At 40.2% G+C, this 124,394-nt stretch overlaps 2 protein-coding genes across 10 annotated transcripts; one reads left to right on the top strand and one right to left on the bottom strand.

The window, feature by feature from the left end:
* Positions 1 to 3,964: 3,964 nt before the first annotated feature.
* PDE8B (phosphodiesterase 8B) lies at positions 3,965 to 83,988 on the top strand. Of its 9 annotated transcripts, none has more exons than XM_072858989.1 (22): positions 3,965 to 4,294; positions 41,143 to 41,202; positions 46,056 to 46,246; positions 47,566 to 47,625; positions 48,653 to 48,710; positions 56,148 to 56,236; positions 60,077 to 60,155; positions 60,462 to 60,602; positions 62,341 to 62,429; positions 63,103 to 63,163; positions 67,385 to 67,436; positions 70,116 to 70,193; positions 71,113 to 71,189; positions 72,430 to 72,594; positions 73,392 to 73,437; positions 73,874 to 74,009; positions 75,799 to 75,997; positions 77,005 to 77,222; positions 78,191 to 78,326; positions 81,353 to 81,520; positions 83,103 to 83,232; positions 83,769 to 83,988. In XM_072858989.1, the coding sequence occupies exons 1-22, from the start codon at positions 3,980 to 3,982 to the stop codon at positions 83,882 to 83,884; spliced, it is 2,664 nt and encodes an 887-aa protein (XP_072715090.1). In that variant the 5' UTR covers positions 3,965 to 3,979; the 3' UTR covers positions 83,885 to 83,988. The 9 variants fall into 9 exon arrangements, with proteins under 9 accessions (XP_072715090.1, XP_072715092.1, XP_072715091.1 ...); XM_072858991.1 differs by having other exon boundaries at positions 3,980 to 4,294; positions 41,146 to 41,202; XM_072858990.1 differs by having other exon boundaries at positions 3,980 to 4,294; positions 63,112 to 63,163.
* Positions 83,989 to 85,345: 1,357 nt separating this feature from the next.
* On the bottom strand, positions 85,346 to 112,069 carry WDR41 (WD repeat domain 41). The gene is made up of 13 exons (XM_072859887.1): positions 111,908 to 112,069; positions 107,964 to 108,079; positions 103,734 to 103,782; positions 101,757 to 101,888; positions 101,332 to 101,394; positions 100,710 to 100,821; positions 99,279 to 99,341; positions 97,932 to 98,042; positions 96,442 to 96,626; positions 93,368 to 93,489; positions 92,285 to 92,373; positions 90,339 to 90,472; positions 85,346 to 88,535 (listed from the first exon to the last, which is right to left on the bottom strand). The coding sequence occupies exons 1-13, from the start codon at positions 111,956 to 111,958 to the stop codon at positions 88,383 to 88,385; spliced, it is 1,380 nt and encodes a 459-aa protein (XP_072715988.1). The 5' UTR covers positions 111,959 to 112,069; the 3' UTR covers positions 85,346 to 88,382.
* Between the last annotated feature and the right edge of the window lie 12,325 nt (positions 112,070 to 124,394).

Raw genomic sequence — 124,394 nt, 5'->3', positions numbered from 1 at the left:
TAGTAAAATTTTTTTTTTGTACAGGCTTATTTATACATTCTTAAACTGGTTTTACAGTAAATGAACCATGAATAGAGGTAACTGTCTTCAGTAGCTGGTTCTCAAGTACCAGTTTTTTAAGTCTGTGTAAAATGCGACCTCTGAAGTAGTATATTCTTACTGCAATGAACTGGGATTTACCGATGTTACTTCCAGTAATGCCAACATAAATTTACCAATCTGCTCGTAGCGTACAGTCTTAATATTGAGGTCAGAGTGAAGCCTATGACGGGTTTTGGAAGGGATATAAAGTTTGGACGAGTATATTTTCATCATTGTGGAGGGATTTGCAGGTGTCAACACCATAGGGAAAGTACATCCACTGCTTTTTACTGGAAAAAAAGACGAGACGCTTCAGGGTTTCACTGACTCTTCCAGAATCACTCATATGCTTAAATTAATCATGCTGAAATTAGTCATGTGTAAGAAATTGGTTTCCTGTGAGCATAAAATTTGTTAGGAATTATACAGTTGCAACTAAAGCCAGCGAAGACTCTTTAGTAGTGGAAAAACTGGTGCATGTGAATATCTTCCAGTGGTTGGATGCACTGGCTTAATTCTGGGGTCATACTAAGTATGCTTTCTGAGGGCAGAGTCTGCTTCAGTACATTAACTGTCCCTCCTGTAAGTCCCTGGTCTAATTAGTACGTGCTGCTCACAGGAAAGCCTTCCGCTTTAGTGGGCATCAGTCAGGGCAGACTGCAGCAAGATGACTGCAGGAGCATGACTTGAGCGTGCCATAAGAGGTGGTGCAAGTGTTCATGCATGTGTTTTAAATATTCCTTCTTCTCCCCTGTCCAGTAAATCCATGGTTGTCTTCTCACAGGCATGGTGCAGGAGGAGTACTGATGTTAGGAAAAGGCATCTTTAACTTTCCATTTCTTCACTTCCTATTTCAGCAGCAGACAGTCATCCTTCTCTGCACCCACTCACTCTGCCCCACTCCAGCCTTTGCCCATGCTAATCATCTCTTCCTTGTTCCATCTCTCTGAGTTCCTTCTGAGCACCATGCATATGAGGAGAGGCTGAGAGAGCTGGGACTGTTCAGCCTGGAGAAGAGAAGGCTCAGGGGGGATCTCATCAATGTACATAAATACCTGAAGAGGCAAAGAGGACAGAGCCAGGCTCTTTTCAGTGGTGCCCAGTGACAGGTCCAGAGGCAATGGGCACAAACTGAAACGTGGGAGGTTCCCTCTGAACATCAGGAGGGAACTGTGAGGGTGACTGAGCACTGGAATAGGTTGCCCAGAGGGGTGGTGGAGTCTCCATCCTTGGAGGTATTCAAAAACTATGCAGATATGCCCATCCTGAGCAACCAGCTCTAGTGGTCCTTCTTGAGCAGGGTGGTTGGACCAGATGACCCTTCCAACCTCAACCATCCTATGATTCTGTGATTCTGCTGTTAGACAAAACATTAAGTTACTCTCCCTACTTTTCTGTTGCTTTTCAGCAGTCCACATAGTTCCCCGTGCTGCAGCCTTCACTCCTCAAGCACTCTGGCACCTTGCACAGGCAGGCTTATCCTCTTCAGTGGTGATCCTACCCCATTACCCCAAAATCAACAGCACAGGGAGGGCTACTTGAGAGCTGCATTTAGCAAAGCTTCTCCAGAGCTGTGACTTCTTATTCCTACAACTTATTCTCTGACAGCAACTCAAATGTTATACCTAGGCAAGGGAAATCCATGTGAGAGTGGGCAAGTGTCTGTAATTCTGTCTGAAATCAATAGCATAGTTGTCACCGAATTCAGTAGGAACAGGGCAGAAACCCGAGTACTGGGATGTAAAGGAAACCTAGGTATTGACTGACTGATGAAATAACTTACCACTGATACCGATTCAGAAGAAATGGATGGTGAATAGCTAGCAACACAGTTTAGGGTGTGATGTGACATTTTCACCAAGCTCAGTCTGCAAAGTCAAAATACAGTTTACATTCACATCCTTTATTAAAATTCTAGATGTTGTTGATACCTGGGGTGGGTAAATTCCTATGAACAAATTCTCAAACTAGATGAAGTCAACAACTCTTACAAGTCTTTTGGGGCAACGTCATTTACACCAATGTATGGGTTCTGAGTGTCATTCCTGAGCTCCTGGCTTTGCTGCAAGTCTCAGGTGTGGTCTAGGGCAGGTAACTCAAATCCCCAACTTTAGTTTCCCAACTGTTAACAGAAATGAAGAGGAACTTGAAAATATTGCAAGGAGTACATACAACTGGTTGCTCTTTTGTTATTAAATGCAGGTTTAGGACATGTTCATCTGTAACTAAGTGCATTATGCTCTGGGAAACAGGCAGGTCTCATCCAGAACTGCAGCCTAAGCAGCAAGAAAGGCTGCATGGTTGGGTGATGAAGTGTAGTCTGCTTCATTTCGCTCATGCTGAGCCTGTCTTCAAGGTGGTCTTCAAACACAGCCACCAGCAGAGCAGCGTGGCAGCATGCAAACTTGCAGCATATGCAGGATATGAGCCACAACTTGGTTTGTGAACATTGACAACTAGTGGGGAAAAAAATTACCTAGAGAAATTTGATTACTAGGGCCAACACAGGCTCTCCCTGGTAACTGGAAGACCATAGTTTGTCAAATAGGTTGGCGATCTCAGTCCAGTTCTTGATGGATGAGTGAATGTCCGTATTGCCATAATTACAATGACCCATGGACTGGATCAGCAGAGACAGAGGCTAAAGGCTCAAACAGTCTCTCTAAACTGAGGCGTTTTAGCTGCAAAGCCATCACTTCTGAATAGACTGGTCTCTAATCCATGAAAGCGCTTCAGGAGTATTAGGAGTCAAAATAACATGTTCAGAGCACTATGTCATGCAGCATCACAATCCTTGCACCAACTGTGCTTCACATCTTCAGTATTTTTACATCACTCACTAAAAACTGGGTGGAGAAACAGCAATCAAACGTCAGGTAAGAAAAGGTGTATACACAAGTGTTCATTGGTAACTGGGTGTCAAATAAATGCTGTATGGGGCAGGCAGCATACTGCTTGGATGACATTAGCAGTTCTTGAAGGATTTATAACATGCCATGGAAAACAGAAAGATTTAAACTAAAATCTTGCAAAGACCTGAAAACCACACATTTAGCTTTACACCTCGTAGGTAGTTTCACTGAGGCCAATGAAGCTATTCACTGGGGAAGGCTAGAAGGTGCGTAGATCTCTGCAGCATTAAACATTTTGCTTGATTATCTCCCCAGGGACTGGAAACAGCGATTGGCAGCTGTCAGACATATAGGCTAAAATAGCAGTTTGTGTCTTTGAATATTGGCCTAATTGAAAAACAGCATTAAAAATTGTGGAACAATCCTGGTCTTTTTTCCTAGCTTGCAGTGGGTGCTGTGTGGCTCTGAACTCCTCCATGCAGTCCCCCCAAACAACTGAGATTTGGTCACCCATGGCTAAGAAAAGTAGGTGCATTTTGACTGTCAAAATAAGTATTTTTAACTGCTTTAAAAAAAGGAAAAAGAAAAAGTATTTGGCACAACTGGGGGTGTGTGGGGGGGGTGTCATGTTGTATGTACGGAGGGCTTGAAAGCAGACCCTCTGCCAGGGTCGGGAGAGGGCTGCACCACCGATGATGATGATGATGCTTCTCCTCCTCCTCCTCTTCCTCCTCCCCCCGCCCCCGGCTGAAGGACCCGGTGGCCGCAGGCGCTTCGTAAGACGCTGCCGAGGAGGGGAAGGGGCTTAACGGGTCTGGGGTCCCTGGAGGCGGCGCGGGGAGACGGGCGGGGGTGCCGGGGAGGCGCCGCATGGGCGGGAGCGGCCGGGGCAGCGCCAGCGGCGGGGGGTGGTGACGGTGCCGGTGCCGGTGCCGCTGCCGCCGCCGCCGCCGCCGAGGGGTGCGCGGCGCAGGGGCGGCGGCCGGTGGGAGCGGAGCGGGCCGGCCCGCCGGCGGTGCGGTGGGGCGGGGTGGGGAAGGGAAGGGATGGGCTGCGCCCCCAGCATCCACGTCTCGCAGAGCGGCGTGATTTACTGCCGGGACTCGGACGAGTCCAATTCCCCCCACCAGACCACCACCATCTCGCAGGGCGCCGCCGCCCTGCACGGCCTCTTCATCAAGACCGACGCGGCCGACTCCATCCCCTCCGTCCTCGCCTACCAGAGCCGGCAGCAGCCGCCGCCGCCCTCCGCCGGCCCCCGCCGCAAGGAGCGCAGGGAGCCCGGCGCCTCCGCCGGGGCCAGGGCGCCCCGCTGCTGCGGCATCGAGGCGGAGACCCAGACCAGCACCGCCAGCGCCAAGGTAAACCGCGGCCGCTCCGCAGCGGGTCCCCGGAGGGGCTGGTGTGGGTCCCCCGGCCGCGGCAGCGGGAGGACGGGGCCGGGGCCGGGGCCGGGGCCGGAGCGTCCCCCGCCTCCGCCGGGGAGGGAGGCGATGCCTCGGCAGGCGGGATGCAGCGGCGAGCAGCGGCCGCCGTGCTGCCCACTGTCTCACCGCAGCTGCGGCGGCCGGGCCGGGCCGGCAGTGCTGCAGGGGTGCTGCGCCGGGGACGCCTCGCCTGGAGCCCCCCCCGCCTGGAGCCCCCCCGGGGCGACCGCCGGGCCCCTCGGGCTCCCTCCGCCCCGCGCCCGCAGGTGGCTCCGGGGTGCCCCTGTGCGGAGACGGCTCCTGGAGTTAGAGCCGGGGGAAAAGGTTTGTTTCGAGCTTTGTGGCTGATGGCAGGGAGCGGGCGTCACGTCTGGGAGAGGTGATAATATGCCGGAATAAAATCTTCCTCTGCTTAATTCTCAACAGCAAAAAGCCCGTACTCGCTGTTGGGTCTTCCTCATCCCTTTTTCTTCCTCCCGTATCTGGTTAAAATGAACTGTTGCTGCTGGACGTGGATGTCCGGCTGAGAACCGAACCACTCTGATTTGCAGGCATTAGGCAAGTACGCTTTGCTGGTGTAGGGCTAGGGGATGCCCGCCGAAGGGGCAGGCAGGGGCTGTGTCTGTGGGGTCATGTCACCCCAAATCTGGAAGGCTTGGGTCCCCCTCTCAGTGGCTAAGGCGGGCACTGCTGCAACCTGCTCGTCAACATCTTCACTTAAGTTTAGCAGTTAAAAAGAGATGATTGCTCTGGATTTTTTTCTTTTTTTTTTTTTTTTTTTAAATATCAGAGTAAGTTTTTCATTAACTCCCCTGAAAGTTTTCTAAGAATTAAATTTTGCTTTGTTGCCCTATTCCAAGGCTTATTATCAAAACAAATGGTGCCATGATCCCAGCTGCACCTTAGGTTACTTTTCTCTTGTACTAATAAAGCAGGATATCATGTCACAAAGTAATTACATGGACTTAAATAGATCCTGGTATTTTGTTAGAATATAATTAAGAAATTAAAATATTATATAATCTTCTTCTATAATTTAAGAAATCCAGAAATCATCTAAGGAAAGCATAAGTGAGAGAGATCACAGAAAAAAAAAAAAACAACTGCCACCACAACCCAGAGTCAGTTTGTTCAAATGCTGAGCAACTTGCACAATTGTCTGCATTTACATTGACTGTTTCACTCATTCAGCAGCAGAGCCTGCATAATCAATGATAGGGACAAAGTCTGAGCAGGATTGGAGTAAAAAAGTTGTGATATTTCTTGGATTTGGGGATTTTTTTTGCATTTCAGAGTGGAATACTTAAGAAAAAATACGATCTTGTTTAATGTAGAGGAGAGCAAAATAGAAATTCTTGAACAATTCTTTAAGTTGAGATTTGAAAATAAGATTTTTTTTTAAGTGGTAATGCCCTTTTCTGTTCTTATTAATTATTATTTGTTATTACATCATGCGCTCTTATAAACAAATATATTTGTCAACTTTCTGGTTATTAAATGTGAATGTATTTCAGATGTTTTTGAACTTCATAATTGGCACTGTAATTTTTTTTTTGGATAGTTTCAGTTCTTTTTACAATTTTAGAGTCCCAAGCATCTAAGGGAAATGATGAGGTTTTTTATTTAACAACTGCTTCAATGATATAGTAGAAATGTTTCCATTCTTGTAAGAATTAAGATCTGTAAAATATTTTATATCATTTTTAAACCAAATTAGAGCCTCCATTCTTGCTGCTACTCCTGGCACAATTTCCTACAGGTTAATATCATACTTGAGTATTTGTCTGACTAAAGCAAGGTTGGAATATTACAGAACTATCATAAAGGCAAAATAGTACTTGATAACCTGATGGGCTATAAGAAGTGGAAAAGCATGGAAATATGGTTCTTCAATAGTACATGATAACAATACTTATTTCCATAGAAGTTCAAAAATGAAGAAAGGTATTAGTTATTTTGGTACAGAAGATGTGTCTAGTAATACCACATGGTTTTAACTCCTGTAGTGCTTAGTTGCACGTATTAGCTGTGTTGAAATCTCATCTAACTGTATTTAGGGGACAAAAAAAATACATGGGTCAAATGGCTGTTAGCACTATTATATATTAATATAATATTCCAGTTGTGTAACTATTCAACCCACTTAAACCATGCTGCTTCATCTGTCTTCATTTTCTGTTCTAAACTGTTCTTTAGTTGTTTACACAATCAGATTATTGCATTATTTACATTTGACCCTATCCTTATAAATGTTTTAAAACTCATCCATACCATAATATTAAACTGCCATTAAAATAAATGAACTTGCAATTATTTCAACCCGATGCGATTCAAATAAAAAACCAAAACCGATCCTATGTCACTTAAAAATATATGGCTTACCTAAACCTTACTTTTTAAGTCCATCTAATCTGTATTCATCGGGGTGAGGTTAGTGTTACAAATGCAATTTTTTTTGTTTTCTTTTCTTCTCCTTTCCTTAATAAAAAGTTCTGAATTGTTCAGAGCATTCATATGTGTTGGTCGCATCCCGCTTACACTAGTTATGAGTAACCATTCAGCAGTTCTAGCGTGTGTGCGTTTCTTTGTGGATCTCAAAAGCTTGGTAACAAATATCTGCAGGTTACCTGACAAAGATCTTAAGTGGACTTGTTAAGTATTACAAGATGTGTCTGCATCCTAATTTGGAAAAGGACCCACAGCTTCTGGTGCCCAGCCATATGCTATGTTACTAAGGTACTTGGGCAGAAACTCTCCAGTACAGCCATTCCTTGCCCGTGTTCCCTCCTTAATAAAACCAAACAGTATAATGACAGCAAACAGTATTAATATCTCAAACCCTACATCAGCTTTAGATAAAGATACAAGGCATTTAGCTTGCATCACTGAAGCATAACATTGAGCATGAGACGATAGATAGTGTATAATGGCTGCTTGACCCATTGCTCAGCTATTGCCGGTTCTGAAGTGCCAGAAGTAAGAAGTAAGTTTAGCAAGAAGTAAACAGGTTCTTGGACACTTCCTCGGGGATTTGAAAAGATAATAAAAGTTTACCTTATTTATGTTTACAAATACATCTTTTAATTATGGCCAAATACAAATCTTAAGCAAAAGTGCATGCATAGATAGGCTTTTCTTGAACATCTTGATACTTGAACACTAGCCAAACTTAAAGGACTAGGAAGGCTCTTGTTGATAACGTATAGCCTGGTGGGAAAAAAACCCCAACCTCTGCAGTCTTCTATTGATTACTTTATCTTATTTTTCTTCTTGAAATGACAAGAACAGCAGGTGCAATGGTTTGGTTCTTCTTATGCTGTGTTCTTTGTGGAAGAGAAAAACCTGTTTATGAACCTCTCTTGAAAGTCAGTCACACTAGGAACAGGTTTTGACAGTTTTCAGGCTTTTCTATAGCAAAATAATTATTAGAAGCAAAGCTCAGAAGTAAGAAGAAAGACAATGGGACAGTATCTCTTACCAATGTTGGTCTGCATTAAGTTCCAAGGTGGACGCATTGAGGCAAAGGAGGCACCCCAATATGTCAAGCGCCTAGCTTTTACAATTTTTTTTTTTTAATCTGGGGGAATAGGAAAAGGATGCAGCTGCCAAATACAAATATAAAGTGCTATGGAGAGTCTTGTGGAATCCAGATCCTGAGAGAGTTGCATCAGGTCCATAGGTCCCGGAGAAATGCAACCCTAAGCATTGCCTTGATTTAAAATACAATTCTTCTCTTTAAAGCAGTATCATGTGTAAGAAAAATCACTGTACTTCTTGCACTTCTTGTTTTGTTTGAAGTGTACTACTGTTTAACTGGCTGCTAGTACATTCTGTAGGATGTGGAACACACCAGACGTAGGATAAACTTGGAAAACAGACCTCCCAACTCTGTAACTTAGTGTGATGAAGGTCCATTTCACAACTCAATAGGACACCCTAAGGCATCAGAGTCCTCCTGAACATACTCTGGGGCTGCAAAGCTGGCAGAAAAAAATTTGGGCAGGCCAAAAAGTGTTGAACTATGTTGCAGTGCAGAGCCTTTTTAATTTAGGCTAGCTCTTCTCCAAGAGGTGCTGGCCTGAATAACTTACCATAAAGAAAATTGCTAGTAGAGAAACGCTTTTCTTGGACTAAGCCCAGACTTCTTAAATGAATACACTAAAAGGACTTTTGCAAAGATTTGCTGCTCCTTATCTGACCTTTTCATTCCTCCTTCAAATGGTGCAGGTAAACTTCAACAAGCACTGTAGTTGTGCTCTTAAGCAATGCTAGACAGGAGAAGTGTTACAGAATGGAGAAAACCATTTCTTCAGAAAATAATAAACCACTTGGCAAAGGAAACAGAGCAGCCTGGTAGATTAAACTTACTTGGTATTGAGTCACACAACATTCTGAACTTCCAAAACTGTTCTGGGTGATAAGCGTTTATATCATTAAATATAAAATGCATCTTTCCCCCTCCCCATTTTAGTTTGTATAGGAAAAGAGAAGCGTTGGAAGAGAACACTGAGCCTCAACCATTTCAGCATTGAGAGTCAACAGGTGTCTCAGAACCCCTGCACGCCTCCAAGTCCTCCAGTAAAAAGTTATTTTGGAACATTTGCTTTCAGTGCCCAAAATACCAAAGAGTTTTAGGTAAACTGAGCGTTAGTAGTATCTGTTTTCTACTTTGTACCATTTGCTATGCACAAAATGAGACTCTGAGGTTTACCTTCTGAGAAGCTTGATGTGGATCTTTTGACAATTTCTAATACTCCATGGTTGTGCTGAATGCAGAGCAGAGGGATTTCAAATAAAATTGACCACATGGCTGAAAGACGTAATGCAAGCTGAGAAGTTGTGCCATATACTCTGGAGAATAGTGCATGCTCTTGGGATGCAGGAGATAGGTTTGAATTCCTGCAGCTGAGAATGCTTAATATCACACTAGGGTGTGATATAGAAAATGGGCACATAGTTTTCTATTTGTGTCCTTCAGGTGAGAAATAATCTAGTCGTCTGTCATACTTTAAGTACTGGTTTAGTCCACAGAGTAATTGAGCAGGTTTAGGTTGTGAAACTAAACATCACACCTGCTCTGTGGGTAGTCTAAGAGAGAGGCAAGGCTACCAAACATCTCTGTAGACATTTCCTTTCAGCTGGCTTGAGTGGCCCCTCTGTGCCTTGGATGTCTATCACATTGGGATGATAAGCTTGCCCTATTTGCTGTAATGAGCATTTAAGCACCTGACTCACAAAAATATTTCCTGTTCCTGGTGGGAGTCCTTCAACTTCTCTGGGAGTTTGTTATTTCAGACAGGTTGCTGTACCTCTTCTATATCCATGGGTTCCTAGATCAGGTAGTTGTACCAGGCTGGATTGTACAGCATAGGCATTCCTGAAGTAAGGAGCATATTTTCAATAACCTGGCAATGTTCTGTGAAGTAGTTCTGAATTCTGCGTAATGATGCCTAAAGCTTATAAAAGTTATTGTTTGGAGTACTGTATTATTAAATATTATTAAAGGAGTATTGTTTCTAGATCCTAGTGATTTCTGAAATGCTGTGTGCTCATAGGTAAGCTTGTTGGATTAATGCAACCAGAACTGGGGACATTCATAAGCCTTAGTCCCATATGCAAAAAAGAAGCGGAGTTGGGGTTTTGTTTGGTTTTTTGTTTGTCTGTTTGTTTTTTTAAATTAAAATCTTCATAGTTCAAGGCAGACATGCTGTTTGTGTGCCTGCTGTATTCTCATTTTGGATTATCTGCGTACTCCCTCAAAAGTGTTGTTGCTTGAAAATTCAAGTCCAGGAGAGTAAGATTTGGTGAAAGTGTAGGTAGTGGTGTGAAGGGGAACCACAGATGGAAAAGAAACCATGCTTTGGGTTACATTTTTCCTGTTGTACCATCTGCACTGCCTCCAGATCTCAGGGTACTTTACTTTCCATGTAGATCATTCTCTGCCTGCATTTCCTGTCTGCCTGTTGGTCACTCCTCTTATTTTTTTGAAAGATTCAAGTCTGTCTCAGAGGCTTTTTCAGTGTAGCCCAAAGTGAAAGATGCATGGTGTATGTGAAATTTGTAGAATTATCTTTAATGTACGTGTAACTTATCTAAAATTGCCTTCAGCGAAGGCTGTATGTACCTGTGTGGTTGCTAGGAAATAGCATGTGAAGTGTTTTATGGTGTAGCAGAGTTCAACTCTTTTTGGGGAGTGTTGTCGTGGTAACCAAACCCGGTATTTTCTGGACTTCAAAATAAGTCAATGGTAGCAGGATTATGGCTCCAGAAAATCAACAGTCACCTTTACCAATGTAAAGGTAAATGTACGGAGCATTGTGGAACGCAGCATGTGTGTTTGAAGTGCATCATTTTGTGGTTGAGGACATGAGCTTACCGAAACGACTGCCACCTGATGATCTCTTGTGTGGTAGTCTCCCTCTGGCCCAGTTTAGTGGGTGCATTTCTGGCCTAGTAAGTCACTGGTCTTGCAGGGCAGCAACAGCTGACTGTCCCCTTGCTTCTCTGAGGGCATCTTCTTTGGGGCAAATCTCACAGGCCATGAAGTATGACAAGCTCATTCTATAGGAGCTCCCACGACTCCCCAAAAACACTGGTGCTTTTGGCTTGTGAAGCTGGAGTCACCTTTCCTTTTGTGTGAGGAAGAAGTGCTGTCCAGAGTTACATTATTAATTCTGAGTAAGATGGCGTGCTGCACAGCCTTCTGGAGGTAGTGCTAGTGTAGGTAACTTTCTTCACTTGAGAGGACTATTAGTCCATCTGCTCATGAACTTTATTTTTCCTTGCAGGTCAACCATTTGTGTCAACCACTGCCCCAGCCTTCAGCATCTAATTACTTATAAATGTCTTTCTCACCTGTATTGTCAGCTGTAAAAGAACAAAATGTGTTAGAGACATTCTGTTCCTTTGGATTACCTCTGACTCTGTGAATAGAGAGTTACTCTGGAGAATTGTTAAAAAAAATCCCTGTATATCTCTACCCACTGCTTTGGCCATCCAGTGCCAAGTATTTCATGTCTTGAATATAGGAAGGGTAGAGCTTAGATTTATGCTGAGAAGTCCATTAGCTAAATGGTGCTACTTTAGAGTCAGTCTCAATATTAAGCTCTTAATAATGTGTTACTCCCTTTGAAAATACAGAACTAATTTTGATGTAGATTTGCAATTCATTGATCTCTTGCCCTGGATTCATACTGCATCTGGAGAGGCAGCTTTCTTTCTAAAAAGATGGGAAAACTGGACCAGTGTCGGTTGGTTTGATAGCATGGAAGAGTGGAGCAGGAATTGCAAAGATCTCAGCTGCCTGGACTCCAGCACACAGAATTCACAGAGAATGCAGCCAAGTGTGAGCATGTGTATAGATACTATGAAATTGTGTTTACATAAGAAATCCAAAGAAACGAGAGTTAGCTGAGAGACTCTGCATTAGTAGGATCGATGATGTCCACAGCAAGGTAAGGCAATGAGCTGAAATGGGCTGAATGGAGTTTTGAAGCAATGTAGCTATTGGAAAACGAGCTATTCAACAGCTATTTATAAGCCTAGGACAAACTGTGCTCACAGACAGTTTGTATGTAGAGCTGTAACCTGTTAGATTTAATTAAAAGTTATTTGTTTATATTTGGAGGGGCGGGGTCTGATTCCTTTCTCATTTTATGCATGTTTTAATCAAAATAGTGGTATACTTACCAGCAGCATACATTTTAGTGCTACAAAAAAAAGTCAGCTTAATTGAATGTGGAATTGGGCACGAGGTCTCTGAAGTTAGCTTTGGAGCAGCTTCCAGCACTCTATTTTCCCTTTGCTCTTAGGTCAGCCATTTCGCCACAGGGACAGCAAAAGAAGCTTTCTTCTTCCCCCGTCGCAGATTTGGAAGGCTGTCTGAAGGCACTGTGAACTTGAATGTTATCAATGTTTGTCGTTCTCCTGCAGTTTAATAATCATTGTGACCATTTATGATATGCAACTTATCAAGCCATTGTGCTAGTCAGAAAGCCAAGAAATCTCTTTTAGAAAAGAAGGGGGAAAATGAGGCTGTAACTTTTGTGTGTGTTCATTTCCAAAGTGAAACAAATTTATTTTGAAACTCAGAGACCCCAGGGTAGGTGGTAACGTGGTGGCTAGGGTGTTTTCTGGAGATGAGGCAAGTTCAGTTCTCTGTTTTGAAAGAGTCTGAAGAAGTTCTCCCATGTGAGTCCCCTGCCTCCTGGACTGTTGGCTATTCTGGGTTCCTCTTCCTCTTGGCTCTGAGACCACTTCCCTGAAATCCATCCATTCCAAAGAGTCCCACCCTGATGAATCACTACTTCCTCCTGTCGCAAAGAAAGCCGTTTCCTAAACAGCTGTTTAATTATATTGGGAAATAACACAAACTCTCAGGAAAAGGTGGTATGTTCCATTCCAGAATAAAACCATTCACATGTGTTAAATGGTTAGGGCTGTGTTTATGTGCCAGACAGCATTGTGACTTGTGGAAGAGGTGAGTAACTGCCATGTCAAACACCTTGACACAGCCTTGTTTCAGGCTGCTTCCCTTTGCCTCAGATTGCAAAGTGAGGGAGGCCAGGATAGCAAGACATCTTGAAAGTTTTTATTTCCTATATTCTCATGGACATGGTGCAGTGGGCTGCAGCTGCTGCTCCCATCCCCATGGGGCTCTGGATGATGGCCACAGTGTGCTGGTGGAAACCTTGGAAATCCTTGGCTATCTTTGTTCTGGAGGTTTTTGCAGACATAAAAAAGGTCAGCTAGAGTACTATGAGGGTGCAGTGGATGGTTAGAGAAGAGATGGATGAAGTGAAGATCAGAGACAAGCTAAGCAGAGAGAGACATCATTGTACAAGTGAAAAGAAAGTAATCAATCTAGCCTAAATTGGGGTGGTTGTGGATGGAGCTTCTGTTATGTGCTGGAGGAGGCCAGGACAGAGACGTAAGCCAAAGGGAGTGGAGCTGAAGGGGCACGTGGGTAGAGAGGTGTTTTGGGGAAAAAAAAGATTTGTCTTGGTGGCACAGGATGCCCATGACGCTTGGAAGTCTTGAGGCGATGTGATATCTGAATCTAGTGATTTCTGTCCAAATCTTATAGCTACACAACAAAAATGTAGGTTGCAACTCAGTGCTAAGGAATTTTGTGGATTGTGGCAATTGTCTTGAACATGTTACTTCTGGAGTTTATTTGTGGTAGTCTTAATGAGCTTCCAAAACAATTCAATCATACTTCAGTTTCACTGCAACAGGAAAAGCATAGATGTTGTTCTGTGTTACAAAGTTGTAGTAATGTATCCACTGCTGCCTAAAGTCACCTAATAGTCTGTGCTTTTCTGTGGTTTTATTTCCCACCCCATCACAACAGCAGAGGACTCCTTCTAAATCTATGTAATTTAATATTTAACAGCAAGAGAGATGTATCTAATATTTGTCTAGACAAATTGAGGACTACTAACCAATCTGTTTGCCAGTGCAAGCTCTATACTCTTGAAAGGAAAAAAATTCTTCGGTTCATGTGTTTTTTCTCCTTGTCTGGACTACTGCTCCAGACAAACCGTGCTGGTTTGTTGTGGTGTCATGACAGTTGGGGGAAGAATGTTGGCAGCTAAATCAATGCTTTTACTATAAGACAGGAAAGGGAGCTTGCTGGGAGGGTCTTGTTGTCCTGAAGAGAGCTTTGACAAAAGGGGGGAAAAGACATACCCCCCCCCCCAAAAAAAAAAAAAAAAAAAAAAACAATCCCCACAAACAAACAAAAACCCTGCACCAAAACAAAACAACAAAAAACCCCAAAACCACCAAGCAGGGCTTAACAATCAAAATTGTTGTAATATGGAGATACTTCTGGTACAACTTTGTGAAATGACAGCATGCACTCCTATATTCCAGGCCCAAATAGGATATTGCCAGGAGAGGACTCAGACAGTGTATTAGCTCTGTGGGTCTGGTGCATGGGAACGAATTTAATCTTAATGGCAGTTTTTTCTTTCAAAAGTGACTGTGTATAAATGTTGTCACTTCATTTGGTGCAACAGTTTCTTTGGTGCATCCTGGCATTTTTGCTCATTTCAGTTTGACAGAGCTACCTTTTACTACTCTGGTCCTTCAGGTGGGCTTGGAGTGAGCAACAGAACTTGTTTGTTTCTCACACAGTTAGTAGATTGAAAACTGTGCGTTTGATAGATATTACTAAAGACTCAAGCTCAAGATAAGAGTTGTCCCAGATTTAAAAATAATATATTTAAAATTTCATCATTTTAAGTTAGATTCTGTGCATTCTAGTGTTAGAGATATCAGACTTTTTCTTTCAGATATGAAGCCAGATGTTTAAGAAAGTGAAATATCGTAAAATTATCACAAACATAAAAACTAGTGGGACTGATCAGTGTTACACTCAACCAGAAAGCGTGAGGATATTGTATGACCTCTGGTAAGATCCTGCAGTGAATTAGATCTATATGCTGCTCTTGCAGGTTTGGGCCCTCATTAATGTATGTGGAACAAAGTCTTGCATTTCAGCGTGTTCCTGGGTTTTGTCCTAACACCTACCATTTTGTTCCAACACATGTTTACAGAGTTCAGGAAGAAAAACTTGCAGGTGGTGAGAAACTCTCTCAAAAAATAGTTCAAACCAACAGTCTTAGACTTCGGGCTTACCTTTGTTTGTTTCTTTCCGACGCTATCAACTCAGAAGGTTCCTTTGTTGTCTGTTTGCAGCTATGCGTTAACTAGAACAGCTGATGCACATACAGATCTTTTTTGGCCCTCTGGCATTTTGGTGGCTTAGGGAGCATCCATACAGTTCAAGGAGTTCAGTAATGAATCATCTTCAAAGAAGGAAATTGTTTTCATGGGTTCCACCAGATTTATACAAGAGGCTATTTTTAGATCAAGGATTTTTTTTCTCCTTAGCACTACAAGGCACCTGTGGCCTCGCCTTAGATTTGAAAAATCTGCTGTGCTGAAAGTGACTCCTTTAAGGCTATCCTTTCATGTTCACTTTATTGTTATTTTTCTTTTGATTGCAAATAGTCTGCAGATAGCTTAAAATTGAAAAGGGCTCTGTACTCCTGTAGCTCACATATAAAGTCTTATCAGAGAACACTGGTTTCCTGCATGGTTAATGAAGATGGTTGCCTGTGAAAGGATGACCCTTAATTACCATGCTCACGCTTATTCTCTGGTGTCAATACATAATGCAGTTTACCTATCCAAGTCTGAGATACGCGTATGTTTACAAATTGGTATTTTATGATACACATATGTTTTTTGGCATATAGTATATTAAATAGCAATTGAGTAATGAATGTCTTCAACATACCCTTGTTTTGTTCGGGAACCCATGCAGTATAGCTGCACAGGACCCACTGGAACAAAATGAAGGAAAATGGAGGCAACTTGCTCACAGTTGCAAGATGTTTCAGTTTCTGTTATTGATGTTGTGAAATGGATACGAGACATATATGATCATCTTTGAGTTTGGGCTGGAGAGCTACTCCTACAAGATACTGTCATCGGGCAGATTTAGGAATATCTGAGTGGTAAAGAGCAGCAATAAACTTTTGTGCACTTCAGAAGCTTTTAGGAGAGAGATCAGGTTAACTCTGATTGTAGACAGATGTTGTAAGAACATTTAACTAGCTCTCTAACTGAACACGAGAACAGGAAGAAGATAAATGTGATTATTTTTTAAGGTGCTTACCAACAAGTACTCTGGATTTTTGGTGTATCACTTCTTATCATTGAAGGAAGAACAGCATTTTATTTCAAAATCTAATGAAAGAGCTTAAAATACAAAACAGTGTTCAATGATACAACAGTAAAAACTTTGTATCTTTTTGCACTTCCAGCCCCAGTGCAGAAATGTGCAATTTGTACCATGTAGTCTGGTAAAAATGGCCAAATTCAGAAGTCACAACTCCATATTGTTAGGATGCAAATCTTGCTCCTGGAAAGACTCCACTGACATCAGTGAGATGAAGATTTGGCCTTTTTCAGATAGGAAGATAGCAATGGGCAAAAGGCTATTCAAATTTTCTGAAAATTTCCCCACGTTTTATTTTTAATTCTTTAGAAAGAAATGATTGGGCCCTGATATCTCCTCTTCTGGTTAATGGGCTGTCAGGGACCAAAAGAGCTGGAAGCATATCTCCCACACAGCCCTTAGCTATTTTAGCTGTAGCTAGTAGTTGGGCTGGGCAGTGCTCCTTCTCCAAATGCCTCGTTGCTAAGTCTCCCTGATAAGTGTTCAACATTTCTTGATGAGTGAAGGAGGTAGTGGCATGGGTGCAATATACCAGATTTGCACCACTTGGAGATGTCAGCAGTGCTTCTTGCCACCACTCCCTTTTGTTGATCTGCCACTCTCTCTTACAGGATTTTTATTTTTCACTTGTTCTTTCAGCATAGGATCGCCGAAGAGGATAGTCTGCCTTCTTTGGATGATGGGGCATCCTTTTGTTTGTTTGTATGCATACTTGGTGTATGCAGGTTGGGTGAGCCATCTTCTGGTACCTTCCCTCCAGTTTTGTCTGGTTTTTGTTTTTTGTTTTTTTTTTCCCCCCATTTGACCAGTTGCAGAGGTGTTGCCATTGCTGAGAATGCAGGATCAAAGCAGGATACATTTAAATGGGTGGACTTCTTGGTTCTTTTTGGTCACAGTTCACATCCTCTGTCTACCAGCTGTCAAATCTCTTCATTTGTTCGTTCTTTATGATCAGTTATGTTCTTTCTCACTCTGGAGGAGAGCAGTTCTATTTGTCTATTCAAAGTATTATCAAAACTGATGGGTACCTGACAACAGTAGGCATATCTTCTTTTCCGCTACCAGCGTGTATGCCATGGACAGGAAAAAATCATGGCACAGATGTGTGACTTAAAACAGTGCTTTCATTGCTGCCTATCACTTAATCCAAGTGTAAAACAAGAAACATAGTCTTCTGTGCATCCTCTCTAAACTCCTTTCAAACTTTTGCTGCTTGTCTGCTTAGAAATTTGCTTGGCAACTGACTTGTATGCTGATGGGAAGTTAATGGGGACTGGATTTCCTGCTTAATTGGAAATGTCACTTCAACAAGAGAAATATTTCAAAGATAAAATCCTGGAAAAATATTTCAAGTCAATCAGAACTTACTATATCAAGTCAATCAGAACAATCTCAGATTCTGTTTATATTTTGATAAAAATGTCCACCTGATTTACTGCTTCTTCTAAAGGCTTTACTTCTAATAAATGAAGATTTTCTGGTGGCTGGGAGGATCCAGCTAGACAATTTCTAACTGTCTGGCAATGATAACTTCGATAATTTCACGTCATGCTGCAGTTGGGAGGTCCAAAGACACGTTACTATAGAGATGCGCACAGTAGTTTTAACCCAACTTTAAATTACTACAGCTTGAGGGCTAATGATTACTGCAACGTCAGCTGTAAAAGACACACTGAGAGGCTGAATATATGCTTCAGTAGCTGGCTGCACTGGCTACACCTAACTACAGCCCAATGATGTCTGCTTTTGAGGTTGGAAGCATAGGACCGCGATCTCATAGTTCTTGCTAAGACACAACCAGCCTTGTACTAAGGGGCCTGACCAGCTGCCTAAACACCTCAGTTGTGCCACTATTGTAAAGGACAAGTAGGTGGCCTTGGACAACTGGATCAGGTCTACAAAGGCCTAGTGGTTCCACAAATGGGATTGCAGTGCTTGCTGCTGCTCTTTCTCCTCATTTGGTAACTGACTTGATTTTTTTTGTTACTTTTTGCAATGAGGTATTTTGCATCTTTGGTAGAGGTTGCACTGTTGGATCAAAATTCAGGGTGAAAAATAAAATGAGTGATTATTTACTGTTCTTACCATCAGCCATAACATCATTTGTGGTGTTACAGATTTGGCTTTGCTGTCTGTGTTTAATGTTCAGTGAGCACACACGGAAATGAAAAATCTTTCCCTTTGAAGAAAAAGATGAAGTGGAGCACTAAGGTGAAGAATTTAGCAAGCTATCTTTAAATAAATATGGTTTCTGACTTGGTTTGCATCTGAGTCCAAATCAGTCAAAAGAAGCCAAGCAAGGTTTTAAATTGGACTAGTAGGCTGTTACTTGATCCGTTGTCATTATGTTTCTTTTCATAGAGAACCTAGTCATATGAGGAAGCATATGAATGAAATGCTGACCTGATATTACTGTCAGCAACAGAAAGCTAAAGTGAACGACAGTTAATCGTGTGTGTTCTGCTGTACATAAAAATTCATGGAGAATTCTGTACTGCTTCATGCTGTACACATTTCAGTGATAAGTAATAATCTCGGATGGAAATGTCTGCAGTCTACCTTTCAACAGCAGCATAGGCAATCATTAAACCAAGCCATCTTAAATAAGATAGACACTCTTGCAGCTGTTTCATTTTCTCAGAATTAGCCTTTTCACTAGAGCTCACTTATACATCCTTGACAAGTAGAGTGTATTTATTCTATTTCTGTACACATTCGCAGCATCTTCACTGGTCTTCCAAGTATAATAAAGTCATTTGTGGTGGGTACCAGTGAAATTACTGTGTCCATAGTATAATCTAGTTACTTGAATCTGTGTAAAATTTCATTGCAATTTATAGCAAGTGTCTTATACAACAAAGAAAAATTCAATTAAAGTAACTGGCATGCATGAGAAATGGAGGAATAGTTCTTATTTGCTGTGAACATTGGTAAGGTTTCTGTTCTAACATCATATTTTCACTTTCTTAATCTGATAACATGAGCGATAACTACAAAATCATAACTTTTATTACATGTAGAAATAGGGTAAACTTTTTTCTGATCTGATATAGGCAAAGTCAGTTTGAGACTTACGTGTCCCAAGTTCTGAGATGGCCTGATATCTTTAACGCTGTGGCTTTTGCCTCCCCTGAGCTGGCTGGCTGCAGAGAGAGTTCCTGCTTTGCAGTGAGGATTCCTGCGCCACCACAGAGGTTATCTCACTGTCGCCAAGTGGGAGCAAGCTCCTAGCTGAGTCCTCCTTGGCTGGAAGGATAGTTCCGAATCCATAGATGAAGATCCCACTCTGGAAAAAGATGGTAACTGTGCATAGAGTTGCTTTTAGTTATCCTCTGAAAAATTCCAAAGGAGTATTCCTTAGCTGGCTCATGGTAAGTGTTTTGAGGCAATCATATTTTAAATGTGGTAAGAGTGACTGAATAATTTAAAAATATTTCTGCATACATCATGATTGAAATTAAAATACCAGATTAGGGAATGACTTTTTAAAATTTTTATTTTTAATGGCAAAGGATATTTGTTTAGGCTGTTTTCATAAAGTGAAATAGAAAAATACCAGTTAATGTAAATGTATTTCATTAGAACTTTTACTGGAAGAACTGTATCTGCAAATATATGTACCTCTCTACTAGAAGCTGCGAGAGGGATTAAAACACAAGAAGCTTCTAAAACATGAAATATTAAGCATAACCCAGCACTCAGACTTTTATGGGGGAATGGCACTTTTTCAGCATTTTGCATGTATTCATTGCACTTTTTTTTTTAAATTGATGCTGAAATGGGTCAACAATGCATGCTTTATAAAAGAGTGCACCTACAGTTCTCATCACTAGCAAAATGACTTCTCACCTTCTTTCTCATCTTACTGCTAGCTTTTTGGGCGGCTCCTTTCCTAAGGTCTCCCTAAAATCAAATTATCCTAATTTGGACCTGAGAAGCAGCATTCTCAGTTTCTGTAGTGAAAAAAAATAACTGGCAAGATGCATGTAAGTGGTTTATCAAGGCCACTTTTCTTTTAGAGTACAAAAGGCAAACTCCCATTTCAGAACAGATCTCTCTGCAAGATAAGTTCACCATGCTGACTGTTAAATTGCCTTAAAGGCTATCAGAGCTGTTGTGTCAGACTTACTATAGATTTGGGGATATGTTGATTCACACTAACTTTGAAAATACGACTTTATCTATCTTGGGGACATAAAAATGGCTTTGCTTTATTTTTAATGAAAGTTTTCTGAGTAATCTGTACCTGATATACAGCAGTTTTTGTGAAAAACATAATGACTGTTGTCATGGTTTAACCCCAGCTGGCAACTAAGCCCCACACAGCCGCTCGCTCACTCCCCCCCGGTGGGATGGGGGAGAGAATTGGAAGGGTAAAAGTGAGAAAACTCGTGGGCTGAGATAAAGACAGTTTAATAGGGAAAGCAAAAGCTGCACGCACAACCAAAGCAAAACAAGGAATTCATTCACTCCTTCCCGTGGGCAGGCAGGTGTTCAGCCATCTCCAGGAAAGCAGGGCTCCATCACACATAATGGTTACTTGGGAAGACAAACGCCGTCACTCCGAATGTCCCCCACTTCCTTCTTCTTCCCCAGCTTTATATGCTGAGCATGATGCCATATGGTATGGAATAGCCCTTTGCTCACCTGGGGTCAGCTGTCCCGGCTGCGTCCCCTCCCAACTCCTTGTGCACCCCCAGCCTACTCGCTGGTGGGGTGGGATGAGAAGCAGAAAAGGCCTTGACTCTGTGTAAGCACTGCTCAGCAATAGCAAAAACATCCCTGTATTATCAACACTGTTTCCAGCACAAATCCAAAACATAGCCCCGTACTAGCTACCATGAAGAAAATTAACTCTATCGCAGCCAAAACCAGCACATTCTCCACCCCTTATTCCATACCATTTACGTCATGCTCAGGTCCCGCACTATCCAATACGTCCTCATTAACCACCATTCCCCTTCCCATCCTTTGATCTCATACACAGATATCATTCCCTTAGGCTATGGACCACCCCTGTAAAACGTCTTTAAAATGTCCACAAGATGTCCACTGAGTTCCTTTAGTCCATGACTTTGGGCTCCATCTGTTATGGTGGTCACTCAGGACAGGAGAGGTGGTGTGTTGCGTGGAGTTCCTGGGCACCAAAGCCAGCTCAGGTCAGGTCACTGCTGCACTTGCACTGCTTCTTGTAAGGCTTCTCTTCCATTGGTTCGGGTGGTTCCTGCTATAGTAATTCCCATAACATGAAACTCAAATCCCGGGTTACAACAATTTAAAGGTATTTCCATTACAATCTCCACCCCTGGTCCCTTTGGACCAGACCATGGGGTTTAACATTGCAATGAACTCCTCCCTTTGCCCCTGCTCTGGCTTGGATTTATCCACAGGCTGCAGTCCCTTAGGGGTGTACCTGCTCCAAGTGGAGCCTTATCTATGAGCCACAGCCTCTCCAGGAATATACCTGCTGCAGCATAGACTTACCCACAGCCACAGTTGCTTTGAGGTGCACCTGTTCCAGCGTGGCCTTCTCCATGGGCCACAATGCCTTCAGAGATATACCTACTCCAGCGTGGCCTTACCCACAGCCACAGGCCCTTCAGAAGTAAACCTGCTCCAACACGGCCTTACCCATGGCTGCAGTCCCTCCAGGGGTGTACCTGCTCTGTTCTGGGATTATCCATGGCCACACACTTTCAGGTGCTCCAGCATGGCCTCATGCACAGCCAACGATGCTTCAAGCTGTACCTGCTGCAGCATGGACTTATCCACAGCCACAGATGCTTCGAGGAGTACCTTCTCCAGCATGGACTTATCCTTGGGCCACACTGGAGTTCCAGCCTGTCCAGTACAGCAGCACAGAAACAGCAGCGATGCCCTGGCCACCTGCCAGCCCAGGCGCATCGCCATTGCTGTTATCAAAATGTTCCCAGGCACAGCAGAGTCAGATGACAAGCAGTACAGCAGTACAGCAAGCAGCGAAAACAAAAAGCAGCACTAACGAGCCCTAGACTCTACTATACAGTAGGGCAAGCAAGCCCCATGGCAAGCACAGGAGCCTGCTGATTAATAGCTGAACAGCAATAACAGCTATAAATTCGATCTAGCACATTCCCATCAAATCTGTCGTTATCTCGAACCCTTCGAGCCTCACATTGGGTGCCAAGAAGGACTGTCATAGTTTAACCCCAGCTGGCAACTAAGCCCCACACAGCCGCTCGCTCACTCCCCCGCAGTGGGATGGGGGAGAGAATCAGAAGGGTAAAAGTGAGAAAACTTGTGGGTTGAGATAAAGACAGTTTGATAGGGAAAGCAAAAGCCACGCACACAAGCAAAGCAAAACAAGGAATTCATTCACTCCTTCCCATGGGCGGGCAGGTGTTCAGCCATCTCCAGGAAAGCAGGGCTCCATCACACGTAGTGGTTACTTGGGAAGACAAACGCCATCCCCCTTCCTTCTTTCCCAGCTTTATATGCTGAGCGTGATGTCACATGGTATGGAATAGCCCTTTCGTCAGCTGGGGTCAAAACCAGCACAACTGCAAATTACAAAATGTGTCGGACTGTGCCTTGCTTTACAGCTATATATACAAAAAGGAGGTAGTGTTTCATGAAGCACGTAACGTAAGTTCACTGGGATACTGAAAGAATAAGTAAGAGAGAGATCTTTTGAGGATTAATAAGTCAAAAATTACTTCTGTGTGTTTCAGAAATCTCTAAGGGCTGCGGTAGGGAATGGATGCAGGAGGTATCATATGTGCTTGCCCTGGTCTTGTAGATATTATCTGGTTTTGACCATTCTCAGAGACATGATGTTAGTTTGGTGGCTTGATCTGACCCAACGCACCTGTTGTTATGTGTTTGCAATCCTGGCCTCCACTGAAGCCTGACTTAGCAAAATATTTAAGCGCACGAGTAGAACCATCCAGCTTGACTGGAAAAACCAGAGCACCAGTTTGACTTTACATTTCCACAGGGTCATTGCACTCCAAAGAAGCCTAAAATAGCCTTAGGGTGGTTATAACCTGTGTCTGGCAGCTAAATATAGAACAGTTGGTTAGCTCCATGTCGCTACAAAGGTCTAAAAAGGAAAAGTGGTATTTCCCCAAGAAGAGCTGCATATGTGAAATTGTCTTGTTCTGATGTTATGTGGATCTGAAGACTTGGGGCCTAAATTCTGTAAGGAGGGGTACTAATGTATTTGCAGTGCCATAACTGAGATAATCAGTGATGCTCTTGTGTTACTCAGTGTGGAGGATCCAGCTATCCATACTGCGTTATCACTTCATCACAAGGTTTCTGCAGATGGAACCAGTGAGCTAGTCAGACTGTTTTATGTGTGCCCAGAAATGGGCTTTTTAATGTTTAATGACCGTAACGATTACAGACATTTCATTACACATGTATTTTGTTAGGAGGCCCCCCAGCCTGATGTCCCTCATTTACTTTTAGGGAAGCATTTAAATTTTAATGGTAACATGCTATGTAAAGTAAAATGCAATTTCTGGAAAGGGCTCTTAGGTCAGAGAGCTGGCTCCTGCATTTGTAGGAAGCCACGTTCTATAACCCCTTAAATTTCATTAAAACCTTGAAAAAGTTTACTTCTTGTCTTCTCTGACTTTACTGACAGGAGTCCTAAGCTGTCATCTCTGCTTCTTCTGTTCTGTTCAGCTAAGAAGCTTCTAACATACAGCAACATATATAACTACACAGTGTGGCACTTCATATTGTTTGAATTTCAGCCCATTTCTATGACTCCTGCCCTCAAGGTTCTCTGCTACCCTACCTACCTTGCAGTTCTTTTATTCACCCCATTTTCTGCAGCTTTTTTAATACCTTTGCCTGTGGCGTCCCAACAAATGCTTTTCAGCAGTCTTGAACAGGACGGGTTTATTAAGTTTCCTTTCTCTAGAAAATAACTTTTATTATTTTATACATTTTTGTCAGCATTCATATTAGGGTGACCTAATAAGTTTGGTAAAATGATATTGAGTTGCATCTTCTGTTCAATGTAACTCAATGTCTTTATTCTTCCATACAATTCTGGCACAGATTTTTAGCATGAGTGCCAATATGATGGGCCTATGATTGCCCAGATCACTTTCCCTGCTCTATTGGCAGCTCATTTCCCCCAGCTTATGTCAATCAAATATTTCTCAACTTCTTTGAAAACTGAATGTGACTCAGCAAGAAATTTCTAGAAATTGCTCTTTTCTATACTGTGATATGCACTTGTGAATAAGTACAATATTAAGAGGAAACACAACATATTTCTCTGCAGAGCCCATATAAAGGCAGTTGTAAATAGAGACATATATGAGAGAGATATAACAGAGAACTCCGGCAATGTATTTTTCTGTTCTAGTCTCATGGACTGTAGTGTTAGATTGTGAATAATTTATGCATAAGCAGTTCTTCAGTGGAGCTGTATGTGATACTGAGTCTAACCCACTAAAATGAAGAGATCATGCCTTATAAAAGCTTTGCTGGAGAAAATTTTGTCAGTGAATTGGAACTAAAATCTTTTATGACTTTCAGAGACAGGATTTCTAGATAAAGGTGGTTGGAAAGTGTCAGGTTTTGAACTGTCCATGTGATCTCTTGGAGAGGAGATTAATATTCTCCTACAGGTCATGATATGTATATAGTTCCTGTTGCTTAATAGTTGCTTAATTCTGCAAAATGCTGAGCATTTGGGCCATGCTACCTTAACTGCCCAATAAACCCTTTTTGTCTCCAGCGATATTGCTCATAAAATAAAATTAAACAGATTGCTGAACTGAGCCTGCAGTGCATAAAATTTAGCTTCTGCAATTTAAGGTGCATTGAAAATAGGCAGCTGTAACTATTCTTTGGGGAGAGAAAGTGTGGCAGTTAACACTGCATTCAGCAGCCAGAACTTCTGCTTTTAATTCTTGAATGTGGGAGTTCATACTGTGCACGTGCAGAAGCCATGGGAGAAGATGGGTTGCTGAGACATTTGCGAGAGAGTTGTGTTTCATGATCTATGGAGAATATAACAGTGTAATTTTTTTATCCTTTCAGTATTGTGTTGGTAGTGAGTTGCAGAATACATCCTAATGATGGACGATCCTAATGGTGAACTAAAATGACTATATTCTGTTCAAATAGATGTCAGTACATAAAATCTGGAGTAGCAGTAAGAGGTCTCTGTAGAACATTGGCATGACTCTTGTAATAATAGGTCTGGAAAGTGGCATTTAAATTTGGTGGTGCTTCCTGGTTAAGACTGGAATAAAATGTCCAAAAAAAGTCTTTTTCCAGAAATCTTTTAATGATTTCCCCCTGCACTGTGGAAATAGTAATGAGTAATATCAAAAGGTTTATTGCTTATTGCATAAGTAATAATTTGCTCTGGTGCAGCAGGCCAGCTGAAGGACTATGCAATATCTTCTTTCCATACTTTTGCAGAGCTTATTTGGATTGCAGCTGTATGCAAAAGTTAAACCCTAACATAAGATGCTGGTCCTACCAGCATTTACATGAGTAGAGTAAGGGCAGTGAAATTAACATGACTACCTTCAAGTTTGTAAGACTGGGTAATTAAGTTTCCAGGTTTATCAGGGCAATTCTTACTTTTGCAAGGTATGAATACTTCAGGTACATCTAACACCCGCTGCTCTGTTCCTCTGGGTCAGAGCTTCCCCTTCCCATGACCACTTCATGTGTGCTGCTATACCCACCTTGTATAAATACTACTTCTACTCTTCCTCACTCTTCATCTGTATTTTTGAAGGGCTTATAGGATCAGTCAGGCCACGTGCCCTATTATACGAGGTATTATAAAAGTGAGAGGTGATCTTTTCCTCTGAGATTTATAACCTAAATAGATGAGACAAGCTTCATAAACGCTTTAGTCTTGAATGACAAAATACAGAGGGTGAAAATGCTGGTTTTGGGTAACATCCATGTGGCTCAGTTAGATGACTCACCAGCCAGCAAGGCACATCCCAGAAGGTGATATCCAGATGTCAGTATCGGACTCTTAGATTCACACTCTAATGCTGCTGTCTGGATTATCTGCAGTGGCTTTGTCAAAATTAAAATTGAAACTTAAATTGAATTGAATGTGATCGTAAACTATTGTCAGCATGAGAGTCTCAGAGTTGTTTATTTTGATGAGAATTTGGCTTTGATTTCTGTTGTCTGCACGATTTTTAGTGTGAGACATGGCACAGACATTCATGTTAATAATTTGTAGCTGCACAATAACAGGTGGTGTTGAGCTGGAGGCTTTGTTACTGGAGACAGCATCACTCTTGATACTTGAGGTGGTAGGGTCTGCTCTGGGAATAATTCTTCTATCTGTGGGTTTCTGATAAAAGGCTCAACAGCAAAATAGTTAATTTTGACATATATTTAAATGATATTTTTTTATTTTAAAGCCAATGTTAGATTGTAATGGAAAAAGTGCAAGTGTGTATCTGTTATCCTGAAAACTTGGGATTGTAATGGAAAAAGTGCATATATGTATCTGTTAACCTGAAAACTTGGGAAGATTTAATTTTTGTTTTATTGGTGGTTGTACTGTGTATTTGCAATTTGGAGTTGTTGTGGTGTCTCTCTTTTTTTTAAATGGAGTTTCTAGGTATAATCCTAAGACATATCCTGTGGATGCTAAAATTTTAATTAAAAGGCCAAACTAGTTGGCTTCAGCTGCCTATCCCCAGATTCAAACAATCAAGACAGAAGAACTGCAAAGAAAACACTGTCTGGCAGTGTGAAGGAGAGGGGAAGAGAGAACATTATTCTTCGAAGAAAGTGAGGAATACCATATTCTTTACAAGAGCTTATTTGGTATTTTTTTAAAATGTAGATCAAAGTTCACAGCTGAGTTTTTCTAAGTGAAAGACAATTCCTAAAACTTCAGTAAGTGACTATCACTCATCAGAACATCTTTGTTCTGTTTTTTTGTTTGCTTTTCTGTGTTCCAGCAAGAGGAATATAGTGGTTTTAGGCTGAGGTAATATGTAGGTGCCTTACAGTAGATGGCAAAGCAAGATATAAACAGACCTTGTTGAACCAGGAAGAAATTCTTTCCAGCTATGTCCACCTGGGATAAGAAATAAGAGGTGGTGATACTAAGGCAAAGCTCTGATGGCAGCATCCATCATGCATCCCTGAAGAAGAAGCCTGCTGACTACTCCAGCTTAAGGTTGATATTGATAGCTGGTAGTATCTACATTGAATAGTGTTGGAGAAATGGTAGACTAAAAACCTTGCATACCTTGGGTCAAAAAGTTGTCTTCCTCTTAACTCTTAGAGTAGAGTCCATAATACCTGTGTGTGCACTTGCAAAACGGCATTTGAGGTGCTGCTTCTGACTGCTCTCAGACTACTGAGGGGCATAATCTTACTGGTTTTGAAGGCAAGAGAGAACCTGTGAATTCAGCTCAATCTTAATTTGTTCACTTTCAGTATAACACTGTATAGTTTATGTTAGATAAACAGTGGAAGCCAAGACAACTAAAATTTTTTCCTTCAGTAAGAAACCAGGTAGGTTATCTATTAGTGTAACAGTAGCATTAAATTATTTGAGAACACACTGTTTCTTGCAAAAATCTCCCTGAACTAAAATAGTCCTCCAACAAGCAGCAGCCAAAGCCAGCAATACATTGAATGAAGAGAAAGGAGACAGATTGCCCTTTTCTAGTAGAAGCAGACTTGTGCAAAACTCCTGAATATTCTTATATTAAAATATTTAACTTCTTCCTTTGCTAATTTCCAGGAAGAATTTCAAATATGATAACTGTCTTCTAGCAAACTCTTACTGAAGTCGCAGAGCCCTGGAAGTATTTCCCCCGCAACCCAGCACAAAAGTGGGACTTGAAATTTATTTTGGCAGCACCTTCCATGTGAGGTGGAGGGAACTGAACAGTTTCTAGAGCAAATGCTGAGCTGGCAGCCCCTCAGGTGTATGCAGACAACCTCCAGATGTTTTTTCTTAGTCAGTCTTTGGAAGGCAAAGTCAATTTCACATTTTAAAATTATTCTTTGATTGCAGGCTAACAATATGCTTATAAATTATGAGTATTTACTTAGACCAAGAGCTAACGGAAGAAGATCAGGATTATTTAGCTAGCAGCTTGTTACAAAGTAATGTTCTAGCTGTTCACATTCATACTTATATGATCATATTACCTGAATCTTCCAGTACGGAAACTCACTTCATATCTTTTTTTATCAATTTTAATAGCCATGCCCAATAATTGATCTACTGTATTGAACCATAGGTCTGCCAGCCCATTATCTTGTCTTGGGCAAGAGCAAAGAACCTTATGCAACAGACAGAAAAGAGGGCAGATGGAGAGGGATCTCTCCCTGGGCCTCTCTTAACCTATAACTAAGGGGCTTCTGAGTTCAGGTTATGTTCCTACTGATGTGTTTCACAGCAACACAGAGGCCTACCTTTGGTAAATTTTGTTCAACTGCTTTTTGAACAACACCCCCTCCAGTGGCCTGATAATTTAAGTGAAAGCATGATATTTCTTGTATTGTGAGGACTATTGATGAGTCATTCTTCATTCAGCTCTGCACCATTCATGATTTCATAGTTGCCTGTTCAGTTCCTTAGTTACCTCTCTTCCCGGCAGAAGCAGCCTAGTCTTTTTAGTTCTCCAAAGATGTCTTGGAATATCTATGATTATTCTTGTTGCTATCTCTTTAATTTTTCTAGTTTTGGTTAACTTATCTCAAGGAAAACAAAATGTGATGTACAGCATTGAAAGTGTGGGTTCATCATAAATTTACATGGTGGCATAAAGTTGTTTTGTTTGGCTCTTTGTTCCTATCCTCACATTGATTGCTTTTTTGACTAGCTGAACATACAAAGATTAAAATAAGATTAATTTTTAAATCCTTCTGTGTCTATAGTTTTGGCTTTTGCTCTCTCCTAAACACTAGTGCATGTAGTTCTGAAATAGTTCAGGCTTAGTTGCTGTGTTTTTCCCTAAGATTGCTGTAAGGAGATTTGACGAGATTCTCCAGTAATGTGTGTGACTCATGGTCCTACAAAGTTGAGAATGGACAGTAATGACAAATGGATTTACAGAAAGAGGTCTCACCATGCTGAGATCCACAAGTCTTGGGCATATTCTGCTTACTTTGACAGATGTTTGGGAAAGTTTGTTCTCCCCATGCCTCTTCATACTGCAAGGACATTAACATAACCTACCTGCCATGAGTATTTAGTGAAGTGAAATGTGTATGCTAACAAAATAAATACACTTTCAGAGAAACTTCTGTTGACAAAGTCAATCTTCAAAATAAACCTGATGTCAATGGGGACTGCATTCTGTAATTGGTTTTCTTTCCACAAGCCTAAAAATGTTGCTGTTTGTGACACAGGTCTGTCTCTTTATTATCTGTGTGCTGCTGGATTAAAATGTGGAAGTGTATTTTTCTTAAAGAAACCATCGTTTTTTAACTTACCACAATAGTTATACTGAGATTTACTGAAGTTTCATATCTCTGGAGGAGTCCATAGAGTCTGTTCAATGTTCACTTTTAAAGGTATTTCAAAGTGAAATTTGTTTGCATGTTTTCCAAAAAAAATATGCCAATTTGGTCTGAATTTACTCAACATTACAGGTAGGGGAAAAGAGTGAAATAAAACAGGGCTACATTATGATAGCAGATATTTCTCTTACACAGTAGTTCAAAAGTTAAAGCACTTGGCCAGCCTATGGATTTTAATTCCTTTCTTGTCAGTACAGGCTGGGAGGTGATTGCCTGAGCAGCAGCCATGCTGAAAAGGGATAGACCTGATCTAGCATTGCGATAGCACCACCTGCAGGGACCTGGTGACCTTCAGGGGTCCCTTCAGGCCAACAGTTTTGTGATTCTTTACTCATTGCTGTTTCACTGAGCATCTCTAGATATTAGTCAGGCCCTTCTTCCTAGTCAGGTTCTGAGTAAATGGAGGAAGAGAAGGAAGTTTCCTACTGCTGTAGACCTTGAGGCACTGTAGATATTCAGTGGAGAAAGGTATGCTCTTAATTTATGTGTCCTGCTGCTTTGTGAGCAGGAATACCTATTCAAAACACTATTGGAAATCAATGCGTTAGATTTTTGCCATGACTTAACCCCCTAATTACAAAAAAACGCTGCAGGGGTTTTTTTGCTTTTTGGATGTTTAGTGGGTTTTTTTCCTTTTGAACGAATTAACAACATCCGTGGATAAGCTGTTATCTTGAAAAGATACTTTGTCACAGTCAATTTGGTTTCTCAAATTTTGTATTCCTATGGTATAGAAATCCAGCCAATTCTAAGCAAATGTACCTCTAAACTTCTACAAAAACACAAGAATAATGAACCCGCAATAACTAAGAGTAGCTTAATGTAAAGAGGAATAAATGCTTAGCTTTCTCATCAAAAGGTAGGAAATAAGCCACCTATGCTGTATTTTTCTTGTTTCTGTAGACTTGCATGTAAAACTTTAATCAGAAAACCCATTAAGGAATATGATTTTTTTTGCTTAAAATCAATACTGAATTTAGAGTGAGAAAGACAGGATGCATCAAAGGTAGAATTTCTTGAAAGAAAATAGTTTGGTATCAGACTGTGATGCAGCATTTTGTAATTCGATGTCTTCCTGGTGTATATTTTATCTATTAAAATTAATTTATTAAAATTTGGCATTAAAATGGCATAAAAACTTCACTGACAGTGAGTGCACTGATAATGATAACCATATCTTTTGAGACCATGCCCTTCTCAAGCAGTGTGAATAGCTGACAAGTCACCTGAGCCACCTCTCTGGGCACTCTGCTCTTGAACAAGAGACGTGTGAGTAGTAGACCTGGGGATGTGGGCCATTTTTTGCTCTGCTGTAGGGAGGAGGTGAAGGAGAAGGAAAGATTGCCAGGACCCAGTTGGCATATTGACCCAGAAGTTCACAAGCAACATAAATCTGAAATTTCTGAACTACTAACTAAGGTGTGCCACCTGTTCTTTAAACTGATCTCAGTGCCAGAGGAGTGAAAATCGGATAATGACACATTAGTTCTCCTTAGAGGGTACCAAAGGTCATCTAGGAACTACATCCTGTTTTCGTACTGGGCAAGACACTACGTCTAGAGATAAAAACATAGCACAAGTAGATGTGGTAGGTAATTGGATAATATGATGTGCTGGAGAAGAGTTAGTGTGGCTTTTTCTGTAAGGAAAGCATAAGCTAAGATGAGCTATTAGCATCAAGCTTAGGTGGTATAAGGGACAGTGTCACTCTGTGCTTGCCCTGTTTTTGCATTTTTCAGTTTGTCATCTGCTTTTGGACACTTCTGGAGACAGGATGTTGGGCCAAGATTGGTTGGTCTGACCGATTTTTCATTGTTCCTCACAGAGCTTCTAAAAAGGACATGGGAATGTGTTTAGAAATCTCCTCGGAGATTTGTGGGGTTTTATTAAGGGATGTCCTAATCAACTGTGTTCAACCAACTGTAACTTGGACACCAAATCTATTTTGTGCTAACATCGAGAACCAGAATCATGGTACTGGTCTTAGTAGGACCAATGTGCAGATCATGAGCCTTGAATCCATGTAAGAAAAATGGGGGGGGGGGGGGGAGAAATTGTATGTACAAACCTGCAGGATTGCTTCCAGGTTCTGTTGGAAGCCTTAATCTGTTAATTACAGGAATAAAAGGGACATGGACTACTCTTTATGGATTGTGGGAGTTTTGTAGCCTATTTTCCCTTGACAGATCTCAAAGCAGCTGCTGCTGTGAGCAGAATTGAGGATCGATCAACAATGGTAGTTTGTATGCCGAATTTAACAAAATAATGGCCAAATTAGTGTCTTTTCTACTTGATTACTCTACTTCCTATTATGATAATGTATTCATAAGGAAGCTGCTACCAAAATGTGAACAGAATGCAAAAAGTCCTAATATGATATTCTTGCTTCAGTTATCATTTTATGCCAGGCACACATTTGTTATATTAGAGCTCACAGAATTGTAAGTGTCAGCTTGCTTGTTCAAGAGGTTGCCTAAAATTGCTAGCAGCTTGACACTGGTACATTTTGTCTTTCTCAATTCTTTTTCTCTTAAGGATGATCCAATTTTTGTGACCTGTTTGTGCCAGCTGCCCTTTGTTCCCCTCTCTCTTTCCCATGTCTTTCAGAGGTTTACTTGCATCCCATTGGTTTGCTTTTCTTCTCTTACCACTGATTTTAGACTGAAACAGCAAGATTATACTATCACTACTGTCTGTAATTGCTTAAAAATAGATGAATTATGTTGCAGGGAGAAAAAGGAGTGAGAAATAGAGAAGAAACAAATCTGTGTTTTCGAGTAATTACTTTTCTAATTTCTTATTTGCAACACAAGCCAGGAAACCACGTAGAGTGGAATGAGGATGAAGGAAGAAAGATAGAAATCTTAACATCGGTTCCTGAAGCTGACTCTGATCAGACAGATCTTTGCAGCTTTGCGCAGAAGCAGTTGTAGGAGCAGACTCTGAGAACCAAACTCAAAAAACAACTTAAGCATCCAATATGTTACCAACTGTGTAATTCACAGAAATTCAACTTTAGCCATTTGATCCTTAGACTTTGAAGTTTTTATGAGGACTTCTGCTTATCTCCAGAACCGCTGCCAATCTTAGCTCTATTAAGATATGTGGTCTTGGCACATACCTCACACCAAAGAATATGTGGAGTTCACAGCCGGAGACATTTCTATGGCAGGTCGCCTGAAGGACCCGGTCAGGCTGGTATTCTCAGAGCACATGGGAAATGCAGGGACAATGGTGGGCTGGTGCATCTGGTCTGTGATCGCATATACACAGCCACGCTTGGCTTCAAATGCTTCTCTCCCAGGTGAGTGCTCCCCAACCCGGTGAAGGCAAGGTTGGTGGGGAAGAGGGAGGTGGGGAAGGAAGTTAGTGCTTAAGGCTCATTTTCAGGCACAGGTCACTGAAAAAAAGAGTGCAGGGGTCATGGGTGAGGGAGAGAGTACGCAACAGGAGCCTGACTTCATTGCCCAGAGGTCAGGGTGGTCATGGAAAGGAAGGCTCTTCTTCCCCTTGACTTTCTCCCTCTCAAATTTTCAATTCCCTTGTGTGCAGTGACATAGATTTAACTAGAGGCATTGAGAGGGCCTCAGCCCAATTCTGCTTGCTTTTGGGAAGCAGAAGAACCAGTTGCAGGTTTGTGACTCTGCCCTTGAGCTAGGTGCATGAAAGTACAGCAGAGCCTGCCAAATCTATGTGTCTTTGTGGATTTGGGTCCAGTTTATTGCCTGTGTATGTAGTGTTTTCATGCTACATGCTTCAGCGCATGCTGTCCTGAGCTGAGGATTTGTCCCGTTGAGTGGTTGTATGTGTGGTAGCTACATAAGTAAAAGACTTTTTTTTCCCCAAGGGGATTTTGAGGTTTGTTGCTTGTCAAAAAAATCACATATAGTATCTGGAAGAGGAGAATCCATTATGGATCATGAATTTCGCTTATACATATGGGAAGAGTACACTCAAAACCACACAGTAATTTTTTTCTGACATATCATAAGCTTTAAGTGATTAAATCATTAGATTGGGGAAATGCTACACTGCATGAGTTAAAACTAAGATGCAAATATATCACAGACCTCCTAAATGAGTGCTAAATTAATATAATAAGGAAAAAAACTATGCTTATCTTAGAGTTTTGTAGTGAAACTGTTTAATACTTTTTTTAATGGAGTATGCTGTGAAAATGGATTTGATTTGGGTTTTTTTATAGCACTTATTTGAGGTGCCACATTTTAAATAACACTTTCTTAAAACCAGAAAGCATTCTGAAATTTAACTGAAAGTTTTGCAAAACAAAAAGACCTAAATTCCAAACAGTCAGATCCCACTTGCCTCAATCTGGAATTGTATAATTATGGAGAAGAGAGGAGATCATTTTCAAAACATTCCCATTTCCTTTAAGGAGAGCTTGGTTCTGATCATATTTTCTACAGTAATAAGAGCTAGGCTGATTCCTGAAAACATGGGAAAATACCACTTTTTTGCGAGGTTTATAAAAATTCAGGGCTGTATTTTTAATATATCAATATTCAGAAAAGAATTGGTTACGCTTTCCATCCTATCTTTGAAAAATTTGTACTCTAATGCTTTATGCAAAATATGGTTATGATGTTGGTTTTGTCCTCTTTTTGCTTTTATTTAAGGTAGAAATTTCATTAACATTTCCTTGGGCAGAAAAACCCTAAAGTAAGATAATAAATTTTAGTCAAGAATCCAAATATGCAGATACTATTTGAAAGAATAAGCCTATAAAATAATAAAAACATTGCAAGTACTAGCTTTTTTTGCATATGTTGGCCCTGGGTATGTTTGCTTTTCAACAAAGCAAAAAACCCACAGCCACGAGTATTGTTTAAAAGACCAGGACACCACTGTGGAAGGGCTGTACAAAGCAAACTGGAAATAGCATTGCTGCCTTTGACAGAGTAGCCTGTAACTGTTGATGGAGTGTTAACAGGGGCACGGATGAGAGGAGTGAGAAAGTATTGTAAGAGTGACACCATCATATCTACAAAACATCTAAACACTTGGGAGCATGGCTTTTGGGGTTACTTTTTCTCATTGTTTGTCAGCGTTGCAAAAATGCAAAGATTGAGAAAACTTGGAAACTTGAAAACTCAACAGCCAGGCTGCACAGCCTGACATCCCAGGCAGAGGGAGTGGGGATAATTCACATAGGGATAAGAAAAAGGCTTGGAAGGGTCTTCAGAGAGAAGACAGGTTTGTTTGCAGACCTTTTATTTTGTTTTCTCTGTTGCTTTTGTCTGCAGAGAAGATTTTGTCTATGCCTTCTGCATCCTTCTGCAAGTTGAATGTAAGCTTGGAAAGTTTTCCTATGTCACAGCTAAAGCGAAGGATGCTGTAATAATCTGCAGGCAAAATAAGAGAGCTGGATGAAAAGACTGCAGGTGGTTGAGAAGGAAAGGCCACATTTTATAGATAACATAGATTGACCAAGATTTAGAAAGAGCCAGGGTGGGAGGACTTAAGAGAAGCTCAAGTGGATGATGACTTACAGATTGTGGGTAAGAGCAGGAGAAGGTTGGTGGCAGCACTCACGGTGACTGAGAGAAAGTTGCAGATAGAGGTTGGTGGGGGAGACATGGATTTGGAAGAGGGATTTACCTGAAGTGACAGCTAGTCACATGCACAGAGAAAAGCTGAGATTTCTGTTGCCAAAAGTGGAAAGAGCTCTGGAGTAGAGGGATATAAAGGCAAGTCTTCAGTGGAGCTGTGTTTTTGAAGCAAATCATTTGTTTCTTGTGATCCAGAAAAAGAAGAAAAAAACAGAATAAAATCTAGGTTTCCTATTCCAGGTAAATGGGCCTTTAGGTCAGTATTTCTAAGGCACAATCCCTGCAGTAATGCATGTGGAGGGAAAAACAACCCAAGATCTTTGCCCAAGTTAGAGGATATTCTATGGAGGACCTTCTGAAGGGGTGAAGAGATAAGTAGAAAGGGTCTTAGGGTGGAGGAGATTTCTAAAAGCCAGTGTGAGACTAGATTTCAAACAATAAAGTGTCACTGGTGTGAAAGGCAGCTGATGGGGCCATGGAAGAGGACTGTGGAGTACTGCTGAGCTTTGACTCTAAAGAGAGACACTTAGAGACTTCTTTTGACTGGAGTGCAAAGAGAACCTGAGTTCAAAATGGTTAAGGAAGGAAAGGCATGAGAGTAATCTTGGGCTGAAACTGAAGCCTAGATAATTTTGTGGTCTTAGCAGTAGATGGCATACAGACAGTTATTTCCATGGTGTTACCACAAGTGGAAGCCTGTGTAAAGGTTATTGATGCATTGAGGGTCTGCAGTGGTCTTGGTTTCTTGGTTCCAGACACCCCACAGAAAGTTCATACTTGCTGTTTTTGAAAATATTTGTGACTTACACAAAGCTTATGTCACACATGTCACACATGTTGTGAATAGGCTAGCTCTTCAAAATGCACAGGCATATTTTTTTACCAGTTCCTATGTATCTGATGGGTCAGGCTTCTGTTACGGACACTTGCAGAGTTTGCAGTGGCTAAGTCAACAACGATGAAGCCTTATTTCTTCTAAATGCTGTCTGTGTTCGATCATTATTTTCAGTTAATAAAATAGCACAACCTTACATTAACCTTACCGTTGAGGTACCCAACTATTTAATGCTCCTCTGGGCTCCTTGGAAGGGTGGCAGCTGGCTGGCACGAGGGGAGCAGCTTGAGGGGCAGAGTGAGTTGGCAGCCCTCTAGTGGGAACCAGGGAAATGCAGAGTATGAGCAGCTGGGAAAGCAGAAGCACATGTCAACTGGAAGCCACAGCAAGCGGAGAATAAAAAAAACAGAATTTGACAACAGAGGTGGCAGAAAGTGGTGCTCCCTGAAAGAGAGCTGGGAGAGCAGCTGCACTGGTGGATGGAGAGGACGAACAGAGGCAGCCAGCCAAATGAATGAATTATGGAAGGGCGATGCCTGGAAAAGCCATGAAGGTCAGGCCAAAAGCCATCTAGCTCGGGACCAAGTCTCCAGCAGGAGAAGCGAGTAGTGAGCTATGCCGTTTGTTCTCCCAGCCTTTGCCAACTTATCATTTATGGGCTTCTTGAGTCAGAAGTGGCATCTTTGTGAAAAGAGCTCTTCATTTTTCTCCTGTAAATCTGTCCTTTCTTTAATACACACAAATTGCTAGACAAGTCAAATAATATTCCCTGGAACAGTTGAAGCTGGCGAAGAAGCATGGGGAGACTCCAAACAGAGAAAGAATGGCCAAGTGTTAAACTACAGAAAAATGCCAGTGGATGCGAGTGGAATGGACCAGAAGTGACAAAAAAGTAAAAGAAGAGGAGAAAGATTGGGATATAGTTCTGCTAAGAAAGACAAGACAAAGAAAAGAAGGGGAAGAAGAGAGGGGCATAACCTTGCTGAACAGTGGAAGAGGAGCAGGACACCAGCTCCAGGCCAGGGATGTTGGAGAAGAGCTGTGGGCCCTGTGTCTCATAAGGAAATTCAAGCAAGGCTAATACCAGTGTTGAGGTCACACATTGTTGTAATCCTTTTCAGGACTGCAGTTTGGCCAGGAAAAAAAGGGAAGGGATTTGAGGTTGAAAATAGTGCTATAATTGAATATCGAAATGGTAATAGCCAAAGGATGGGCTGAGGTGTCAGCCCTCACCAGCAGTGTAGATGGGAAAGCTGAGCTGGAGAGAAGTGCAAATAAGCCCTAGCAAAGGTGAGGAGATGGAGCCAGGGGAACACAGAGGTGCGGTGAGAGCTGGGTCAAAAAGACAGTCCCATTACCTGCTTACAAAAACAAAGGGACAGAGGCCTGAAAACACACTGCAGAGGTTCAGGAAGGCATGCATCACTGTGGGAGTGACTAAAAGGGAAAGAAGATGTAGCAGGTAGGGGGAAGGAGCCTTCAGGCCAAAAGGGTGTCCATAGGGACCTTGGCATCTGTGCGATGCTTCTCAACTGGCACATCCATCCTGAGCCTTTCCAGGAGGCTGAACTCACCAACACCTTTGCTTCACCACTTGGTTGGCTCTAGTTTCTGTTGTTGCTCTAAGCAATGAAGAATTATTCAAGAAGATTTTGCTGTACTAATTAGTCATTATTTTTACAGTGGTTGTGTTATTAATTAGTGATGATTCATAAACTGCAGGTGCTGTAAGTCTGCAGGCATATGGGGGTAAAGATTTTTGTATTGGTGATTTTAAAGAGTGGAACCTTAATGAAGTGGTAAGTACATTTTGCTTAATGGTACTGCTATGATAGTAAGGTAATTGATAATCACTGATTTACATAAAAACATAGGATTTAAGAAAGTACCATTGACTTTGTCTTTAATTCTTTGATTAATAGCTGATTCCTGTGGAGATCGCCTAGGAGGCTAGAATGATACTGGAAATAATAATGGACAGTTTAAAATGTTAAAACAAAAATTTCTTCACTGTTTTTAAGCTTTTTTTATTCCCAGATGGTTAGTTTATTTATGATTTCTTTGCTTCAAAGCCTGTGTCTGTTCCTCTGCTCACTGAAATCAGGGATTTTCTCACTGACCTCTTTGGAACCAGGCTTGTCTCCACACATTTTACCAGAAAAGTTTGTCATGAGCTACTGTACTAATTGATTTAGGTTGCAGATCTATTAGCAGTCCTTCCTGACAGTCAATCAAATAATGAGAGATTTATTTAAATTGGAAATCATCAGCAATGAGATAGTCACTTAAGTCAGGAAATGAGCAGAGGTATGGTCATGGTATCACTAATATGCAACATCCACATGGTCAGATTCTTCTGGGAGTAAGGAAGACGTGGAATTAGTTCCTTCAGGCCAAGGAGAGATCCATAGGACATTTGTGAAGGCCAGGCACTCATGTCATTATTCTTGCTGCCTCCTCTAGCTGTGTTTTGAAAGAGAAAAGTGAGACAATCACCTGTACCCGTAGCAATTTGGGCATATAAATCCAAGGGACTGATTCATCTTGTAAAACAAAACTCAGAACGCCAAGTCCAGGAAGGAGGATTTCAGGCATACTTGTTGCTCTATCCGATGAGAAGGTTTATAAATCCTTCCTATGCTCAGGTTCATTAGCAGTCTTAATTTGAGGGTCCCGTCTGTTTCTGTGCATTGTATAAGTAATCAAGTTGAGCAACTTAGGGACTTAAAGGTTATACATGGCAATCTTTCAGATATAGCAGCACTTTTTCTGCATCCCTGTGTGGTTCTGACCCTATCATGTCTGCGCAGAGCAGGACGGGGTCAAGTTCTCTTACATCGGGGCTCTCAGATTTTCTAATCCTCATGAAGCTTTCCTACTGTTAGCAAAGGCAGGAACACCCTGAAACTGGGAGGAGGGAAGAGAGAGAGACCCTGATTTTTAGGTCCTTCTGTTCAAGTATTTTCTATTCATGAGGCTGACACAGAAGCAGCAGGGAGAGAAACCCTGACTCACAGTTGTGCGGATTTTTTGTTGTTGTTGTTTTAAAATACCCAGGCTAAGAGAAGTGGCTATCCTATAAAGAAATCTCTGTAAGGGGATTGATAGACTTGCCTGCATCAATCTATGTCATAGACACAGTTATCCCATCTTGGACAAAACACAGTAATTAAAGCTGGATGTCCTCTGAAGTGGTAGAAAAGTGGATAAATGGATAGTAAAATAAATATCTGTGTCCTAACTGTCGTTTGTGAAGGATCCCAGGCTCTTGATCAATACATTCTGGGACAGTCAGAGCTGTGCATTGTAAAAAAAGAAGCCTTTGCACTGATACTGACCCAAGCCTGTTGTGTATTCTTACAGATTCATCTAATGAGACTACTTTAAACCTTTTTTTTTTTTTAATCAAAGTGAATCACGATAAAAAATGTATTTAAGATTTTCCTATAATAATACCGTTGGAGTGTGAATGCGCTGTTTTTCTTTTTGAGTGGGGGTAAGAGAGGTTGAGAGCATTCAGAGAACTGTTTCTCTAACCTTCCTCACCACTCATGGTCGATGATGGGTGCTAACTTTCATTTCTATTCTGATACGCTTGCTGGCATTAAGTTACATTCTGCTATGGCAGGAGCTCAAGTGGGAAGTGAAGCTTTTGTGTGAGAAAAGGAGAGGTTAACTACACTTATATTGGGGGCAATTTTTGCTTTGGAAAACAGTGGCAGGCTTTGTAGTTTAATCTTGTGGAGTACTGCCTGTTACCACCTTCTGACGTACGTTGTTGGGCTGAGAAGAATCGATGCTCAGTGGTGCATGAAAGTCCAATGTGTCAGTTGTAGCTATACATAATACCACGGTCTCACATGCAGGCAAGGCTGTTAATACTTAACACAGTGTTGTATTCTCTAAGGAAAAAAGTTGAATACTGGTAACTTCATCCATTTTGAATTTTTATACACATTCCTTTGAAAAATACTAAATTGAAGAATAAGATAATACCTGTACAAAAGGCTCAAACTAACAAGCACCACAGAGCAAAATGCTGCAGAAATAAGGCTCCAGGATTCCTGTGTGTCAGGGAACAGTCCTGGGAATCTGCCTACAATTAGGGTTTTGTTCAAATTACATGTCTTGCAGGGCAATTGCTTTAACTCACCTACACCAGGCACCTGGGGTAACTGGTACCAGGAAAGCAGAGAATCTGCCCTTTTGGAGATTGCTAACTTGCAAATAATCCTCCATATGCATGAGTGGAACAATATTTTAAGGGTTCAAAGACTCTTTTCCTTAAGTACATGCATCTGAGGAAGGACATAGGTATTGTTCAGTTGCTTAACAACCTTCTGTAGCTAACAGTCTGAAGTGAAACAAATCAGTAGTGTACAGGAGAAGTGTATTGAAATATATCAAGACACAAAAAGTATTGATGTAGTCCAACTCCTAGGAAATATGGCAACAAAGCAGCCACAGCCAACATCTGCTGGCCTTCCTGTAGTAGCTTTAAATTATGATGTGCTTTTATGTCTTCTGAAAATGTCATGGCTTACATGGTAGCAATGTTTTTTCCTGCAAACGAAAGGCTATGGTTCTGGAAAACAATTTTAAATCTGCAATCCAAACAAGTTTTCTTGTCTGAAAAGTCACTTTTTTCCTAAACAAACCCATTAAAATATTACTATTGAATATATGACACAAGACCTTTAATACAAGTTCTGTATTACATTCAAATGAATAAGGCAATTTTGGTCCAGCAAAAAATAGCTTTCTGTAGTCTTAAGCAAAATGCAAGTCCTTCTGTGTAACCAAGGTACTCTGTTGGGGAAAGAGGGGAAAGGAAGCGGTGTTTCTTGTTTCCTTATTTAAAACCCTGCAATTTTTAACTTAGAGGCAAATAAAACAAAATTAGGAGTTTGGTAAAATACGTTCGTAAAAGACACACTTCAAAGCAACTAAATTAAGGCTGCTAGTCATACACCTGCCTGCCTTTGAGAGTCTTTCATGGTTCTGTTTGATCTTTCATTCTTGCATTTAAAATGCTATCTTGTTAAGAACCAGACTGGAAAAAAATATCTGTAATACTCTTCTTTAGCAGGCTTCAACTACAGAAGTACAAATTGGGCCCATGAGACTGACACAAGATCCAATTCAGGTAAGATGCTCTTTCAGTTTCTTGGTACAGTCAATTCAGTGTCAATGGGTGAAGAAATTAAGGTTCAACCCCTATAGTTAAGTATAATATTTTCATTTTACTTGAGCAAGGACTGTGAGATGGGTGATTGGTATTTTGGTTTATCTGATTGCTTGAGAAGAGACCTAAAAGTAAATTAACTTGGTAAACAAGGTGCTTAGATTTCCATTAACATCAAATCATCCCTTTTATATGTCCTGTCAATGGGAGTGTGTGTGTATGTGCATTAGCAGGGGAAAGAGCTGCGTCTCTGGATGTTAAAAACTGTTCAGTTCTGATATGCCAAAGCAGAGAGCTCCATTATAAAGTTTAGGTACCTGGAGAGTTTTGCTGGGTTTTGCACAACAGGAGAGAGAACTGTGCTTTTACAGGTCACCAATCCAAGAAATCACACTGCTTCCAACAAGAGAGGTTGCACTTCAGCTTAAGGAGCAACGGCTCTCATCCGTACTTGCTTCTGTTTCTGTACATTTTGTTCCTGTGCCAGTAAACAGATGCCAAGTGTTATTTTTTTAGCTTATAGTGGGTGTTAAAGCTCTCAGATGATAGGAAATTAAATAATCTTAGTCTTTAACATTGCTCTAGTGATACAGCATTCATTTGAATTAACTTTTTGGGTCACTTAACTCTGTAAAATACAGATACATTTAGTCACCAGTCACCTTTTCTGTTTTGGTTCGGCCTTTTTTCCCCATACCTGGCTATGAGAGGAAAAAATCTACACATGGAAGAAATGCTGTTCTCAAGGGAAATACATCATGTGTATATGCATCATAAAGCTTTACATTTTTATTTCTGTATTAAACATTCAGTCTTAATGATGACTTGATCTGATGAAACTATTTGTTTATATTATAATAAGACTGTGGAAAATGGCTTCAGCACTAGACCACTCTTTGGTTTTGCAAGGAATTTCAACATAAAAATGTGGAACTCTTCATGGAAAAATGTTCTTTAGACTGTGGTCATCTTCAGAAAGATGGTCAAGCAGATATTTAATGAATACAAATACTCTCAGTGCTTATGTCAGGATTTTACTTTGTAGAAATTGGATTTGCCAAAATATCATAGTACCAGTGTTAGCTGTTGTAAGTGAAGATTTTTCATATAAGAAGGGAAAGTGGGGTTTTTGTTGTTTTTAAAAGTGTTTGACATTCTTCTTGGTATCTTGTCAGGTGTGGATGTTATTTTGTCCCTACATTACATAAGTGAGAATCTATGGTGCTACTACAGAAGACCTTAAGTAAAGCAGAAAGCAGACCTTAAGTAAAACCATTAACTGAAGAGTTTTCCATAAAGACATTGCCATACACAAACTTATTTACAGTAAAGGGAAAACACTTTATGTAAACCCACCTCCTTTGTTGTGGAACAAGCCACATTACCTCAGCTAATTTGGCAAGTATTGCACACATCCACGCATTTAAAAAACGTGTGTTAATCTTTTATTCCATCTTGACAATGGAGTTACGTGTTTCTCTGTGCAGTGGAAACAGCTACTGAATATCACATTTTAAATGTCTATTTGTGGGTGCTTAATCATGTTCACAATTGTCTGATAAGTCAATTTAGTTTGTCAAAACAATTGCCACTGGGGCTTTTCTTAGCAATGTCCGTTTTATTCTGGTGCGTGTTTTATGCTGTTACAGGACACCTGTGCCAACCTCGAAATGGCCCATATTTTTTGTCTGAGAAGTCACCTTACTTGTGACTGTGACCTGCCATAAACCATTTAATAGATTCCTCACTGAACTTTACGACCATCTGCATTGGAGGACAAATCTGGTTTGGTTTGTACTAGATCGTGACCCAGGTGCTGCTGGCCTTAAGGGGCAAGGGGAAGAGTCCAAAGCAAACCTACCAGCTCTGACCCTCCAAATGCCCTCCCCACATGCAGCTTGCGCATCTGCCCCGATTTTGTACCAAGGCTTGCAAATAGGCATGATTTGGTTCTGAGACCTTAGAAATGGCCATGATAAAAGTACATGTAAATGTGCTTTCTCCAGAGGACACAGGAGAAAGGTGGTTTTTATAAACATTTAATGCACGTTAAAAAGTTGTCTTATCCTTTTGCAGAAGTCTTTACCAGGGCTGATAAAGGTTTGGATGTGTCCCCCATTCAAATCCTGCATTTTCTCACCTCTTAGGACATTCATTGGCCATCATCTCTTTCACAGCATTGACATCAAACTCCATGTCTGTTCTGATGATGGTGGTCTTCCCTGTTGAGCTGCAAACAAAGCATGATGATACACAGCATTTTACTGTTCCCCCATGCCAATTTGCAGTGTGACAAGAGCTCCTTCCTAACTTAATTCAGAACCACTGTGTGTTTTCCAACTTAAAACTCTCTTGCAATACAATAACATAAAAATCATTAAGAAACTTTATTTTTACTTCTTAAGTTGTTGTTTGTCATTTTCTCAGTTTCATTGTGGTACCCTATGTATCTGTTCTCAGCTGGTGTCTCTTATTTTATTTTGAGCTCTTTAAAGCAAATCTCTGTCCATTTTCTGTATTTGTATAATAAACTGGGAACAAGACATGCAATAGTTGTGCAAAGTAAATACTTAGAAAGATGGTAAAAATTCCAACACATCACCAAAAAATGTAAAGGTCTCCACAGGAGAAGTCCATGGTGCTCCTAAACCAGGGCAGCACTGAGTAAAATAATCTTTTTACAGTAACACTGACAAATTATACACCAAAAAATAGCTACATGGGTTTTTTGCCAAGAAACACAGATTGAATTCAAGCTTTTCCTTGACAAAGTTTTTTATATAGGTTGTTATATTTTTATCTTGACTTTGAGAGCATATCTTCCAATATACTTCTAGTTACATTATGTTTTGATGGTTTATAGTAAGATTCATACAAATGTTAATGAGAAAGCATGGTAGTAATACTTTAAAAAAGCTTTTAAAGTTAATATTCTCAGAAGGATTCACACACTGATAATTAGCTACCAGTGGGAGATCAGGTGATTTAATTCAGCTCCATTATTTTACAGCTGGTAAATGATTGTATTTTGCAATCCTTTTTTTCCAAATTGGGAATATTGAGAGAAGGAAGATATCAAAAAATGTGCCCCAAAAAACCTGTTTTCTGAATCATATTATACCAATCAAACTAAGAACAAAATAAAACTAATAGCAGTTGGAACCAAACAGAAGATTGTATCAGAGTAGGGACTTTACCAAAGTATCTGCAGACAAAGTCTGCATCTCAGTCATGTCACTGCTTTCCAACATTTTGATGGCTGGAAAAAAAACAGGGATTAGGTAGAGTGACAACAGTTACCTTGGATGTTAAGTGTCAGTAACCCAAATCTGCTTATTGTTAACTGCAATTAAAAATACTCTTTCTAATAAATTGAAACTTCTTAAGTTATTTCTTAATATTTCTGGAAATTCCAAGCATATAATTTTCTTCCACTGTTTAATGAAACCTTGACTGGTTGTCCTGCCACAGTAACATTAATTCATTTGTTTATTGTTTAGAATTCAACAACCCAGACAGCTCAAGATAAGAGAAAAGTTATGGTCACTTTTTCTAGCTTCTAGACTGATGGTGTTGAGTTTCATGTGGTGACACCACAGCTGCATAGAGCAGCACAGATGAAAGGTTATTGACCTTTCTTATGGGCATTTGGGGCAAAAGTTTGTATGTTTTGCTCAGACAGGTTATGTCAGTGAAGTCAGGGGATGACTTATTTGTGAAATGAACAGGATTTTGCTTTATACATAGATTATTCTGTGGCTGCTGCCTTTCTGTGCAATTTGAATAGCTGTGGATAAACTTTTGACTTTTTGAGGACTTTCTTTTTCACAGCGTATTTGCACTAAATTAACCTTTTTCTTCATCTGTCAGATAGGGTGGCATGGTTAGTGATCAGCTGCTGTGGTAAATATTTGCAAATTGTGAAGGGGATTGTCTACATGACTTGTGTTCCTAGCTGTGTAATTTGTATGCTGATAATATAAGTATTATAGGCCAAGGATGAAAAATTTGTTCTCTGCTAAAAACACCTTTCCTTTCACACAAGAAGCACACAAATACAGCTGTTTTCAGTTCTGTGTGTCAGTTAGCAAACAGACTTCCTGCAGCATCAATTTTATTTTTAGAACAGTGCCTCAGCACGCATCCTACCTGATCTTGTGTGTGCAATTCCTTAAGTGTTCAGTCGAAGTTGTTGAAACTACCTCATATATTTACATAATTAGGGACAATTTATTGGGTAAAAATAGTGTTGTTTGAATCAGTTTTCTTCCCCTTCCCAGCCCTGTCCATACCTGCTTGTCTGTTGTTCTTTTCAGTTTTGAAAGCATATGGGTTAACTCCATTTTGTTGTACATCAAAGAGGAAAAAATTAATAAAACTGTGTTATGTTAATTGTTTGTCCCTAAAGAGCGATAATTAAGGCAGTTGCATTTCAGATAGTTCATTACAATTAAAAGTGTGTGTAGCTGGGATGGCCTGACAAGAGTGGCAATGATGTTTGAACACCTACCCACCTACTCTGGGTGGCTGCAATTGAATTTGAACATGAGTTAGAAGAGACTCATCATCTGGCAGCTGGATTTGTCCTAAGTATCAGTCCTACACAGTTAACTATTGATTATCTATTGATAATCACTCTATCTATCAAGAAAGTTGTGCTATTGCATCAGCTGTTCTACAACCTGTAGTTCAATCTTCCCTCTTTCACAGTAGACTCAAACTTTTGTATAGCAGAAGTGTTTGTTAAGATTTGCACCATGCAGAGAACTATTTTGTATGTTTAATGTGGTACCGCGGTTTTGCATGCTTTGCAGGTTTTGCTGATCTTCGCAAAAGAAGACAACCAAAGTGATGGTTTCTGGTGGGCTTGTGACAGAGCTGGATACAGGTGCAATATTGCCCGGACTCCAGAGTCAGCACTTGAATGTTTTCTTGATAAGCACCAGGAAATAATTGTTATAGATCACAGGAACTCCAGATATTTTGATGCAGAAGATATCTGCAGGTAACCTAAAGGACCTTATGCTTCTCTTGAACTTCAGAATATATTGTACAAAACCCAAACCTCCTAATTAAAAAAAAAAAAAAAAAAAAGAACCCCCAAAACTGTAGTAAAATGGAAGTTTGGGGATTGAGGCCAGGAGGTTTGCACACATCTGTAAGAGAAGAACAGCATTAAAAATACACTTGTGGCAAAGCTGAATTGTAGAATTATCTCTTTAGGTCATGGGCTTCTATCAGAGCATAAAACAGCTGTTGTGAAATTATTCCCTGCTGTCTCTGCCTGCTGCTTTCCTGGGTTACTGCTGCAGCAAAGTCTGAAGCTGCAGGGCTTCAAAGGAATGTGCTTGTTTGTCTACTGGGTCAGGCACTGCCAGCTCTTCACAAAAGTTCACATCACTCTTCTGGTGCACGACTCCGTCTTAGCAGCTCTAAGGTTGCAAGCACTTAGTATTGGGATTCTATGCTAAAATACACTGTTTCAGCTGAAGCATACATTTTGTACCATACACCATACTGTGCTTCTCAGTCCGTCATGAGCTGAAATTTGCCATGATTATGACAAGGAGCATTTAAAAACTAAAATACTTGTGCTGATGGAAGCTATTCTAAAAGACCAGCAAATAATATAAAGACTATTTATTCAGGACAGTGTGACATGATTTAAAAAAGTTGTCTTTAGCCAGTAAAAGGTGAATGGAGTGTTATTCTCATAGTTGGTCATATTTTTTTCAGTTTCTCAATAATATGTAAAGTGGTAAATTTTGTTTGTTCAGCATTTCATAAATGATAGTCTATCACATACATTTGCTATGCCCTCTTTTCTTACTTGCATGCCCCAAAAGCACTTGCCACCCTCTAAAGAAAATTTTATAATGAAGAAAACAATATCTAGAAGGACAATGGTAAATAATGGGAGAAGATGGTGGAGATTCTTGTTTAAATTAGCTAATGGATATTGAAAATGCATTGTATAGACTGACCTTTCTCAGTGCATGCATTCTGGGCAGTCTGCCCCAAATAAGCTAAGTAAACAGGGCAAACCTCTGCTAGGTTATAAGCGTGGATTTGAAGAGCTGCTGTTCATGCCCTGTGGTTTTGGAGCTCTTGCCTCTTCACTGCATTGAGCAAAATCTGAGGAATCTGGTAGCAAAATGGAAATGGATTGTCTAAGGGGGGATAGGTAGGTTTTGGCAGTGTCATATCCTATTTTCTAGTCTCGATGGTCTTTCAGTCCTCGTTTTCATTTATATTGTCTGTGAAGATACTCAGAGTAACATTGAGAAAGTATGTGGTGTAACTGAGAAATTTTTGTTTCCTCAGGTCTATTCGTGCCACAAAACCATCAGAGCACACTGTAATACTTGCTGTGGTTCCACGCACGTAAGTATTACTGTTTTGTGAAAGATTTTTATTTTACTTTATGAGAATGTTATGTATAATAATTATATAATTACAGAAAGTATCTTACTAGCAAGTGTCATAGAGTAAGTTTAATATTATTTTACCTGAAAAGGGTTAGTGATGTTTTATGTGGGCTATTTAAGTATTTGATAACTTTCCATTTATACAGACTAGTACTATCCCTATCACCTTCAGAGGACCATAATGTAATGGCTTGTATACTAAGAAAAAATAGAAAGCTATGTGTTGGTTTCTAAAAGAAAAAAATATAGAATGCTGCGTATTACTTTCTAAAGGAAATAACTAGATCAAATAGCACACTGTGGTTATTGGGGAACTGGGTAATGGAGTAAACTTCAATCCTGTTGGTACTAAACTCACCAGAATGTTGTCCTGAAATCCTTATTCAGTAATTTATACGCTATGTATTCAGGAAGAATTCTTACTGACTTAAATACATTGTTTATCAAATACCTTCGAAAAAGAGACCTTTCTTGTCTTTGTCAAAACTCCTGCACACTACTGAATCCATTCTAATTTTATTTATTTCCTAGCTCAATTAAAATATTAGGAAATAGAGTGGCAGGAGAAGAACTATTCCTGCCAAGATTAGAAAATAGACTAAGTTTGCTGCTGAGCAAGACTTTACAACTTGCTTCACCTTTGACTTAATAACAATTTTTTAGATTCTTTCTCATAGGATATCACAGGATGTCTTTTATCCTCTTCAAGCTTTCTTTTTGTAATGCCCTTGTGTGTCTGTGAAGAGACACAGGACTTCTGTAGAGCATCTGTCAGGTTTGCTGTAGGAATAACTATCAGGTTGTAGTCAGAGCTGCAAATACGTATAAAAGAAGACTATAGTATCAACTTCTGTAATAGTATGATTTTATGTATGTATTTTATGCAAAAGTGTTCTCACTGCATTCATTATGTTTAGGTAACTATGTCAAATTGAAACCATCTAATTCTTAAATGTTGTGTGACCATATATTTTGTTTTGTAGATCTGCTGACCAAGAAGAGACTTCTGTTCTTCCCCTTCTTAATGCAGGCTTTAATAGGGTATGTATAAATTACATATTTAATATAGTAACCATAACTGCTTCATAAATTACAGACACTTCTACTTCAAATTGAAAATTATACATTTGCTTCTGTCAAAAATTTATTTATGAGAAACCAGTGGCAGTTGATTGGGTATTCTTTTCTTTTCAACAACATATCCAAGAAGCATATGAAATAATCTGTGATCTACCTAATCCTTCCAGAATAAGCAGGAATACTGGGATTAATTTCTTGTGGTCTGGGCAGGTGGTGGGTGGGTTTTGTTTATGACTGCTTTAAAAAAACAATGATGGGGGACCCTGATTAATGTGCTCTGCGTATCTCAGCATGCTGACTAGTCACCCAGACATCTCTGTGTGCTCAGACTGCTAGGATTCCTTTTCTAAAGGGACTACAAGCCTAGTCCAGCTCCTCCTGATGCAAAGAATTTTTTTTGGGGGGAAGGTCTGTTGTGTTGGCTTGCACCCGTTCTTCTCACGACAGCGTTAGAGGCTCTCCTGTACAAGCAGCAGGAGGGAAGATAACTGTTCATACTGTTTCTCAAAAAAGCTTTGTAGGAGAGAGCAGAAAGGCAGAAGTTCTTGGCTCTGAAAATCTAGTTCATTTGCTTACCCTCTTCCAGCCTTTGTGTGAGTGGCTTTGGATGGATATTAATGTTGTGTTAATGTAATATAAATCAGCTGTAATATTGAAGTTAGCCATTCATAAGGAAGGTTATGTATTGAAGCGATAGAAACACATCAGTGGACACTGTACTTAGGGAGAATTAACTATATATAGTTAGGACAATTAACTGTAGTAAGAAAAATCAGAGAAGAAAGGGAATTAACCCAGGCAGCATGTCATGCTAATATGCTCATACTGAGTCCGGTATCAGAACTAAATCATATTTAGCTTGAATTTCTTTACAAAGCAGAACATGCACCTGAGTCACCATTTGCAGATCATCTCCAAAAAGAGGTAATGGATCTTGCCTCTCCTGCAAGGGTACTGTGGGGGAAAAAGCATTAAAGGCATAACCATTTCTGAAGCGCTTACATGTTCCAAAATTGGGAAAAGTGAGGGCTAAGAGAAAGGTCAGCCCAAGAATGCCAGTGTTTTCTTAGTGTAGTTTTCTTCCCCTCTCTCTCTCCCTCTCAAAACAATAAAGGTTTTAGTATTTTTCACAGAAATCTTTATTTCTTCTCAAGTCTGATGATTCATTTAAAAACAATGCAGGGCAATATGTTTTGTGGGCTAGATCATAACTGTAGGTGTAGTACTGAGTAGAGCCAGAGGAGACACTGCAGCTCTGAGACACATCTCAGTGGCACACTGTATGCCTAGGAAAGTAAAATCTTCTTGCACCTAACAGCTGCTCTAACCATTCCCTCTAGCTGTCCCAAATTTATCAGAGTGCTTGCATAATATAGTAATTCCCTACTGAAGTTATTTTCAAGCCTTTAAAACACATCTGATGTCAAAGATCCTGTTTTCACAGTGGGGAGGACATAGGAATTATTTCTGCTTGGATGGGGATCAGTAGGGACTAAATCCATTAACACAAAATAAATACACACACATACACAAAGATTTAAAAATACCCTTCTTCAACTAGAGAGACAGTATTTGCAGGGAATCTTCCTTGGGAGCAAAATGAAATTTATTTTTGGAAAATCATATCTGTTCAAATTGTAAGTTTCTCTTCACTATTTTTATTTTTATAGCCTAACCTTTCTGGTAGCTTTATTTTGCATTATCACTCTTCATCGTATCAGCATTTGTCCTATTTTTGCTCATCATCTCCCTTTTCTTCCCTCGACAAAGCACTGAATGCAATCGCTCCATCTGGTGGTGGCTGTCTTCTAAATGCATCTCCAACTTGCCTAGCAAAGAGTCTGAGCTTCTAGCCAATTAGTCTGTCACCTTTTTATAGAGTTTTATGGACAAAACCAGACTGTTTACATCAGGTTTGGATCTAAAGATTGAGAAGAACTCCTTTAGTCTTTTTGGGGGGGATACTCTTGCAAATAACCTTAATTTTTTTTTCCATGCAGCAAATAGCTGATTATTCCATTTCAAAATGTTCTGTTGCCTTCATGTGTACTATGTTAGACTAATATCTTTCTATGTTTATGTGTACCTACAAAATATATTGTAAGTAGTCCTAAAGAAATAACTTTTCATTTCTTCTAATGAAATCAGTGATGATTGATCCCTATCCAGATCTGGATCACTATGATCACTAATAGATCTTATGAACAGAGAGAGATTTCAGGAGTCTTTTCTGTTAATTTTATACAATCCTTTGACTTTTTTTTTTATGCTCTGTTTTTTCTGTTTTTTCTTCCTCCTTCTCAAGAAAGTCTATTTTATTACGTCTTCTGATCTTTTTTTCCCCCTGTATCATTAACAGCTTTTGTGTTTGTATATTAATGGTGTTGTTAATGCAGTACATTTATTATGCTGATTTTTTTCCCCTTTCAGCCTCATAAAGCTCATAGTGATGGCCTACTTAGGATGGACTAATTTAAATACAAGATGGGGCTTCCTGACTGATTTTCAACTATGATTTAAATTAGCAAACAGGGGACCTTAATGTTTGCAGTTACTCAATTACAATCTTGTCTTGTATTTTGAATTTTAATTCTTTCCCTAAACAAATGTTGATTCTCATTGACCAGTTACTATTAGAACTTTCTTGTTTGCAACAAAATAAATCTTTAATATTAAACCTCGTACTTCTTGCTAAGCAAGAAGAATGATGCATTTCTACTAGCTGATGACTCTTGTGGCTTGGGTCAAGTTCTGTATAGGACGACAGTGGAATCCAATTATAATGAAGTAAAATGTAATTTAAGAGTACATGTTAGTTAAATCATAAAATCATAGAATAGTTCGGGTTGGAAGGGACCTTTAAAGGTCATCTAGTCCAACCCCCCTGCAACAAGCAGGGACATCTTCAACTGGATCAGGTTGCTCAGAGCCCCGTCCAACCTAGCCTTGAATGTTTCCAGGGGTGGGGCATCTACCACCTCTCTGGGCAACCTGTTTCAGTGTTTCACCACCCTCATCATAAAAGATTTCTTCCTTATATCTGGTCTAAATCTACCCTCTTTTAGTTTAAAACCATTACCCCTTGTCCTATCGCTACAGGTCCTACTAAAAAGTTTGTCCCCATCTTTGTCATAAGCCCCCTTTAAGTATTGAAAGGCCGCAATAAGGTCTCCCCACAGCCTTCTCTTCTTCAGGCTAAACAACCCCAACTCTCTCAGCCTGTCCTTATAGGAGAGGTGTTCCAGCCCCCTGATCATTTTTGTGGCCCTCCTCTGGAGCCGCTCCAACAGGTCCATGTCTTTCCTGTGCCGAGGGCTCCAGAGCTGGATGCAGGACTCCAGGTGGGGTCTCGCCAGAGCAAAGTAGAGGGATAGAATCACCTCCATGGACCTGCTGGCCACGCTTCTTTTGATGCAGCCCAGGATATGGTTGCCTTTCTGGGCTGTGAGTACAGATTGCCAGCTCATGTCCAGCTTTTCATCCACCAGTACCCCCAAGTCCTTCTCCACAGGGCTGCTCTCAATCCCTTCATCCCCCAGCCTGTATTGATACTGGGGTTGCCCTGACCCAGGTGTAGGACCTTGCACTTGGCCTTGTGGAACCTCATAAGGTTCACGTGGGCCCACTTCTCAAGCTTGTGCAGGTCCCTCTGAATGGCATCCCGTCCCTCAGGCATGTCAACCACACCACTCAGCTTGGTGTTATCTACAGATTTGCTGAGGGTGCACTTGATCCCACTGTCTATGTCATTGATGAAGATATTAAACAGTACTGGTCCCAATACAGACCCCTGAGGCACACCACTCATCACTGATCTCCATCTGGACGTTGAGCCATTGACCACTACTCGCTGGATGTGACCTTGCAACCAATTCCACATCCACTGAATAGTCCATCCATCAAATTCATATCTCTCCCATTTAGAGAGAAGGATGTTGTGGGGAATCGTGTCAAAGGCCTTACAGAAGTCCAGATAGATGACATCAGTAGCTCTTCCCCTGTCCACTGATGTAGTCACTCTGTCATAGAAGGCCACTAGGTTGGTCAAGCAGGACTTGCCCTTGGTGAAGCCATGCTGGCTGTCTCGAATCACCTCCCTGTCCTCCATGTGCCTTAGCATAGCTTCTAGGAGAACCTGTTCCATGGTCTTCCCAGGCACAGAGGTGAGGCTGAGAGGTCAGTAGTTCCCAGGGTCCTTCTTTCTACCCTTTTTAAAAATGGGTGCAATGTTTTCCTTTTTCCGGTCAGTGGGGACTTCACCTGACTGCCATGACTTTTCAAATATCATGGAGAGTGGCTTGGCAACTACATCAGCCAGTTCCCTCAGGACTCTGGGATGCATCTCATCAGGTCCCATAGACTTATGTATGTTCAGGTTCCTCAGGTGGTCTCGAACCTCATCTTTTCTTACAGTGGGAGAGACTTTGGTCCCCCAGTCCATGTCTTGCAGTCCATCCACTCGAGAGGTGTGGGAAGTGAGGTTGCCGGTGAAGACTGAAGCAAAAAGTTGTTGAGTACCTCAGCCTTCTCCTCGTCTCTTGTTACCAGTTTGCCAGTCATGTTCATCGCGGGGGTACGCTTTCTTTGACCTTCCTTTTCTGGCTGACTTACCTGTAGAAGCCCTTCTTATTATTCTCTGTGTCCCTTGCCAAGTTCGGCTCCAGCCGCGTCTTGGCCTTCCTGACCCCATCCCTACAAAACGGGGCAGCATCTCTATACTCTTCCCAGGATACCTGTCCCCTGCTTCCACTGCCTGTGCATTTCCTTCTTGCCCTTTAGTTTGACCAGCAGGTCTTGACTCATCCATGCTAGTCACTTGCCATCCTTCCCTGATTTCTTATACCTGGGTATCGAGAGCTCTTGCGGTCTATGGAAAGCGTCCTTAAAGATCTGCCAGCTCTGTTCTGCTCCCTTGTCCCTGAGGGCAGTTTCCCAGGGGGTCCCATTGACTAACTCCTTGAACATTTTGCTTTCCTAAAATTCACGGTGCTGACTTTACTCTTTACCTGACCCATGTCCCTCAGGACTGTGAACTTCACCAGTGCCTGATCACTGCAGCCCAGGCTGCCTCCAGTCTTGACATCACCTATTAGCTCAATTGCACTGGTGACCATTAGGTCCAGTATCTCATCCCCTCTGGTAGGGCTGTCTGTTACCTGGCTTAAGAACTAATCCTCAATGCACTCCAGGAGTCTCCTGGATTGCCTACAGCTCACTGTGCTACTTTTCCAGCAGATGCCAGGATGGTTGAAGTCCCCAGTCAAAATGTACTATATAAATACTAAACTTTTTAAAAATATTGTTGTCTGCCTTCTAATATTTGAGAGTTAATAGATCTTCATCTTCTTGTGCCTCATTTAGATGCATGGATTAGAAAAATGAAATGTTTCCTGTTTTTTTCCGGTCCCAGTTGATTTCTCAGCTTTGAGTGAGCCAGTGAATGAATTGCATTAGTACTATATTAAATAAAAAGATTCTGTGCACCTGCAGAAGACTATACAGCAGTTAAGAGCTGGTTCAGCACTTCAACAAGCCAAAGTTCTCAGGTCTTAGCCAAAGAATTGTGCCGAGATAGTGGTTGATTTTTGTCAGTAAACAGCACTACTTTAAAATTCAGTTTATAAAGAGCTTTTGTATGTTCTAGTAAGTTTAGTTTGTAAAATAGGTTGCCATCATTCTTAAATTGTATATTATTGATAGACTTGTTTTTATATTGATTTAAATTTAGCAGGAGCATATTTGAATATTTAAAAGAGCACTCTAAAACTGAAAATGTAAATCTACAGTGCTGTAGAAGGCAAGTTTGTTTGCAGGAAGTTTGTTATGAAAAAATACATCATTTGCACTTTTGCTTCTGCCAATTTGATATTGCACCTTTTGGTTTGCCATGCATTCACTTAGTGTGTGAGGGGAGAGTTACAGAAATATTTTAAGGTCTTAACATTAAGGAGTGAAGCAGACCCATGTCAACAGTTATTTTTAATTTTAGTTTTTTACATTTTGCTGGCAACTAGGGATTAAGCCATTTGTCCCCAAAATACAAGTTTTCACACAGGAGAGAAGTGTAGATTTCTCAAACACCAGTCTTTATTCCTCGGAGGTTTGAGTGCTGCCTCTTGACTCTGCATGCAGCTGTGCTGTGAGAACTAGTGACAACACAGGGTATTTTCTGTGAAAAGTAGAGTCGGTCTATGTGTTTCCAAAGGAGTGATTTAGCTCTTCATAGTAGAAGTTTACTAATAAGCAGTAAACTTTAACTGAAGTCAGAGAATCTACTTCTTTTGTGTCAACATAAAGTTTCTGATTTCAGCAGGACCAAGCACAAGACCTTTCAGCCTAACAAAGAGAGGATGTTCTCTCCCATCTGGAGTATATAAAAGTTCGTTAACTGTTGTCAGCATGCTCCTTACTTCATATACTTTCCTGCACCTCTGAATTCACGGTGATAGCTCAGTGAGATTACTTGTGGAGCAAAGTTACTTCACCTTCTGAGCTTCAACTGCAATATTTGCTTGAAAACAAATGAAATGACAAATATTATTATTTTTTTTTCTTTTTTTAGCATGAATGTTGTATGTGTCTAAGGTATTCCATTTCCATTCTGGATTAAGGACAAATGTTCAAAATGAAACATCAAGGCAATACTGGTTTTGTGTGAGACTATGTTTGGGTATTTTGAGATTATCTGTTTCTAACTGGGTTGCTAAAACCAAATGGGAAAAATCACAGTTGAGGTTTCAGCATATTTTTATACTTGCTTTGTATTTAGACAGCCATGTTCTCTTAAGAACTAGAAAATCATTCCTGGGGAAAAGGTGATTACTGAACACAAAAGGTACAACTAAAGCTTTTTATTTCTACAGAATCACAGGATGGTTGAGGTTGGAAGGGACCTCTGGAGGTCATCTTGCCCAACCCCCTGCTCAAGCAGGGCCTCCTAAAGCAGGTTGCCCAGGACCATGTCCACACAACTTTTGAATATCTCCAAGGATGGAGACTCTGCACCCACCCTGGGCAACCTGTGCCAGTGCTCAGTCACCCTCACAGTAAAAAAAGTGTTTCCTGATGTTCAGAGGGAACCTCCTGTGTTTCCGTTTGTGCCCGTTGCCTCTGGTCCACTGGGCACCACTGGAAAGAGGCTGGCTCTGTCTTCTTACACTCTCTCTTCAGATACTTATGTGCTTTGATGAGATCCCCCCTTGAGCCTTCTCTTCTCCAGGCTGAGCAGTCCCAGCTCTCTCAGCCTTTCCTCACAAGAGAGATGCTTAATCACCTTCATGGCCCTTTGCTGGACCCGTGCCAGCTCTCTTTATAAGGTTAAAGGTTTAGATGCAGGAACAGAAATAACAGTGTAAAACCATTCCAATCTATTTCATGCACTCTTGATTTGTCTTCCAGCAATTCATGGAGAATAGCAGCATAACTGCTTGTTACAATGAACTGGTTCAAATAGAACATGGGGAAGTGCGATCTCAGTTCAAATTACGGTATGTAGAAGTGAAAGAAACTGCAAACATCAACCGCTTGGTCTACATAATTGTATTGGGTTACTTTCTGCTTCTTCCCAGCTACACATATATGTGCTTTGCATCTGTATGTTAACTAATATACTATACCCTTATTTCCTTCTTCTGTCATTTTGTAAAGGACAAATTTAAGTGCCTTAGTAACTGGTACCCTGAGAAAGCTTGGTCTGTGTATGTTTCATTCACTGGTGGTTTAAATGATGGCTTTCCTTAATGCAAAATGCAGTACATGTCCTTTATTGTGATGCTTGCTTGTGTCCCATATGTCTTGAGGTGCCCATATTGAATTTGGCAATGTTCTAGCAGCCATTACTACCAGCATTACACTCAGGAAGAGATCCTTTAGCAGAAATATTGCAGAACGACAACTTCGGCTTGTTTAATTGCAAGGGTAGCATTTTAAAAATGCTGTCCTGTGTGTAAGGTTTATGGGCTGCAAATTCACATGACAGTAAAACTTCATGAAGTCATTTTTGATCTCATGCTTGTGAGATTTCATATTTGATAGCTTGAGCTGAACGCAATCATGATCCAGCTCTTCATACCGTGAGTTTTTATTTTCTTGCCTGGGCAAGACCTGGCGGACTAGGCGCACAGTTTTTTATCTTAGTGAGAAATTGAATTACTTTCATTCCCTTATCACTTTCTCTTTACTGTGACTAGTTTTATATTTAATACAGGTGCTTACAAAGCCATGTAAATATGTTTGCAATACAACTATATGAAAAAAAAGCCCTTGAAGTTGAATGTCATGCAGAGAAGGTGTAGTTCCCTGGGTGTCATAAATTAATTCCAGTTCCATCTACAGAAAATATTATCACTTTTCTAAAGGTTTCAGTGTCTCTGTTTAAGAAGTAGATTTTTCTAAGATTTTCCTTGCAAACCAACCTGAGTGACTTCATGTTCAAGTGACTACATGCTTGTGCATGCAGAATGCAATTACAGTAAAATTTTCAGGGAAAAAAAATAGAATTCGGGCTCACACAATTTTCAACAGATGCTTTCTAAAATTCAGCAGGAAAATAAAGCAGCTGTGAAATTTTGGATGTTAATTAGGTGTTATGGTGGTCCTGACTTGGTTTGTTGTTCAGTTGTAAATGCAACATGAAATGGGTGACTTCTGAATTAAGTCAGCATAGATCAGAAACATCAGTTTTCTATAGAAAGATAAAGCTGTCATTCTTACACATAATGCTTGTACTTTATGTTTCATTTCAAGAACAACATGCAAATACAGTTTGAGCATATCTACATGTGTAGTATCAATTATGAATGCAGATAATTAAAACTCCAACACAGTGAGCATGACTTATAGTGGCTACCATATTTTTCTGCAAGTTTATTTATAGCCGTCACCAAAAAAATCTTAAAATTCATTAAAAATGGAAGGAAACAATGTCAGTCCCCAGCAGCATTTCATCTGCTGACAGTTCTTTCATCCATATTGTTTATGGAAACAGCAGCATACTACCCACTTGTAATTCTGCTTGCTTTTGCTTTCTTAAAGGTAGTTACATACACTGTAAGCCTACTTCCTTTTAATTTATGTAAATAATAACATTCTATAAAATGTATTCTGTGTTATGTCTTTTGTATATTGATAATACACATTATATATATTTATATGTGTGTATATATATTCATATCACCTCTAAACATGACTGTTTTGGAAACCTTTGGCAGCGTTGCAAAATACTATGGAAAAAACCTGTAGTATTTTTGGGTTTGCTACTGTCACTACCAGATGCAGTCCCAGAGGAGTTAAGTAGTTTAAAGAGTTTAATAAATGCGGGCCCAGGATACTTAAATAGTTAAATATCCCTCATCATGTAATAAGCACAAGTAACGCTTATAAGCAACATTTGTACTAACATCTGGGGGCGTGAAGTAGCCTTTTAAAAGATAAGCTTTCTGAAAAGCCATATTTGTAACTTGGACAAGCTGAGGTCTTGCAGCAGAGGATTTCCCCCTACCTCTGCCTCCTTAGGCAGGTGCTCTAAATGAATTTGCCATTAAAAACTAAGCAGAACTAGTGTTTGGTAATGCTATTTGGATATAAATTGTTTTCATCTGTGTGGTTTGATTAAGTGGGGAAAAAAGCATTGCACTGTATTTCTATCCCACTGGGTCTCTGATCTGTTTGCTGTCTCAGTAGGTCTTCTATACAACTTTGTAAAAGTGAAAGGGAAGAGAGAATATTTTCGGAAAGTTAGTTGATGGAATTAAACCCAGGATATTTCAGGTGTTCAGATACAAGAGGAACATGGTTAAAAAGTAGGGCCAGCTCAAGAAAGCAGTATATAAGGTCATGTCAGTGGTCCATTCCAAGCGGGGACTCTGCTTCTCCATGTAGCTGCTTCTGGTTTGAAGCTTGGTTGGGCATCTGTGGGAGGTGTGTATTAATCAAAGAGGATGTGGGCCATTTAAACTTGTAATTTTGCTGGCTTAGTTGCCAGATCAAATGAAAATACTAAGGTTTGAACAGTGCAAACATAGCTGTGTGTTTTCTTGCAGAAAGTTTACGTAATGACATTTGTTAGCAGCTGGTGTACTAGATGGGCATCTGTCGCTGAGATAAATTAGTTGTTTCACACAGCACAAAATCACACTTTGGAGCCGCCTTGGACTGCTAGAAAATCACTTGTAAAATTATATTGGGAGCTCCTTTTATTGTATGAGCTGAAATACTGCTGTTGTCTTCTATATACAAGACTTCTTCCTACAAATCTTCATCCACACACCTGTGTGTGTGTCTGTGTAGATCTCTTTGCGTATCCTATTTGTTTTTGAGTTACTTCCATGATAAGCAGAACTAGCAACGTCCTGTATTTCTTAATTCTCTAGTCATTGGTATTAATTCAAATGCCACCATGCAGTCTGGGAGCAAGATGTTCCCTTTAGGTAATAACTGTATACAAGAATGTTTATGCACAGTGCATTTATGCTCCCTGCAATGAGAGGTACATAGAAGATTATTAGTTTGTGTTTAGTCCAAATCGAAGATGAAGTACTGACATCTATCAAAGCAAGTGTGCCTCAGTTGTTTCTTTTAGTATGCACTCTCTCTATATATATATCTTTTTTTCTTTCTAGTATTAGGAGTCTATATTAATGGTAATCCCATCCTGTGTAAATCATAATTTAAGCAATTTAAATTTTGTAGCAAGAAGGTAAGGCTTTTGTTTTACTGCATTAGTTCAAGGATAGCCCTGAAAAAAATGGGAAATTAAGATCATTTTGGGCCTCCATAAAGATCAGGATGTATGGAAATCAAGTCACCGAATTATTACTTGGAAGCAGGAAAATTGATATTTTTCTGACAAGGACTTTGAGATGGCCTAAATTGTTTCATTTAATTATGTTGTATTACAACTTCTTTGATAGCGCCAATCTATTTGCTGTATTGAAAACCTTATATATATCTGCTGTGATTATTTTTGTGTTCCCTGTCTCTAATGATCACAAAACTTTCTATTCTGACGTAACAGCCATTTGTTATTTTTACTGCTAATTGTTAGTTCCTACTATATAGAGCATGTTTGGAGAAAGAAGTATACTATTAAGATGCTGCAGTACCCATGAGCAATTTTACAATGTGATCTGTAGTAAAAACATGGTAACGATAGCAACGTCTGAAGCTGAATTTCCTGAAAAAAATCATAATGAAGATAGTGACATGGTTTAGTCAAAACCACATGCTACTTTGTGATTCATCTACCAATAAGTACAATATAATAATGTATTTATAGTGAGCAAAATGTTCTAACAATAAAACTAATGTGAATAATTTGCTAATTTCAGGGCTTGTAATGCAGTGTTTGCGGCATTAGACCATTGCCAGGAAGCTGTAGAAATAACCAGTGAAGATCATGTCATTCAGGTAGGGGGAAAAAAGTTAACTATTCTGTAGAACTTGGAGAGGGGAACCCCAAAGAGATCTTTGCTCAGTAGTTTCTGTTCTATTTCAGTATTTCAGTTTTGTTGCCCATTAGAAAGCCCTGTGCAATGAACTGGCTTATTTCTGGAAGCTGCACATTGACGCCTGCTGAATTTTTAAGATTTTTCCTTCAGTAACTTTATTTAGACGATGATTTTCAGTAAAGTAATGTTGCTTATGGTAAAACCAGCATGAAATCTGTAGCAGAACTAGATAACCGTATTTCCTAAAGTACTTTTGTTTTGGCAGTATGTTAATCCAGCCTTCGAACGGATGATGGGGTATCACAAGGGAGAGCTTATTGGCAAGGAACTTACTGAACTACCAAAGAGCGATAAAAACCGTGCGGATATTTTAGACACTATCAACACATTTATTAAAAAAGGAAAGGTAAGCAAATAAAATAAAATCATGCAAAACTGCTTTAGATTTCTATTGTGCTTTATTTTTAATGCTCTAGGTTTAAGAACACAAGATGTGGTTTTCATGAGTGCACATACAAGACCAGAATTCTGCTCCTCAGATGTCTTAGGAGTGCAACAGCCCATGCCTCAGACAAGTGACTACGGATTTCTTTAGCTTTGCTTTTAGGATCTGACTGAACTCCTCTACCAATCTGTTGGCTTGGGATCAAGATAAGAACGTTTTCTGTGTTTCTGTTTTGCCTAGAGCCCATGGAGCTTTTGTTAGTTGGAATATAACAATTTCTCCCTCAGTCAGTCTCTCAGGTGGCTGCATCATCCAACCAAAAGGTGTACCTACCTGTTCTATCATAACTGCAGAGCCTTCATTGACTGCATGCTTTAAGCACCATGTGGTATAATCAGTTGTGACCAAAATACATCAGCACCCAGTGGGGGTTGGTTTTTCTAATGATAGTTAGAATATCTGCAGTGCACTGTGAACTCTTGTCATGGTGGTGACTAGCCACAAAAGCGCTATGTGTTCCTGGTGACGTGTTCCCCTAATACATGCAACAGTCTCTTATCCCATCTCCCATGTGTTGCAGAAGTACCTCTCACCCTTCCCTGTCTCACCCTCTGCTTCATGAACTTGGGGAACTTTGAGTCAGTCCCAGCAATGATCTGAGCTTTGGGGGTCACTGTCTGGAGTTGTTTGCAGGTTCACCTTGGTTCATTAGCGATACCTGCAGGCCACTCTTGCTTTGCTCCTCCTCATTTATATAGGCTGCCCAGCTGCTAGCACTGCCTGCTCAAAGGCCCTGTGTATCTTCTGCATCCGTCCATGTGACATCTCTGTGACAGAGAAGGAACCTTCCACCCATTTTCCAATGTCATCCTACTCTGCTGCCAAGTAGTTCCCTCCTTAAAATCTCTCTTCTTTGAGTTGGTAAGGAGAGAGAAGCCTTTTGCTTCATCGTCCTTTCTTCTCCAATCCATACTGGAGGCTATCTTTTATCTCTGCATCAGTGGACTGCTTAAGGATGGTGCATATACAGCTCTTGGTTAGCCTGCAGTCCTCTTCATGCTTTCCTGTAGCAGTGGGGATGGAGGGAAAACTAGTGGCCGGTCAGAGAAATGGGCATTTGCATGGGAGAACAGGTTAAAAGATGCCATGAAGAAATTGTTTCTTCCTTTTGCTGATCTAGAGTGCCTCGGATATCCATGGTCATGGGAAAACACTCATGGAGTGAGAACAGGCTGTTGGTTACCTGAGGTTAGTTGAAGGACATCTTTAGGTCAAGGGCTTCTGAAATTTAGCATACATATCGCTTGACAACTGACAACTTCAAAGCTGAATGGTGCTCAGAGCAGAGTTTGGTTCTGCTGCTCCCAAGGGAGTTATTCTCTGGATGTGTTGCAGCCACCACTGCTTATAGTGGTACCTAGCAAAAATGTTTGTAACCCCTCAAAGCAGAAGATTCCTAAAGTTCTTTGTAAAAATTGTATACTGTCTCACAAGAGAAACATATTTACACTGTCCTTATGTTAGCAAATGCCTGTTAAAGGTGCTACCCTGTATTAAAAAATTTTACACTATTTTAAAAAATACAACCTTGAAATAATATGTAATTATTTACTATGTAAGGACTATATAATAATAAATGAATACTTGACTGCAAGCTACGCATTCTTAGATGCTGTCTCTGTTGTGTGTGTTTGCTTAGGAATGGCAAGGAGTTTACTATGCAAGAAGAAAATCAGGAGACAGTATCCAGCAGCATGTGAAGATAACACCTGTGATCGGTCAAGGAGGGTAACTAACTTGTCCAGAACATAATTGCTTTCTGGTTTTTAGAGCCTTCTCTCTGCTTTCCCCATCTGTAAGTTTGAAATGAACCTCCATGTATTTGGTAGCAGACTGATGATAAAACTGCTGACTTCAAGCAATGTGGAAAGAATAAGCAAAGTTGAGAAGGTCATGTTCTTTGCTTAAGTTTGTCCATTTTGGTGTCATCATATGCTAGTTAAAAGAACTGTAAAGTCATAACAATTAATAGTGTTACTGCTATAGATATCTGAAAGCTGACATTTAGGTTCATGTTATCATGCATTTCTTTATGAAGTTATTCTACAGTATCCAAACTGTTACCTGCTCAGCAGGAAGGATCAGCAGCTGGATGATCCCCTTGTTCATGTGCGTGCTTGTATGTGCTCACACCTTTCCAGTGTAGTATGGGCACATTGCCGAAGTCTGCTCCCAGACGTGCAGGTAAATTCCTGCAGGAGCAAAAGGACCAGGTGTCCTGGGACAAAAACAGAGCTGTAATGCTGAAGGAGTGCTTGTCACCCAGTCGTCTGTTTAGTGTTGGGTTTGGTATCTTGTTTCATGAGGGCATGGAGACCTCTGCTTTAGAAAATAGTAGTGTATCACTTCACTTCTCTCTTTGCCATTTGATATGGTAATTGGTGATTATTTCTGTTGCTAGGAAAGTAAGACACTTTGTGTCCCTCAAAAGGCTGCATTGTGCCAATGAAAACAACAAACAGGTATTGTATTTTGTTCATGTCATAATTTTCATCGCTTTTAGTAAACTGATATTTTCTGTTTTAGAAATTGATGTTTTTCCAAGAGGGTGTGATACATATTGTCAACGAGATTCTCATTGATTGTTGGAGCAAGCAAGAAAACTTCAGCATTTGCATGGACTCTTCTCCTTTTGTAGGACTGCTGAGTAGACAAAGAAAGGCTTTAATTCTCTGGAGCATGGATCTGACAGCTGAGTCTGTGATACTGTGGAGCAACATAGACCATAGTCCAAAGGGAGTTCAGGGGCTTTTTTCTAGAGCTGCTCTTGCCAGTCTGATCTGGGGTACTTATGTCTAACAATGACCTATGCTCAGCTGACACAAGGTTTGTCAATGTGTGGTTCTCGAATAAAGTGTAGCCTTCACGCAGGACCTTAGACATTGCATGCTCATCAGAACATGTGTTGTGGAGCGGTGTAATCCAAGCCATGACCCAAGTAAACCAGCAGTAGCAGTTGACTCTGGTCTCTGCAGTCCAGACACACATCCACCCAAGCAAGCCCTACCACAAAGCTGGTGGCATGGGGAGCTGTTTGTTGTCATCTGCTCCTGGTTCCCTCTGTCTGAAAGTATCTGAAGCAAATGATTGTATCACATGCTTTGCATGAAAAATACTCTAGTATGTGGCCTGTAGAGTAAAAAAGTTCAGACTTTTGGGAGCAAAGGAGTGAAATCTGTCCTTAGCCTGTGGTCTGTAGGGGTGAGATAGAAAGTGGAGAGCATAGGAAGTAGCTGGCAACATTTCAGACTGAGGATATGCTTGGGAAGCATGATACGTTTCCATGTTCCTTAGGGAAAGGGTTATGCATCTTGGTTTATTTAGAATTCAAATGTCCTTTTATCCATGATGTAGGTTAAGACTCTTGTGCATAAAAGGTATTTTAAAGGAAGTCACTACTGTTTCTAGTTGCCCCTTATTCAGTATAGCAATACTGAATATTAACACATTATTGGAAAACTTCGACTATTGGAAGAAGTTCATAGGTAGTATTCTGTAAAATTTGACTGTTGAAACCATCCCTCTTGCACAAGTTTTTGTGGGGGCAGGTCAAGGGAGAAATCTGCACAACTTTTGGAAGAACTTTGAAGGTCTCTCACTGAAAAATAAGGCTCAAAACATTTTAAACCTACCTCATCTTTGAACTAAAACATGGATTTTAGTATTAGCAGCAAAGTACCATTTACAGTAGCAGGATGTTTTAAAGTGCTCATGCTAGAGTGCAAGAGATTTTTGTAATAGAAGCAGTGCTAAAGTTACATGTGTTTCTTTTTAATGCATTATTTAAACCTCATCATTGTTATTGTTTCTTTTATAGCTGCTTTGATGTTGATTTGAAAGTGAGATACAATTTGATGTTTTTTCTATAATATACACACAGCTGAAAGACTGGTACAGGGAATGTGGATGTGATACTCTTAGTGCAAGACAATCAGTACAAAACAATTACAAACTTGCAGCCATCTGTGAAAAGCAGGACTAGGAATATAGATAAAAGTCCTTCTCTTTTCTGTTTTTCATTGCCCCATTCATTGGGCTGCCTAAGCCAGTAAGCTTAAGAAACAAATTTTAGTTTGGGACTTGTGTCCAAGGCCTCATTCATAGTCTCTCTACTACTGCCACTGTTGGAAAGCACCATCAATTCACATTTTTTAGTATTGCTTCATGAGCAGTTATTGGTAAATAAAGCACTAACACAATGAACTATAAGTCTGGGGAGCTTTACACTTTTGGTGAGCGCTGGGAATATGGCCTTTGAGGGGTTCTCCACAGATGCAGAGATCTACCACAAAGGTTAAAGACCACAGCCTACCAGAAAGCATGCTCTGTGAAGATGTAAGGTCCACTGGGGAAAAAACAAGGTGCATCCAACAAAACTGGGTAATTATTCTGTTTCAATTCTGTGGTGGAAATATCTCCTGCCTGTAGTAGAGCACCAGGTGCTCTCACATTGCATGAAAAATTCAAACAGTGTCTTGGAATTTGGGAGTTTTGGGTGTGTTTTTGTTTTCAGTTGGCTTTTTTTTTCATTTTAGATGGGCAGTGATGGTGACATATAGGAATATCTATATTATATTCATAAGAGTTATTTTTGTAGCAATACTAATGTGATGGTATCAGTCCTTATCAATATTTGGACACTGCAGTTTTCCTAAAATCCATGCCTGAATACTTGCAGCAGTATAACTTTTCTCTGCCCTAAAAAAAATACTAGGTTTCTTTTCAAGCCACAGATAATTCTTTATGGAAGGATAAAAGGAAATAAAAAAACTTATTTATTTAGTTACAGAGCAGTAAAAGCTGTCATGATTCAAATTTTGATGCAAATGTCTAATGTTTCACTGCATCAACATAATTATAAATGGCTTGATCTCAGCATTCAGACACTGGCTGCAGACTTAGAAACGTCCTTACAATATTATGAATTGTTTCACCTTAAAAAATGTAGACATGTTCTTTGTGATTACTGACAGCCTCCATAAGGGATATCACAATATGATTAGAGATCACTGTGTAGGAACCTTCCTGGATCTCTGTGCCAGATTTATCACATACAAAAATTAAGCACGTTAGATTTATGCACAGAAAAAAAATATATCTGAGAGTGTATTAAGTATTCTTACAGTGAAGATTTTGAACGGGATTGACTTTCATGTGACTATTCCCATGTGCATTCCATGGAGCATGAGCATAGGATTTCCCCTTCCTTTTTTTTTTTCTTCTTATTCATTACAGAAACCACTCCTGAATTTCACTGTTTTTCCTTTCCATTCTGTTCTCTTCCCCTCCTCCCCCCAACAGCAAAAAGGAAAAAAAGATGGAAGGTGTGCAAGAATAATGGAAAAGAGAATTTGAATCATTCCTTTCCTTTCTTTCCTCAATAATCCCTGCAGCATGCACTGTCACAAAATGATATGGACACTAAAAGCGCATAAGTGCAATGTTGCCGTACTCTCCTTTTAACTCACAGGTTGCACGCATGGATTTCATGCTTCCAGGCAGTCTAGTGCTTTGCTATAGGCAGGTGATGGATTTGGTCAGAGGAGCCGATCACCATAGACTAGATGACAGTACTGGACTCCTAAATACGATGTGTAATGAATAATATGTAAGTGTAGTGTCAAGCACTGAAGTTTATTCATCGAAGTAAAGGGTGTATATACCTTCTCTAGTGAATACAGTAAAAAAAGTAATGCATTATTTTTAGTCCTTTTCAGTGTCTCTGTTAGCTATACCTAAAAACGCCATGTGCTAATTTTAGAGGGAAGACTTGAGGAACTGAAAGTTCTGCTCAGTTTTCCTATTAACAGCAAAATACTTTCTTGTAACCACATAACAAAGGAACAGGGTGAAGTGATTAGCAGATATTAAACTGTCACGTATTGGACAGACTGTGCTTTTGTTTCTGAGCAGAATGGAAAAGCAGAGGAGCATTTAATCTGTGTTATTGTAGACCAAGCCATAGGTGTAAACTTTAAGATGGTGGAAATATCCTATTTAAATTCTAACAAAGACTGAAATATCTATCAGTGGAGCTACCCAAGATGTTTCAGAAGCACAAAGAATTAAGATTTTGTGTTTAACTTTTTCATTCATGAGAATGATTAAATATTACTTGGAAATAAAGAATGTTCTGATGGATGACACCTACCTCTACCCTTCAGTTGCTGGAGAGTTGTTTTTGTAACTGGTTTTTTAAGTTCTGTTTATCAGTGACCCATGAAAGGATGCATGCAAAATTAGCTTAGATAGTACTAAGAAAATGGATTTTAAATTACTGTTACGTTACATTACTGTTACATTAATGTTACAAAAATGAACATTTTAGGATTTTTTTTTTTCTTTTTGTGTTTTATTCCTGGAATCTTTCAGGTACGTATGCAATTTGCACTTAAAACACTATCTAAAAATGAATGTCAGTTCTCTTGCAGACACCGGCATTAAACAGAAACTTAGTACATAAAAGCACTATTGTATCTGTGATTTCCTGCATTGCATATCTGTTTACTCTTATATTATTTCTCTACATCTAATTACACCTAAAGAAGAATCTTTGCCAAACACTTCTTTTTAAATAACTGCACAGTAAATGTTGGATAGGGACAATGTTGAATGTAGCCCTTTTAAAATCTTTTTGTATTCTTTTTCCTTGCATATATATTTTACTCTTGGTGCATCTTCAGCTCTACAAGAGTCACCGTGATGAGAAGTACACAGGAGACAATTTTCAGTCAGGTTAGAATACTGCCATTTACCTTTATATACCGCTGTGCTTGAGGTTGTGGCCGGGTGCTTTGCTGGTATGAAATGTTGTCTCTTCCCTCTGTCCAGTCAGTGGTCAGAGCAGATGGCCAATGATGGATGCCAGCTGCCCTGATGTCGCACCACGAATTGGACTTGTAACCATCATTATTAATTCAATCTCCTGTGCAGAGCTCTTGCCGTGCATTCAGAGTTAAGATGCATTGCTCTTCGTTGTATTAAAACACTGTGTCTGATCCTGAACCTGGTGTACCTTGGCACCCTTTTCTGTTTGAAATTAATGTGGAACTGTGCTGATTTGTGCCAGCAGATCTGCCTGCTAAAGGCCAGTTTTAAGCTTGTGATTCTAGTAATCTGAGCCAGATGCAGCACTGTTGCCTTATTCTGAGTGAACAGGTTCTCATGCCATTACCTTCTGGCACCCACAGCCCTTCCCGCTATGAAACACTGGACAGCATCACTGTGCAACGTCAGGCAGCTTCTGATTTTCACATGGGAGGAGGCCATAACATACCAAGAGCATTGGAAGTGACTGCTTGACATCCCCTACTTTTTCAAGCAGCATAAGAATATGTACAAGCATCGGAGAGCTTTGTGATGACAAATAATAATGGGCAGGGGGGAGAAGAGATAATATATGCAATTTGCTGCTCTCGTTACAATTGCTGCCATTAGAACTGATCCATCATGTGTTAAACTGTTTGCTCCTGTGTCCCTGTAACAAATTCAGTTTTTCTTTCTCACTTTTTCTTTCCTGCAAACAGGGGAAGGTAAGAACACCTGTGAATTAAGCTGAAGAACACTTGTTACTAAATTAGCACACAGTTACTAGCTTACTAACGTGTCCTACATATTATGTGGGGCATTTAGGTTTGCTCATTATTGTCACGGATTTCAGCAAGACTGGGAAGTCGCATCCCATGAAGCCATGTTGATGACTGCAGTGCAGTGAAAGCAGGCAACCTTAGAGTCACGTGTGTGATGTAGGTTATCCTTCCCTGCAGTCCATGATTGTGCTCCAAGAATAAATTCCCAGAGCCATGGGCATATACCAGTATGTGATGAGGGCAGAAGAACAATACATGTGTATCGTGCTGTTTGAGATGGTGTGATTTGTAACACATCTGGATGGGGAGACATCTACTCACCAGGTGAAGGAAAATTTTTTTATTTAGGCTTTTAAATATTTTCAGCTGAAATTGTAGCATGGCACAGAGTAGCTTTTATGCACCTGTGACTCTCTAAGTGGCACTAGCAAAGTTTCCAACTTGCCAGTTGGTATTTAATACAAGGAGAGGTCTTGTCCTCTACTGCCACTCGCAGCTATGTGTAAATGTTTGTTCCCATTCAAGTGCCTTATGTTGAATTCCTTCAAATGTTAATTCAGGAAAGGGGTTTGAAAGAGGAGTCCCATCAAAAAAATAAAAAAAATAACTTCACATGCATTAGTTATTCCTCCCTCTTAGCTGCTGATAGAGGAAAATGCTTTCAGTTTCTCTGGTCTGGACTGCAACAAAATAAAAAGACCCAAGCTGTCTTGTAAATCTGTGGTAAAGAAAAGAATTAAGACAGAAACTGTATTTCAGTCATTTTTAAGATGGATATATTTTTAATTCTGGAGAATTGTATACTAACATTTTATTTTGCTAAAGACAGGCTGCATATATTCTGTCTTGTAACACAGTTATGCAAATTGGTCCTTATGTTGTGAATATCAATTTTATGATATTTTTGATTCTTCACATGATGGTTATTGCCTTTTGAAAGCTTGCTGGGGTCTCTCATCTTTGAGTGGCTTTGCAGATAGTCTGGGAATAGGTACTACAGAGACTCTTGCAAAGAGGTGCATAGATGCATAGTTGCTGTTTTTAAACATAAGGGAGAGTGCAGACTGTAATGTTTTGGAGGAAAATTAAATTTTACCAAATCTTTTTCTCTTTTTCTTTTTTTCGAGGCTCTTTCAGGGCATTTCATCCAGCTATTGCATTTGTCTGGATGGGATAATTTCTCTTGCTTTAGCAAATGGCCGTTTCAAGAATGACAGCTTGGTGCGTGGTTAATTTTCACAGCAACTGAATTGATTGTTTATAATCATTCTCAGTATGTTGGACTTTTCTTAAACACAAGATACAAACAATTATTGCAATTAAAAACAAAGGCTGTCTGAGTCTGAATTGTGCTCAGGCTGGAAGAATGTAGACTGAGATGGGATTTTTCTCACTTGGCTAAATTTCTAGGCAGTTAAACTCAGGCTTGTTCAGTGGTCAGTGGAGAGTGAAAGGGACTTGCAGGGGGGGTTCAACCCACCTGCCTGAGACATCTTTCCTAAAGCAGGATCTTTGACAGCTAGCTTAAATAAAGCCAGCCTGAAAGACTGCTGCTTTTAGGCAGCTAAAATTAGGTGAAGCGACTCCCCTGTTCCATAAGGCATCTTGACTTCTTTGTGAAACAGCTTTCCAGGTGACTTTAGACAAGTTGCTGTAAACTGTTAGACACTGCGTCCCTTGTTCTGATGTGCAGAGATTACAATACTTCCCCCACGTATGTGGTATCATTAAGATCATTTAATTAAATGTTCAGAGTTTTAGATGGAGGAGACTCGGTAAAGGTCTTGCCTGATGCATTTTTAAAGCTTTTGTTTTGTATTTACAGAATCCCATTCCTTCAAATGCAAGAACAGAAGGAAAGACTCAGCTGATGTTAAGTCAATAACATCTCAAAGTAGTGATGGTAAGAAAGTAAACTGTCAAGAATGACATTATGAATAAAGAACAGACTTGCCCTAGGCCATAAAAATGCAGAATGAAAGAGGAACCAGACAGATTAATAGATGATTAAACAGAGATTACTCCAGTTTTTTATAACTGCTGTAAAATTTCTTTATTCTGATTTGCAAAACAGTGCTCCAGCATGAGTACCAGAATCACTCTACGATGCATGCAGCGCACAGTGCCTTCACAGAGCGGAGTGGCTGTGCCGTGGGATGGGGACAGCCTACTAAAAGAGTGCATGGTGAAGCGTAGTCCCACCTCTCTTAGAAAGCCGCAGCTTGTGCTCCCGAACCAGTATTTTGGTTTCATTAGTGTGGGACATGAAGGGATCTATTGCTGCTGGTTACTTGAGAGCAGTACTTCTGCTCCTGCTCCCATTTGTGACTGCTTGCTGGGGCTGGCATGGTGGTGGCAGAGATTTCTTTCTGCCCCAGTATGTAGTGAGAGAAGCACAGCTTATGGGGAGCAGGAACAAGTTTCATTAGAGCAGCTGTATTGCTGAGATGAGGGACATACACACACATACTCTCACAGGAGGAGCCATGTCTGACAGATCCATTGTAAACAAAAGGGGGGATGGCAGGTACCAGGCATGAAGTGCAATATAGCTTAAGCATAGCTTAATTTCAGTATAGCTGAAGTGACGGATGGACAGAAAAACTGACAGCAGAAGTGAGGGGTGGCTGCAAAGGAGCTAGACAACAGTGCAAGAAATTAAACAGTAAAGCAAGAACTTGCAGGAGGGGAGATACAGAAGGAATGGGAGATGAGGCTGGATTCTGTTGTGCTGTTCCCCAGTGACAGCTTTCTGCACTCTTTAAATGCTGTCATCTGATTTACGCTCTGCGGCATGTAAATGGTGCTCTCTTTAATGGCAGCTCCAAGTTTACAGGCCCGACGGTACTCTTCCACAGCAAGGATCCACTCAATGACTATAGAAGCTCCTATCACGAAGGTGAGTCCTGAGCACTGCCTTTTCCACAAATTCAGAGTTTGGAGTTGCTCTCATAGGGAAGCATGTAGTTTGTGGCAGGACAACCAGGGGTTTCCTGCACCTTGTCTTTAACAGAATAATTTAAATAATATTTTTTTTCTTATCACTTTCTGCATCTCATCATCTCATTCCAAATCCTAGTCATAAGGAAGAATATTAAAAAGTGGAAAAGGGTGTCCTTGCCAAATGCCCTGCAGGAAGGGGACCCTGCTCTGTTGGGCTGTGCATGTGTAGGAGGACATGTGCGTCCAGTCTCACCTTTGCTTTTACCGTTGATATTTATAAAAGAGCATGCAGAGGAGGGAGCACCTGCACTATATTCTGTCTCCCAACTTTCCTGCAGTCTTTTCTTCACTACCTGTGTTATACAAACTCCGCTGTCACAAACCACCAGCACAATCACTTGTCCCGCAGACCAGGGTGCCTCCCATCTCCCACCCTCAAACCATTTTTTCCTCTCTCCCCATCTTCTCTTCCTGGCATCAAGCTCTTTACTTCCCAGCACCACCATTCCTGTTAGAGCAGATGTCTCCTTTCCTTTGCCTTCTCCCCAGGCGTACCCGCAGGGAGGCCTCTTGTGCCCCCGCAGCAGCTTCTGGTTGCTGGAGAAGACAGCACTGGGGCTTTCTCCCTCTCAGTCCTGGCAGTGCCAGGAGCAGTCCTCGGTGCTGCTCTGTTACTGCTGCATTCCCAGATTGCGGCTGAGACACAAGGTGGGAGGCAAAGAAGAGCCATCCTCTTCTCCCTGAACCACAGCCCAACTGTTGCTGCTCTCTGACCTTCATTTTCACATTGAGAAAATTAAGGGTTTTCATACAATATCAGGATATCTGAGTCACATCCAGGAGTTTGTTTGCTTTTTTCCTCTGGGGACTGAATTATTGCTTCTGAGCAGCCCTGGCTATGCTGAAGGACTGGGACATGGCTAGGTTTTGGTCTACCCACCTGCAACTATTTCAGATATTTCACACCCTTCTGCTTTCACTTCCCATGAGTTTGCCAGTTATAAATAGCAGATGGATACCAGGGAATAAGAGCACAAATTTACATTTTCAGAGTTGTACTTAAAGGGTTGGGGGGAATTACATAGGATTCACTAAATGGGAAGTAGCATAATCAAGCCAAGAATAAAGATTTTGTAATAGGAAAAGACAGAAGTGCCATTCACTCTTCCTCTCCTTCCTCCTTAATCTGCTTTCAGGTTATTAACATAATTAATGCTGCCCAGGAAAACAGCCCCATCACAGTAGCAGAGGCCTTGGACAGAGTTCTGGAGATCCTGCGGACAACAGAACTCTACTCCCCTCAGCTAGGTACCAAAGATGAAGATCCTCACACAAGTGATCTTGTTGGAGGTCTGATGACTGTGAGTAAAATTAGTAAAGATGAAATTACTGCTACCAGTGTCCTACATCACAGTTCAGTGCTCTGCTGTGCTAAAATTTCACAAGCAATGGGGAGGGGACTAATAATTCATCACCATTTCACTTAAGTATTTTGGCCTCTCTACTAACAGTACTCACCAAGATGTAGTAAGATATGGCCATGTCTCAGCCCATGGGTGCATTCATCCTCATACATAAGTGAACACGGTTGCCACTAGAAACTATATCATCCAATCTGATTTGTCTCAAGGAGATACTTTTTAGAAACCCTAGAAGCTTAGATGTGATTAGAGGGATTGCTCTACAGCTGGTCCAGTGTAAGAGTGAGGTTACTTTAATCAGGTTCTGACTTTAATCCTGTAACAGCAGCAACACTGTCTGCCAGAGACAGACCGCCTAGCTTTCATCATGGCGTTTACCTCATTTTTTAATGTACACTGAGCTAATCCTTGTCAAAATAATATAAAGAAAATGAAAAATAAATTATAGTGGTTAATTTGAATGATGAAATCTTGAAGGTGCCAATGAAAGGGTCAAGGAGGGCAATACACTGTATCGCTAACAGTAGCCTTTCTGGAGATCTCATACTAGTGTTCCTTGGATCCTTTCACGTCTGTTTTGAAGACCTTAAAACAAGGATGGCTCTTGTAGTGCTACAATAGGAGCAGTACTTTTAGTACCCAGGAATAGTACCTAAAGAGAAAGTGCATGTAGTGTTTTTGCAATTAATGATGCATAGATACTCTGCCTAAAACTTACGATAAACTTGCTTTTTCAGGGTGGTTTGAGAAGACTGTCAGGAAACGAGTACGTGTTTTCTAAGAGTAAGCCACCATTTTAAACCTCCCTTTGCACGTGTGACTTATTTTGTAGAAGCTAGTGACACAGAGCTCCAAGCTAATTTGCAGTGGGATATATGTCTCTGGAAATGGTTAAGTGACTGCAGAACAAGTGCTAGACTGCCTCCATTTTGGAGTTGAAGCAGGTTCAAATAATTAAAATAATACATTTCAAAATGTAGAAAATCAGACTAGGAAAAAACTAAATTGTAATTCAAAGAAATGTTCACTGATCTTTTCGGTTTATGTCCAAATAATCTATAATAATATAAACCATATATATTATAGGCTTTTACAGACTTTTTCATGTAAGGAAAAGTTGTTTTTCTTGAAAAAGAGTTGTTTTCTAAATTGAATTCTGCGGGGGGGGGAGGGGGGAATAGTCCAGAAATGTTGTAATTCCCAAATTCCATGTCAACAGATATGAACCTGAGCCATAATCACCCTTCAGTGCCAAACACCATCAATGATGTTCCGCCCTGTATCGCACAGCTCCTGGATAACGAGGAAAGCTGGGACTTCAATATTTTTGAGTTGGAGGCTGTTACAAATAAAAGGTACTGGACTCCCTTCCCTCGGTGCCCACACAAAGGTTGTTGAGAAGCTGTAGCAGAAAGCGCTTTGCTCTGGAAAAACTGAAGCAAGACACAGCAAATCTATGAAAGCTGTCTTTCTTTTTGTGTCTGTGTGTTGATACCATTTGTCCCATTTAACAAGCCAGGCACAGACCATGGTCAAGATGCATGCGCAGGCCATGGAGAGCCCTGTGCGGACTGTTGTCTTCCCTGACAGCGTCTGCAGCCCTAGAGGACTGCTTCCCGTTCAACTTTTACCTTCCTTGACTCCCATCCACTCTGTCCAGGTGACACCGTTTAGCACAGTCCACTGTTGTTACATGCTGGATGTCCCACAGATGCCCCTTTTTCCCGCTGATGCGCAAACGGTCATCCTGGAAAAAGCAAACCTCTCCCCTCCCTCACCTAAATCACCCTATGGTTTAGGAAGCTCTGAGGCAACTATGGCTTTTGATTATAGAGATAAAAAACTGGGATGGAGGATAAACCAGTGACAGGATCAACAGCCAGAGATTTTAAAGCTTATTATGAAAGAAGTCGCCAGTAGTTTTGAGGTCATGCAGACCACAAAAATAAACATTATCCACAGAGAAAAGTGATTTTCTTTCCAAGATGCAAAGAATTGGAGAGACTACCAGGTCTCTTGTACTCTGTTTGAAGAAAATGGCCGTTTTTGGAATTTGCATTTGCCTGGTTTTAATTTGCAGATGTTGGCTTTTGGTTATACCTTTCTCAGCTCAGGACCCCTGTAGACCATCTTGCAGGAATGAAAAGTGTGACTGATAGATAGGCCAGGCAACACAGAGTAAATGACAACCCAGAGTGGATTTGGATTTAAGAACCAACAAAATTTGAGATTTTACCCTACTTAGTGTTTCACACACAGGCTCATCGCTGTCCTCCCCAGTATTACATTCACCAGACCTCAAATTCTCTCTCCAGCCGGGAGATCACTGCTGGTAGGATTCAGGACATGCCACTTCTGTTGAGTCCAGCCCATACCACTTGAAGAAAGAAAGTAACAGGCTCCTGCTTGAGAGTTCAGAATTTCTTTTTTAGACATTAGCCCCCTACACACATGCACACACGCGCACACACACACACAGAGTTATTTGCTGCGGTTAGCATTTGGAATTTGGGGATGGGGGGGTTACCAATGGCAGACTCCTGCCTCAGCTCTAGAAAGTGATCCAGTCCTCCTAAAGTTAGCAGAGTTCACATGAAATAGTAACCTGATGCTAAGAGCTGCTCTGAGAAGAATCAATATACTTTGCGTATGGCCAACTTCAAAATAGTCAGGAAATAGAAATCTGGACCCTCTGAAGTCACAGGATTATTTGAAACCCTATTGAAGCCCGATTATCTTAGGGCTTTTTAGCCTTTGGGATGTGCCCATGTGATGTTCAAAGTCTGCTTTCTCTCCTCAGGAAAAAAAATGTATTTTTGGTTGATTGACAGATACTAAAAACGCAAAAGACCTGAGCTTTTACGAATTTTTTCTGAAGCCACAAGAATTGGTGAAACTCAAGTAGAACTGCACCATTTCTACAAACCATATTAAAATAATGTCTGAAAGGATGGTAGATGTAATAATTTGTAACCTTGGCCAGGCTTTTGAGAGGTTATAGATGTGCAATTTTAAAATGTTTAACATTTTCCTCCCACCTTTTATTTTTAAGGTCTTGTTAGTTTCTTTGTCAAAACCATTGCTCTTTAGAACGTCAGAAGTACCTATTTTACAGCAGTGCTTTTTTCTTCTATTGTTTTTCAGGCCATTAGTGTATTTGGGCTTAAAAGTTTTTGCCCGGTTTGGGGTCTCTGAGTTTTTAAACTGTTCAGAAGCAACGCTGCGAGCGTGGCTGCAGGTGATTGAAGCCAACTACCACTCCTCCAACTCATACCACAACTCCACGCACGCAGCGGATGTCCTCCATGCTACTGCCTTCTTTCTTGGAAAGGAGAGAGTTAAGGTATAACCATCACCTAGGAGTCCTCTGGGCTAGGAATTCAGTGTGTTTACCATTTTATGTGTGTCATTCAAAGGTCAGATGTTTACTTAAATAATGGTCCTGGTTTCATAAAGTCAGTCTGCCCTTGAAGTATTTTCCTGTGATGCCTGCAGGCTCACACAGTTTCTCTAAAGTCTGTTTATACGAGTAAGGAATTTACATTTTTAAGTAGCAACAATAGGGGGGAAAAACCTGGTTCTTTTCTATCTCTTGGTAACTGGCTGCTAGTAACAACTCTTACTAAAGCTTTGCGAAAGCTTTGGAGAGGGAGGTGCTGATCTCTTCTCCCAGGTATCCAGTAACAGGACACGTGGGAATGGTTCGAAGCTGCTCCAGGGGAGGCTTAGACTGGACATGAGGAAGCATTTTTTTACTGAGAGGGTGGTCAAACACTCAAGTGGGCTTCCTAGAGAGGTGGTCAATGCCCCAAGCCTGTCAGTGTTTGAGGGACATTTGGACAATGCCCTTAGTAACTTGCTTTAACTTTTGGTCAGCCCTGAATTGGTCAGGCAGTTGGACTAGATGATCATTGTAGGTCCCTTCCATCTGAAATATCCTATCCTATCCTATCCTATCCTATCCTATCCTATCCTATCCTATCCTATCCTATCCTATCCTATCCTATTCTAAAACACACAAGCTGTGTAGGAGCAGAGTCAGTACAGAGGCATTCAGGCAAGCACACAAAGTGGAAGGACACCACTAGAGGATCTATCCACTGTGAGAGGATTTAATGCAAAGATATTGCTTAGATGACAGCACAGTAAAAAGCTTCATTAAAGAAAGAGAGTTTGGGTAAGGGTGGGAGGGGGAGTTTTGGAGTGGGCACAGTGAGTGGGAAACAATTGCAAGGAGGTAGAATCCCTGCACTCAAGCTTACACTTGCGTAGTTGTGGGTACCTGGAAATGATCAGAAATTGTTTACTGTGATTTTTGTACCACATCATAATTTTTCTGTCTTACTATAGGGAAGCCTCGACCATTTAGATGAGGTGGCTGCTTTAATAGCTGCCACCATTCATGACGTAGACCACCCTGGACGGACCAACTCTTTCCTGTGCAATGCAGGCAGTGAATTAGCTGTCCTTTACAACGATATGGCTGTATTAGAGAGTCATCACACAGCACTGGCATTTCAGCTTACAACTAAAGACAGCAAATGCAACATTTTCAAGAATATTGATAGGTGGGTCTGCTGGAGAAGGGGACTGTGCATGTGTGGATTGCTTGTTTGGGGATTTTAGTTTGGGGCAGATTGAGAGGCTACCTTCTAAACAAGAAAATATAATTTGAATAGAGACATTAGTATTGAACCTCTTCCAGAATCCTATGTAGACATGATTTTTAAAAAGGCTTTAATTCATCCCCCTCCCCGGCCTCCAATTTGTATTTTTTGGAAGCATATAGAGATGTTTGATAATATTTTATGGATTACATTGGCATGGTCTAGTTGGCAGCCTCAAGGCTGCACCTTGACCCACTGCCTTTTCATTGCAGGAGCCTGGAAATTACTTTTTTGGGCCACGCGTTTCCACCCAAACAGCCAGACACTGCATGCTGTGTCTGCATGTGGCCCCATGCTTGCTGGCACTGCTGCATTCACATGGGATGGAAAGGGGTGGTAGTGGCAGGAGCTGAAGCTCTGGCAGAGTTGGAGGCACCCTGCTGCTGGGCATGCACATAGAATGGGAGTTCCCATTGCATCAGCCTAGCTTTTGCAAGGACAGGGTGGGAGAGAAAGGGATCTGAAAAGGAAAGGGCCTGACCCCAAACAGGTAATGAATTTGTCTAGCCCCATAACACTGTTGGTTTTTGAAAAACCTGAGATTCGAGTTCCAAGCTAACATACAGTGAGATGGAAATGTGTTGGTGCCATTCCTGGAGAATGTGTCTTAGCATTACAGCATGATGAAATTGAATTGTAAATTTTTATTGACTTCAGGGGATTGGTTTTCATTAGGTAAAAATAACAGAAAAAAGGCAATATAGGAATTCAGAGCTGGAGGAACCCAGAGAGGCATGATCTAGTCCATTCCTCCAACCCTGGACCGTTCATAACTCTGAAGGTGCCGGCTCACAGGGATGAGCCCCCCGAGCAGTGTTTTGCAGCGCTGTCTGGCAGGCTTGTGAGAAGGAACTATTTTTCTTTCCTAGAAATCACTACCGGACGTTGCGACAGGCCGTTATTGACATGGTTTTGGCAACAGAGATGACGAAGCACTTTGAGCACGTGAACAAATTTGTGAACAGCATCAACAAGCCAATGGCATCTGAGCAGACCAGCTCACACGTAAGTGCTTGCAGGACTTTACACCTTCAGACATTTCAGTGAAGTTTATCCAAGATAACTTTAAGTATAATTTTCATTCACGTTGTATTAATTTGCGCTGTGGTAATGCCCAAAACATACAATTGGATTTGTGACCTCACACCTCAAAGCATGGAAAAAAATAGCTTAATTTTCTTGTTTTCTATGTCTGGCTCTGCCCTTAGCTCATTTAAACACTTCATTTTATAAGCCTTGGTTTCAAAGCCATCTGGTGTTCACAAAGCATGTGGGTGGATGCTTTTGTACATGCAAAATTCTGTGCATGGAGCCAGGTCAGCACTTGTGCCTACGGTTCTGCCTCCAAAGAGTGGCATTTGCCTAAGCCTGGGGTTGTAACTGAGGAACCTGCCCTGATGGTTTTGTGTCTATGTAATCTGGGGCCTTCAAGCCACAAGGAACAACTCCATTGCTTCCTGAGACCTCTCCACCCCATCCCCGTTCCTGATTGTAGCAAGAGATGTCTGGGCCTTTATTCCTATCAGTTATACACCCTAATGCTCCATTACCAGCCAGGGTATATTTCATAAAGATGACTCTGAGTTTCCCAGCCCAGGCCCCTCTTTACCTTCTCTCACTGCCTTTCGAGGTTGAGTGCTCAGTGACTGACAGGGTTCTCCAGGGCAGTGTTACTCACCTAAGCAAAGACCATTTTATCACAGCTTAGTGAAAATAGTGCTTTGCTAGAAACACTGAAAAAAAAAATCAGTCCAAATTGAAGGTCAGTGATATTAAAAATAAATAAAAGCAGTTTCTGTCAGTTCTCTGTAACTGGATTGTTTGCACTGTAGACTCATGGGTGCAGAAAGCAGTCAGGACCGGTGGGGTTTACAACTTTAGGGACAGCATTACGTCAGTTGAACTGACCTGCTTCTAGGGACCACTGAGCTCCATTCTCCCAACAGTTTGAGCTGGAAATCACAAATGCTGCTGAACTTCACTGGCTCTGTGGACACTTTGCGCGGTACTCCCCAGCACCTCCAAGCTCTGGAGGGCTCTCGGGATGTGGCACTGGGTCTGAATTAGCCTGATCATCTTCGGTGCCAGAAGTCCCACAGCGCAGGGAGACATGGTTTGGGCACCGCTGGGAGCCCCATCCCTGTTTCTGTGCTGCGCTCCCAGCACATCACCTGGTGCTGTGTTTCATGGGCTTGCCCTCATGGCATGGGCTAAGCTAGGACAGTGGGGATCCCACTTTAGATCACAGCCCAGAGGAAAGGAAGGTCCACGTCAGTGGGTGGCATGGAATTACCCGCTCTCAGGTTTCTCTGTAGTTACATGTGGACCAGATAGCAGCTTGCTCCACCAATAAAAGCCCTCTGAGGTGTCACTGGGAAATGTGGCTTCTCACAGTGCTTCATTTCTCCCTCTGACAGCTTAAGCGTTTTTCTGAAGTGTTTCCTCCATCTCCAGCCTTTTAAAATATTTTTAGTTTTCTGGCATCCCTACATTGGCCTGCAGGATTTAGATTCACAAGCCTCAATGAAACCAGTGTTTCCAAGTTCTGAACACATTTCTGGGAATCTCCCTTTTATCCCATTAATGCATTTGTTCCAGCACTTCCTAAAGAGCTTTTAAATGCTCTCCATTCATTCTACTGCAATCAGGTTTTCTAACCTATAGAAAACATTTTCTTTGACTCACTCTCCTTTATCTTACTGCTTTATAGCAGAGGCTATTTTAAAATGTACAAGAGTTGGAGAGCAATGAAAGTGGAGCACAGAACCACTTGTATTACAAACTTGTTTTTTTCCTCATTATTAGGTTGTTCTGTTCCTTATTGTTAACAGTGGCTCTTCATATTTTTGATCTTGAACAGCAGTTAAGGAGCAGGGTTAATCTGGCAGCTCTTTGCTGGGCTACCCATGCTGAAAAAAAATTAACTGCTAAACATAAAGTTAAAAGATTAATGCCTGAATTGGCAAGAGTCACTGCAAAATATCTCCCCATAAACCACAAATACATTAATTTAGCTATGGTGGTAAAAAGTATTTATGTTCAGTTTTTGACTCAAGAGTTGAATTTAGCAGTGAAGGGAGGCCATAATTACACAAATATATTATTTTGAGAATAGTGTTAATGCCATGCTGAGCTGAGGCAGAGGCTTTTTATTACTCAATAAGGAACATAATATACCTGTGCCCTTCTAAACTGTTCAGGACGCAGAAGATCGTGCCACAGCAACCTTGTAACAACCACTCTGTCCCCTCTACCCACTCTCCAGAGCAATCAATAAGCAGTTCAGTATTTTACTGCCTAGCAAGCAGAGACTTTCTGCAGTCAGTCTGCCACTCCTGCATTTTCCTACTGTTAAGCTCATAGATTATCTGAGATATCATCCTAGCTGGTAACTAAGACCAAAAAGTATTCCAGGCTGAGGGTTCAAAATCAGGCTCAAAGGCAGCAGTTTTATTTGCAAACATACTGGAACTGAATGTCACAGATCTGCTTTTCTGCCTGGAGAAGGAACAGTCAGTTGTGCAAGTCAGTTCTCCCCCCGGTGCCTGCCTCAGTTTTTCTCATCTAGGAATTAAAACTAAACTCTAGAAACCTCACCTAAATGAAGTAGCCCCCTACTGTCACCACCCCCACATTTAAACACTCAGCAGTGAGGATGGTTTATTAGCTTGCAGGTGGTGGATGTATCCCCTGCCCTGGTCCTGCTCCAAGAGGGCAAGGCTGGGATGCAAAGAAGGGTACATTACCCTAGCTGATAGAGCCTGTGACTCCTTTATTTCATAAACTTTGCTATTAGTTCTGAGAATCACCACAACTGTCACATGTAATGGGGCTATCATTAGTTACTTAGCAAGGCTGCAGTTCTCAGACATCACTTTCTCCTCCAAATTCCTGGTGCCCTGCATGAAATCAGAAGGCATCAGGCTGGGTACCCGCTTACTGCCTAAGTGCAACAGAGCTGATAACAATGCTCTCGCTCCTACTAGCAGGGATGCTGGCCTCCGGCCCCTGTAACCAACTCTCTTTTACAGAGTGAAGGCAGCGACTGTGAATGTACAGCCAATATAAAGAATTTTCCAGATAACCAGACACTGATCAAGCGCATGATGATCAAATGTGCAGATGTAGCAAATCCATGTCGCCCCCTAGAGCTATGTATTGAATGGGCAGGCAGGATTTCAGAGGAGTATTTTGCACAGGTATGTATATTTTTATAATTTGACTATTATGTTATGTAAGAAAGTGCACATCAGCTGGTCTGCTGTTCCACACGAGGTCTGCTTGGCATGACCACAGAGTCCAGACATACGCTTTTCATCTCCAGTCAGAACTGGCCCCTCACTTTCATGCAGAAGAATTCACCTCAGTCAAAGTTAGCTAGTTTGCCTACCAAGAAGCTTGTGGTACAGAATGGTGGAAAGCAGGTTTTACACTTTCAACTTTCTCCATCTGGCCAAAACAAAATCATTTGATTAACCTTAGTCAATTTAATTGGCTGAAATTCAAGACTGTCACCATTCTAGCTTCTAGTCCCAATACCTTCCCTGAAGAGAGCATGAAGATCAATACCTCACGAAACCTTCAACTGAATCATCAGGCTGGCTCTTTCTCTTCTAAGATGGCACCTGAACTATTGTCACGGTAGGTGGACAATGTGGCAGGCCAGTACTGCAAGAATATGGGCACTGTAAATGCTTATCACATGGGATTTCTCCAGACAGAACTGGAAGATCAACTTCCTTTCTTAATATTCATTTTTTCTAACACAAATCTACCAGCTTCCTGAAAGTGAAACACTCTAGTTCTTTATTTGAACAACAACTAGATTCTTAGCTTTTATTTGCCTCTAATGGTGTGGAAATCAGCATCTGCAACTGGAGAGACAGAAAAGCGAGCATGCCTGTCATCCAAATTCAGATCATACATGTGATAGTTATTACGGAAATAAAATAGTTAGTGCCTGGGACATGTCTGAAATTCATTTTAATCATAGTGAATAAATTTGAACAGTTCCTAGGTAAGATCAAGGATCACTTAGGTTGTATCTCCCTAGCAGTCAGGTTATCACGAGCTAGCTTTAAATTGCCAATCTTAGGCACTAGCCTACCTGCAGCAGTGTGAGGTGCTGAGAACTGTTCTGCTCTTCATTCACCTCATCTGGTAATTTTGTGGACTGCTCTGCTACCAATTCCAGCATTAGGTGCTGCCTATACTATTTAAAATGGTTTTTTGTAATTAAATTCTAAGCCTATCGAGGTAATTGGCTCCTCCACCATACTGAGCGCTACAAAACCAGCCCTCTTCCTGTTGTGGACACAGAGTTAAAGGGCATACCCTTACTTCTATTCATCTTATAACCCAATACAAGCACAGAAAGTAGTGACAGCAACATCCTTCTTACTTAAAAGACAAATGGTTTGAAACAGCCACTAGAGATGTGGAGAAAGGAGAGCTCAAACCTGTCCTCTGCTAAAGGACTCTGCAACTCCATTTTCCATTTTTAGCTGGTGTGCCCTTATCACCAGAGTACAGCGTTCTGTCTCGCCAGAGCTGAAAGCGATCACAGCACTACAGTAATAGAGTACTTGTGAAAGGGGAGAGATGTTATTTCAGACCCTCTTCCATATGAAATAAAGCACAGGAAACTAAGGCAGTTCACCTCAGAGGTTCTAAGGTTTGTCCCAAATCTCCTACTGCAATTCATTTAATCCCCCGGCCTTTGCTACTCTAGCATGAAAGCCAGCAAAGCTCTAGGGGCTAACTGGAGTTTTGTTTCCTTAGACTGATGAAGAGAAGAGACAGGGTCTGCCTGTTGTCATGCCAGTATTTGACAGAAACACCTGCAGCATCCCCAAGTCTCAAATTTCCTTCATTGATTATTTTATAACAGATATGTTTGATGCATGGGATGGTAAGTACTTCTGCGTTTTTCTTTGCTCTGAGGCAGAGATTTCTACAGACTAAAATGAATAACCTCAAGCTAGCCTTGAGTCCATTTTTTTCAGGGGCAGTACCCATACACAAGCAGTACAGCATAGGATCTAAGCAGTGATGCTGCTGAAGCCCATTTCACTGCACACACCACCAGCTTTATGAAAGCTGAGCACTTACCAGATGATCTGTGTAAAGAAGGAAGGAGGAATGGCTTAAAACTAAGCTTTTTTTTCATCTAGGTTTTTTTTCCTTTAGCGATGTATTTCTTCTGAGCAGCAGAAACTGAGTCCACAGTGGTTGCATGCTAGCATAATTTAATAAAGTCGTCACACGTTAAGAAAGGGATTTGCTTGAAAGAGAAACAGACTGAAAAAATAAATCTTTCCCCTTTTATCATTAGCTTACAGCTGAAACAACAAAAGAAAGTAGGAAAATACCAATTTCAGATGAGGTTGTGGTGTTCTTCTGCCAGTTCTGTATACATAGCACAAATGTTCCTCCCGTTCATTTCAGCATTTGCACATCTGCCTGTTTTGATGCAACACCTGGCTAATAACTACAAACACTGGAAAACACTGGATGAGTTAAAATGCAAGAGTCTCAGGCTCCCATCAGAAAACAACAACTGACACTAAGACAAGAAAAACAGACCTCCTGATCTACCAGTTTCACTGTGAATCACTTACTGACTTGGCTACAAGAGGGATGGTGTTTCCTTTCCAGTGAAATTAAGATTGCATGGCAAGAAGGAGATATTTTATTCATCACTTTTAAGCTTCTCTGAATCCTACAGAAAAATGTTTTCAAAAAGGCTACATAATCCATAGATGGATAAGTGCTCTTCGGAAATAACATTTTGTGGAAGAAAATGTACTTCTGAAACTAATTTCTAATACAGAATATGCATTTGTCAAATCCTGTAATTGATACAACTGTATTCACTAACACTTCACGCAACTGTTTCTCAGAGGGGTAATCTAGTCACCAGTAGAGTAAGAATAGGTTGACAAATAAGCATAAAAACTTCCCACTTATCTAGCATAAATTTGCTCTAATTCTATCCATGTTCTTCAGCTCTCTGAACCATAGTTCTGCAGAGAACATGCACAGTAGAACAAGTAAACATCGATAAATTGGATACAGTAAAAAACCAAAACCTGCACCATTTAAAACAACCTTCTTAATATTACAGAGACTATCTCTCAGACCACCGCCTGTTCTCTCTTTTCCATATAAAGACTTGGTAGGAGTCAAATTCCCTTAAAATTGGTCATATAATGGAGGAAAATAAGCATGTTCTGTATAATTGGTGCCATCCACATGCTTCTCTGCCATCTTAGAGATGTTACCATGCAACGTTTCATCAAATTTTACACAAAAGCCATTGTGGCACTTGATCAACATTCTTTTTTACAAAGTGGTGTTTGTACACATGGTCATCAATTTTTATTAAACTGATCTAAATTTTATGATAAGTCCATATATTGTGCTACTTACTTCTAGAATGAACCTGTTGGTTTTTAAAAGAGGTTTCCAGGTTATAAATTGTAACTGCATTATAATTTGTACTGCTTTTTCACTCCTAATAAAATGCTTGTTTGTTTTGTGATGTAAAAAGTATTTCAAAATATGTAAATAAGTTAGAAATCAAACATAGTTTTTCATTAGTTTTAAGATACGAAATTTATGCTAAAGCTTCCAAAGCACAAATGCGTATTTTTGTACATCTCATTTTAATCACATGCAGAACATGAACATGAGTTCAAATTTTAGACTATTCTCATACTATTCAGTTAATAAATACTAGCAGAACTGCTGATTTTTAACACTGTGCACTCCAGGCTGCAGGCAAGAGCATCACAGCTGTGGCTGCAGTTGAAGAAGCAGTCCAGTACTCAATAAAAGGAAAGGTCTCAAGAAATACTCTTTACCTCCCCTATGCTGTATCAAGAATTGAACCCAGTAAAGGGGAAAAAAACCAAACAAACAAAAAAACCCCACCAAAACCCAACCACCAACCAACCAACCAAAAAATACAAAAAAAACCCAAACCAGTTTAGATTGCTGTGGAAGAAAAGTTACAATGATTGTTGTTTACTGCAGGTAGCTTACATAATGTGCCAACCTTTTTTGTATGTTTTGTAACAAGTTCTGAAACAAAAGGAAACATTCATAAAATGTATGTGCAGAAAAATGTATATAAGCTATATTTTTGTTAGAATTGTAATAGAACCTTACTTTTGTCATAGCTAAGGCAGGTTGCTGTATATTAAAATGCTGCGTTGTGTATACTTGAAGAATGGTGTTTCTGGTGAAGTATGTTTATTCATTCTTTCTTATTATCTATTGCAACATTCTTCCATGGATTTTTATTCAGATAAGTTGAACCTCTGTTTTTTTATACTGTAAACTGTTTGCTTTTACCATTCCTTTATTTAGATCTATTGCTCTCAGTTGTACCTAACTATTCTGATGACTGAACGCACACTACAGCTTGCATTAGAGAAAAGAATTTCACAAGATTCAAAGCTTTGTCATCGTAATTTAATTTGTTAAATACAGCAACACTGTAAGACTACATCCATGTGAAACATTTCAATTCATTATTTTTGTCACACTTCTGTCACAAGGAAGAAAATGAGAATGGTGGAAGGAACCTAAGAAATAAAGTTCAGCCTCAGTTCTGGTTCACAAGTTAAGGCGTTAATATGGAATCAGTATATTTGTTGCAAGATCCTGTGTTTCTTCCCACAGTCAGAGACTAAGCAAGAAAGTAATTTGTGTGGAGATATGTCCTCTTTAAGAGCAAAAGAAATCAGCATAGATTAATTGTCATCTGCCAGTTGTGTCAGATCTCCTAGACTCTAACCTGTCCAGTTGACTAACAGCTGCTTGTTTCATGCTATCATCAGTGCACAGATATGTAAAGGTACAGGAAGAAAAGATAATAAAATTATGTTCCCTCTCTCTGGTTATAACTGATGATAGCAGTAGCCTCTCCAAAAACCCTAAGTTTTATAAGCTTTCACTGTACAGTTTTAGCAACAATGTGTAAACACCCACTTTATATGCAAATAAGGTATTTCTCAATCGAAACAAGGAAAAGGGAGCCAGAGAGAAACTGATCCTCCCCAGCTTGTACTGGGGTAGCCAAAAATGCAACACTTGCTGATGAAGACAAGCTGAAACAATGCAGACTGACAGGCAGAAAGGCTTAACATGCCTTCCTCCCCCAAGTTTAATACCATATACCCAACGGCATGTTATCATCAGCTGTAATCCAAACGCCTTTCTTGTGCTGGTCTATAGAATAGCCACTCTGAGCAAAGAACATGCAGCTCAAGATTTAACACTGACTTAATATTCCTGAATTGAAAGGAGAGGGTAATTTAACTATTTCTCCATCTGTTTTGTGTTTTTTAAATACGTCATCTTGAGCTCTACCCTCAAATAAGATTAGTTGTGCAAGTTGACTAAACTGAGGAAAAAAAATACAGCTCAAAATTTTACTGTCCCTGTGCCCTGCCTTCCAGGGAAGAAGATTATGAGTATATATGGTCAGTATATATGGTCATCAGTATATATGGTCAGATTCAAGAGGCAAAGCTTGGCTTCTGAAGGGGGAAGGCAAGTGCCCACAGGGGGAAGCAAGTCTAAAAGGCTCCTTGGTTACTTCTAGGAAGCTGGAGCTTCCTCCTTTTGCTTCTGCTCTTGTCAAGATCTGCTTAGCCCTTTGTTTTAACTGCACTTACTGCAGCCACTGGATCTTAAGTCTGGAATTACAGCCCTGTAGTCTCCTATACGGAAAACAATTCTCATTGATTCAAAGGGAAGAGATGGCACTGAAAAGTTGCATGATACTTACTCCTAAACTGTTTAAGTGCTGGATCTTCTGAGTAGATCTGAGGACAGTAGCACCCTCTTCTACATGGCTTTACGACCACTAAGTTCCCAAACTCCCCCCTCCCCTAGCTCTTCTGTGTTCGAATGGTAACTTAGCACTCATTATCTCGTCCTCCCTCCCACTTTCTTTGTATCAGTTCTGGGTTTAACTTTGCCCCCCCCCCTTTTTTGCTTTTGGGTTTTTGTTGCTTTGGTTGGGGGTTTTTTCGTACTCCTGTTTAGCTTGCAGATTACTCCTGCTATCTCAGACTTGAAAAAGGCATTGTGTACTTAGAGGCTTTTTATTTTGAAACTCTAAAATACTATTTATCCTTACAAACTTGGTGCAGATTTCTCTGCAGTCAAACTTCAGCTGAGAATTTAGTATTCATCTGGCAGAAGTGTTTTGCTAGTATTGAACACATCAAGTGCTACTGCTTAAGAAAGTATTTTACATCCTGAAAATCCATGATAAGGCCAGTGCTTTTTATTAGATACAAATTAATTTCATGAATGCACTATGGAAAGACCAAGCTAAATCAATCATGCTTCATGCTAGACATGGTAACAGTGTTGTATAAACTCCAGTAGTGTAGGTTAACTCACAGTAAAACTGCAACTACTGCAAGCAAGGAGCATCTATATACCTTGCTTTGCCAAAAATTAAAAACCAGTATTGCCTACTTTTCTTTCTTGCTCTTATCCTTGGTGCAGGATAGTAACTTCAAATGCAAAAATTCTATTTGAGAACTGTTTCTTTTGGGTTTTTTTGTAGATACATAAATCTCAGCCATCAGTGACTAAAGTTTAGTTTCAAGAAATAAGTTACATAAAGCAGGAAACCTCAGATTTTTTTCTGTGCCTCCTTTCTGCACGTAACACTGTGGAATGCCCCCAACTGCTTTACTTATGATCCATTTAAGGATTTTCACAAATCTTAATTTTGACATCCACCCATGATATTTTTAAACACTAGGAATAATATTAGAAACTATGTAATAAGCCATCATTATCTTCTGCCTTTCAAAAGAACACCATTTCTGCTGACAGAGTAAGCCAAGTAAGTTTCAACATGCAAAATTCTCCTTTGAGAAGAGTAGTAGCAACTAATAAAAATTCCAAAATAATACATGACATTAAGTGTAAACCTTACTGGTAGTCACATTCCCAGTAGCTCAGACTTTCCTTTATACTCACATTTAACACACATCCAGCTTACACATACATAGCCTGTATTCGAGCAATTTAAAATTTGAGCTGCAAATCACCATTTTGCGCCAATTTTTGAAATAGTGTTAAACTGCGGAGCCTAGATTCTCGCTCACCATCTTTCCACAAAATAATGAGGTGGTCAGCAGAACACGTAGCCAGTCCCAGTTCACCAAAGTACAGGAACATCTGCAATGAAACAATTACTATTACCATGACGCTCACATGGGATTGTCAGCTTGCTTAAATGTTCAGTGTACAGCTGGACTAAAATACATGTGTCATATGTTTGAGATGTCATAAAATCCCTACATGAAAACAACTCTTAAACAGCACTTCACACTGAAAGATCTCAGTTTAGAAAAAGCATTAAAGCCTTACAGATAGGGAAGCTAAGGTACAGAATATTGAAGAAACTTGTTCCAAGTCAGCAGTAGAAGAGTGACTTGTGTGAACTCTGATATCCTGGTTTCTTAGGAATAGAAGCACTTGGGTACACTGTCCTGTTCCCACACAACACCATAGACTACCATCACCAGGCCTGGAAGGATCAAAGAGTGAACAACTGTGGCAGACATCAGTATGTGCCTTGTCACCCAGAGGAGGCCAAACCAGCAAGAACTGCAACACAGGAGAAAAGTACAGCAGCAGTGGAGGGATTTTGCAAGAGCAATGAAGCTGACAAGTCATGTAGTCATCCCTGACTTTGAAGACCTCCACAAGGCTGCCTAAAATTAGCCCCTAATTGCAGTTCAACACAACAGCCAATGGAACCAGGTCACATGATGCCACTATGGCATGCTTGCGGTGTCCTGACTCTTCAGCTTGAAGGAATCTGGTCAGGGGAAGCATTCAGGCCAAGAACTGTGCTACAGCCTACCTGCTCTGCAAACAGCCACTTACTAGCTATGCGGTTCCAGTAGAAATACTCTGGCCAAGCCCACAACTTTGACCATCACATTTCATCACTACACAACATTTCCAGCCACAACTGCTCCAGTCTGTGCAGAGTTTAAAAATGGAATTTCCCATATGTAGAACGTTGCAGGAAATCACATCCACCAGCATCTCAGTTACTCCTTGGCTCTGCAGCATTCCAGCAAAGACCCAACATGTGCCTCTCCTTCTCTGCTGTGCCTCTTGCTGAATTACACGCTATGTCCTCTTTCTTAGATAGCAACTTTCCATACTGATAATAGGGCCTCCTTCAACAGTTTTTCAGAAAGAGAGATGGTAGAGATGGGCAGAAAGCCTTGCAGAAATCCCCGTAGCAGAAAGGTACGCCTTAGCTATTAGTGAAAAGCTTTCAGCTTTTGGCAGTGGCAGTTCTGAAATCCAGTCAGTCTCATGAACACTTGCAAGCACAACTACTCCAGAACCACACTGCTCCTCTCTACCTGCCCTTCCCCCTGCTCCTGCCAAGAATGCGTATAAAAGTCCACTGTAAGAACGTGGTTTGTTACTCCAATAGGTCTGTCAAACACGAAAAGGTGTGGAGGGAAAATGCCACTTAAAAAAACCCAAACATACTCTATTAAGCAGACAGAAGCACGGATTGGTACCTGATTTAAAATAAAAGACCTCCTTAAGGCTCACAGCACAGAGGGCTAAGAAATTCCTGAATGGGTTTTGTTGTATATGACCCCTTGTTTAGATTGCGAACTTAAGAGGAAATCTGGAACAAACACGCAGTTCCCAGCTGTACATTTTGCAGTCTATAAAGAAACCAAATACTCCACCAGATTATCTGTAGCATGTATGTATATATCTGCACACACAATCCTCGGGCATCAGTGAGTGTTAGAGTTCTCATTAGAACTTTAAGACAGTGTGTATTATTGTTTTCACACTGCACTAAATATACCACACAATTAATGTGTTCCCAGCCTTCAGAGCCAGACAGTCAAAAGTTACAGCTGTTTAAGAAACACTGCCAAAATTACATTAGTAAGTGAAATTTACTTTTTCTTATTCTTACTAAAGCTGACCTACCTGCACAGCTGATGAATGACCAATCAAATCACCAACCAGCTCCAAGAAATACATAGGTGTATTCTCCTGCATCTTCTTAGCAGCTTGGTTTGCCTGCTTGTTTGCCCTTCCAAATCCCCACATGTTGAAAAACCCTTGGGAAAAAAAAAATAATCTTTTATTTTGGCAAAAATCACAAATACAATATATTTCCTCTAGCTAAAGAGAGAACTACAGGAGTCACTTAAAATCTAAAAGCAGGACAGTCTGCATGGCAAAATGACAGAAGCACTGTACTGCACAGCATTTCTACATCTGGGCTATTCATCTTGAGGGGGGGAGGAAACACAGCTACTTTGTCTTTTGTCCTTACTAGATGTAATTTAGCAAACATTGAATTACTCACCTGGATGAGACAATATACAGATTTAGCAAGAAATCCAAGGACTGTCTAAATGAACTAACTGAACAGCAAAGGTAGATGCAGGACAGTGATATTTACCTTTGCTCTGTCCTCCTAAACTGTTACTTGTGCAGAGAGAAATGAGGTGCCAGTCTCTCCCCTGTGTGTCCTGCACTAATGCATTAGAGTGCTGGCATACAGGTAACAAGCAAGTTTCTGATGCTGAACTGTCTGTTTTTATACTGCCCACTTGCTTTCTCCTTCAGATTTCAAACTGTCAGGCAAACTGGAGTGCAAAGATAGTACTCCACGTGTTCCATTTAGATAGCAAGAATACACACATCTGTGCCACAGTCTCCAGAAGAACTGTGTAATAATACTGACAGAAGTAAGAAAATTGGGTTCTGTACACAATGCAGTTCAGACTTTCTTCCTGACCCTTCCCTCAGCCCCATCAGCACACAAAACATGAAGTGTGCTAGACTATGGCCCTGGTGCAAGGGAGATAACTGGAGAGATGTACAACTACTCAGGGGATTCCTTAGAATAAAAATAGAGCAAACCAACAGCAGTCCACCTATCTCACTATTGCATATGGTTTATTTCAAATGTCTCCCATCACAGAAGTTAGAAATTTCCAATGTGAAACTAAATACCACTTGTCACAATAAAAAGTAGAACTGTGTAGATCAGCTGTCACCAGCAATACTGAAGACAGAACATTCCTGAAAAAGTGATTCTAAATCAACCCAGGCAGCAGAAAGATATTTGCAAAAATTACCATCAACAGGTGAATAACTAGGTAGACAAGATACAACAAGAAAATTATTCACAGCTCAAAAAAAAATTCCTACAAAAGAGTAACAGCTCATTACTGGGAACAGTCCATAATACTAATTATATTGTTGAGAGCACCTGTCCAAGACCACAACTACCAGTGCCCAGGGAAGCTGCTGGCCTGGTTAAAGAGCCCAAGCACTACACAGGCAATGTCTGTACTTGGGGAAAATGCTTCCTAAAACACTAGCAACTAGCCCTGAGGACTGCAACACCCAGAAGTAGTATGTAAGTGAGGTTGGATACAGCCTCAAAGTGAGTCCCAATGTCATTCCAAGTTCAAGGAGGACATATGGAAAACACATTTTTCTGGTGCCAGCTGCTCATCTGCAATCTTCTCTTTAGCTTTCTTCACAAGGTCCTGCAACTATTTACTTTTGCATGGTAGAGGTTCAAGCACTATTCAGTACAAGGAGAAGTGGATCAAGGTTTGTTAGAAGAGGTCATAAATTTTGTTAAAACAGCTGATACAGCTGTAAATAAGCTAAATAAGTTATGGCACAGAACTGCTTCAGCTGGACCTTCTAACTTCCCCTATCAGATCTTGGAGGGCTTGTACACCCATGTCTTCTTCAGTTTCCCTCCCACACCTGTTATCAGTTGGTTGATCACAAGATATTATCTCTTCTTACAAAGCCTGTGTAAGCCTCTCTATTCCTATATGGTGAATATTGGGTTTCTCATTATTCTTTTTAAATGTTCTTTTCACCCCCCACTACTAGCAAACCTGTTGGAACCGGTTCAGCTGGCAGCTGCTGCTTTTCTCGGAGCTCCCAAATGCGCACACTGCCATCTTCTGAGCAGGAGATCAGCTGCCTGCAAAAACAGTTGATAAGCAACACTAGCATGGATACTTACTCACACAAGTCACCTTGTGATGTTTATATAAAAGAGATAGCAAGTGCCTCAGGTTCTACACAAGTTTGGTAGAACTCTCAAATGTAGCAGGACATCCAGATGTTCCATACAAAACAGGGTGCATTTGTAGCAGGACAAACTATAATGGACTTGCAAGATAGGTGGGAAAAAATACACATTTTCAATCCCATTTTAAAAGCATGCCACTCTGTAAAACAAAGCATAAGTCTAGACTCTGCAAACACAGTTCCACTAACTGGCTTCCATAAGCTTACTTTCATTAAGCAAAACCATATTTTTTCTTATGGAAAAATAACAAAAGGAAAGATACTGCTTTTCGTTACATGTTCAGAACAGTTTAGAATAACACATGCATTTACAAGATCAAGGCCCTAATTTTTATCTTTTGACAGACTTTTGCTCCATTGAACAAGACTATACAGGGATGTAACACCTCAACTATTAGATTATATATATGTATCAAATTGTCCAACTTGGCTGTCAAAATAAGTTCCAGCTAGAAATTCAGCACTAATAAACAAAGGCTGGAAGTTATTATTTTTTGTTAAAACCTTTCAACTGTTACAAAATATTTAGTGACAAATATTTACTGAATATGCCATAGGCCTTTGCTTTATGGAAGTAAAATGCCATTAAGCTATATTTTCACAATGTAGACAAAAGCGCTTTATCAAGTCTTATTTTGAATATAGCCAAGATATTTTACTCTGAGCCTGTGCATCAAGCATACTGGACTATAGTTTTTTCACATTGAATTACAATGATGCATTTTCAAAAATCAGATCAACAAGCTCTATCTAATAAAAGCAGATCAAACTAAAGATCAAGTCCCTGCCCTAGAAATTAGATGTAGCTTTGCAGACTGTCTCTAGCCACCCTTCCAAGTTCTGCATTTCTTTACTGCATTAAGAAAATATACCGTGGCTCGTACCTGTTTGGAAGCTTCTCAATGTGCAGTACAGAGGAGTCATGAGCAGTTCTCTGGCAGGCAATCACACGCTTCATTTGAAGATTATATACGTATATGCCTTTCCCAACAGCAGCAAACACACACTGGAAAGAAAATTCATGGAACAACTTACAGAAACATATACTGAAAGATCACCCTGCGTGTAATGGATTTCCAACAGTACTATGACATCATCTAGCCTGCATTATCTAGCTTGTTTCTGTCCTCATGTTACTGCTTTATCTCAAACATACAGAATCAGCAAGTTATAGGAAAAAAATATGGAATTTTTTTGAGGAAATGAGAGATATCCTGCTATACTCTAAGCAGTTGTTTCCTTTCTGTATTTTAACCCTGTAGCTTACAGTCTAAGTGGAAACCAAGGATACCAAAAAATCAACACATTTCTGCAATTAAACATTTATGTTCTTACACTAAAATAATGCCTTGTGTTTTGACAAACTCTTGTTTTATCAAGAAAGACTGAGAATACAAGAAGCTGTTCTGCATTTTTGCCATTTTTTAAAATTTAACTGAAGCTGCACAAAGAGGTCCTGCTCAAGCATTTGGGCTCTACTGAGTGTAGAACAGGAACTCTCACAGAAAGGTATTACACAATACTGCAAAGATCTGGGACCATTTTGCATTCAATGCTCTTCTTCAGAAAAGTGCAGGGATTCCGTCTCATACCATCATGGCCCTAAGAAGCCACAAACAGTTTACAGATCATTGGACCTGGACCCTCTCATGACTTGTAATGATTTTAGAGAGGACAAATGTACAATCATGTATACATACACATGATAAGTATTTGGTACCAGAGGAGTGCAAAATGCTTCCATTCAGTACATATTTGGATTTTTGAACATACCTTGTTTTGGTGATGGTATGCTAGATCTTTTCCCTGAATGGTCTACTTCCATCTACACAGCCCAAACATTAATGTCTCATAAGCAGTTCACATTACACACTTGTCAACATTTTGTAAAACTGGTAACCCAGTGTCTTTGACCAAGATTTCCTATATATATTCAATGGTATTTTGACACTGTTCAAAACTCTTTGTCCAGGTTTTTGTTGGGTTTTGTTTTGTTTTTTTCTTATGCACATCTGTGGTGGGAGCTCCAATAGCTCTGAAACTAAGCTCAGACTTCTGACAGCACTCTACCAAATCAAGGAGAAAACACTGAGCCCACTTTTATTATTTTCCTAGTTTTGTGTGAGGCTCAATTCAATGGCCTCCCACATCACTCTTCCACTCCTATATCTCAACCTTTTCTCCCTTACAGTCTTCCACCTTGAGAAAGGCTCCTGAGTTTCATATACTCTTATAGCTTTGCAAAAGATGCTCTTCACAGATCACTCTTATTTACACAAGCCCCAGCAAAACTCTGGTCATCTCCAACCCCAAGAAAATAACAGATGATGAAGCATAAATCGTACACTTATCTTAACAGGCAAGTTAAAAACACACACAGACTCATTTCAGAACAGCAGATGCACTCCTTAACACTGTTTCCTAGTGTTGCAAAACCTTTACCATCCCGTTTGTTTCTGAATGATGTTTTGCCTACAAGCTCAGTGTCAAACTAGACAAGTGCATCTTCTCCAACTACCTAACTACTAAGCCTGCTGACAAAGTTCCTAACAGAGAAAACACCAATTTTATTTTTTTTTTTTTAACATGAAGAACAGTGTTGTGCTTTTAGATAGCAGGTAACAAAGTAATTCACTATAGGAATACATTTCTTCACCACTTTCTAAGTAGGAACTTTACAATACAGACACCTCTGCCCTAAAAGCACTATTTCAGGACATAACGCTAGAACCACCTTTTCTTCCCACCATTCAGAAGTCTCACAATACATAAAATTCTGCAACAATATGTTTAGTTCAGTTCCACGAATGGAAGAAAGTCCTCAGCAGCCTCAGATTCCACACTGAACGTTTTAACTACTTCTGAATTTCCCAAAATTCTTTTATCCTCTCTTAAAACACATCTTGTGTAGCTTTCAAGCAAGGAATCAAAATGTTTTGAAACCAAATTATAGAACTTCTCCTGAACAGGACTGGCTTTTTGCTCCTTCTTGAACTAGCACCCACAACAAAACCAGTGGAAATCCTACCTTTAGAGACAACTACATCTTTCCCCAACAGCCACATCCCCCAATGTTTCTCTCTCCGGTGTTTTAGGAATGCTCTTTTCACAAACAAACAAACATTTTGGGTGACTACTTGGCCCTCAGCCTACATTCAGTCTTTTCCACAGCTTTTATTTCGTTATAGCTCATATCTCTGAATCCATTGCCAGGAATCCCTTTCTTAATAATTCCCCAGCAATGGACCTACAGGCCCCAAAAACAGAATCCCATTGTACCCCAACTATGAAACTTCTCTTTTGCCACTAACAGTTGGTAACATTTCACAAAAGTAAAAAACAACCTGAGGATTTTTAGTGATTCCTGAACAATAACTGGATTCTACCCGAGTATTCTGACCTATAATTCTTGGATTATCTCCAAAGCATGATTACAGTAGACTGGATTTTGGACCCAAATTTGTGCTCTTTACAATTGAGTATAGCCCATCTGAATGGAAGCAGCAATATCTGTTTACTACTAAGCACAGACACGTGCCTATTCTTTAATTCACTTCACAGTACCCTCAGCTATAACTGTTTAAGGAGCACATTATTGTGGAAACTGCATTTCCAGAACCATGGAATATGAAAGATGTATGCCATCAAAACACACACCTCCTGTTTATTTTTCTCTAGTGGTACTGTAAACAACTAATAAATCTTCATCAGTTAAAAAGAAATGCTGTTGTCACTGGCATTATGTTAGTTCCCATACCATCAACATATTAAAGCCTTCAGTTAGCTCAATGACCAAAATTTTATATAAAAACTGTTGACTGTATAAAAATAGCTGTGCACATTTTAAAGAAGCCTCTCATATTAAAAGAAGCAAACTGAAAACACAAAATACTTGGCCTTCTGTGGTAAGGTTATGCTAGCTCACTTGAAGTAGTTTACTCTGTTTAAAGTTTTTTACCTCCTCATCAGATGTTAAGTGTTGAACTGAAGTTTCATTTGGGCTTTGGGATAACTTTATTTCTGGCTGTACATCTGGATGGACAGAGGATACCCAGAAGTTGCACTCAGATGCCTGCTTTGTCCAGTCAAGTGCATCCCAAACTATTAACTCACCCACATGAGAACCTGTCACAAAAGTCAAATCTAGAAGGGGAAAAACAACACACATAGAAATCACATGATATAAAAAAAATCCATTTCACACAAAGTTACAACCTTAGGAAGTCAAGAGAGCCCATTTTCGAGTGAAGCTATGTAGAATGTGCAGTACGTAACTGGCTGGACAAAAACCTCTCCCTTTGAGTAAATACTGATTTCATTACCTAGCATAGCTTAGATGAGCAAAAGGAGATGAGCTCTCTCTTGTAAAATTAAAACTAGGAAGAAGAACATTCACCAGCCACAGTGCACAGTACGGTATAGCAAAGGCAAGGAATGCCATCAGAAGTATGTACAAATATTTGAAGTTCATTTGTTGCCTACATACAAAACCCTTCTATTCCTTGGACAAGTAGGTGTATCAGCACCCCTCAGACACAGCAAAGTATGTCTTTGCCATAAACAGAAATACTGATCACAAATTAAACAGATGAGTTAATGGCAAGATTGAAATAGCTGCTCATGAATTTGTTAATCACACATGGAAAGGAACTGCTTCAATAATACTTAACACAGGTAGCATATTGTCTTTTTAAGCCCATTTCCCTTCATCAAAAAGGAAAAAATAATGGCAACAGGAAACCCCAGAAACAGCTATCATAGAATCCAAGTTTTCTTCTTTCCAGCTTCTTGTTACCTTTGTACCACAGCCCCTTTGTGCCAACAAGGCTGACACAAATAAGCTCAATGACAAATACACAATCACACCAGGAATAACTTGTCCTGGGCTCTGAGGGTGCTCCATAAAAAAAGACAGGGAAGAACAAAGTAGAAGGGGTTGATACCTCTAGTAGAGTAGACAGAATTTCAGGTAATAACTCAGTATTGCCCCAATGAGCAGCAGAGACTGCATCACCTTCCAGAGCCTGTAAATAATGGATCTATACGCAGGCCCACATCCGCACACCCAGAACTTTCCATTACCTTGGGACTACAACTGCAAAGGACATGGCATTGTATGTCCCATTTTAAGAATCAGAAGGAACAAGGAAAAAATTGCATTTTAAACTTTCCCAACAGAAGGAAGACCCAGAGTTCCATTCCCATCAATGACATTGCCTCTTTTGTGCCTTTCCTAGACCATAACCTGCCTGGTTTCATTTCATTGTTAATCCATAAATAAAGCCATTATATTTTCACATTTCACTACTTTTGAAGCTACACAGGAAGGTTCATCTACTGGTTATGAAGTTTCACTCCAGTTAAAATTTTGGTCCCAATAAAAACTACATAGTTGAAATATCCCACTGGTAACTAACAAAACTAGCAACATTATAAAACGACTCTTACCATTGACACTGACTAATGACAAAATGTTATCCTGATGGTCAACAAGACGTTTTACTTCAAGGAGATTCCAACCTTCAGACCTTTCATTAGAAGCAATCAACCTAAAAATTACTTCAAAGATAGAGAGAGAAATTGTATAAATAAGCTTTATCATTCAGAATAAAATGTAGCTATGCTTAAATAAAACACATTATTTTCAGAAAGACACAAACTAAAATGTATTATATATAAAGTGAGACAGTACAAGATGTGCAAAGCCAATTATGACCTCTCATAACACCAAAAAAAATGGGAATACATTATTTCAGTGTTATTATTAAGGCCTCTTACTACAGCAACTATGGGATAAAACATTTCAGCCTAGTAACTCTGAAATTCAGAGAATCAGTCAAGATCAGAAGTTGCAGCAATCAGAAGTGAAAAGTATTAGACATCTTTATGGATAGGTAAACTAAAAGCAAAGCACCTTTCTAAAGGGCTCATCTGACTGAAAACTATTACGGATGCAAAATTCTTTAGTAAGGCAATCAAGATTGCCAGGAATTAAGACTTTATTTTAGCCAGTCTTGGAAATTCTTTTATGATATCTCAAGGGCACTATAAAACAACTGTGGGAAGTTCAGATGGAAGTTTACATTGTATACCAATGTCTAAACACAAGACGACTATTTTTAATTTGCTCCTGATTCTTTGATCAGAAAATCAGACTGCTATTTTTCAGCTAAGTGTTTAATCATATTGAGCAAAGTCTGTTGTTTTGATGATTCAGTGCTCTACTTTTTCTCCTGGATTTTCTTCCATATTTTGAAATTTCAGTTATTTTATAAAACACTTATTTAAAAGACTCTCCACCAACAGCTAGCCGATGATTTACAGTTTGCATACACAGAAAATCCTGTCCCCAAGTGAGCAACAGAAACCATTACATTGTCTCATTATAGCTTTAGATAGTATAATGAGATCGGCAGTATCTCATACTCCTGATCTTGGGATAAGGAGGCTCTAGAGACGCCTAGTATCCGACAGCTCAGATAATGAGTTCAGACCTTCTCCAGAAGGACAAGTGTAGATGGCCACAATCAGATCTGGACAGCTGGCAATAACAGTAATAACAATAACAAAGAATATAGAAAAGTTTTGTCATGCAGATCTCAACAAAATTCCTGAATTAGATCAGTATTGTCTGCCTCTTTGTCAAATAAGGGAAAAAGGAAGAAGGTTGCTAATCACAGCCTAATACCATTTACTTTTCCTATACAATTCCAGCAGCATGCTCTTTACACATGTCTCCAATAAGCAGCTGTTATAAAGGAACATGAACATTTAACAGAAATGCAACATACTCACTTAGCTCTTTGCCAACAGCTGCTGCAACACAATTTTTAGGCAATTCAACCAAAGCACTGATACCTTTGAAAAAATACAGGAGATAAGGGAGAAAAGGATATTCGTTGGCCACAAGAAAACACACAAACTGTTAATTCCTTTATTAATAAAGTTCTTCATAAAATTCCTTCCACTTATAAGTTATTATCAAAATAAAAGCATATTGCCTGAAGTGAAAGTTAAACAGCATTGGAAGTGAACAGATTACCTCAGATGGAGGTAGAGTCAGGAGTTTTGGTCCTGAATCCAGCAGAATTCTCAAAGTCAAACTTGAGGTGAAGCTGAGAATCAATAATCTTTTCATTTTAAATACAGTTAAGCTGTTTATGTCCTCATGCTGGACAATATTAAGGACACTGTTGTAATTATTGAGACTCTAAACATACGCAGTACCAAAGTTATTAGATACTGATACTACCACAGTATGCATGATACTAAAATATGGTGCAGAGCCAGCTGAAAAATAGGGCCCAAGATAAAACATTCAGCTTGCTGTTACTCTGCCTTCATCCTGCACAGAATTCTCCCCGTCTGTGTTGCCATACCATTACAGGAAAATTCCCCAAGGAATAAGCAATCTGTCTCCTTCCCCACAAAGGAAGCAAGAGATTAGGAGGCAAGAGAAGGCCCATGCTGCACATCCCATTGACCCCTTGAAGAGAAGTTTCAATAGCATCTCACATTAAGCACTACAGCACCACTTCCAACCGGTATTTGGCATGATATTTCATATTGAACCAAAAGAAGTATTAATATCCTCGAAGATTCAGAAGGTTTTGCCTACCACTACTCCATTCTATGACAAAAATAAGGAAAATATTGGTTCCAACTTTGAATTTGATTCACAGCTTCACAGGTATCTTTGTAAAGTACAGCAATAATATGCAACAATTTTCTTCGCATGGACAGATAATATATAAGGTTATTAATAGAAAAGCATGATTGACATTGAGATCTGATTACATTTACTGTATTTCTATCAAAACCTGCATTTTCTACATCAAAAGTACTGATTCTTAATAATAAAAAGAAATCTTTACTGCTCTACAAAGCTTTAATTAGGAATAATAAAATTCCCACTCATTCACAGAGAAAGACAGCAAAAGGATCTGGTCCACATTACAGCAAACATGTATAAATCAGCATCTGAGGTCTAGCCCTGTAATGTACAGTTACTGAGATTTGACATAGTCTAAAATTCACACAGCACAAGAGATTAAAAGCAGTTTTAATTCTGAAACAATTAACTCTGACATTTAAAAAAATAGTGTGGCTCTAATACATAATGTTATCATTAGAATTAAAAAGAATTGGCCAAGTTGGTTTTGCATCATTATACAGATCCATTTTACTTGCACTTTAACAGCTATAATGAGTCATTTACATTTTTACCTGCATCAGTAAGATGACTGGTCTTACACAAGAGATCTAATTTTCGGTTCCAAACACATAGATCACTCCCTCCAGACAACCATACATCCAGTCTTTGAAGAACTGTCAAACACTGCAGAACAAAAATCAGATATATGTTCCCTGCAAAAGTTCTACAGGGAATTTCTCAGTGAAATGATCATGAGCTTTAGCTACATAAAGCTGTAAGTACTATGAAATACAGTATTAAGGTGTCACTTTCCTGAGAAATCCAGATTTGATTACATACTATATATTACATTTTTCCATCAACAATGCAAAAACTGATTTTTCATTGAATTTTCTCTACTATTAACATTCAAGAACTAGTTTGACTGTAGGTTGCCTTTTCCAACACAGTAACAAAACCAAGCCATACAATGACCTTTGTTCTACATCCTTTCAAGAAGAAAATTTAGGTATTAAGAGTTCCAAAAACAAATTAAGAATTGTGCCCACTTCTCAGCCACTCATTATGTACCTGTTCTTAAACCAAACACTCCTGTTCATTTTAACACACCTGCCCATATGGCCTATGCACCACACATAATCGATTCTTGTATACAACAAAACAACAGACATACCTAGGGTTTCCTCAGCTTACCTTTACAGTAGAATGGAAACATGACACTTTCTGAACCTGTCTGCCACTAGTGCAGTCCCAAACCTGACTTTATTCATTAAGGAAACTGAAAGGTTTTTGTATGTTATAATTGCTGTGTTTGTAACTAAATGACAGATTGCGAAACAGGTATGCAGAGACTCAGTCTTCTAAACCCCGATTGTTTTTTCAATATTTGGCCAAAATGGCATATTAATAAAGGTCTGTTATGGATTCATTTTTGTAGCAAGGATTGCATCTACTTGTGAGCAATAACTAGTAAAATCCTAGTGTAATCCAATTATACCTACTGTACATTATCAGCCAATAAATTTAAACAACCCGCAGCCTATCTCTATGCTACCTTTAAAAGTAAAAACCAACAAAAAGTTCATAGAAATCTGAATCCTCTCCAGATCTAAGGATACAATAACTGTTCTATCAGCTGATGCTGTTAAAATCAAATTGTTTTTTTCTTCAGAAGCATCTGACGAAGAAAATGGTGCTATAGCTGTAATTTTGTGTGTGTGTCCATGAAGTTCAAAAAGTTTTTCTCCGGTCTGAAAAATAAAAACATGGAAAACTAAGGGTAACATTTGGAAAATGCCAACTGTAGCATGGGTACATGGGTACCAAATGACTTTTGAAAGCAAGAATTTCTAAGAGTCTAAAATCCCCCTTTCTAAAGTAATTTATTATTTACTTCTTACTACCTTCGATACTGTTCAAGATCTTACCTAGAATTAAATAACATATTAAGTATAAGTGTAGAAGAGTAGTACATAATAAAAATTACTCTAAGAGTAAAAAAATCCTCTAAAAGCCCTTAAGAACTAAGTTCTGTATTAAATTCATTTCATTTTAATGCAAATATTGGCCATTCACCCTTTTTAATGGATACTAGTCATTCAGATTTGTTGACAAACCCTCTCTTGAAAAGGTGGGGGTTTTTTTTTTATTTTAATGATTAGAAAAACTTGACCTATATTTATGGCAAACACAGTACTGCTGATTTCCTGACAGCTTTACTGAGTATGTACATTATCTATAGCTTCAGTCTGGTGGTTTAGATAACTGCAGCTACTTCTGCTCTGTTTAGTTAAATGGCAAAACCCTACAAATAAACATGCAGAAGCATACTGGAATTTTAAACAAGCAATTAAAATACAGGGTAGTTATAACCGTAAACTTCTTTACACTTGTGGGTTAAGTTTTTAAATTAAAATTACAAAAGATATGCTTTAACAGAAACATATTAAAAATCCTACAGAAGTAAAAAATGGGACTCAGTTCCTAAGCTGGATATCTAAAAGAGTTTTACATTCACAAACTGCTCAGAACACTGAGTATATATACTCACATACATGGTTTTGAACATTCAAAAACAATTTCCTTTTCCAAATTATAGAATTATAGAAGGTCTTCAACAACAGCAAAGTACTAACTGAAGCTGCTCAAAGACAGGAAGAGTTTCACATTCCCCCTTCCATATTTCAAAATTACACCATCATAACTGTCACAAATTTTTCAGAAGGTTTCTAAAAAAGTTTAGAGTCTGAGATTTCTTTCTTCCTTAATTTGAATGTTTGATACTCACAGTTTAGACAGCACAGTGCATCTCCCTTTTAGACCTCCTATTGAATAATCTAACTTGTATACTAGCCCTCATCCCTTCTCTATAATTTTGTCAATTATATGGAGGCATAGAGCAGAAGAGCAGAACAGTGGGTATCACACTTACAGAGCACTATTTCCATGATAAATCTAATGTCTTAGTAAGGTTTTCAAAAGTTATAAAAAGATCTTATCACAGCAAGCAACTAAGACCTTGTTTCTGCACTGCATGAAGTGTTTAACTTCCGCTGACTTTGGTGTCTTGCCAAAAGTTTCGTCTTTCCAAGTCTTTCCAAAAGCTCTCCATTTAGAGTAATCAGTTATACTACAAATAGATATTGCTCATAGAGCCATAGAAATGTATTTAAGACTTAAGTACATATATAAATATTGGCAGGATTGAGACCTTGCTATGCATTCATTGTGTTACCAGTCAACATTTCAGTGTTTACAGCAAACACTGAACATATTTTAAAAGAAGAATTAAAGCCACAAGTTCATACACACTTCTGCTTTTCACATAATCATTTCATCTCAAATCTCTCTAAAAATCACTATGTCTTCCCAAAACATTCTAACTTTTAAAACTTATTGTTCTCTTGGGTTCACACAACTTTTGTTTTCCTAGCTCTCCTCTGTAAACTAAGATTTGACAGAATCCCTCCACTTTTACTTTTTCAAACAGTAGCTCTGCAGCCATTCTGCTTTTTCAGTACTAGACATTTCTAACTCCTATCCAACTTCTACCCTGTCCAGGGCACACACACTATCCCCCCCAAAAAAGAGCTAACCTGAGCATTCCACAGAAATATGATTCCATCATCTCCTGCAGATGCAAATCTGAAATTAAAAAAAAAAGCTGTGAAAACTTCAATATAGCATAATGTAATGGAAAAGCAGTAAACAGTTATGTAAGGAAAATATTTACAAGATATATCAGACTCTGGCTTTAAAGAACAAACACCTATTCATAAATCCCAGTTACAGTTTATAAACTGAAGTCAGTACATTTAAATAGGTGTTTATCAACGTATACTTAATATAAGAACAAGGCTTAAAAATTCCAATACTTACTATTACAAATAGAATCCTGTGTTACAGAACCAATTATCTTGTTTAAAAATACAAGATCTTACACACCAAATAACAGCGAACTCTAAACCCAAATACTATTAGTCAGAGCCAACTGACTGCAAGATATCTAACAAGTTACAAACCAGTCAGAGTTCAGCTCTGGAGTAGAGGAGTCCAGTATTTATCACAATATTGAACTGTGGCTTAAAAGAACTCCCAAAGGGAGTGCATTTAAGGTGCTAAATTTGACTTCTGCTAAAAATCCAGCTGGAAGGCATACCATATGAGGAAAAAACAAGTTCATATTAGTGTGTTATATGTGTGTAATCTCACATTAACAAAGTCTGACCTAAATTCAATCTTTTTGCCTAGGCTAGAGTGAATATCTAACCATCTGCCTACACTTGGACCTTATCACCACCACAGCTACGCTGTAACTGGAGCATACATCCCAGCTATCCCAGTAAAGGTGTACTATGAGCTGAGGAAGCCTAGAATAGAAGCAAGACCTTCCACAGAAAATTGAATTCAGCTGTTACCTGCAAATATACCTACCTTCTATTTTTTTCCTTTTGTTTTAAGCCTTCATCAAGGGTTAAACAGTATTTAGAGAACTAAGATTTGTACTATGTGCAAGAAAGTCATGAAGAGAGGTTACATCACTTCTGAATTTTTTTCTGTTACCAGCTGTGAATTGTTTCATTAACTATACACGTCCTTTCTTTTAGATTCTTTGCAATTACAATGTTTGTGAAACTTGCTAACAGAATAAGTTTGCAGGCATAAAGCCATAGGGTTTTTTCCCTCCCTCTTTCTTCCACATATCCTCCTGTTTTATTCTATTATAGTAAAAAAAAAAAAGTGTAAGCTGTACTTTCTTCACAGCTTTCATTATTTTATATTAAATCAAGCCCCTTCTTTAAAAAGATTAGAGCAAAAACCAATCTTCCATGCGCACCTCTAATAACATTAATTTCTTATCTTTAGTTGCCTTTTAGCTCTATTATACCTTATTTTGTCACAAAGTCAAGAACTTAAAATAGTAAGACTCTCACAATTCAGCAATAACCCTTTAAATTCCAGTTCCTCTCTTGAGTAATATTGGAGCTGTGTGCCACCTGAACAAAATTCTGTGAAGAAAACTGGTGTCTGAAAGAAGGCATGAATGTAATTCATCAACACAGAAGTTCAAGAGAGTGCTGTTTTGTGTATTTTCCCCCTCATCTTCTAACCAGGACTTCTCTTTAAATATAAAGGTATATTATAGAGTCAGTTATCCTATAGTTACATTCTGTTCACCAAGGTGGAGATTCACGGGTCACCCGATTCTTTTCCAGTCATGATCATCATCATCTATAACCCTGTCTGTTTCCTGAAGGGGCAAGGAATGGTCAAATGAGCAACAAAAAAGGCTATTCTTAAAATGTGTTATGAACTCTGTTTAGTTTAATGTGTCAAATGCTAGAGTATTACATGCAATTTTATATCAGTCCATTTTTTGGAAGACTCTTGCTGAGGCTTAGCCTTCTTTAGCGATCTTCCAATCAATATGACCCTTACTTCATGTTCAAAAAGTACAAGAGAGAAGAAGAAAAAAACCACAGCTTTCTGTTACATTTATACAGGATTTATTTAGTATCTTCAAAAACCAATCTGAGAAAATTTTCCACTCACTGGTTTTAGCTGAGCCACTGCGAAAACAAGAAAATCCTTCTGCAAAATTCTCAATAAGATGATATTATCTAAAGACCTGAAGCGTGAAACTTGGCTTACAATAGTTGACAAAAAGCACACAATGGAATAGGTGCAAAAACTAAATAAAAATATTTCAGAAGCTGAGTAACAATACTAATTTTACTGAAAAGAATCAAGTGAAAAATATTATCAGCTGTTTAACAATCCAGAAACTACCATATTCTTGATAAATAAAACCTTAGAATTACTGTCCAGTGAAGTGACTCTATTAAACTCCTCAAACGCCCAGAATACTAGCCAGCTATATAACTTACTTCTTATCCATATGCTATTTTATAACTTATCTTCAATGCAGCCACCCAGGCTTTCATTTTACACTGATTATCATTAGTTTAGCTTCAATAATTTACCTGCTACCATACAATGAAGCCCAAAATGGTAAAAGATTTCTTTGCATCAGACAGTGCGGGCACTCTAAGAATACTCTGGTATTTCTATAAAGGCCAATTACATTTATTGAGTATGTGTTTTGGGAAAAATGTACTTTGACGAAAGGTTATTTTAATAACTTGGCTAGAGAAAAAAAAAGGACTGAAAAAAAACCCAGAAGATTATTCTATTTTTATATGAATCTTCTGGTGGATTACTATAATGCAGAAAAAGAAATTTTATGGTAATGCATGTAACTTTTCTGATATATATATAATTTATGACATTAAGAATGAAAATTGACAAGCTAAAAATTCTCCATGGAGTCTTCTGTGAAATTTTTATACATATATATTTACAAAGTTATTAGAAAATAAGATTCTGCAGGCATTCCAAATTCAGAAGAGACCACCTGCCCAAACAACCTGCATGGGGAAGGAGAGAACCTTCCCTTACAAAACACCTGCTGTACACTACAAGGATATAAACCAAACTCTTACTCATGTTAACTTTGTGTTGTGTATTGATGAATATATTAGAAATCCCCTTCTGTGCCTAATCCATAGAAGATATAAATTACTACAGCTCCTTAACACAGAGCCTCTTGCCTATTACTTATGTTCTTAGTTATAAAGCTTTTCTTTTTAATTCACCACATCAGCCAAGAGTCACTACACTTATTGACTAAAGGCTTCACAACCTTACTTTTAAGCAGATAAATATTTCCTCTCTTGCAGGATTAAGTTAAACCTGAGAACATGCAAGGCTAATTTAGACAAAGCTAGGATAGAAGTCAGGTCATAATGTAAAACTATCATAATTCATTCTCTCAGTCACACTTCCAAAGTGACAATGGTAAATGTAGTGACTTCATCTCTGCTTCATAACCAGTTTTCCAGTTTTTAGATAACTCCACCCTCAGAGTTCACAATAAAATTGGACCTAGCTACAAGGAACTAAGAACAGAATATACAGGGAATATACAAAAAAGTGCACAAAGATAAAAATTGGAAGAGAGAAACAGAGGAACTGCCAGGTTTCAAAGAAGTACAGCAAGTTGAACAAGATCAAATTGGAGGAGATATGTAATGCAGAGATTACACATATGTTGAATTTATTAAGTAGTCATTCTGACTAGTAAGTAGTCATTCACCATTCACCATTAAGTAGTCATTCACCATTCTGGTGAAAATTTGCAAAGTTGAGAAGTTCAGAAAAAAGTTGCATTAACCAAAGCTCAAGTGAAGTAAGCAGTAGAGTTTCAGAAGTGTAACAAAAAATTGGAAAGAATGAACAGCAACATTCAATATTGTCGAGAATGTCATGTTCAATTACTACAGTGTATCTGTAGGAGTCTATTAACATTCTTTTGTAGCACCAAAAGGTGAAATAACAGCTGTCCTCAATTCAAAAACGTAAGACATGCGTCCACTCAGAACAGAAGCAGACACTACTGCATATTGTCCTGGGAGAAAACGTGTTTATGCATGTTCAGAAGGCAACATTCAATCCAGGAACTGCCTGAAAAAGAAGGGCTGAACTAGCTAAAGGCATTTCTTTCAAACAAATGAATTTGTACCAAGAAACATAACTGCATCACCATTATTTCCTCAAAGTATAACTTACAAGAGAAGCCAAAAGATATAGTAACATGCCAAGAAAAGGGAGTGTTCATCCCTTGCCTTTTTTAACTGCAGGCTTTTCCTGCCCTCCCCCACCAAAAATAAAAAGAGAGGATTAAAAAAAAATGACTACATTTTCATAAATATTCTCTGAAGTATTGTCAAGGATGCTGTGAAACAATTTGAAATGCAATTTCATACCTGCAATCATCTATTTGCACCAGAAATCGTACTATATCTTGATGACCTTTCAACACAAGGAGCTCCGTGTAAGGATTCTGTATTTGTTCTTCACCAATTGTCTGTACAGATGATTTCTAAAATTCATAAAAAAGGAATGAAATTTATTTTGCACTGACATAATTATTTTCATCAGGTCTTTGTAATGTCTACCAATCTACATATAGACTCATGTGTGAATGTATAGTTATAATTGAAGTTAAATTAAGTTTCTGAAATGCCATTTTGCCTTAATGAAAATCATTACAAAAGATCATTTCTTATTATTTCATGTAAATAATATCTTCTACAGCATGTATTTTAAATTATAATACAGTATTTTCTGTTTAACAAAAACATTTTGTACTGCTTTCATCACTGATACACCAAGATGAAAACCCATTTTAGTCATGAGCTGTCATGTGGAGCCAGCTTCATGACTCAATTCACCATACATTCAGTTGTTCATTAAATTACACCTCTTCCAAGAGGTCTGTGAACCTCTTCTATCTTTCATCTACTGTTCAATTTTAATATCCTATAAAAAGAGGACATATTTAAAATAAATAAGAATAAATGCTGTTCTGTTACATAATTTATAAATAATCTGTTGGGACTCTATTCACAAAATGCCAAAGCAAACCACTTTAAAAAACATAGAGAATGATTAATCATTTTATAGAACAACATCTGCAATTACCCCCAGTAGACTATTAATTAAGAGAACAATCAATCACTCAGAGCGAGCTGATCACCAGGCAGGGTCAATAAAATATTGCATAGGACTGCAGTTTCAAGGCACGATAGTTCTGCTAATCTCAGTCATCAGCTTGTTTCAATAGAAGACAACTTTTTTGTGTTTAAGGTCTTCCACATTCTGGAACAACTTGCTATTAGACATTATTTAAAAAAAAAAAATCTAAAGAGCTCAGTAGTAACTCAGTGACAGCACTCTCCTCCTTCTAGACTTAATTTACACGACAGTCAACATCGTCTTACTTCCAGGACTGTCTCTTCTTTGAGGAATTCAACAGAACCTACACTGTAAAACAGTAACTACTGAACACTGCACAACATGCAGCATACATGACAGGTAATCCTACGTGAAAGACAAACATATTCTTCTCAGTAACTTCAACATTTTCTTGTAGGAATAATAGATTATTTTCTATTACTTCTGTATGGGTACCATGATACTACTCTTCAGAAGTTAAGAATTACAACGTTAATAAATAGGGAAAGAAATCTGTGTCTATTTTTAAAATTAAGAGGTTGTCAAAATGCTAGTTCTTGTGATTTTTATCTCAGTTTTGTGCTATCTGATGCATTTCATGAAGCAACTGTTCCTCATTTTATGCAATTATGTGAGAATAGCAGTTCCCATTTAAAATAACGCAAATAGAGTCTGCATGGTTATAAAGAAAAGTTGGACAAATATGGAAACATGGAGTTCAGCTGTCAAAAGCTAATCAAAATATTCCTTAGAAAAAATTGAGAGCTCTAAAAATCCTAAGCAAATCTTAGCATCCCTGGATGACATTAGCAATGCTGTAGTCAGAAGACTTCCATTTTTATTTACTAATAGAACCATATATTCACAAAACAATTTTAACATTGCTTTGAAAAAGTCAGAATTTGTAACATTAGCATCCCAATTCTATATTCTGTTGTTGCTTCCTATTCAGTACAAGACAGTGCTACCCCTTTTGAACAATGTGTCTAATCTTATTTTTTCTTAATTCTAAGAATGCCTGTGAATATCGAAAGATACAGTACTGATTAAGTACTATAGATAACAACAAAATAACAGGTTTTCCCTCAGTACTGTCATACAACAAGCTATGCTCTCTTCAGATCTTCATTAATATTTACTGGTGTTGGGTTACATGTGCATTCTTTCTCTGAAGAAATCTATTTTTGATATAAACTATTAATTGAACTCTCTTGTAGCAACACCAAGTTTTTAGAAGAGAAAGCTAGACGCTGATGCTAATGGAATCCATTCCCAACTTGCATGTTTTTATGCAGGACCTGTAAGCATCACTACGATAATCAGTAAAAAAACCACAACATTCATCTCAGCTCCAGAACTTCCTATAACCCCATGATCTGAGGCATTTAAAAGTGGGATTTTCAAAAACAATTCACCAAAAATATAGATACAAGAGTACACAGACATAGTTATGTATGTATCATGGAGCATGATAAATTAGCTTATATGGACCACGATGCTACTGCAGTTAGACTGCTCCCATTACCAGAGCCACCCTGCTTAAGACGTACAGCATGGCCATCAACTGAAGAGATTCAGGAGCTTAAGTCTAAATGATTTTCAATTCCACAATAAAAAAAAGAAATGGGGAAGGAGAAATCTACATTTCATGAATTTAGGATAGCTTTTCCAGAGGCTTTCTCTATTCTACTCTGCTATGGGCTTCCTTATCTATTTAAGAAGAGTACAGAGAGATTTTATGGTTATGAAGATGATCTTTAGATGAAACAATATTACATTATGCAGGAAAAAAAGAACAAAAATAATTTAGGGACTAACCCTTATCCATATTTTTTTATTCAGTTTTTCCACAGAGAAGCAAAACGATCACCACCATTCAGCAAACCAGTGGCAGCAACGAGAACGGAAGTCCTGCGGATCGGATTTAACCAAGGTACGAATGGCAGAACAAGGAAGAACTGGACCACACCTTGACTCATGCTCATGCTTTATAAAATCACAGTACAACTAAACCATAGCCAGAGTTTAAACTTTGGAGAGGGACACACACCAATGTAGTTTTCTAGCACATCTTAGAAAGCTGTTGTGTATTTCCCATCTTCCTTTTAAAAACAACTGCACACAAACCTGCTAAATATGACTGCAATACAACCAACATTTCAACTGATGACAAAGGTCAGAGGCATTCCCAGACATGGTCATTCCAAATTGGTACAGACTCAAACTTCCATCAAAGCAACTACTGGCATTTGAAATTAACCATGATATCGTCATGGTCTGCTCAGGTACAGCATCTGAAAAAGAACTTCCTCATATTTGTCTAGATTACAAAAGCACCAAGTGTTGGGAGCCCAGTAATAGTGTTAATTAAGTCTTGTTAAACCCAGGCTGAGAACTTCAGCAGAGTCTTAGGGACAATCTCTCCCTCAAATCCAGTAAAACTCTTTTTCCAAGTAAGGCAACAGGAAAGATGTCCGTGTTCAGTATACTATATAGGCCTAGTTTATTTTATGGATGAGAAACTGAGAAGAAATGCTAGAAGGCTACTACAGACTACAACGAGGCCACGTAACTAGGAAGTTACTGCCTATAATTTACATTATCGACGGGGAGCCCCGAGGGCAGGACTCCACATGCTTGCAAGCTATACAACATAACCCCCACTTGCCCAGGACGCGCTGAGCAGGAGGGAGGAAGCCGGGACGCTCCTGACAGGGAGGGCTCCCAAGCCTTTCAGCTCCTGGGCAAGCTCAGGTCGGGGGTTTTGCTGTTTGCTTTTGTGTTTTTTCCCCTCCCTTCTTTCTCTTCAAGGAAGCTTGCAACCCTCGCTAACAGCAGAAAGTCTCACAAGCTGCGAGCTAGCTCTGAAGGCCCCTTGCTCCGGAGAGCCCGGCGCAGGGCCCCTCCGCGCTACCACGGGAGAGCAGATCCACCCCGACGAAAGGGCCACCGCCCAGCGCCCCCCTTCTTCGTAGCGCTCCCCCCCACACCTAAAGCTCCCCGTGGCCCTCCACCGGCGCCGTGCTGCGTGAGGGCAGCTGTCCCCACGGCCAGCGCCCCAGCCCGGCCGGCGGCTCCTGACCCAGGGACAACGCTGCCCTCGCCCCCGCCAACGGCCCCAACGCTCCTTCTGGCCCCGCCTCCCACCGCGAGCCGCTCTGCCTCCTTCCGCCACGCCCGCCCGCCGCCTTACCTCTGCCAGGCCCTGTGGCTCCCGGCCGCCGCCGATCAGCCAGCGCAGCATCGGGAGCGGCACCTGCGTCCCCGCCACGGGCGGCTGGCCACGACGGCGGGACCGTACCTCGCCGCCTGCTGCGCTCGGCGGGACGGCCGGGGGCGGGGGCTCCCGCTGAGGGAAAGGCCTTCTTAATCGAGCTGCTCGCGGAGAGCAGCCCTCCAGCGGGCGGGGCCGAGAGGGGCCTGAGCAATCGATCGCCGAGTGGGTGCCGTGCGCCGCCGGGGGGCGCTGTGAGGGGGCGGCGGTGTGGCGGGAAGCGTGAGGCGGCGCCGGCGCCGGCGCCGGCTGGTTCGGGCTGGCCTGCGGGCCGATGCTGCAGCTTCACTGCTGCGCGTGTTAATTACGTATAAGGCAGAAAGAAAATATTTACAACCTCTTTACTTGTTGTCTTCCAATTTCAGAGGAAATTTATGCTACAGCAAAATAATTATTATTACCATTTTATTGTGACCGTCTTACCCGTTTCCTGAAGTAAACGACCACCAAAATTTTCTATGTATAACAGATTTCCCTTGGCTGTGACTGTTTTCATTCTCCTTCGCTGAACCTCCTTTAGGTCTGCGATGTCCTTGTCAGGATGGAGTAACAAATACTGTACAAACACACCGCCCTCGAAATGTGGCTGCACCACCGGGCTAAACAATAGCCTCACGTCATTCTCAGACCAGCTCCTCCTCTGTCCTCAACACAATGACCCTGGCGGCCTTTTTGAATTTTAGGTGCATGTGGAGCAAGATCACAAAACCCAACCCAAAAGGCCACACAAACCCCGTTCTTGAGCAGACAGAGGTAACAAAGAAACCCCTAGTATGTGTAAACCTGTCCAACAGGCACTGCTCTATATATGTAAATCTACACATTTTACTTGTCCTGTTGCCTTTTCACCCACGTTGTTTCAAGTAACCAGCACCACACGGTATCCTGAGACATGCCTGAGTTTTCCCAAACACCTAGAGCAGGAGATAATGGTGGTTTGCTAAAGCCTGAACTTCTAGTAGTGGAAACCTGTGTGTGGAAAGCATGGGATGCATCCTAGGTCTAGGATGAAATGCTGCTGTATTGACATAAGGTTGACAAATATCGATGGTGTGCAACCTGAGTATCGCTATTCATTAACTTCTGTGAATTCTTTGCAGCTTCTCAGCAAACTAAAGTTGATGACAACCATAAACCAGTTTTAAAGTAGGAGATGTTTACTCCTACTTTAGCATACTTCTTTTCCATTTCGGTTCAGTAGTGCTAGATTCCCATCTCAGAGGTGCTGTTCCTGCAGACTAAGGGTACAGCCAGTGGGATTACTTCTTGTGTGCAGCTACATCTGCCAGGTTTTTCATAGTAATATTTTGTCATCACCAATCTGCTCTGCGGCAGTATCCCTAAATAATATGGTATCTTCTCCAAACTGGCAAGTGTTGACTTGTTTCATTTCATCTCATTTATTGGAAGGCAGCACTGCACAGCATAACACTACTTACAGCTGTATGACCTGTAATCCTCACAGTGTCCATAGTGCTATCCTCTCCAAACATGAATAAGAGAGGGGACAACACTACTACACCAGATGCAGGGACAGGGAATGCTGCTTACTCAAGTTAGCAACATGAGTAAGGATCTTCTTCTTTAATGCGGTGAGGAAAATACACTCCGCGACTTTACCTCTCCTTTCCTGCTATGTGTACTTATTCCAACCTGTGCTACTGTATCACAATTCACACATCTGGAAGAGACAGGATAGAAAAAATACAGTGCAGTACTGCACTGAACAGCATCTTTGTAGATAAATACAGAGCTTTGACCTTCATGGCAGTGTCTGGAAAGCTGTAGGTAGTGTACTGTCTTTGCAACAGCCGTGCTGGAGTGCATTCTTCCAAACATGAGCTAGAAATGCACCAGGTCCCTGCATGGTGAACGTGGAGCCTTGCATGGCTTTGATGAACTTCAGGAGAGTGTCTTTTGTCTTGCTAATTAGTTCAGAACTCTGCTTCTGAGCATCTTTGAATTCCTTCTTTAAACTAACAATGCAGTCTGCTTCTGGTTCTTTTACTCCATTTTTCATTTCCCTACCTTTGTGTGTTGTATGTATACTTCTTTTGTCTGTATACTTTTGTCTGTATACTTCTTTTGTCTGTATACTGTATATATGTCTGTATACTTCTTTTTTAAATTCTTCGTGTAATCTTAAAAAAAACAGTTGTTGTTTTTGTTGTTGTTATTGTTGTTACTCCAGACATCTAATGTATTGTACACTTCCTGGAAGCAGAAACAACTTCTCTGTCTCCCAGCATAGTTTGTACAGGTGCTATGTTTGTCATGATGTCTCAGTAAAGAGTGCAATCCACCACAGCATTCCAGTTTCCAGGCCGAGATGCAGTGTCTTCTGCAATGTAATGGCTTGTTGCTGTCAACCATTGGCCACTGGCAAAGAGTTGCATTAAGGCTCTTAAACAATATGAAAATGATGTGTCTGTTTGAGAATAACTATTGCTGCAGGAAATTTGCAGCACATGTTATGATCACACTTACAAAAGGAGACTGTTCCGCAAACTTAGGATTTCTTGTCTTTGGGCCTTTGTAGTTGACTGGAGAAATACTTTTTCTTCTAGCTTCTGGCATGATAACTTCCCTTTTAACTAGCCCCAATGAGATCCTGGCCTCTCCTGTAGCAATTAGGCACAGAAACTGTCAGCGGGTTATCTCTTCCTCTCTGTGCTCTCTTAATTAACATTTCTAATATGTCACTTTAATTGTATAGCTCTTGCCTGGCTTATTCTGTTAGATCAACCAAATACACCAACATAAACCTCTAAAAATCCCAAGTCTTCAGAAACAGTCATTTTACAGTCACCTCATTAGGCTGATAACATTAATGTTCCCGTGAGCTTTGCATAGTGAAAGTACTGTGCAGCAGTGCTACAGGGTTTGGATGCTTAGCATTTGTAACTCTCCTCCAAACACTGTCACTTTTGTGTCACAGTCATATATGGCATTTTCATTTTCCCATCATGTTATCCCTGAAATAGTCATTAACAATAAGAAGCTTTTCACCCAGTCATCTGCAGTCCTACTAATAAACTGCATAATGCCTTAGATTACTGTAGGCATCAAGACTTAAACAAATGGACCAATTTGTTTGCTGCATGAACTTGCATACATGTGTGTATAGATATCTGTATGTATACACACGCGTACAAAACACACAGGTATAGACCTGTGTAGCTAATGTATACGTACATCAGAATTTAATTTTATATAGGAGAGAGAAAAGCAGATTAATGCACTGACATTGCTTCTCTGTTTACAAATTGCTGAAGCCTGTTACAGTTTCCTCAACTTACACAAAATTCCAATTTTTCTATAGATTATATTCATCAAATAGAGTAGCTAGGAACAAGTAAACAGTTTAGAATCAGTCTTATTTTAAGAATAACTTAGAGAGATTTTTACAAAGAAAGTATAGAAAATGTTATTTTAAAGATGACTTCTCTAAATCAGGCTATATACCTTGGCCATATAGTTAGCTGTGATTCAGTTTCAAAATTCATGCCTAATCCAGACAGCATTTTCCCTTATGTCTAATAAACGTATCAGTTGAAAAGTGCCTGCAAGGATTTCACACTCTGCCAGGATCAAATACAGTCCAGAACATTTAACATATTAAAGAAACAGAGTTAGAAGCAGAGCAGTCCAGCCAACAGACAATATTTCCATGGACAGCGTACGTTATACTCCTCTACAACCAGCATATGTGCCTTAAAAACCCGTTCTGCTGTTCCTTATATTCAGTGGCTGTTAAATCCATCCTCTTAGTACATGGCTAACAGGTCATGATGTTGTATTCCCCAGGTCAGGTGAGTGATACAAATGCTCAGACATCCGCTATTCCTGCAGAGAAGTTATCTCTTTCGATCCATAGGCCCTCTTAGAGGTACGACATTGCCCTGGGTGATGGGGGGTAACGCAGCTAAGGGTCACTTGCGTCGTTCTGGTGCTTGAGGCCACACTAACCAGCTCACTTAGTGACTGAAGGTGATGAAAAGGACTGAGAAAAAATGGATCCTGTGGCTCTCGCCAGCTCAAGGTTGCTGTGGTAGACCAAGGCAACCTGGTGGCATTCCTTCAAGGATTTGATGCATTTTGTCACATCAGCACCTATCTCGCATCTAACCGTCAGCATATAGAGGTTTAGGAGGAGGGCAGGAGATCATCCAGCAATGCCAACAAAGCATATTGAGTTCCCCCTCCTGGCCTGAGTCCAGGTTGCGCTAGGCCTGGGATATTAGCTTGATCTAGCTAAGCCTGGATCTAAACTCCTCTAGGAACTTGCTAGGGAATGAAAGTTCAACCACGGGTGGTAATTAACTTGACTCTATGTATCCTGAGAGGGTTTCTGCAGTGCCAGTCACAGTGTTGTCTCTGAGAGCAGAAATGTTTCTCTCCTGAAGAAGGGATTGGCTGCTTCCATCAAGAGTAGCTGGAGTTGCCCATGGGTCAACGAAGTGCATGGATTCAGATTCATAAATGCAAATAAATAATTTTGCATTTTACCACATTTTTGGGGCTGCAAGAAAAAGCTTTGTCAGCCCTACCAGTCAACAACTTCAGCTGCCCTTGAAGCCACATTAGAAACTTATGTGTTGCCCAATTATATGGGATCCCCTTTGCATGCTGCCTTCTTTCTCTGTTGATCAGGTCATCCATGATGTGGGCCAATACACAATAACTTTGCTCCTAGAGATAGACATCCTTCATGGTCCACCTTGCCACAAGGACCACGTGCAGTACGACAGCTGAGTTCCCAGGTCTTTGGCCCTGGAGCAGCTCACTCGATGGAAGGATCCAGCAATAGGTACCTGAGTGCTTTAGGGTCTTATAACTGTGATGCAGCTTATCATATAAGATGAGATGGACTCTGATAGCACAGTGCTCCCATTTGCTCCTTTGTGGAGGATTTCGAGAGATTGGGGAGGAGTGGAGAAGGGTATCACATTCCTCCTGACTGAGGGAAAACTAAATGTTAACTTGGTAAAATTCTCAAGGAAATGGGATCACCTCTCTCCCCTTGGCTTTAGATTTAACATCTAAGTGTGTAAAATGTGTATTAAGTTATCCTGTGTGGTCTGAATCATAAAAGCTCACCAAAAGTGCAGATGAATACTAATAGTGGGGAGAGGTTACCCACATGTTTCTAATAGCAAGAATTTGTATTTAGTTGTAATTTCTGGCAAGGATTTGGGTCGGTTCTCACTTCTGCCACACTGGGTTCACAATCCCCTAATTTTAAGTCAAGGAAAGCCTTACTTTTATACTAATTTAATGGATAGAAATGTGGTCTGTATATTTCCATTTTTAATGCTTTAATTTGCTGCATTACACAGGTTTTTTGTGCTTGAATGATCACTTTTCTGCCTTCACGAACTCTGTGGCCTTCTCTGTCATATGGCTGATGTAATCTAGTGTTTTCTACTGCATGTTGTGAATAAATATGTTTATTTTTGTGTATCTTGTGCTTGGTTTACATGTATTTGCGAAAAGAAGCAGAGTATCCTACATTGAGCCATATTGCTGTGTTCCCCTTTGCAAGCAAACTGGTTTGCTTCTTCAGTGCCCATTTCTTCTATTATATTCTTGCTAAAGGACTAAGGAAGCAGGTACTATAAATGGGAACTCATTTTCATGAGTTCCTAAAAGTCTGACTGTACTTTGTGAAGAAAATGGAGAGAACAATTTTTTTTTTATCTGACAGTACAAACCACAATCTGCTCTGATCTTAAGTGAAGTGTGATGGCAATATAAGCCCCCAGGTGGCATTCTAACCTTGTTTTTCTAAATCATTTGTTTTCATAAGGAATGGATCTGATTCTTTTGTTTAAAAAGAAATTCTCCTCACCCTCATGGTAGATTTGAACAAAGAAATTAAAGCTGTACTCTGATCTTTTTTTTTTTTTTAAGTTTCCAATTTGTATACTTTTTGGTAATTCAAATGCAGTAGCTTCAAACCCAGCTTGAAATCTGATAGACATTTAATGGAATCATGTAAATTATACTATATTTGAGATACTAAATTCCATAAGCTGATGATGCCCTGCAGCAGCTATTCAATAAAAGATACCATTCAAATTTTAAAGATCACAATTATAGTAAAATTAGTTACATTTCAAAAACTTTATGAGAGAAGTGTAAATCCAATTATGTCTAATACTTTACTGCACATGGGTATTAACTGATGCTGGGTCACGATGAAATCCAGGTAGAATTCGATATTATGGCTACACGAAAGGGATTCTGGTGGGATTTTCATTCCCTTCCAGGAGTAAAAACAGGCAGCCCTTTGCAAAGAGCACAACTTGCATCTCCTAACTTAGGCACCCACTTTAGGTGCTGAGGGTGCTGATGGTTGGTCTTCAGCTCCGTCAGTCATCAGAGGAGGGATGGCTCCCACAGAGATTGACTCGGACTACCCCAGCTAGCTCCTCAGCTGAGTTGCTTCCTGCTGAAGCATTTCTCTCCCCATCAGCTTCACGGTTCAAAGGCTGGAACCTAGTGTTACTCTTGTAGTGTTTTTTCCCTTTCAGCCATCTCATGCCCAGTCATTACTTTGCTGGTGAACGCCTATGTGCTTTCTCCCACACTGTATTGAACATGAGATGAGGGTCCACAAAAAAACCCTCACTGCCCTCCCCTCAAAACCCTTCTTCCAACTTTCCTTTGCAACAAAACCCACAACTTCCTTGGAAACCACTGGGCTGATATGCTGCAAGTTGTCCTTATGGCACTGACCAAAACTGTCACCGAATCACATGCACCACGGGCTGCCCCATCTGCATCTCCTTGCAATCTCTTCATTTGTATTTGGATAATAACCTCTTTGAAAGGTGGACCGATTTAGTGTTTATTTGTGCTGCATTCAGACAAATGGGTTCTTTGTCCCTCTTTAGGATTCCAGTGGGATACAGCAGCACAAATACACAGTAATCATATTTAATAAAGCAAACAGAGCTGATTTAAAGTACTGCTTAAAATACATTGGTATGTAATAGGTCATAAATAAAAAACATAGCTACACAATGCCTTGGATATATTTCAGAGTGTACTTTAGGAGGAGACAGTAAGTCACAGTATCATCAACCACACTTCCTAAAACAACAAAACCCAAGTTGCTGCAGCAGTGTAAGACTGTGGGTAGCCAGGAGACACAGAGGGAAAGTTTAAAGTTCAAATTTTCATCTGTCCTGTTGTGTTTCAGCCCTAAAACTCTCAACAGCACATCTGAAAAGTCATTTCACTATATTTTTAGGGAGTAAGCTGTAGTTCATAGTAGTCACTTGCAGTTGGTATCACTGGAATTTGGACTGGAGAAATGAAAAACTGTTGAATTTAAACAGATTTTGAAACAAAGTGGTGTATATTTGTGCACAAAGACTTAGGAATAACCCTTTTTAGACTTTGTACTGGGCACGTGACATATTTCTGTTTAGTTATTTTCCTATTTGTCAATCATATTTTTCCACCCTGTTTTCTAGTGGCATTTAGGCGTGGGTATGGTTAGGTGTTAAGCATAGACTTATTAATTTTAATAGCCTGTCCCCTTCACAGTAAGTGCAAAAATGGTCACAGGGTATTCCTTTCTTACCTAATTCAGAAATGGTTGAGAGATTCCTTTGCCCTTACAAAAAATTCCTCTTGAGAGGAAAAATATAGCCTGACAGCTGATCATAGTAAAGTTTCGTGCATGTAGCAAAGGGGTCCAAAATGGAAAAAGCCTCACTGCCTTAGCTGTAGTGAATATTCTGGTCACTACAGCAGAAGCCTTCAATACCTACAGCACGTTAAGTCACCACAATGAGAGGGTGGGTCACTTCTTGGTGTCCTCTGGGGCCTTGCCAAAGAAGTTGTTGAATGTCCTCTACTGTTAATTGTTTAATTCTCTTTGGGTGATACTCAGTTCCTGGCCATAGGAATACGTTGGCAGTGTGACACAACTGTGCAACTAATCTATGCAACCGCAATGGTGAGATAGATACTTCTAGTACAGATATGGATTTATAAAGACAAATGCACAGGACGCTAGCAAGACCTCACTCACTGTGTTATGTACAACTCTGGTCCCCCAGTCAGAAAAGATTAATTCACACCTGTATGTGAGCAGGGAGCAGTCACCGTAACCCCCAAGGCTGATCACACCAGGTAACACCAGAAATTCAGCTCAACCAAACACAAGTGGAAAGGGGAGAACAGCTCTCCCTAATGTATCACAGAGACACTTACTAGAAGGTGGCTGGGAAATGAGAAGGATTTTTGGTCAAAAGTGAGGTTTTGATGGGAAAGGCCCTAAGTGGCTGTGCAATGGCACATGGGGAGCCTCGGAAAGGGCCTATAGGGACAGAGGCAGGGGTTGCTCTGATAAATCCCTTCCTGTGCTCCTGCCCTGGTGCACAGGGCTGGCACAAGGCCACTAGGTACACACTTCAGCTGTGCAATTAGATGGGATTAAAAGATGCATATACCTTGCTCTGCTCTCTGAACTGAGGGAGGGGGTGATGAGGAAATTTCACCATTTATTTGCCAAGGTCCAGTCTGGCAAAGTATTTCCATCACATTTCCAATGTGCACTGTTTGAATTGGCTCACCAAAATATTAAAAGGCAAGTTTGTGTTTAAATACATTTCCCAAATGCCATGTGAGCCACATGCTGATAACTGGTTTTCATGCGGCATATGCTTTCCATTACTCAAGAGGAATCTTCCCACTCAGAAAAACAGATTAAAGCCAAATCCTTGAAAATATTTAATTATTCGATTCATTCATTCCAGTCAAGTTACTGGGAAGCAGGCAACTAAATATCTGAAGGAGTAAAGGCTCAGTCATAACAGGTGATATCTGAGTCTGACTATAAAGTCCAGCACTCCAGTTAAGAAATACACTGGAGTGTAGGTTACATGAGTACCATATACTGTGTTTTTTTCTTTCACGTTTCAGTCTGCACAGTTTGAAATAAAATGTCATTCAACTTCACATAATAAGTTCAAACAAAAATTATAATTGATGAGCCATAATGATTTAGAAGATTAGCTAGGGAACAGTTCTTTTCTACATGTACCATGGTTAAAAAATATTACTATATTAATTCATACTATGTCATTAAATAAAATGGTTTTCTAATTCTGACTCCCTTCTCCATATGAAACTACTGAAATGCCACAAAAGGACAGCAGTATTAGGCCACATCCTTTGCTCCCTTTTCATACAAAGGTTAAGTCAGGAGAGGGCCCCATTTTCTTTGGCCTTGATCTCATAAATCTTTGTACGATGTACAGCTGGAAGCTTAAGAGTGTTGCTCTCAAGGCTAATTTTGTGGCAGAATAGTCTGGATGGTGTAGCATAGTGTGCTTGAGTGCCAGTTAACCAGCTGTGCCATTTGTCCTGTTGCTGTGCTAGCTTTCCTTAGCTCCTCCAGTATGAAATTTGCGTTGGTTGTTTTCCAGAGCAAGTACAGGCAGATGCTGCACCTGGGCTGCAAGGACAGTTAGGTGAGAGCTGCAATCTTCCACTTAGTGCGTGAATGATTCCCAAGAGCTTGTTCTCTTATGCTGTTCTCTTCATGACAAGAATGGCAAAAAAAGGGCACAAAAACAGTTAAGATGGGTGACTGATGGGACCAGGAGCCTTGGTCAAAAGAACAAAGCCAGTGTAAAAGCAACATGAATTTCAGGAGAATCGGTTTCTCTGTCTAAACAGGGATCCTCAGAATCATACTCCTCCTCTCTTGCTTTGCTCTTAGAATAGGACAGGCTGTGTTGATACCAACACTGGGCCAGGTTATTTCTGTTTTCAACACTGCTTTCTGGAGGAATGTACTCGTCTCCATGGTGTCCTGGCTTGAAGGACATTTTAATAGGTTTTCAGTCCTTTCTAAACATTTCCTATTCTTTCTTCCCGGGAATTCTTCCTACAAAAGCCCAGCTCTTCAGAAATAAGTTTTAAGCCAGAGGGAGCTACTATGTTCGGTAACTCTCATCTTCCATGCAACACAGACCAGAAAACTTCACCCAATCATTTCTATAGCAAGCTTCCATGCAAACTGCAGCATGGAAGGGATCCATGTAGGGATCTCGCATGACAGAATCTGGCACATATGTTGTCAAGCTGCTACAGGGCTTGATTTACCTCACTATTTAAAAATGTTTAAAAGCATCTTGAAATTTGTCTGGCTATAACATCCAGCCACCAGGATCATGGTGTGTCTTTTTCTGCTAGATTTCAATAGCTAATTTGTTCATTCCTAGTCAAGTCAGCAAAGTGAGCAACTAAGTAGTTCCCTGTACTTCTATGTACTTTCCTGGACTTCCAATTTGTTTTTTGTTCTTTCCCAGATGTATTCTTGTTCTCCACCTCAGCAGCTGGGCTCTCCTTTCTCACCTCTTTACTGTATTAGTGCTGTGAGCTTGCACACCTGTTTATATCTCCTCTTTTATCCACAGACTTGTGAGAGCACAAGCCCTGTGGCATAGTCTCACTTTGTCTCACTACTCATCTTCAGTTAAATAAGGACTCAGAGGATGATGTCTACCAGACACCATGTGAAATTTTGTGAGAGGATTGTGCTTGAGGGAATCCACGTAAGTAAAAACTGATTTCTGTTTCTGAGATGACCAAAATGTAGGCTCTGAGGACTGCTGAGCCCAGTTGAAAAAGATTAAAGCTTATATCTCAGCTGAACACAAGTTTCTAAAAACCAATGATCAGCTGCCTTGGTAGAGCCTTACATATCGTGAATTCACCAGGAGACAATATGGCTCCTGTTTCAGCTGTGGGAACTCAACCATGGTAAAGCATAACACCGTTCAGATGATGATACTTACATTAAAACCATCAAGGAACATTTGTGGATGCTTCTGTTCCGAGTCAGATGGTTTTAGCATTTTTTCGTGCAGCATGCAGCCAAAGAGACAAAAAAGCCCAGTTATCACTGTTCACAGAGCTGCTTCTTTACAAAGAGCCACCAGAGAGGTAGCTTCAGTCTCCCTGAATGAATTAGGGGACAAATGTTCCTACCCTGGGGCTAGCCACAGCTCCTGTCACTTGTTGTCAGGGAATGGGGAAATATCAGGCCCATAGTTCCTCTCCCCACTCTGAGGCCCTTCGAAGCTGATGGAGAATGAGTGGTGCTCTTGGGCACATCCAGACAAGGTGGTGCTGTGGCCCAGCAGCTTTGACCATGTTCAGCACCCTGGCAGGCTCAAGGGGAACTTCCTGGGCATGAGCTAGGGAAAGTGTGGAGATGAAAGAGGAGTGGCAAGGACTCACTCAGGTAAGAGCTTAAAAAGGGAAATCTGGTCAATCTCTTGCTCTTCTCTACTAGAGATTGTTCAGCAGTTAGACATGTTTCCCATCAAGAACTACCAAGGCTTTAAATACTAGTGGACCTTTCCAGAACAAAGCTTAGTAGCTTCCATCTTAAATGAACACATTTTGGGGTGCTTTGATTTGGGGTGCCAGGCTTTAGGTCCAATTTCAGAAGTGCTGAGCATTGTCCACCAAAGGAGGGTTGTCCACAGCTGTCAGTGCTCAGTGCCTCTGGAACATGCATCTCCAGGGGGTTCTACAGATACCAAAAAATCAGGAACAGCTTTTGAAATGTGCAGGCTTCCAAAGCAGCTGAAGCAGCTCTGCCACTATCCAGCCAGCTTGCTGCATTGCCAGTCAGGCCTCCTCCAGCAGCAGCTTTTAAAATCACATTTGAGTGTTGAAAAATTTTATTCATTGCAATTTCTGCAAGTGCTACTTTGTGAATATGGGCTTGGAACCACCATCTCTTTTTTTGTTGTAGCAGCAGTTGTGTCCACGTGGTATCTTAGCTGGATCACTTCTGGATCCAAGTGAGAATTCAAAGGAATTGGATGAGCAAAATTCTTCTTTTACCTTCATAGAGCAGCCAAAGAACAGCCAGGCTCCCCCACCTGCACTTCTTAGCTATCCGTCCGGATTTCCATGGATATCCACCTGGATATGCATCTGGATATCCATCTTGGCATTATCTGCAGTTGATGGCACAGATTTTTTTTATTTCAGTGGGGCCAGAACATCATGCAAATTCCTGATAGTCAAGGAAAATTGTGAATGCATCTCTGGGGAGAGAGCTTTGCTTTCTTGTGCAAGGTACAAGAATCCCCAGTGGATTTGCATAACCCCCAAAACTGCCCAGCTGGGCAAAAAAAAAGGACAGGATAGCCTTTCCTGATCAGCAGTGTGGTTTGGAGCTCAAGGGTCAGTGTGTGTTGGAGAGAAGACTGGCTCCTATGTGTGCTCCTTGGCAGCACCAAGACACCCAGCTCAGCCTTTAGACCTCACCAATGCATTGCTGCAGTTGATACCAACGCTGCCACCACTTTCACTCCGCTCTGCATGACAGCCTTTGAGTGAGATGTAGACGCATAGTTTACTG

Source organism: Ciconia boyciana, chromosome 4, assembly GCF_034638445.1.
Source record: "Ciconia boyciana chromosome 4, ASM3463844v1, whole genome shotgun sequence".
Lineage (NCBI taxonomy): Eukaryota > Metazoa > Chordata > Aves > Ciconiiformes > Ciconiidae > Ciconia > Ciconia boyciana.
The sequence above is the reverse complement of the archived record's forward strand: the minus strand, read 5'-3'. Positions and strand labels throughout refer to the sequence as shown.

Bases quoted from the DNA above. Each gene is read 5' to 3' on its own strand.
- WDR41 (XM_072859887.1), bottom strand. From the start codon at position 111,958: ATGCTGCGCTGGCTGATCGGCGGCGGCCGGGAGCCACAGGGCCTGGCA. The intron at 100,822-101,331 runs GTAAGCTGAGGA...TTTGTTCTGCAG, and splicing joins GTTTCCATTCTACTGTAAAG to TGTTTGACAGTTCTTCAAAG. The intron at 88,536-90,338 runs GTAGGTCAGCTT...GTTTCATTGCAG, and splicing joins GTCATTCATCAGCTGTGCAG to ATGTTCCTGTACTTTGGTGA.
- PDE8B (XM_072858989.1), top strand. From the start codon at position 3,980: ATGGGCTGCGCCCCCAGCATCCACGTCTCGCAGAGCGGCGTGATTTAC. The intron at 60,156-60,461 runs GTAGGGGGAAAA...TTGTTTTGGCAG, and splicing joins GTGAAGATCATGTCATTCAG to TATGTTAATCCAGCCTTCGA. The intron at 70,194-71,112 runs GTAAGAAAGTAA...CTTTAATGGCAG, and splicing joins AACATCTCAAAGTAGTGATG to CTCCAAGTTTACAGGCCCGA.